General features: G+C 39.7%; 1 protein-coding gene across 1 annotated transcript; it reads right to left on the bottom strand.

Annotated features, from left to right (window-relative positions):
• Positions 1 to 30,714: 30,714 nt before the first annotated feature.
• LOC120405349 lies at positions 30,715 to 109,095 on the bottom strand. The gene is made up of 5 exons (XM_039538957.1): positions 109,076 to 109,095; positions 105,737 to 105,848; positions 103,539 to 103,694; positions 32,131 to 32,247; positions 30,715 to 30,972 (listed from the first exon to the last, which is right to left on the bottom strand). Exons 1-5 carry the CDS (start codon positions 109,093 to 109,095, stop codon positions 30,715 to 30,717), a joined length of 663 nt encoding a protein of 220 aa, XP_039394891.1.
• Between the last annotated feature and the right edge of the window lie 35,084 nt (positions 109,096 to 144,179).

A 144,179-nucleotide genomic window follows, 5' to 3' on the forward strand; every position in this document is an offset into this window, starting at 1 on the left:
TCTCTTTTGTGAACAAAACATCAAAGAGAACATTTAACATCTTCAGAAGTATCTACCACCTCTGTCAATAAATCCCCCTACCATTTTCTTTGAGGTTCTGCTGTCTCCTCCCCTGACCTCTTGTTCCTTAGGCACTAGAAAAATGCCTTCATATATATGTAAACTTTTCTGCAATCTTCCTTTCATTTTCACCTTTGCTTTCCTTGTATTTTTTTTTTGCATTCAAATTTATTCTCTAATATTTCTAGATCTCCTCTATACCTGCATGTCTTATACCTCACATATGCCTGTTTCTCAACACTGATTACTTTTTCACATCTTTATTTATCCACACTGAACCCCGCTCCCCCCCCCCCGCCCCCTTCTAGTGTATTGATTGATGAATGGATCACATCATCCTTGGCCATACATTAATTTAGCATTGAACACTTTTCACTTCCCTTCTGTGCCCTTTGCAGAATTCCATTACTTTATTCCATTGGATTTCTCCCAACTCTTACCATATGTTTTCAGATTTCTTGATCTGAAATTCAGCATCCTTATCATCTACCATCTCAGCCTGACTTTACTATTAATTACAAAACCCAGGCCCGGATCATGCAACCAGATACACACATGGTTAACTTTATGAATGCAAGTTGTCCCACTGAAGTTACATATTATGCAGTAGGATTTGGCCTGAGATAGTATATAGGGCTACACACAAATGTAAGTTTAAGCGTATGCGTAACGGGTTGTTGGATAAAGATCATAGGGAAGCTGTGGCCAGAACATCCCTCGCCCGTGCCGCTTCCCGCCGCCCTCATTGGCCCGGGACGGTGAACCGTGGCCAGTGGGACCTGCAGTCGGCCGAACCGTAAACAAACTGGCCTGGACCACCAGGGTGCTTACCCTGGCGAGATGCATGCCAGAGGTTACTGACCCCTGGCCTAGCACAACAGGATCCCTTGTGCTAGGGCCTCTGCATGCTGCTTCCATATAAACAAATAAAAAACATGGGCTAAAATTAGGAGTATGAAAACCAGCAGAAGCTTGTGGACAGAAGTTAGTAGCTATAGTGCTAGAGCAGTGGTGAAGGAAGTCATTATGTCTAGGTAAGATGTAACACCTCCAGAGGCTTTGGAGAGATGGTGCTCTGAAGTGGTATTTGCTTCACATGTACAAATGTGTAGCATGTACACCTCACCCTCGGCAAGCGGGGGTGGAGGAACGTAGATCTGTAGCCATTGTGTTTGCACTATTTCATGTTTATTAAAGATTTTGGTGGGCAGAAAGCATGCTATCACAAAGCTTATCCATTAGTGATGTTAAAAAAACTATCTCACATGGCATCATATGGAGGCACTCCTATCTGCATACCTCTGATAAATGAAAATAGAAAATATTTTATATACCAAGAAACAGATATAACCTGAAATATCCATGATACACAGATTTTGAAACAGAGTTCCAAATATGATGTTATTTGTGCATTTCAGTGTTTGTTATTCATATTCATTCACATTCCTAGCAGGCATATGGGCAGAGTCTATACAGAAGCCAGCAGAGAGGAAGAAGCAACTAAAATAAACAGATGGGTGGACAGGGAGGACATAATATTAAGTAGTTAAACCCATAATATAATATCTAGAAAGAAAAATAAAAGGGCTAAGAGCAAAAAAAAAAAAAAAAAAAGAGTTAAGCAATAGCCCTCCCAACACACACAGAGAAAGTGATAAGGCCAGTAAAATTATAAGGTGTCTGTAAACAAAGATCATAAAAATTAATATAGGAGGCAGAAACATAAATACTGGGGTCAGACTGCACTCTTTGTTCCACTGATATAAGTGGAGAGTAACTGCATTGACTCTTTAATGGAGTTCTTCCAGATTTACACTGATTGAGAGCAGAAGCTGTCCCAACAAAGGATTTGATTTTAACCAAAACATTATGATGAAATGAAAATTCAGTGGAAGCTAAAGGAGTGATGGATATGAAGTTCAGCTGGTCAAATAATGAAAGACAGATTCATGAATAAATGACTCACATTTGATTTGTCGTTATTGGTGCAATCATGCTATTTATTTTTCTCCTAATCTCAGTTAAAAGTTTCAGTAATCCAGTCAGGGAGCAAAAATAATGCTAGAACTGGGTGACATTTTTCAGGTGAAACTTTTTTGTTGTTGAAAAATACAGATTCTGGTTAATCGAAACATTTTTTCACATTTGTGTTGAATTTGCCCAATTGTGATGGTTCAAAACAAAACACAACAAAATTCCAACATTTCCAGACATCAAATATTTCAATTTGATATTTTCATATTATAAAAAGGTAAAACACCCTCAAAACTAAACATTTTGTTTGGGGCCAAACAAAATATCTAGTTTGAGCCAAAATGAAATGTTTGCCACTTTCCAGTTTGGAAAGCAAACAAACAAACCAACAATCCCCTCCCAACATCTTTGTATTGACCCAAAACTGATATTATTTTAGATATTTTGGTTTGGCCACTGAACCAAAAACTCAGTTATTTGCACAGCTCTAAACAATACCATGTGAATAATTGTACCACAAATTGCAAACAATGAATAGTTCTAGTAAAAGTTCACTATCTCAGCCATTCAAACTGATCAATATTATACATTATCATCAGCAATCTGGAGTATATTAATGGAAATGATTCACAAATGAACAAAACAAAAAAGTCCTGAAATTTGTCACCTCTTTGGTTCAACTAATGCTGTTCAAACAGCTCTGATATTAATTTATTATTATTATTTATTTGCATTACTGTAGCACCTGGGAATCCAAGCTATGGACCATGGCCCCATTGGCTAGGTGCCATACAAACACAGAACAAAAAGACATTCCTTGCCTCAAAGACCTTAAAATCTAAATATAAGCAAGAGACAACAGATGGATACAGGGGAGTACAAGGAAACAATGAGACAACAATAGTTAGCATGATTGGCAGTGGTCTCAGAACACCAGTGGCCTAAGTGTTGTCAAATTTTATGCAGGCATCAGATCAAAGGAGAGTGAGAGTTTTAAGGAGGGTTTTGAAGGAGGACAATGAGGTGGCTTCATGGATGTTTATGCCAAGCGTGAAGGACAGCATGAAAACATGAAGGTGTTCTTTGAAAATGTAAGGGGCAATGTAGACTGGCATTGTTTGCCAGCTGGAGGCGAGAGTCAACAATTAGATAGTGAATGAGAGATGATAAGTAGGGTGGGGACACACAGTAAAGAACCTGGAGAGTGAAGACAGGCATCTTCTGATTGATGTGAAAGAAAAGGGGGAGCCAGCAGAGGGATGCAAAGAGAAGGGTGACATGGTAAACTTGACAGGCAAGGAAAATGGTCTTTGCAGCAGCATTCTGAGGGATATAAGTCGGGAAAGATAAGGCCAGAGAGAAGGATGCTACAGTAGCCATGATTTGAAATGAGAGCTTTGTGAAGAGTTTAATCTGTGTGGACAGGTAGGAAAGGCAGTGTCTTAGAGAGGTTATGCAGAAAGAGTTGGTAAGATTTAGACTTAGCCTGGATGTGAGGACCTAGAGAGAGGTCAGAGTCAAAGACGATGCCCAGGCTACAGGCCTGAGCGACAGGCAGGATGGTTGTGTTGTCCACAGTGATCAAGAAAGGGATAGTGGAGAGGGGTGGGGAAGTTTCAGAGCACTGTTTTAGCCAAGTTGAGATTCAGCTGATGGCTAGACATCCACGAGGCGATGTCAGGAAGACAGGCTGAAATTTCAGTTTGGACAGAAGGAGATAGATCTGGACAGGGATAGTTAGATCTGTGAGCGATCAATATATATATGATAGTTGAATTTGTGTTTTCAGATTAAATTACTCACAGATGAGATGTAGAGGGAGATGAGAAGGATACAGAGGACAGAGCCCTGTGGAACTCTCACAGAAAGTTGGAGGGCTGAGGAGGATGCTCTGAAAGAGCATTTAGAGAGGTAGGAGGAGAACAAGGAGTGGACAGAGTCATGGAAGCCAAGGGAGGACAAGATTTCAAGAAGAGGAGCATGGTCAGTGGTGCCCAAGGCAGCTGATAGGTCAAGGAGGATGATATTGGAGTTCTGGTTCTAAGCTTCAGCTAGGAAGAAATCATTAGAGACTTTTGTAAGAGCTGTTTCAGTGGAGTGCAAGGGGCAGCAGTTAAATTGGAGAGGCTCTAGGATGGAATTGGAGGAGAGGAACTCCAGTTAGTGATGGTAGACAGTTTTTCGCTTATACAGCACTACAGATATGCACAGTGCTTAACAGAGAAGCCAAAAAGACAAGAAGAGTAAAATCTAATTTATACAACGCAACAAAGAGTCCTGTGGTACCTTATAGACTACATTCTGTTAGTCTATAAGGTGCCACAGGACTCTTTGTTGCTTTTTACAGATCCAGACTAACACGACTACCCCTCGGATACTAATTTATACAGAACACATGTATGGGCAGCCATTTTGTGGCTGTGTTCGGAAGTCCAATCATTTTGATGGCAGCAATACATGAGGGGAGGGATTTTCAAAAGTGCTTGTCATTGGTTTAACTCAGTGATCCCATTTTAGTAAAACTCCCATTGATATCAGTGAGACAGAGATAGGCTAAAGTTGAACATCCTGAAAATCCCACTCAACTACTTGTTTATAGCACAATGGTACTAGGCCAGAGGTACACTAGTAACATAATAGCAGTGGTCACATCATTTTGAAGCATTGGTAACGTTAGGACAGAAATGTCAAACATCTGGCCTGTGGACTAATTCCTACCTGCCTGGAACAGTCAGGTTGTGCAGATTTTCAGGTTACATTACAAAAAAATAATATATATTTCTAGCCTTTCTGGTTGAAAAGATAACCTTAGAAATGTGACTCATGAGGAAATTGATACAGTGTTGTCTTCCCAGAGTCTACCCAGAGGAGAGTGAAAAATAACAGAGGAAAGAGGACAGGGATCTAATCTGACCTAAAGTAGAAACTAAAAATAAGAAAATTAAAGAGAAGAAGACTAAATTACAGCAGCAGATTCGACCTGCATGTTGGAAAATATCTGTTGAGATTCCCATTAGCTTTGAATGGTATAATCAATGATAAATGCTTGGCATCTATGACAGAAATAAATCTGTAATTTTAAAAGAGGATTAAGATTGCTTATTGCAAGTCATTTGGGAAGGAACCAGGAAGTCGGTCTTCAATCGCTCAAACACAAACTTTGCCTATTAATAGGCCCCATAGGCCCTCAAACAGTATATGTGTGTGTGTGCGCACGTGCGCGTGTGCATGCATTATTTTTCTCCTTGCATAAACCCCACCCCTCTATCTTCCTACGAGGAGCAAAAGTTAAAAGCTCTTTTAAAAAAATATAAAATATTTTTGGGTCCCTGTAATTCACATACATTTGAATATTTTAATATTTGAATGTGGGGTGAGGAGAGACCATAAACCTAAATGTCAGTGATGACTGGGAATGCTGATGTTTTAATAGACTGTTACCTTGAAATATGCAAAGCCCGCCTTCGTAGAATTACTGGGGAGAATTTTGTAGAGATCTTGTCCCCCTTAGCCCTTCACTTATCTCCTCCCATGGGAAAGGGTGATTTATCCCTTTGATATCATTCCTCAGTTAATCCAGTGGTTATTTGTATTGGAGACATTGGGAGTACTGTGGTATTTCTGAAAAATAAAATAAATGGAAAGGGAGGGGCAGGTAAGCTTAATTATCATCCTTCAGGACCAAGAAAAGGCCTCAGGAGCCTGTATTTACTGATAGGCTCCATTTTAACTTCATTGTGAGGACAGTGCCCAGAGAGCTCTATATATGAAAATAAAAACATGACTACTCAGATTACTTGACTGGGAATTGACTTTGAGTTGCTGCTGGGAAGCGGTATCTAGGGGAGAAAAAAAAAGAGTAATACTGAGCTACAGGGGAAAGGAGGAGAAAGAGAGCAGGAGGAAAGAAAAAAGGGAAAAAAGGGAGAGGTGGGGAAAGAGAGAGCACTGAAGCACTAAATACATTGTGTTCCTCAGGCAGGGCTGTGCTAGTGTTCCTTTAACCCAGGGGTCGGCAACCTTTCAGAAGTGGTGTGCCGAGTCTTCATTTAGTCACTCTAATTTAAGGTTTCGCATGCCAGTAATACATTTTAACATTTTTCGAAGGTCTCTTTCTAGAAGTCTATAATATATAACTAAACTATTGTTGTATGTAAAGTAAATAAGGTTTTAAAAATGTTTAAGAAGCTTCATTTAAAATTAAATTAAAATGCAGAGCCCCCCAGACCGGTGGCCAGGACCTGGGCAGTGTGAGTGCCACTGAAAATCAGCTTGTGTGCCGCCTTTGGCACCCGTGCCATAGGTTGCCTACCCCTGCTTTAACCCACTGATTTCCCACATCTGTAGGCTAAAATCTGAACTCAGCCTTAATGTAGTCTATGGAAAATGAATTTTCTCAGCCCTCAGGGTTAGTTTAGCAGTAATTAAAGCCTAACACTGCATTTTTGTCCTCTTACTATTTACATGGTCTTGACGCTTTAAAAACAAAAACAAAACAACCAATGCAAAAAAAACAGTTCTGGTTCTGAATAGAAAATAAGAACAAATTAAATGTCAGAACCCTACAAATGACTGGACCTTATCCCTAATATATCCACTGTCCCCTTTTTACTTTTGATTTTAAATGTTTACAGTCAACTCTTTCCATCTGTTAGGCAAATACATTGATTGTTTTTTCTATTCAGAAGAAGCTTAATACCAATAGAAGAGGCCTTATCTGTTGTAAAGGCGATGGAGTGCCCTACGGATTCAAAACTTTAACATTTTTCAGCATTATATTTATATTTTGAATATATGTATCCAACACCATACCAAATTGCCAATATTATTCCTTGGAACAGGCGCAAACACACTCACTGAAATCATGGGCATTTTTAGAAATAACCATCTTGCCTTTCATAATATATAGAGTTGGTTATTGTCCGTTTTATACATTTTACTGTGCATATGAAACTCCCTGATTTTCAGTTTCCTTTGAGGAGTGGCTATTATATGTTTATGCTACTATACCCTCCAATTTTGAATTAAATGCTTTCTTATTCTACCCCTGGGTAACACAAGAGTAGGTTTGCATAAACCTGTCCTTTTGGAGTCATTTGTTCTTCACCTAAAGATGAGTAAAGAAATTGGGAAACAGGGACTTTTTGGGGTGTAGTTTTACTGTGATATATGAAAAGTTATACCCATATTTATAAATAAATAAGACATTATAAATTATGAGGATTATCCTCCTTTGATGTGCATGCATTACTGCCATTTGTAAGAATTACATGTACATATCAGTTGGAGAATACAGCACTTCATTTCAGTTCAGAAAACATGGGGATAAGTCTTCATTTTCTTAATTATCATTTGGTCTAAAAAGCATTGGTATTGTCTTACAGATGGTCACCTATGCTGGAAGCTCATGAAAGAATCCTAAATTGTGAAATGATTACTCTAAATTTAGGGAAGCATCAACTCCCTAATGCTAAAGGTGGAGCCATGCTGATAAACATATTAGTATTTCTTAATTCAAACACCTGTTCTGCCCAAAAGATACATAAAAAGCTCTTATTTATTGCTTGCATCTCCATTTCAGATTTAATCTCACTATAAATTCATCTCATGTTAATTTATGTGCAAACAAAGACACACACATTTTAAATATCTGAAATGCTGGAAATAAACTTATTTTTAATTTTGTGCTTGTTTTCCATTTGTCAACCAGCAAATGAAAGGACTGAATAAATCATGCACTAATTGCCAGCGGTGCTAAATTTAGTGTGAGATCTGGAATCCTTTTGATCAAAACCGCTGAATATGAAATCGTCCTCAGCTCTCTAGGCAACTTTATCCGCCTTTCTATTCTCCATCTGTCAGTCACCTGGGAATTTGTGAACTATTCCATATGTCAGGCTTGTCAATCACAATGGAATGTGGGAACTATCTGCCTACTGCATAGGAATTCTTGTTAAAAATTAATCTGCTTTAAACTGGAAGTTCTATATTTTGAATACCATATTGTTTAGTGTTTCTAAACATTTTTACCTGTATAAGGCTAATGAGAAATTATAAATGACATGGTTATTCACATATCTTTATAGGCTATTATATATATACAATAAATATTCCTCTGGTTTTGAAGTTTACATTGGTTTCTATCATCCACTTTCAGTTGCTCAGAGCTTTCTCAATTAATTCCTTAGGGGCTGAAAGTTTAGATTCTTTATCTTAGCCCAAAGGTGACTTTTTTAAGTATGAGTAAGATTGGTTTAGCCATTTTTGAGTAGGTGAGCATGAAAAAAAATCCATTTCCCCCCATGTGTTCTGACTGAACTTTTCTTCACAATTGGAGCCAGAAATTTAAAAGTTGGCTTGTTTTGAAGTCTGCATTAAAGAAAGCAGAACAAGTATGAAGAAAATTGTTTCAGGAGTTTAAAAATTTAGGTAAGTTTCAAGTTGACATTTTTTATATAACTTTGTATTAGAATTTTCTGTTAGTTGCTTCTATGCCCTCATAAAGGATACTTCAGTTTAGGACAGCTTTCATTACATTTGGATCTGTACAGGACATATTCATTTGGTCTTCCTCAGTTAATGATGCATTTGTTACAGATACTTCTTTCTTTAAGGAATCTTCACTTACTTGTGTCGAGGTTATGTCCATATAAGTTTAAGTCAAATCAACAAAGGATACAGTGCAACTTATTAGCAATATTTCATATAAAAATAAGGGAGATTAAAAGTACAAGCTAGTGCCAAACATCCCAAAATCCCAAAGCTAAAATTTCTAAGACATTTTTTCCAGCTGTTTTGTACACATTTTCTTGTAAAATTAAACTTTAGTGAGTTATTCTTTTATTTACTTTAGATCACTAAATATACAGGATCCATATATACAATACAGTGGTGAGACAGGTGAAATCTTGGGTGAAATCTGGCCCTGTTGAAATCAATGGGAACACTCACACTGACTACAATAGGGCCAGGATTTAATCTCTTAAATTTTGGAATGTCCTGACTTATGAGTGTTTGATTTCTCAACTATATATGTTGTCCATTAAGTATAAACAAAATGAAAATTACATGAAACATTAAGGACCCAATCCTTCAATCACTTGTGAGTAACCTTATTTATAGTTGTCAATGGAACTACATATGAGTTAAGTTTCTTGTGTGCCTAAGCATTGCCACTGTTGAAAAGAGAAAGCAAAGGCAGGATATTATAAAGTAAAATCAAAGTATCTATGACAATGTTAACTCAGCAACACTGCAAACAGGCAGTATTTTCTGTACATGCTTTTTTCTTGTTGAATATGCAGCTTAAAACATGATATTCTTCTTGTGTTATTCCACTGTATCCAATGCAATATATAAAATAAGAAAGGCTTGACTGAGATACTCCCACTAGCCTTGAAGAAAGAGTGGCACCTAATTGTACTCAAATGGTGACAACAATTCTTCCCCTGGCTCCTCCCTTGCTGCTAGCAGGTGTGAGAGTGGGGACAGGAGAAAGTTCTACAATCTTTTACAGTGTGTAGCATAGATTTCCTCTTGTGCTCACACAGTTCCACCAGCTGATGCAGTCAAAGCTCCACCCTTTCCCAACCCCACCCTGACCTCTTGCAAACAATGAGTAGCAGTATACCCACAGAGTCTGCCTGTCTCTGCACCTTGTGGTCTGATTCAGGCAAGCTATACAGGGTCATGGTGCTGACTGACTCAATCTTGTCCAAAGCATCCAAATTATCATTGATGTAGGAATCTTAATCTTATTTCTGGCTTTCTTTGCACTGAAGACATAGCATTACTGAACATGACACTGTTGCATTTAATATATATATTTAAATTAAAAAATCAAGTATTTTATATTTAATCTGTGTGTTTTGCACACACATACATACACTTATACATGCTTATATGTCATTTAGAAACTTGGAATCACTGTGTTATCAAAAGAAAAATGCTCCTTAACCTAAAATATATGTTAATATGCCTAAATACACCTAGCAAAATTGCATCTGAGTATATCCTATATCAGACGTCAAAACCTCATGAATGTAGATACACATATTACCAAATTCATGGTCCATTTTGGTCAATTTCATGGTCATAGGATTTTTAAAATAGTAAATTTTGTGATTTCAGCTATTTAAATCTGAAATTTCACAGTGTTGTAGCTGTAGGGGTCCTGATCCAAAAAGCAGTTGAGGGGGGGCGGTCACAAGGTTATTGTAGGGGTGGTTGTGGTACTGCTACCCTTACATCTGCGCTGCAGCTGGTGGCAGCGCTGCCTTCAGAGCTGGGCAGCTGAAGAGCGGCGGCTGCTGGCCAGGAGCCCAGCACTGAAGGCAAAGCCACCTCCAGCAGCAGCAGCATAGAAGTAAGATGGCTTGGTATGGTATGGTCAGGGCCGGCTCCAGACACCAGCCTACCAAGCACGTGCTTGGGGCGGCACCTTGGGACGGGGCGGCACTCGGGGTTTGTTTTTGGTTTTTTTGGTTCGGCCGGGCGGCGCTGGGGGGAGGCGGGGCTTGGGAGGCGTGGTGCGGGGCTGGGGGGCGGGGACTTGGGCGGCGCAGCTCTTGGCGAGGGCGGGCTTCAGCGGCATGGCGCTCAGGGGGGCGGGGGACTTGGGCGGTGCTACGCGATGCTTGGGGGAGCGGGGACTTGGGCGGCGCGACGTTCGGGGGGCTGGGGACTTGGGCGGCGCGACGCTCGGGGGCGAGGACTTGGGCAACGCGACACTCGGGGGGCGGGGCAGCACTCTTTGTTTTCGCTTGGGGCGGCAAAAATCTTAGAGCCGGCCCTGGGTATGGTATTGCTACCCTTACTTGTCCGCTGTTGCCTGCAGAGCTGGGCCTCAGTCAGCAGCTGCCGCTCTATGGCAGCTCAGCTTCGAAGGCAGCAGTGCAGAAGTAAGGGTGGCATGATATGGTATTGCCATCCCTTACTTCTGCACTGCTGCTGGCAGGGCGCTGCCTTCAGAGCTGGCACCTGGCCAACAGCCACTTCTCTCTGGCTGCCCAGCTCTGAAGGCAGTGCAGAAGTAAGGGTAGCAATACCGTGACTCCCTAAAAGAACCATGCGACCCCTCTGCAACTCTCTTTTGGGTCAGGATCCCCAGTTTGACAAATGCTGGTCTCCTCTGTGAAATCTGTATAGTATAGGGAAAATGCACACAAAAGACCAGATTTCACAGTCTGTGACATGTTTTTCATGGCTGTGAATTTGGTAGGGCCCTACATATTAGCTAGTGAAAACAATAGATGTTTAACAAATTTATGTTTCAATGCATTCTATTCATACTTGCATAATTCCACAAAGCAAATGTTAGTAATATTAAACTGAAATAAAGGTTAGCACACTTTATTACTTTCCTTATGTTGTTTCTCTCTATGCTGTTTTTCTCTATATAATCTGCTAAATAATATACAAAATAAGAGCTACCAAACTTCATATTCATTTTTTTCCTCCAACATTATCAAAGTTTCTCAATTAAATTTATTATGATTTTTGTGGTATACTAGTCTCTGTCAAGATCTATGTGCACCACAATTTTTTCTTTATCTTATTTTTTTCCCCAACTTTTCCCCTACTTTTGAAGCTTCAGATATTTGCTGACATACCTCCATTTCATTATTAAGGTTACATCTTAACATGTAACTACTTAAATGTAAAAACTCCCCAGAGATTTCCTGGAAATACTTGGCTGCTTTGGGTAATACCATACATCTGTCTTTCAGTCCAAGTCCTTCCAATCATTTCAGATTTTGAGAAAAGGCATGGTGTTAAAATAAAACAGCATGCAGTAAATAAGTACACTGTATTTTCCCCCAATACACACACAGGATCAGATCATGCACACCGCACAGGAGAACAGGACCCACAAATGTGGACTGGCAGGAAAAAGTCTGGTACCAAAACACAATGTATAACATCCTCCCTCCATACTGAAATTGATCAATTATTTCTACTCCTTATTTTTTCTCTCTTAATCAGATTATAACCCATGAAAGTGTTCTTCCTCTAAATTTACGACTACTTAATTTCCATCATAACCTTTTATTAAGGAGTTTATTAAAAGGCTTTTTGGAAGTCCAGTTACATTTTGCTGATTGGTTCTCCTTTGTCCATTACCATAGTGACTGCCTCTAAGAATGATAATAGGTTGAAAAGGTAGTTTTCCTTTTCAGAAGTCCAAGATGCTCTGTGCCTATCAAATCATACCCATCTAAGCATTTTATACCTTATTCTCACCCACTCAACTTATTCTCTGCTGCCTTCATGTTAACTAGTGCTTGACATACCACAGAGTGCCCTAACTTTGTGTTTCCCTAGTTCCTACATTACCCCCAGCAGTAGAGCCTTTTGCTGCCTAACTGCTGGTGGATAGGTATGGAAAAGCAGTCTGACACGCTGTCATAGGTCTCACACCCACTCTGAACTTTAGAGTACAGATGTGGGGACCTGCATGGACACTTCTAAGCTTAATTACCAGCTTAGATCTGGTCTCGCTGCCAACATCCAGATTTCTGAGTACCTGGAACACTCTCTTTCCCCCAAAAACCTTTCCCTCCCTGGGTAGCCTTGAGAGACTGCTCCACCAATTCCCTGGTGAGTCCAGATCCAATTCCCTTGGATCTCAAAAACAAGGAAGAATTACTCCTTTCCCCTCCCTTTCTCCCCCTACCAATCCCTGGTGAGTCCAGATCCAATTCCCTTGGATCTAAAAAACAGGGAAAAAATTAATCAGGTTCTTAAAAAGAAGGCTTTTAATTAAAGAAAAAAAAGGTAAAAGAAAGAAAAAGAAAAAAACCCTGAGAGACAGCATACCAGCTAAACTCACAGACAATAGATAGAAAACACAGGATGTTCCCCTGGGCAAAACCTTAATACACACAAGAATACCCAATTTGATCATTTCTCTAATTGCACCAAGACAAGTTACAAAAAGAAAATAAACATAAACCTATTTATTCCTTTCTAAAACTTACTACTCTGATAAGAAGCTGGTTTCTTGATCTTTTTCACTCTGGCTGAAACTGAAACTGACTAAACAAAGGAAACTTCCCTCCTTCCTTTTGAAACATCTTGTTTCCTTATTGGTTCCTCTGGTCAGGTGTCAGCTAGGCTAGGTGAACTTTTTAACCCTTTACAGGTAAAAGAGGCATTAACCCTTAACTATCTGTTTATGACACGCCCCCCCCAAATCTCAGACAGAGTTGAACCACACTGGCGGTGATTTCTTCCTAGAACTTTAGAATAAACAGATTAATAAAACACATGCACCTTTACATATACTACTAATTATGTAAAACTACAAGATTTTTTACATTTTAAGGACAATTTTAACCAGTTAACTCTGGGAAACTTTCACGGGAGATGTGGAGGTGAGACCTATGACACACGCCATTGGGGGAAAATGGGCCTCTTGAAGTTAGGTCAGCGGTGCATAAGGCCATTGAAGCAGGATGATCTGTGTGGTCAATTAGTAGATATAGGTTTCTGGCCTACTTTGTCCCAGCTGGCTGGTCTAGGCAGGCAGAGTTAGGAACACTGGTCAGCACTCAGAGGTGCAGCTGGCTGCTGTGAGCGTTGGTGAAAATAACAAACACAGAGATTGGACTCTCAATATCCATGAGCTGATAAATAGCACTGATATTCGCCATTCCTAGCAAGTCTATGATGCAATTCACACATCTGGCATCAGGAATGCTACTCTGAATTTATGCAAAGTTTTAGTGGAATTTAAGAATTTTCAAAAATTTCCATCTCATAAATTTATAGTAGGTTACTAATATTTCAGCACCTGGAAATGTCATTTTGAGTTAACTGGATGGTTTTGGTTTGCATTGTTCTTTAATGAACATTTTACAATAAAGCAGATTTTTTTTAAAATAAACAACTGAAATTAACAACAGATGCTTTTGCTCTACCATTTTCTGTTCTAGAAAGAGAATACAAAGTTGTCACAGCATCTTCCATGAGACCTGGAATCCAAGTATATATTTCTTCTCTCCTATTGTATTGTATCTGTCGTAGTAATGCCTTTTGTACTTCACACTCAGGTTATCACATACTGTTTTGTAAATGCATGCATTATTCTAGGTACTGCAGTGGTAAAACAGTAACTATGTGGGCAAATTAGATAGCTTAATGCTGCAAATATAATTGTTCACTCAGAACTAGATTCACAAAAAGGGTTAAGCACCTACCTGCCACTTTAGGCACCTACATTCTGGAATCAGTTCCCACTGGGATTCACAAAACCCTCACACAGCTGCCCCTGAACCATGTGCGTGCCTAGGAATCACTCAGTGCTTAATTTTTTGCAGCAAAAGTTCCCTTACATGCTTATATTTCTGCCTCTACACATGCACACTGCAGCCCCATGCCAAGTGTCCTGATGCCTACCCTCAGGTCCTCAAGGAAACCATTTTGAAACACTTGGAGGAGAGGAAGGTGATCAGAAACAGTCAACATGGATTCACCAAGGGCAAGTCATGCCTGACCAACCTGATTGCCTTCTATGATGATTGCTTTGGCTCTGTGGACATGGGGAAAGCAGTGGATGTGATATATCTTGACTTTAGCAAAGCTTTTGATATGGTCTCCCACAGTATTCTTGCCAGCAAGTTAAAAAAGTATGCATTGGATTAATATAAAGTAGATAGAAAGCTGTCTAGATTATCGGGCTCAATGGGTAGTGGTCAACGGCTCAATGTCTAGTTGGCAACCAGTATCAAGCGGAGTGCCCCAGAGGTTGGTCCTGGGGCCAGTTTTGTTCAATATCTTTATTAATTATCTGGACAATGGGATAGATTGCACCCTCAGCAAGTTCGCGGAGGACACTAAGCTCAGGGGAGAGGTAGATATGATTGAAGGTAGAGATAGGATCCAAAGTGACCTAGACAAATTAGAGGATTGGGCCAAAAGAAATCTGATGAGGTTCAATAAGGACAAGTGCAGAGTCCTGCATGTAGGACAGAAGAATCCCATGAACAGGCTGGGGACCGACTGGCTAAGCAGCAGTTCTGCAGAAAAGGACCTGGGGATTACAGTGGACAAGAAGCTAGATATGAGTCAACAGTGAGCCCTTGTTGCCAAGAAGACCAACGGCATATTGGGCTGTATTAGTAGGAGCATTGCCAGCAGATCGAGGGAAGTGATTATTCCCCTCTATTCAGCATTGGTGAGGCCACATCTGGAGTATTGCATCCAGTTTTGGGGCCCCTACTACAAAAAGGATGTGGACAAATTGGAGAGAGCAGGGCAACAAAAATAACCAGGGAGCTGGGGCACATGATTTACGAGGAAAGGCTGTGGGAATTGGGCTTGTTTAGTCTACAGAAGAGAAGAATGAGGGGTAATTTGATAGCACCCTGAAGGGGGGTTCCAAAGAGGATGGAGCCCAGTTATTCTCAGTGATGACAGATGACAGAACAAGGAGAAATGGTCTGAAGTTGCAGTGGGGGAAGGTTTAGATTGGATATTAGGAAACACTATTTCACTAGGAGGGTGGTGAAGCACTGGAATGGGTTACCTAGGGAGGTGGTGGAACCTCCATCCTTATAGGTTTTTAAGGCCCGGCTTGACAAAGCCCTGGCTTGGATGATTTAGTTCATGTTGGTCCTGCTTTGAGCAGAGAGTTGGACTAGATGACCCGAGGTCTCTTCCAACCCTAATCTTCTATGATTCTCCTATGATTCTATGATTCAGTGCGATGAACAAACCAGGAGAAGATAGGCCTTCCTCCATCTAACTCACCTGCAGGGCTCAATCTGATAAGAGAGCCCAGACAGGAGAGAGAAGGAGGACAAGCTCCCTCATAACTGTTAGCCCAGAAGTGAGGGTACTCAGCTTAGATATGGGAGACCCCACTTCAAGCCCCCCTTCTTCTTGAGGGGAAAGAGGGATTTGAACAGGCATCTGCCACCGCTGAGGTGGGTGCCTTAACCATTGGGATAGGGGATATTCTGATGTGGGGCTCCCTCAGTCTCTGCTGATGAAGCTGTTCCATTGAGGATAATAAATACAAGAAGTCATTGGAGCAGTGGGCCTGCATGGTGTCTCCCACAGCTCCTAGCTGAGTGCTCTAACTAGACTACTAGAGGTATGCTCAAGACTAAATTTTAGGCCAGATTCAGACCTAAACTGGACCCAAGCCCACACAACCCAACCTGAACGTAAGAAGGTCAAGTCATTTTCTGACCTGACCCTTCCCCCAAACCAGAGTCAGCACTGCCACCACCTCCTGCCTGTGGGGTCGGCACAATGGTAGCCATGCTGTGCTGGCAGCTTCTGTATGTGCCAGCTGCTGCGAGCCCTGCTCTGGCCATCTGCCACTTCCTGCTGCACTGTGTGGTGTGCTGTGGAGCAATAGGCACTGAGATTCCTCGGCAGACTCGCTCCACAGTGCACACAGCATGGCGAGGTGGTAGCAGCTGGCAGAAGTGGTGTGCGCAGCTGCCGCCAAACTAACTACCTGGACAGGATGAGGAGAGCTGCCCTGAGCCAAGCCCGAGAAGATGTGATGGTTTTCCCACCCAACATGGCCCTGACACTGGTAGCTAGATCCCATTGGGTTTGGGTCAGGTTGCAGGGCACTAGCTCTGACAAACAGGCTATAGAGTCGTTCTTGTTCTCTTTCTCTCTGGCCCAAGTGAGAATATCCCAAAGTCCTGTGGGCCGTGGCACTCACCCGAGAGGTGGCAGATCCCTGTTCAAATCCCTTCTCACCCTCAAATGCAGGGGCGACTTGGACAAAGGTCTCCCACAACCCAGGTGAGTACCCAACCACTGGTCTAAAAGTTATGAGGAAGCTTCTCTGCCTCTTATCTCCCCCCTCCTCACACCCCCTCAACTCCTGCTTCTCACTAAAACAGTGGAGGTGCCTAATGCCCAGAGAGGGTTTGCAGCTGAGAATCCCAAGTAGAGGAAGGCGTCTCCCTGCAGCCCAGACCTAGGTGCCTATCTCCAAGAGACGGGTAGAGCTTAGCAATGCCCCACCCCCCTCAGCTTGGCATCTCCCACCATCTAGTTTAGGTGAGGAGCCTGCCAGCGAGCTGGCTTTTGTAAATCCCATTGTGAAGTGCCTCGCTCTCCTCATTCATGGTATAGGGAACCTAGATGCTGAACTCAGGCTTTGAACATCCCGGGGATTGTCTAGGCACTAAATTCCTTTGTGAATCTATCCCTCTGAATCACTGAGCTACACTGGCCTCCCTACAGCAGCATGTAGAATACATACACTATAGCGCTTCCCTCTACCCCCAAATGGGTATAAATAGCAGTGTCGATAGAGCGGAACCGCTTAGGTGAATCAAAACATGCCTGAATCCTGTGGGCATGTACCTGACTATGTACCACATGGTTCTCTTCTTGCCCAAGCTACATTACTCTTCTTCCCCATCTACATTACTATTTTTTGCAGTGCGGAGTCTTGCTGTTTCCTTGCTGCTGGAGCCTTTTCCTGCCACAGGTAAAGGGCCCAGCAGCAGGGGAAAGAGTCTGGCAGTGGGGAAGCAGCTGGGAAAGGCTCCGGCAGCTCCCTACTGCTGGAGCTTTTCCCCACTGCAGAGACCTGCTGGAGCCTCTCCCTGTCACAGGGAAAGGCTCCAGCAGCAGCAAGCTGCCCAAGTCTTTCCTTGCTCTGGCAGCTTCCCCCTGCGTCCGGAGTCTTTCCCCACTGCATCCACCCTGCCAGAGCCTTTCACTGATGACTGTAGCTGCACACCGCAGCGTGGACACAGCCTGCTTTTCACTGTGGCATGTAGTTACACATACCTGACACACCAGTGCAAATGGTGTGCAGTATAGACATAGCTGAGTCTTGGACATCTGTTTATACTGAGAAGAAATTTCCAACTGAGAAACAGGAGTTATTCCTTTAAAATATTATTATGGACTCTAAAACATCTTTACAATAGCTATCAGAGCTAGAGATAGATGTAAGGGACATCTATATGTTTTAAACAGACCGCACCTCTAACAACACAAAAAGATATTGTAGTGTAGCCAGTGTGTTTTGTGTATAGTAGAACTATGTTATCAATTAAACATATGATTTCTTTTGAAATAAAAGAATAATAGGTCTATGACACCGCAACTATCAACATCTGTTTTTACTGTTACTATTAGCAGCAACCGTTGTTTGAAAAGGGAGCAGCAGAACTTTGCTATAGAAGAGAATGAAACAGACAGTGTACAAAGAGCAGATATTTTTAAGATTAGACACCCTATTTGCCTGCACCCAAAAATATAAGCATCCCAGGGCTGAACTTGATTTCACCATGAATTCTGAATCCTTATCTACACTCAAATTAAATTGTTTCCCCTGTTTGATTGTTGGAGGCTGTGCCGCTTCTGACCATTCCAACAAACATCTGGACAGCCAATGTAGAGTCTCCATCATCTCTGATCCAACATGCTTTGAAGAAATTAGCAGATGATTCATAAACTCATGACAGTAATAAATTTAACTGTAAAAAATAATTTTTCTTCTATTAAGTTTTAAAAACATTATACAGAATTTATTGGCCTTATTTTTCCTGATGTTTAAACAATGTTATATACACATTAATACTCAGTGATCATCATTAAAAGTCAACATTAACAACAGCTAGCACATTTTTTTTCATTTAAAGGACCAGAATGTGATGTAGGAAATAAAACCGATGAGCATCGTACACACACACACACACACACACACACACACACACACACAGAATCGTTTCTATGAAGAGTCAACTTTTGCCAAGAGTTACAATGTGTATGACATACCATAACATTTTCATAATTTCAAACATAAGTAAAAACAGGTCGTAACTGGTGACTTATTATGACAACCACTGTCTATCCAAAATACACTATCATTAACATTTGAAACCATCTTTTTTCACTTGTTAAGGGTAACTTAATTCTTGTGCTGCTGCTTAGCACATACTCCTTTGTGCTAGTTTTATTAATTCTCAGCTATGAGTAAATTTCACTTCAACTGCTGACTGAGAACAATGGATTGGCATCAATGTCAGAAGAGTCCCCGCATAAGACCATATGAAGAAACATTTCACTGTAAGAACACAGCCATATTATTTAACTTTGGTGGATAGTTGCTTTAAAAAAAAATTACTGTTGCTTAGCCTCCTGCCTCTAGTGTTTATGTCTTCCATTGAGGAATTCTGCTCAAAACCTACATTCCTTTTTCTCACTATAGTGGAGATCTTCAGAAGATACCCACTCATGGCTTGAGCTTATGCCCACTCCCAGGGCTGTCCCTCACTGTCCATTGTCGTTACCAGGCTCACGCAAACTATGAGCAGTTTTTGTTTTCTTCGACTATAAGTTATAGACTTTGGACCTTATTAGACCATCTACAAGATATTGCACTTTGTTTGGAAATAAACTTACAGGAACTCAGAACAAGATATTTTTATTGTCAATAAACTTCACTTTTTTGTTACTGCTTTGTGTTTTGAAATTTCACGCTTGGATTTTGCTAATAACTACTGCTGCGTTTATTTTATAGTTTTATTTTGAGGTAGGCGATCTTGTCTTTTTAAAAACAGTAGAAGAACACCAAAGCAATACTTTGAAAAATGCTCCAATGTATAAATAGCACTTCTGAGAACATAAAGTAAGCTTTGTTGGGTTATCACACAGCAGATCCAACAATATACTACAGATCTGTAGTGTCAACAGGAAGAATTAAAAAAACCCACCCACAACAGTTCTACAAGAATGCTTCTTAGGAAAACCACTCAATTTACTTGTGTGTCTCTCAAGGCCCTGGCATCTCATCTCTGCACAAATACTTTTTTGCAGTGAGTAACAGCAATACTTTTTCAAGCTATTTTCTGTTTTGTGTCATAACAGGCTTAGTGTTTTTGTTTCCAGAAAAGTCTCTTCCATGATTTTAAAAAATCTCACACTGGGTATATTATTAGTGTTGAGCACAGAGTAAAAATACTTTTCTGTATTAGCAATTATTGGTTTTCTTATTTTACTAGACTGCAAAGGTGACCCTTTTATTACTCAAAGTCTTGAGACTCTTCCCTCTCCCCCCAAAGGGAAACCAGTTCACACAATGACAGCTACTTCTAATTGTGTAGCCAATTGCTCAGTTACTCTAGCCAATGCTCAGACTTTGGCTTCAGTATATAAGACCAATTAAAACAGGAACACTGGCAAGAAAACATAATAATGCTTCCTTCAATTTATTACTTACGGTAAATGGGTTACAACAAAACAAAAGCCTCTAACGGATTCTGGGACTGATGCATTGCTTCTGTACTGTAGATAATTAAGTGTTTTAGTGGGAAATTGTTCATAGGACGGATATACAATTAGACAAATTTGTTCACATATCGTGTTTCATTGAAGTCTGTATGAGCTTTCTATACTTGGCAATGGGTCCTGATCCTAGATACTTTTATGCCTGATTAATTGTCAATATTAGGCAGGAGTTTGCTCATTAGCTCCTTGCAGGGCACATCTCAAATTGCAGCAAGCTCCATTTAGAGATGATATGCTAACTGTTAATAAACCACACTGTGTTTCACAAAAAATATAAAAATAAAAAAAAATTGCTGGATATACATACCAGTACATTTTCTATGAGAACTGAAAAAAATACAAATTATTCTCTTGTATACACAAGTTGTGGCTGCTAGTACTGTTAACTTATTAACTTATTCAGGACTCCCTAGTGAATAAAAGCATCCCGACATAAATTTGCTGTGTATTATTCATGCTACATTTTAAAGTTTTCAATCTGTCATGTCAATGGCTTTAAATCATATCTACACCGATGTGCTACACCAGCGTCATTTTTAAACACAAGGAAGTAAATTAGAGAACATCTTGCCACACAACAGACATTTATTTTGTAGATTCCTTTCCAAGGACTCATTGCCTTGATAGAGAGATTGAAGGATGACAGAAAAGTGGATATATATTTGCATCTGATAACTCATACTTCTTTTTACATTAGTTTTGCTTTCAGTCTAGTAAAGTTATAGTTCACTTTCAGTGGCAAAAGCCTGTTCTTTCCTATTAAGTAGTCTTAAAGTACTTAGCATATCTAAAATTTAAGCATACTTTATTTATAATTGGTCATGCTTCTGGATTTTGAAACCATTTCTGATAGCTGCAGACAGAAGTCATGTGACATTATTAGTACAAGTCTTCCCAGCAAACCAGGAGGAATCAACAAGGGAGGCAGCAGACTACCCTACTTCATCAGATTGTTTTAGATGCTGAGCACAAAACAAACAAACCCCAGTAAAGCACCTAGGAGATCTTCACAAAGGTATCAAAGTAGCAGCAAGGGCTATTTTTTAAGCATAAAACAATAAACTTATGCAGGGACCTTGCTGCTGTCCCTATTCAGTGGGGCAATGCTGCCTCCACATTCTCTGATGCTGTTATTACAGTTCAAGGTAGCTGACAGTGAGATACTTACACCCTGGGGTCTTGTGTAGCAGAGAGACTAAAGAGATAATGCCAAAAGTCTTCTGACACGGAGAGGGGTTTTGCAAGGAATTCTGCTTAAGAAGCAAAAGTTATGGATTTGGCTCATTCAGTACTAGAGTCCTGGATGAATGTAAAAGGAATATGCAGGAATATGCAGATCTCTGTAGGGAAGTAAAGGAAAAGCTGGAGGTAGGGGAAGGGAAACTTCTCTTCACGTATCTAGAGCTGGCACCAATTTACTTAATTACTTTCAAAGTATTTACCAAACATGGGCTTCCAGTATGACAAGTAATGACACTAACTCATTTACACTTACCCAAAGAAAAAGATAAGAAGAAGACAGCTTGAGTTACTAGTTGCACAGTCAAAACTCCTACAGTCTTCACATGCCAAAGCAAGTTCAGGCACACTCACGATATGCAAGTATCAAAATAGTGGCCATTACTATATTACTCATTACTACCTTCTAAACCAAACAAATGTTGCAGGATTGATTAGTGGACAGGGTTTATGTGATCAGAAATGGGAGGTGACTGAACAACTTGCTTGAGAGGCTGAAGCACTTTCCAGAGTGATGTGTTTGTGCTAAACATGAAGCCCCATGAACCTTCCTTAATTCATAACTGCAATACCTTCTCTCCAATTCTTCAGCATTCTGATTAAACAGGTTTTAATGGAAAAACTGGTGTCATGGGAAGAGAGAACCTACTGCTGTTGGACTGCAGATTGACCTGGGACCCTTTTTTCCAGAACTTTTTTTAAGGACTAGAAAGAGGCAGACATTCCTAGGTGATGCATAGAGAAAGGATGCCTGGATGGGAGTCTCACCAAACCTCAGTGCCCCACTGCTTAAACAGATTATAATTCAAGATACAGCTGAGATGCTAGCTACTGATGATCAGGTAGAATTTTCTGTTCTGGGTATTGTGGCTACTAAAGCAAAGTGGTGTGAACCTCATTCATTGGGGCTTTTCCAGGCAGTTAAAAACCTGGAATGTAAAGATTGCTACAGGACTCAAGTAACCAAAAATGATTCTAAAAGTGTGACTGATACATTTTGGGGTGTGTAGACTCATTTGAAAAGTACTAAATTGTAACTGGAGTGCAAGTTACATGAAAGTGTATTCTAAAATGAAGTGCTTGAGAACATTTCTAATTACTGCACTCTGAGAAAGCTGAATGGGAAATTATTATTAGATATTATTATGGGAGATTCTGATGGGTCTGTTGATGGGAAAATGCTTCCTTCACTGAAGCTTATTGATACAATCTCCTTTTACAAATTACCCAAAGTGTTCCACATTCCACTGAAATAAATGGAATTAGCCATAGATGTCTTGGTTATATTTTCCAACAAGCCAATGTTGGTTTTGAAAACTCTACAGCACATTTTCCACAACTTTGAAAGTCTAAATATTTCACAAAGTAATCTTGAGTGACTAAATTTTCAGATGTCCCACTGGAAATATTTTTAAGGGCTCTGATTTTCAGAAAGTACTGAACACCTCTGAAAGTAAGGCCCAATTAAGATGTTTCAAATTGGGCACTGAAAATCAAGATACTCAAAATCTCTATCATTTCTGAAAATCATTGCTGGTAACTTTATACTTCCCTAGATCTTTTCCAAAGATTTATTTTGGGAACCCCTTTTCCTCTGAGGATGGATCTGTAGGTGATATCATTCAGGATAAAGTAGTAAATATTTGTCTTTGTCTAGAAAAAAAGCTTAATTCTTAGGATGGCCCTTCTCTCCACCAGCACAAAGTACTTCTGCTTTTATATTTCAAATAAATTCCAGGAAGCAGGCAATAGAAGTGTTTCACTATTTTTAAATTATTCTATTTAAAAAAAAAATGCTGTACTAGATTTGAAGGCTTCTGTGTTAGACTTCTGCTTTGCACATTTTTCATGCAGGATGAAAATAATTAAAATAGCAGAAAGCCTTCCTTCATTACAAAACAGATTCATCCCCTTTACAACTTGTTTGACAGAGCAAGAGATCGTATAATGGAGAATCCGCCTTTTTTCTAATCACTCAAATGCTTTCACACTCCATGGGTTGCTATAAAGCGGAATTTGCTTCTACATTAATGGAACCACCTTAAATATTCTGGAAGTAAATTATTCATGCATCATCTTCTTCAGGTGACATCTTGGATACAGAGACTGTCCATCTTTCACAGTGACAAAGTTGTAAAACTTCCACTTGCCTTTGGATACCAGTCCATCTGGCAATGTTTCTGACATTGCTGACTCTCTTTCTTCCTCTTCCTAGTTTGTCTGTGATCTGGCCTGATAGTATGAGCACTGGAATCGAGTTCCTCTGGGATAGGTGAGCAATGTGTCTGCAGAGACATGTTATTCTCTTACCTCAGGTCTTAAGTAATTGTGTTCTTTTTAAATTGATCTTTCTCATCACCTCATCATCCATTGATTTGGTTATTAGCTATTTTTTAGCATTCTTCTGTAATGCAAAAATTCAAATGCACTGAGTCATCTCTCAGTGTCCTTTTTAAATGTCCAGTTCTCACATCCATAGAGGAGAGTCGACCATATGTAGCACTTCAGAATACAGTGCGGATGTGTAGCTTTAGTTTTTGACAAGTCAGAGGTCTTTGGAAGTAGCTGAAAACATTTTTTTGCAAGCTGTATCCTTCGCTTCTCTTGATTTCTTTCTCACATCTTCCATCTGATGTTATCAGAATGCCTAAATAGGGGAAACTTGTCACTTGTTTCATCCTTTGATCGTCAAGATATAGACGTTAACTACTTTGTACATTACTTATTCGTTTACTTATCTTTTTTAGTTCTATTTCAGAACAAAATCTCTTATGGGTACATTCCTGCACTCCAAAGAATTGTTCCTGTTATAGGGCAGCAAGTGTGAGCTATGTGTGTCCATCGATGGTCATTACATGGTAAGGAGGGAGAATAGGAAGTAAATATTCTCACAAATTCTGCAGGAAAAGAATAAAGTCAGAGGAAAGAAAGATAGAGAACATTAACCCAAACCTCTTGGGCTATTTCAAAAAGCCTTTTGAAAATAGGATGAGTTATTTCCACCATAGCTAGTTGTATAATAAGTTTCTGCCCAACTCTTTGCATGATCAGCACTGATGGATGCTTTAAAAAAATCATCTTAATCTCTGATCTTATCCACTGATTTGCAGATTTTAAATACCTAATGCAAGATAACAAGACAAAAATATATAATAAATATAATAATGTGGAAAAAACAGTAGAACACTTAGTTGTTCACCAGCATTACATACAGATCACCAGCTGAAAGGGAACTGATATTTTGTGCTGCAAATCAGGGAATGGTCAACCGACTCTAACATTCATTCAAATGGAGCCCTCAGCTAGTGTTTTGTTGTCATGCAGATTTCTAAACAGGTAAACACTTTTATTTTTTTAAAGACACCTAGAAACATGATGGGGCATGGAAGCTAGTGGAAAAAAAATATGAAAAATAATAGTGTACAAGTACTACCTTCTAAATGGAATTATCATTCCAGAGTGTGGGGGCAGTGAATTAAAGGTCTGTGCCCCTTTTGCATAGCCCACTACACATGGAAATAGGATTCTCCTTTAGCCATACCAGAGTGCTGGCGTAACTCCTAAACACACAAATTGCAAGGTACCTTAAAAATTGATGGCTAGCTCCTCAGGTTTAAAAATCTGATTTGTTCCTGTTGAAGTCTCACCACTCATTCTGGTTTCACACTCCCTGACCTACCAGGCGTCCTCTATATGTCTACTAAAATATAGCTTTACTCTCACATGCACTTTGATGTTAGCTGTCTATATGGGTGGATAGTAAGAATTAACCCATATTGGCAAAAGGGATTCACAAAGACAGAGAACATTCTTACTACAAGATGTCAGGAAGGAGAAAAAGCAAGAGAGGGAAGGAGTGGAAGTATGCAACAACAAAAAAAGAAAAACAAAAAAGGAGCAATTCATTCTCCAACTGTCCCAGTCTAGGAGCTGTCAGCTTCTCATGTGAATGGTCAGCTCCCCGTGGGAGTGCTCAACCCATGCTTAGCTCTTGGAATACTGAAATTAGCTGAATTTGCAATACTAAGAGAGATCATATTGGTGTAATCAACAATTTTTGAAACCTTTTAGTTTGCAAATTAGGAGCTAACTGTTAAATGACTGGCAATTTTACTGTTTCATCTAGGGTATCTTCCAATTATCTGCTTGAAAAATTAATATAATTGTTATTTCATAGATACTAAAGCTTGTTCTTTAAGAAAAAAATTACAGGTTCTTGGTGGGAAATCTCTGTCAACCAAAAGTTTCCTCTGCCTCATATGGTAAAATCAAAATATCTTTTGACTTGTATCAGAATTCTACATGATGTTTACTGTTTATAATCACTTCAGATAAACTATTCTTAGGGCACAGTGGGGTCATGTGGTCTACTGGAGTTTGATTTCTAAAGTGTGCTAATATGTTGTGAGTTAACTAGTCCAGGTAGACCTTGCTGGTGTGCTTTAACATAATACTGTTTCAAACTGCACTATGTTAAAGCACACCAGCAAGGTCTACACAGACCAATTAACGTGCAACATGTTAGTATACTTTAGAAACCATAACCCCATAGAGTGCACTACCCCACCATGTAGGCAAGCCCTTAGGTTTATTTTTTTAAAAAACAAACCAACGAAATAGAATTCTTGTCTATAACGTCACTGGAAGCACTGGAAGCTGGTAGTATTTTCATGATTTACAACATTTATATAGTGATGGTTGCTGCTTCGGGGACAGGTTGTATAATCAAAATATTCTTGGGCTTCAGAAGTTTCCAACATGCATTTCTTTGTTTTGGTGTCTTTTGGGTAGGGTTTCACTTCCCAATTTTCAAGTGGCTCCTATATCACATTCAAGTATGTGTACATAGTTTCCTTAGTTAGGGTCTGGGATTCCTCTATATCAGGTTTCTCAAACTAGGGTCACCACTTGTGTAGGGAAAGCCCCTGGTGGGCCGGGCCAGTTTGTTTACCTGCCCTGTTCGCAGGTCCGACTGATCGCGGCTCCCATTCATATAAGCTAATCCTCCCACCTGTCTAAATTGCATTGCACAGTGCTCAGGCTTATTTCACGCCGCTTTCTCATTTGTCACATACTGTAGATCATGTTTTTGGAACTCAAAAACAATTAATGGGAAACCAGTGGGAATACTTGTACAGACAGGTACTTTTCAATTCAAGTAAGGATGTTATAACTCGGCAAAATTCTTCTCACTAAAAAGCTTGTAAGTGACAGCAGAATCACCAGGTTTATACAGTGTAACTCCATTGACTTCACTGGAATTTAGTCCTAATTAACACCAACTTTAGTTAAAGAAAAATCAAGTTTCTCTTCTTTTTTTAATTACTTATGCTTCATTGTCTAACTTGACTAGCTGATTGTGTTTACCCTGGGATGAATTCTCCTTTGCATTGCTCTTGTTGTGTGATATATAGGCTCTTTTGAAAAGTTTGCACACTTTTCATGGATTTAGTTGAATGATCTCAACAAATCTTCACAGGCAGTGAAAACTCATTTCTGCGATCCCAAAGGTACACTCTCTCCAAATCTATTCAGGGTAGCTAAGTATGTTTTGTTTTGTATTTTATTTTGAAAGAATGAAAGAATCAAGAAAGAAGTCATCAGAAATGAGCTGCAGAGGGCCATCTCTATCACATTCAAGAAAACATGGCAAGACAGGAAATATGTGCTAATCTGGGCTAGCTGAGAAGTTTGGCCAGTCTTTGCTTAAATCTTGTAAATCTAGAGGCAGAATCATTGTTCCTCTCTGTACTTTTCTCATGCAGAATGTGACAAAATCTCCAAGGTCTGTGACAAAGAGAAAACTTCTGTATTTTAACTCTGGCTCTGTTTGATTTTAACCCATTTGACAATGCATCTGTACAACAGTTTGCTCCTCAAATTCTCATTCCTTTTTTCCTACACAGTCTTCCAGAGGACTTATGTGTTCCCACTAGACCAGATCTTGGCTCGGGTACATCAGCAGAGCTCCATGGAAATCAATAGAGTTACACTGATCTTTACTAGCTGAGGTTCTGCCCCAGCATGTCTCACTTTTATTTAGGAAGTAAACAACAAAGGCTTTGTTCTGCTCTCCAAAATCATCAGTTATCCCAATAACTCAAGTGAAACGTAAAATTATATAGCTGTAGAGTGGACTTTTCAGGTAAGTTTTCTGTATTTCTAACAGCAGGTAGAGAATAGTTTAATCTGTTACAGTGCATGTTATTGTCCCGTGACCTTTATTGCTTCATGCTGCATGTGCTGACAACAGGCCTCATAGAATTTGGCAAAGATGGAAACTTTTACTCTAAGAGACTTAATATGACAATAAACTCTCAACATTAAAGTTTAACTGTATTAGGAAAACAAAGCTGCGAAAAATCAAAGCACCCCAGGATATCTTATCTCAGTTGAGTGAAGTGAAGGGCAATCCACCACAACCCTTGATAAGTTGTTCCATTGGTAATTACCCTCATTCTTAAAAAAATTGCACCTTATTTCCATCCTGAATTTGTCTAGCTTTAACTTCCAGACAGCTAGATTGAAGAGTCCATTATCAAATATATGTTCCCCTTGTTGGTATTTACAGACTGTGATCAAATCTCCCCTTAACCTTCTCTTTGTTAAACTAAATAAATTGAGCTCTCTGAGTCTACCATTATGAGGCATATTTTCTAATCCTTTAATCATTCTCATGGTTCTTCTATGAATCCTCATGTCTTCCCCTTATTTACCCTCTCTTTTTATTATCAGTTAACCACCCTTATGACTACTCTAGTCAGCTTGTCCCAGAAGAGATTGACTCCCCTTTTACTGAGGTGGAGGCCATCCAAACTATATTCTCCCCCTAGAAGATGACCAATGTTCCACAGAACAAAATTCCTATACCAGTTAGGATAGGAAGGATCTCAGAGAAAATCCTTGGACATTCTTTCTCAGCACGCTTCTGAGCTCCCTGAAGTCATCTATTACCTGTTAGATATCTTGCAATGCAATATAATTAGCACTCATATGAACTGTTACCAATGGATCCTTGCCCATCAACTTAAGTAGTTGATCCAATTAGAGTGATAACTTGTGTCTTGGTTCCAGGAAGACAGCACGTCTTCCTTTTGTCCATCTGTCCCTTGAAGAACGCTTTCATTTTTATTCTTCTGAGTACTGAAGCATCAACAAAGATCATCTGTCTTCCTTTGATGGTTGAAGAACTTTTTGAGGGCAAGATTGATTTTTTTTACAGGTTGGTCCAAGCTACCATCTATAGGTTTGTCCCATACCTCTTTCCATTCCTTTGGACTGACTGGATCTTGAGGGATATCTTCCAGAGTTTCTACGTTGAGGACCTTGTATCAATTAGAAACTGCTAGATATGTGGAATTCCTTCTGGTCACCTCCTCTCTGGTGGCCACAGCCTGACTATCCTCATCTATCTCCAGCTATGTAGAATGCCACCATCACCTCTTGTCTCTGGCCTCTGGTTGTTATGACATGCCAAGCCTCCTCTCCAACTTTCTCTCTCTCTCTCTCTGACTCCTTGGTGTCCAGCTCCTTTCTTCCTTGAACCTGGGATTCAGAAGTTTCCTGAACCTTGCTGTTCAGGATTTTTTCAGCTGCTCTGATTCTTCCTAGCATCTTTACTTTTCCTTCCAGTCCAAGAATCTTTTCTTGCAGCACAGCCACCAACTTGCACTTAATGTACAGGAAATCTCTTCTGGCTTCAGGCAGGAAAGAAAACATAGCACCTCCATTGAAGGTCACCATCACTACTCTATTGCTGACCATCATGAAACTGCACATAAAGCTGGACCTGGAAGGAAAGCCTCTCATACACCCTCTTTAAACTCCCTCCAAAACTCTGCTGCTATCTGTCTCTATCTGCAGCAGCATCCTATTCCCCCCCCCCCACATGCTCAAGTCAAATATTTTCCATGAAAGAAAGTGACTTAGGTCTGAATCATGCCACCAGCACACAGATTTGCTCTGGGGACAGTGCAGTACCTCCCCACAAGAAACTCCTTAAGGGAACATGTCACAATCCCGTCTCGATTATCTTGATAATACAGAAGTATCCTGTTCTCCCTGGGACACACTGTGGGATGATGTTAGGATTTGGGCATGATGCATGCACCTACTTCCTCCTTGCAACTCCATAATGACTTTTGGGGCCCTTCTTTCCCCCAAAGGCATACAGTGTTCCCCCACGTATAGGAACTACAAATGTGGCTGGCCGATACACAGGCCCACAGATCACAGTCTATAAGCTATTTGCCCACTTTCCCTTATGCACCTCTTGAAGGCCAGCCACAACCTTATTCTTAAAGGCAGCTGTCAGAAGAAGCAGGTTTAAAATGCACTATGCCAGAAGCAGTGACACAAAAATATGGATACAGAATACATTTATAAGTGATATGTGTAGTGGACTGGATGGTTTGGGGCAGGGGTTCTGAAACGTTGCCATAGTGCAGACTACAAGCTTAAGAAGACTACATCAAGGCCACCAGGAAGTGTTCCACAGAGGTCCAGTGTTCACAGACAAACCTGTATTTTAGAGTCTGTCTACACTGGAGCTAGAAGGTATGAGTTCCTATTCGAGGAGATGTACCAACACTAGCTATGACTGAGCTAGCACCTAAAAACACAGTGGCACAAGGGGCTAGCTGCCCTGTGTATGATCCTGTCTGAGGTATCTGTGGCAACACTTCTATTTTTAGCACACTAGCTCAGTCACACTTAGTGTGCATATGTCTTCCTAAACTGGAAATAACACCTTCCTGCTCCAGTGTAGACATATGCTCAGGGAATTGGTAATAGGATACTGAGCCATTCAATGCAGGCCCATCAACTTAAATCCAATCCAGTTTAATAATGACCAGTTGTCATTATCATCAGAGAGCTATTTAAGGGCATAGGTAAAAAGAGTTGGTAGTCTTCATTCTAGTTCTTAGATTTTGCTTGCTCTGCTCCCCCCACCTTCACTATTAGAACTTATTAGGAACATCTGCACAGAAGCCAAAGACTGAAGGAGTTGATAGAATTGACTTGTTAAGGTTAAGGCACATTTGCTTGGTGGCATATGAAGCATGCACTGTAAACACCCATGTTGTTCTATAAAGGACTTCAGACTCCAGAGCTGCAAATCTGTGACCTTTCACACACACTAAATTGACTAAACTTGTATTTTTAAATATAAAAGCTCACACAGAGTACAAAAAGAGATCTATTATAAATATAAGAGTCAGAAGTAATAGCAGAAACAGATTCAAGAACATCTACAGTTATGTCACAATTTTCAGAAATGCAAAGCTGGTTTCTTTGACATAGCATTCTATCTTGGGTCCAATAGGCCCCTTCACTGTCCCATCTGATTGCCTTTCCCTCAATAAGTTTTTCTGGCTCACACACACATTGACACAAAGAAGAAACTATTTTCTTTACAGGCTGTAAAAGAAGAGATTGTTGTTATATTTTACAGCTATAGATAGACAGGTAGCTGGATGGGGGGAGGTGCTTAGATATTACAGTCAAACAACAGATATTTTCTACAGTACTTAATTTCCCATTTAGATTCTGAAGTCTCATTTTCCATAGCAACACTTAACAGTAGTAGTGTGGCATCTGACCTTACACTGTAAACATTCCTGCAACAAGCTTTGCCAATGCAGATTATAGACCCGTTGTTTTGCACCGGGTTATTTTTAGGTAAATTCAGGAACTCAACTATTTTTAAAAGAAACTTCCTTAATCCCCAGTAGCTCCCCATCCTCTGAGTTGTATATTTCCCCTGGGTCCTTTTATGATTTCTCTGTAATGTGTCTACTAATATGCATGACACACTCTACAAAACAAAATTTGAAGACAAAGTGACATTAAATTCCTTTATTTTGTCCATAAAAATAAAACTGACATATTGCAAAAAGCTAGTCTTAGTCTTTTTAATAATGACTAGTAGTTCTCCAAATTTAGGATTTCAAAGTAGATTGTACATATCCACTTCTGCAAAAATTAAAAAAAAAATCAGCTGTTTTATTTTTAAACCTAATGACCACCAGTTGCACTCTTCTGTGCCTATCTGCATCATATCCTTTAATGAAATAATGAAACAATTGCCCATCAGCTAGTTATTCCTTGAGTGTCATGTTTTGTTTGCAGGCACAGATTTTAGGTTACATATTTTATTATGTACCTCTGGCACATTCAGGCAAAACTTTGCTACAATTCACTGAGTGCCAACTGAAAGCTTCATTGAAAACTTTTGTAAAGTCAATCTCCAGATAAATGAGAAGTATTCATTTCATTTTCCCTTTTGGAATTTAATAATGCTACTGCTGTCCTTTTTTTTAAAAAATGAGAGTTTACCTTGTGATTTGCAAATATTTTGTAAGCTTGAGACTAAATTCTGCACTTATCTGTAAAAAAGAGAAAATGTAGAAGCAAACAAAATAGGACTCCTGACAAAGACTTTCTGAAATAAGCTGTAGCTTTGTGCATTTACTTCTGCCACGAACAATAGTAAATGTAAGATAATTCAGCCTTTACAACGAATGTAGAAAGCTGTATCTGTCTCATTTTCAACATTAGGCAATACACAAAACCCACCTGGGGATCCTGGGAAAGCCCGTTCAACACTTGCTTTATGCTTCGTTTTGTTTCTCTCCTCCCACTGCCAGGCCCACATGAACTCTGAAGGACATACAATCCTTCTAGTTTTCCCACCTGTAATGAAATATACAAGAGCAAAAGACCTATTAGTAGAACTCAGTTACAACTGCTTTTTTAACTCGTTATGGACATATCAGTCATAAAATGTGGTTGCATGTTCTGTACTGCACATTATTAGGTGCACCACAAACCTGTAAGTACTTTACTTTCTAAGCTACATTCTGTTGTCCCTAGCTTGAATAGTCCTAGCCCTATATGAACTAGAAAAAGCAATTGACAGGGACAGCTTGTGTCTCAATGAAGTGACCTACTCTTTCCCTAACATTCAATGGAATAAGCATATTCAACAATATTTACATATGTTGGGATATTCAGCTCTACTTTTAATTTACACAGTACTGCCATTACAGACATATACACACATTGGTTTATGATATATAAAGTGCATATTCCACATTATTGTAAAACGTTCTTATTTCCTATAAAATAAGGAGTAAATGAATCCTGTGTTGCATAAAATAGTTTGTGCTCAAGCGAACTTTACTAAATACAAAGTTTCAGGAGCAGGTCTGTTTGAATCATTAACTTTTCAAAAGGCACCAGTTCCCTTCTGTCACTAATGACATGCATAACAGTTTAATGTAATGCTACTTTTAATTATCAGAGCCCTTTCTTTTAAATATCAAATTTCCCTCTCCAAATTGTCCTGAGTTCTCTTTACAGTCTCATCTGTCACTGTAAATGTCATCACTTTATTCCTCCTTTGGATGCAGTGACAGGCCCACTCTTATCACAGCTTTATCTCTTTTTCCATCCTTTATGGTACTACAAAGATCCCTTTTTCATAGTTTACAGCTGTATCCGCTTTCCACACGTGGCAAATGATTGCCTTGGTAAAGGTATTTTCTGTTTCAAACTTGCATTTTCCCAAGGGAGAACAAAAGGGACAAGCTTTCTGGAGTTGGTTTCACTGAGAAAATTGTTTAGAATTGCCTCATTCCTCAACAGATTAACGAATGCATACAATCCCAGCTTAAGTGCTATTGTACAGCACAATTTGTCCATTATACTTTGTCCTTTCCATTTAGAAAACCCCCTCACCAATTAAAGTAATACAGCCTTCCAGTACCTGCTCCCAATTAAATCTGAGCTGTATTACCTGCATTGATGCAGCTGGTCACAGATTCCTACCACTTACTAGCATTCATTAGGCCTATTCATTATAAAGGGGCTGGTGGCAGGAATTCAAGCTACTGGCTTTATTCAGGGCCCACCAAAATTATCAGCTTTCAGCACAAGGCCCCAATAAGAAGAGGATTAAGTGCAGGGAGAGGGAATTCATACAGTAGCAAAATATCATTGTTTCCACTTTGCTCTTGTCTCCGCAACCTGAGTGCATCAAGGGCATACAGTAAATGTGGAAGAGGCAGCCAGTCTGGATTGAAAGATAACATTTTTCCTTATTTCCTTTTATATAAGCCTCAGTTTTGTTTCTTATATCTCTCTAGCCTCCCCCCTCCAACTCCCCCAATCTCCTTATCCTGAGAGGAAGCAATAGGTATTGGACAAAATGATCAGAAGCCTGCTTACAGATGTGCTTCACTGAAGCTTCACTGCTGTAGGCTGGCTCAAAACTGTTTAGAAACACTGACTTACCAAGATTAAATACACTTGCTTTCTGGCAAACATAGAGTTGCTAAAACCTAGAAGTCTAGTACAGTGTGTGAACTGGTAGAGTCGTATTAAATTCACAATGTCCCGTATTAGGTTACACCGCATAGTGGGGTTACATGGGGTCAGTTTCACTGGATGCAGAACTTATTTTGCTATTTTGAAGAATTTTAAATGCAGCAACAGTTGAGGGTTTGAGTAAAGACACACACTGTAATCAGAATTTCTAGGATTTTCTAGGCAGTGGCCAGAGTGGGCAAAGGGGTCATTCCATAAGCTGTTTGGTTGCATTAAGCAGGGAGATAACGCTTTGAGGGTAAAATTAATGTAGCCTTGTCTGTGGTAGTACCACAGAATTGTTAGGTTAATGCTGAGCCTTAGCTCTGCTCACTGTAGTGACATCATAGCCCTGGCTGCTGGATATTTCTAAGGACACAGTGACTAGGGATATTACACAGACATGAAAGAGAGCAATAATATTAGTAGTGACTAGGGTGCATGTAGACCCTGAAAACTCAATCTAACCAATTTTAGGATTACTGCAAACATACAGCTCATATCAAGATCAGTGACATATCCATATCCATAGCATTTTTAAGGTGGGGGAGGATGTATATTAGTGTTTTCCTCTCAATTAACTTCTAGGCAATTTCCCAGCTAAATGCATAACATCTTTGGCAATGTGCCAGACAAAACCTTAAGACCCAATGCTAAATTCTGCACTTATCCAGGCAGCTTAGATTTTCATGCAGTGAACTGGAAGAGTGCCAGTAACTCCCACCATAAACCTAGCAGTAGGAATGCTATATATATATATATATATATATATATATATATCAAGGAACTCTACTTTACATTTCCAAGATCACTTGAAAACTGCACTGTTTTTAAAGTTCCTCTAATACAAAATAAAAGAAAGATTTAACCTGCTATTAAATTAACCCAATTAGCCATCTATTCCTTGTAACCTTACACTTCTGATGGCATTAAATCAAACACACCAATATGGCAGATTTTTTGTGATAAATTATGGAAATTACACACTGCATGCTAGACAAAAAATTTTTTAAAGCTTTTGCCCTATTCTTTTTCTCTGGAAGAAGATTATTAGAACAGAGATGTTAGAAGGATCCTTCTTCCTTTATCATGTTAGGACAAACCAGTGTGCATTTACATTATAAAAACCAATAAATAACAAAGATGCTATCTGTAATAAAGGTATGACATTCAGGAGTGCTGGTAAGACTTATTTCTAGATACTGGTCCTAGTCACATGATATGGGTCACATGACCAGTGTAGTGTCTACGCACTCTACGGGCTATTGTTACATCCCCACCCTCTTTCGTCTTCTTTTTGAAAATCAAATGCAGGTAAGACATGCACCAGAAACCAATGTAATCAATTAATAACATACACAAATAGAAAAGTGTAGAAGAAAGAAGGCAGGGTATTGGACACCTGTCAGAAATTGCTATCTCTGATGCTCAGTGGTTTTCTGGTCACATGGCCTTTTCTTTTTCTCAAGACAATTTCTTCTGCTGTGGACTGGTCACTGCAGTGTATCTGATCCCGTGGACTCTGTGTTTGCTGCTGCAGCTGGCGTTTCTCCATTTTCAGTGACTTCTGAAAGGGCATAAACACTCTCAATAGTATATTGGATGTCCTCAGGAAATAGTCAGTGTCCTCCTGGGTTTCATATAGCTGTCTTAGATGGTTGTGACAAACAACCTTGTTGCAGATGGCATACCTGCTGCTGTGGCAGGTTTCCAGCCACTTGTCCGTTTCAAGTCTAACATTCTCTCCCACTTGCAATGTGGGTAACTCTGTGCCCTATTTGTAGTACTTCTTCTGTTCTACTTCCCTGACATACACGTTTCTTTTGTAACTATCAAGATTATCTTCAACTCAAGAAGACTGTGAGATGTTAGTACTAAAGTTTTTGTCCTGCTCATAAGTCTCTGAACTAGTGCTCCTAAGTATTCCGAACAGTGTTTCTACTTCCTAACAAAAATGGGGAAAGCTTTCCATGAAAAGTTAAGGTTTTTTAAGTGTCAAAATTTGAATATTTTGAACGTCCCAATCAGTTTCAATTCTAATACTAAGTATTGATCCCTTGAACCCATCGGGGTGCTTTCTTTCTTTTTTTTAAAATCTAGTTATTTGCTACTTGCACATACTTTTTTGATAGGCTATTGGACAGTGCATAGTAAGGGCTTGACATAGTGTGCTTGAAATGATATGTCAAAAATGATTGCCAAAATGAATCACTTGTGAGTTATTATGTGTTATTAACTCTTCAGGAATCACAGAAAACTGAGCAAAGTGACATCTGAGCAGAATACTCCATAACAGGTCATTGTTCTTTTTAATTCAGAGATCTGCTCCAAACCTAGAGCAAGGTTGATCTGGAATATCATGTGGTTGTGACGGGTTCCCCCCAGGGTGCCATCTGGAACTGGGGTATCACTGAGCCCCCTGATCCACCAGCCTGGGCTCCCACTCACCATGTAATGCTGTGACAAGCTGCAGACATGCTCCTGGTCTCACACTTTCACCAGCACACAGGTAGGGACATACCCAGTTGTAATAATATGCAGAAGGCTTTCTGACCAGCCCCTGCCTGGGAAGACTATACAGCTAGGACACTTACTAGCTTCTCAGGAGCACACCCCCCTCTGGAGGGTGAATCTCAAATTATACCATCTTGTGCTGCACAGAGGACTGTACAGTGTAAGCTCATGTAATTCACCCTCTCCCTTAATGTGGAGAGAGATATGCAACAGCTTTCTGCCCCAAGTATGATTTCCACAAACTGGTTTTAGACAAAACAAAAACAAGTTTATTAACTACAAAAGATAGATTGTAAGTGATTATAAGGGATAACAAACAGATCAAAGCAGGTTACCTCACAGATAAACAAAAACACAATCTAAGCTTAATATACTAAAGAGATTGGATGTGAGCAGTAAATTCTCACCCTAAATGATGATGTAAGCCAGTTGCAGAGCTTCTTAAAGGGCAAGATGCACTTGGTTGCAGCCTCAAGCCCCAGGTATTCATTTCACAGGCTAGAAATCCTTATACCATGGGTTCAGCCCTTTCCTCCAGTTCAGCCCCCCCTTCCTCAGATGTTCTCAGGAGTCTCTTTGGGCAGGGAATCAGTGAAGAACAATGATGATGTCACTCCCCTGCCTTAAATAGCTTTTGCATATGGTGGGAACCCTTTGTCTCCATGCTTGATTCCCATGCCCAGTCAGTGGAAAAACACTGGTATCCCAGGATGGAGTCCAGTATCAGGTGACTTGGTCACATGCCCCTGTAGGGTCATAGCAGACATAACTTGGAGGCTGTTTGTAGTGTTCTCAAGAAGGCTCCCCAGGAAGGCTCCCCCGTGGGAGATTAGCTTTTTCTAAGACCTACTGTTCTCCCTAATGGCCCATCCCAGCCATCCATCTAGACTGATTGCATTCTGCCTAGTGGGCAGTCCCTAGATGTAAACACATTTGTAATAGATGCATAGACAATATTCCCAACTTCAGATACCAAAATGATACATGAATACAAATAGGACAATCATATTCAGTGAATCATAACCTTTTCAATGATATCTTACATGCCCTATCTTGCATAAAATACATCTTAGTTATACCATAATCATATCATAACCATCTCTATGAAGAATATGGGGTGTAGTGTCACAGTGGTTTCAGTGTCTCTTTTGCAGGCCATTTCCTATAGATTCATTGTAGATTTCACACTGGGATACTTAGTCTTGGATGGTAGTATTCATGCCTGGCCAGCACAGGACCTCTCAGGCTCTGTGTTTACATCTCTTAATACTAAAACACTATGGATTATACCTTACATTTTTACCTCACACCTAGTAGCAGTGGGGCACAAGGTTCTTTATGCTGAATCCCATCACATGCAGAGATTTAATCTCTGTAGTCCCAATACATGTTGGAATAAGAAGATCCCAGTCCCGCCAAATCTATGCCTTCTTTATGCAGTGGGGATGGCGGTGGCCAGAGTGTTCTGTACGCCACTATCTGTGGGCTGCGAAACTGTCCACAGGTAGCTGAGTGATGCTGCTGTATGTCAGCGCAGTCCCCAGAGAAGACACATATCAGAGAGGTGCAAAGATGGTTTCAAGCTACCTTTGCCCCCCTCTTCAAACTCTCAGTTGCATTTCTAGGCTGCATCTCTTGAAAAACATAGCACATGGTCTGGTCCCAGAACTTTAAACTCTCTTCTGAAACAAGCAGGGGAGTTGGGTTGCTTGGAGCAGAGCTGTGATGTGTTTGCATTAGCTTTTGTTGCGACGAGGTGCACGAATGCAGACTATACCAAATTCAGCTTTTTTTGTGACTGCAATCAACCCCCAGCTGAGAGTTCAGGAGGCTATCTTGGAGGAGACAAGAGTAGCTAGTTCCCAAGTGAGCGGAGAGATGTCACGGTTTCCTGGACAATTGGAGATTAAAAAAATCCTTGCTCACTACTGTGGGAATCTGCTTGTCTATCTTGACACTGAGGTTTCCCGCAATGTTAAACATCTGTGGTCTGATCCTTCCACAGACAATGGTGTTCAGATGGCTCACCAGTTCCTCCAAGGGTTTTTAATCTTCCTGTTAACATTATTTGTCTTTTCTGAAATAGAACTAGAGTCAACTTTTCTTGGTGTTGGAATATGTCGGTGATGGCAAAGGCTATATCAGAAACATACAGTTGAGTACCATCCACATATTGGTGAAACTTGGGCCTTTGGAATCTCATGATCTCCTTAAGTGGTCTCACTTTGATGTTAAAGAGGAGCGATTCAACAAATAGATTCTTGGATGATGATGATGGGCAAATGCCTGCTATGATTCTCTGGATTATGGCTAAGACTAATGAATGGATCCAGTGTAGTGCTGCCCAATTCAGTCTTGCAAGGTCTTATATACGTCACCAATATTGTATGCCCAATACTGTTAGAGGCTAGAGAGAGACCTAACAGTATCAGTATGGAAGGACTATGAACTGGTCTGAAGCTGCCAAAGGATAGCTGAGGCTTTCTCACTTATCACAAAGACCAAGTGAACTTAACAAGAGTTCACCAGCCAGTACAGACAGAGATCTGTTTCAGAAGCAATGGGTTGGACATTTCTGAGAGATTCCAGGGCTTCACTTTGGATAATCAGTCCAGTTTCGCCAGCATAAATGAGTACAGCTGTGTACTGTAACCCACACTCTACAACCCTACTACCTTCCATCTCTACTGGCCATTTTGGCCCCAAATGTAGCTGGTTATGGGAATAGTTTATATATGCAGAGTTATTAGGCTACTCCTTGCTCCTCTTTTCTGTTCCCCTGCACTCGGCTCAGGTGGCACCAATAAAGGTCCCCCACCCCTGCTGCACAGCATGTAATCTTCTGGCTAGAAGAGAGAAGAGAGTTTCATTCAGAAAGGTTGGAAGCCACTACCATAAGCTTTAAAATTGTATGCCCTCCCCCTCCATTTAGCTTTTTACTTAAGAATGGTTGCAGGGCTCCCACCTTGCTCTTCTCATTCTTTCACAGAGCTGGTTTTCCTCAGTCAATGCTGCAGAATCTTCCCTCTAGATCCCATTTCTTCTTCCATTACAAGCCTGCCATTTTGCTCCCAACCATCAAGCCTTACCTTCACTGTGAATAACTGGCATACAGCTGCAGCTCCTCCCTTAGGAAGGCAACTGCAGCTTCTTTGTTAACCTGTGTGGAACTTGGAGGGAGGAGAACAGGTTGCAAGAAGGAAGAATTTGGAGGAGGCATCAGGAAGTCAATCTATGTGCACATGGCTAAAATGCTAGCTGTAGTTGCAGCTTCTCTGTAAACAGTTTTCTTAATAAAGAGCCAGATTAGCTGTACACACATGGTGTCCTTTCATGTCATTAACTCAACATACAATACATGAAACACAGTGGCAGCGATCAGTCTAATGAGACCCACAACAAGGAAATGTGTGTCATTAACAGGCAAACAAAACACCACCTAGAAAAAAGAGAAAACAGGCACCACGGAGTAACTCAGATCACCAGGAATGCTGGATTTCCGGACCAAAAATCTTGCACAAGCATGGAAGCAGTGAAAGAAAGAATTGAGTCTGTATACAGAGTTGACCATCAGTGACAAAGGTGAGAAAATGAGGGCAAATGTTGTTTACTATCTCATTGGGGGAAAAAGGATGAAAAATGAGTCAGACACTGTCGCCAGGAATAATGCCCACAAGATGAGCAACTGATAGAAGTGGTTCAAGAGTCTTGTGACCCCAGACAAAATGAAACTGTTGAGAATATTTTTTTTAAAAACACCAGAAAACCAAGAAACAAGAGAGAAGATACTTACATTACAGAGCTGATAACTCTCATATCCACATGTAACTTTGGAGATATAAAAGATTCTTGAATTAGAGACATGATTGTTTGTTAGACGCCTGATTCCTTTTTACAAAAGAGATTTTTGAGAAAAAAAGATCTAACCTTAAAGAAATGCCTCTAAATAGCAAGCGCTTCTGAACTGTCCAGGAAAAGGCTTAAAACAATGACAGCTGTTAGTTCAGAACAAGTATACAGGCTCAACCTAAAGGAACCAAGGAAACAGGGCAGAGAGGGAGACTTACTGAAAATGTAGGCATCATGGTGTAGCGTACCTACTGTGGAAAGCAACACAAAAGGCAGAAAGAAAAACATCCAGCCCCTCGGCAACAGTGCAACCACTTTATGTCCCAATGCCACAGTTACGCCAGGAATTCAAAAAACCACCCCATAAAATGCAGTAATTGAGGATGCAGAGACATTCAAGAGGAAGATGTCTTCTGTGTGACTTTAGCAGATCCAAAGACGCTCAATGTACAAACATTGCAGAAGGATGTCAGCTATTCAACTGCCATATTTGCGACTATGCTATTAGATCAATTATCAATTATTCCAGCTGGATTGTGGAGCTGACTGCAAGGTAATCCCAGTAACAATAATAGCAGCAATAGCCACCTGGAGAAATGTGACCAAAGTAGGTCTTGGTTAAAGTAATTTTGTGTCTCACAAAACACAATAATGAATCAGGAATAGGAGTTTCTACCCACATAAAGCTGGATCTCTTTGGTCATTCTCCTACATAGCAGCTTGTGATTTAAGGGCTTGTCTACATGGTGCGTTACTCCACACTACAGAGATATACAGTATAGTCTGCGCTAGCACATCATGTACTAACTGGCCTATGTGGACTTTGCTGGCATGCACTAAAAGTTCCCTAGTGTATGTTAATGCAGTCCCGTTTCAAGTTAACATGGGCCAATTAGTGTACAACATGATAGTGTGGACTGAAATTTATACCCCACTGGTGCAGACTAAAGCACTGTGTAGACAAGCCCTCATACATTTCAATGGTCAAACAATTTTAATCTTTGTAGGACATTCATTCATTATCTTTTCATTCAGCACCATTCAAGATCAATGCCAAGATCAGTTTAAGGCAACACGTTGCATATGTGGTAATATATTGAATAAAATGAGGTGTAAATAAAATAACAAATGGTGTTGCAGAAGGAGAGGCTGGGGAAAAACATTCCAAACCCCTTCACTACTAGGTTCTCTCTCCTTGAACCTAGCATAAAAAGAACAAGGACCAGTGAGTGCCCAGGTTCAGATGCTCAGCACCACAGCTGTAAAAAATAAATAAAAAGATTCAAGCACACACATGGTATTAAGAAAAAGGAGACTCCAAGGCCCCTTCCTTAAGCTCTTGCTATAAATCCTGTTGCATATATTTTATTTGGCAGCAGGCTATTTCAGTATATAACACTGACATTTTTCAAGTAAGTCAGCCATGATTTTGGACCTAAAAACACCAAGAAGGGTGACGGTGTCTTCCTCTTAATTCTTCATTCCTTATTAGTCTCTGTGATAATAAGGAGAGTTTTATTTTAATTCTTATTTTGAAAGTTTCTGAAGAGAAACAGAAGTGGAGCTGTATATTAAGAGTCACAAAAACTGATCAAGAGTTACTAATACAAAATCACTCGATTAACAAAACCTTTGCACATTGGTGATGCCATTAATAATTCTTTCACAAATGTGGACTCGGGTGTCATGATAATTACAATCAATAATGGCTCTATCCTCTTTTAAATGGATTATCATGGCTCTGTCCATAGTTACTGAAAGACTGCTACAGCTATTCAGATTTCCACCTGAAATTTTTTCATTCCTTAGAAAGTCTCTGTAAATTAGATGGATGTCATGAGTGCGCAATTTTATTTCACAGAAAAATTCAAGCCATCAAAACACACACAGCCTTTCTTCAGCTGCTATACCAGCCTATTTTCTGGGGTAGTGTTTATTTTGTGGTGGATTTTAGACAGTGGCTCTTCATAAGTATGTATAATATGGAACATTTCAATCCCGACAGCACCACTCCATGGCATGCAGAGAGGGAAAGGCTTCAGTGTGTAACTGTTTTGTCCACATTCCTCATCCTTTCACTCCCACACCATAGTCTGGAAGAGGTGCTTCCCCACCCCACCCCGGATTTGGATCTGTGGCCACCAGGGTCATATTAGTCCCATAGCCTTATTTTCTTTTGTCACTGTAACAAAGGTGGGCACATTAACCCATTGCAATCACTGACTCCCCAACCTATTGTAATTAAATACAAATCATGAGATAGAGTCAAACTTTTACCACCAAAAAAATTGTGGCCAGATCTGGGATTTAATGAAAATCAAAATTATTTGTGGGAAAAAGTCTAATTTAACTACATTTTCCCAATTTTTATAGGAAAATTCAAATTGAAATGCTTTGTTTCAAGCATCAACATTTCAAATACTGAACCATTCTCATTAAAAGTGTTGAAATTTTTCATTTCCAATTAGGAATTTTTCAGAACTTTTCCTTCTGTGAAAGTTTTCAATGTTTAGACTTTTCATCCTGTTTTGGAGAGAAAACAAATGTTAAATATCAGAATTTACTGAGTGATGGGAATTCTGTTTTCTGAACAGCTCTGCAAGTCATACTGTTTGTTACTGTGGGTAAAGAAACTCATAAATGATATCAGATTTCAGTAATGTGTCACTTGTTATGACAGAGTTAATAACAGTGGATCATTTGCCAGAACAGTGAAGTTCAGTTCTTGCTTCTCTGCAACATTTTTGGAGGCCAATGGTGAGTGTTATTGTAAGTTTAATATTAAACACATAGCTTATAGTCACAATGCACTTGTAAAATAGAATATTAAATTCATAGGCATTAATTGCCAAGTAATGAGGAAGCATTATAATAGATGTGAGCACAACAAGACAAAGGTTGTCACACACCATTAAAATATTTACCTTTTTAAATATATTGACACCCACACATTTGATGATGATAATAATAATAATAATTAACACTTATATGACACTGCTTTAGTGTAAGGTTAATAATTCATGTCTTCAGTGTAAGGATTAGTTCAGATTATAAAGACCTTTGTATCTGCCATGTACGTAAGTAAATGTTTTTACTGCTTTTGACCATGGGGAAACTGAGGCATAGAGCCATATTGATTTGCCAAAGCCCACACAGCATCTCAGTACGAGCGACAGAACTAGAACTCAGGAATTCCTGGATCCCACCCATGTACTACCCTCTAAGTCAGCAGTCCTGACCCACTGCCCCAGCCAGGTGTTAGAAAGAACTAAACTGCTAGTGTTGCCATTCAATGGCATTATAAAGAGCCCCACTGCCAAGCAACTGCCACATACAGTTGCTTGTGAACATTAGAGGGCAAATGATGCATTTTGCAAGAGGAAGGGGTTTAGGTTTTGCCTAGAGTAAACTGTTCTCTTTCTAACCTGAAAGCGGCATAGCATTGCTATGCACGATTAGTTTCCACGTTCTCCATCACAACTGGCTACATTTTAAGTGATGGATGAAGGGATTTCAGTACACTTTGCCAAAGCCAGACTCTGGTTTATTACCTAAATTGGCTGTGCAGCAGGCCTGTTGAAAGTTGACTCACTGCTTGGGAGGAGGAGATAGAAAAAGGGTCCTTTAGAACTGCTAGAGAAATGAAGATTTGTAAGTAAATTATGCAAATGAGCTAGCTTTCCTCCCAGCAGCTCTCAACATATGCTCGACTCCTACGCCTTCTACTGGGGAGTCACTGCAGGTAGACCTGGTCAGAAAACTGATTTTCCATCACACACACACACACACACACACACACACAAAATAAATAAATAAATAAATAAATTGAGATAAAACAAACAAAAAACAAAAGAAACAAACAAAAACACCAAACCATCCTGAATCTGGACAAAAAGCCAAAAATTCTAATCTTTTGCACAATGAAATTGCCCTAAAAATGGTTTTGGTTTAATCAAAACTCTTTGTTTTGATCAAAATATTTAATTTTATTATTATTATTTCCTAGAACTGGAAGGGACCTCAAAAGGTCATCGAGTCCAACCCCCTGCCTTCACTAGCAGGACCAAGATTTTGATCATTTTTAAAAAAGGTTTTATGTATAATTTTATGTATAGTTTAAACATTTAAGCAAATTTTGTGGTTTGGAAATGAAAAATTCAGCCTTTGCATTCCAAAAAACTGAAATGGGACATACTGAATTATTCAAAATGGTTTTTTTTTTCCAATTTTTTCAAAACTAATTTTTGTCAAAATTGATCCAACTTCACACACACAAAAACCCATGTTTATTAAAATGACATTTTTCCAGTGGAAAATATTTTTTCTAGGAACACTTCACCCAGCTCTAATTGCAGCCAAATTATACTCTGTGAAAAGTGGGATGGCATTCTGGTCTTTTGTCTTGGTGGTGGGGGAGGGGGGGAGGGGTACACAGAGGGATAGTGGTGTCCTCTCTGCAGCTTCTTCTCCCAGTCCCGGGGTGCAATTCAGGCTAATGGATCCTGGCTCAAAGTGCCATGTTGAGGCTATTAATAGGGTGAGCAGATAGCAAGTGTGAAAAATCAGGACAGGGAGTGGGGGGTAATAGGTGATTATATAAGTAAAATCCCCAAATATTGGGACTGTCCCTATAAAATCGGGACATTAATAGCCCTAGCTATTAATCTGTCAGACTGTTTTAGGCTTCATAATCCTTTCAGTTTCTCCAGCAGTGAGGCCTCCATCCCGCTTGGATTGTGGGAAAACACTGGCTTCCCAGCACCATACTCAGCATATAAATGCTATATACTGAAGTCAGGTTCAGAAGAGTTATGTTCCTGGAGATCCTTCCCCACTAGTAAGGATTCTTGACTATGCAGTTCCCTGTTGCAGGCACTGCTGATGCCAGTATATGGACCATAGTTCATTCCAGGCCACTGGGCTTTTTCAAGGAACAAGTTGTTGCTTAACATGAGTAAAGCTGGCAGACTCTGATCCAGAGAGTTTTCCCACTTGGATCCTTTGGAATGAAAGCTGCCCTCTGCATTTAAGATATTATTAATAATACATTTTGTGTGTGTGTGTGTGTGTGATTGGAGCTGGTGCATCTGAAAGCAGAACCAGGATGAATGTGATACAATTTAAATTTTAAATATATCAAAATTTTAAAATGTAAAACAATGCACATTAAGGAAAATGTCAAAGCAATTCATAATATAAAACCTGTTTACATGTTGAAATATACACTGATCATATAAGTTGTTACTCTTTCAACATTGCATTGATTGCCAATTTTATAAATTCTCATTTCATATTAATATTCAGTGTTCATATTGCATGTGGACACTATGTGAACATGAATGTTCACATTGTCATATTGTTATGACAATAGGGTACATTTTTTATAACTTCAATAAATTTTCTATGAAGCTATAAACTAGCTTTATCACTGGCATCGTAGTTTTCAGAAATGCATTAAATATGTTGTGTAGAGTGTATCAACATAAAAGAACAAAGGGACTATCTAATCATATTTGTTTATGTTATGATATATGTATATAGATATTTAGTATGGTAGGTTTTATGATTCCTGAACTGCACTAATAAGAGAATGCTTTAAAAGAATGTAAGAATGTATATTGGTTAATGAATTTAAACAGGTGAGAAATTGTCCTTTCTTGTGCAAGATAAATGAAAGATGCCTCCAGGGATTTTGGCAAGATGTCTCTGTCCAGGTAGCAGCATGATAGTTCAGACATCCTTTTACTGGAAGTTCAGACACCACAAAAGGGCTGTAATTCACTAGACAACAATTTTCCTTGTAATCAGTGGGATCTTACCTAGGATATCAGTGCAGTAAAGTGGGGCATTTTACATGATCCTTCAGATTGTTTTGGTGACATAATTTTCTTGGGCCTATGTAATTATGTCTTCAATTATCAACTGGGTTATGGCCTGTCATTTTTTTAGTGACACTCACAAAGAGATAAACTATAGCATAGTTATTCACACTAGGTAAACATTAATCATAGAGAATAAATTCAATTAGCTTGGTTGATTATCAAGCAATCTTAGTAGTGGCTTTCACTGATCTTTTGGCAGTAAACAATTTAGTTAGCCAGCAGTGATCACTCCTTACAATATATGGTCATCTCTGCAGGTAGTTACAGAAATGTTGTACTCTCCAATAGCAGGCCAATTTTTTCCTCTCTGTGACTCCTTTCTCTGAGTGTCATTTATGACTCATGAGGCAAATGAAAATGTAGTTCTTTCACCATTATTACCTATCTGAGTAAGTACTCAATCCATTTGCACTCACATCTGTACTGAATACTGTTTTGCTGTCAGGATTAAATCCATTTAGGAGTCAAATAAGCATGATATCCTGTCTGGACTATGGAAAACTGTTGGCAAATGATGTCCCATTTTTACTAGTGATTTCTTTTACAAATTCTTCTTAACAACGTTTAGTCTTGGACAAAACGACCCACACCTTTCCAGTAATATCCACAGATGCCCATGTATGAGTGTAGCTCATCTTTTCAATCTGCAACAGATGCTTTCCCAAAGTCAGGTTTTGGTTTGGTTTATTGCACTGTAACAAGTCACCTAAACTATGTGACAGAGTGTACACCAAATTAGTATTTTCCACCTATCATGGTGAGTGCATGATGCTTTATCATCCGTAGTATCTTTCTTAAAGTTGCATTATGTTATTCTTGAGTTGTTCCATCACCTTGAAAATTCTGTGCGTCAGTATTTGGAATAGAGAAGCAGATGAAATATGGTAATTACAAAGGGTATACATATGCATCTGGACAATCCTTCAGATGTTACAAATGCTGTGCAATTTCAATACTTCAGTCAAACTTATTTGATGATATACAGATGATAGTTCAATATAGTGAACACATTAATAGCTTTCAGGCTGGTCAGCACTACTTTTATTTTGGAGGGGTAAGGGGCTATTCCAGCAGTAATTTATGACACTGATGGCAGCAGCAAAGGTGCATTGGCCAGTTAGTGAGGGAGGAGATGGAGGAATGTGGATCCAAGAGTCCTTCCATTCCCTCCCCACTGCACTCCAGGTTGGGAAGATGCTCTGTTTCCTTCTGTGTACCTGAGCCCAATATCCAAGTAGCCAGCATAGGTGTGAAAATGGGATTCTTGTTCCCTCTTATGCCTTTGTTAAGGTGTATAGTCCAAGTCATAAACTAGCCTTCATTATGTAATGTTTTTGTCAACTTGTGCATTTGGGATTTGTTACTTAACATAATTCCTATCCAATGGTAGGAGATACTGATCACAAATTACCTACCCAAATTACATGCAGTCAATACTGTATGCGGATTGATGAGTGGAATGGGTTGTGCAGAAATCCAAATCAGTCCAAATGGACTGAAATCGACTACTTTCTCAAAGGACTCTGATTTAGTTAAGTATCCTGGGGCTGAAACTTCTGGATCTTTGTTGTTCACCTCTAGTAAATGGTATATTCGTCCCACCTTGTAAGCTAAGATTAGAACCTCACAGAAGAGGAACCTGAGGAAAGAGGTACATATACTGCCTTATTTAAGAGTGTATTTTCAGGCATTTTCTCCCAAACTAAGCAAGCAACTATAGAAGGCCAGAAAGGATAGAAAAGACAACACCAGGGACTGAGGGGAGGTTCTGAGAACAGATCTTGTCATCGAATGAAACAAACTATAAGTGTCTAAATGTGATATCTGAATCTGAAACAGAATATGGAGAATGATGCCAAGATCTACCATCTGATTTGGATGAGGAGCTTGATAGAAGTGTCTCCTCAGACCCTAAGCCATCAGCTCCTATTCAGTTCCAAAATCGAAGTACAGAGAAGATGGCTTTTGATGCACATCAATTCCAGTCCTTTTACACAAGAACTATGCTCTAGCTTCTGACTCAGTATACTAGCTGGTCTTGAGCCAATCCATTGCCTTAGCCCAATGAACTGCCGTAGATCTAACACTAGTGATTGCTCACGCAGTACCCTCTTCATTGTTGTTGCTGATGATTCTTGACATTGTAACCAAGCTCCAGCTTTGCACCAAATTTGTCAGCAGCAAAGCCATGGGATGAAGCTCTTTCTCAGACCTGAAACAATCACATCTAAAGGACTCCTCAAAGCTGTGTTTACTGAAGCCATAGTATCTAAGTGCCTCCTTGGGATTCATCATTAGCACCAAGTAGAAAGATAAAACATAATAAAGGTACCTACTTAGAGGAAAGTATTTTTATGATAGGTCAACAAGTGAAACCCTATTTCCCCATCCCCAATCCTAGGAACTCAGGTATATAGAGCAGTATCCCTCTTCATAACTTTGGTCATGGTGTTATGGACGTGTGGTGACACATACCACCTCCTAGGGCTAACTGCTTTCAACAGTTCTGTTTGCATGTGATATAGCACATGACAGCCAAAAGAAGGGACCTGAGGATGCAATTTACTTCAGGGAACCATTCCTAGATACAACAGAAAGGCAAGCATGCTTCGTGCCGGTAACAAACAAGAGGGCATCTCTGAGTCAGATTACTCTATCCTTAGTCACAGTAAGTATCAATTCATTCTGTGAGCAGTCCCATTGAAATCAGTGGGGCTATATGTGCAGTCAGAGACTGTCCATGTGAGTGAACCTGGCAGACTCTGGTCCTGCATTAACCTAAACTAACATATCAGCACTAGCAATGTAATGTGTAACTCTAACTATGTCAATCAAGTAGAAGACTATGATTACATATGGTGATATTTGTCCCTCTGTCCAAAAAATATATATATATCTTGTACTATTCTTTGCAGATTCAGCATTTACCCACACACTATTTACTCTGGCTATTTTGTAAAGTGTTCCACACAAGAATGAAAGAAGTACAAATAACTGAAAAGTACAATGAGATATGAATTTCTGAAAATAATTTTGGGCCATTCAGTCCAGCTGTGCATTTCTTTCACTGGTTCCTACACACAAGTAGTCAATTATGTGAGCAGACATGATTCCGGGAAACATTTAAACAAGATAAGTTTTCTTCAAAACTCTCAATATCATTTGCATACAGTGCTGTGCCTTTGTATTAGCTTGGCTTACTTTGAGACTGAAATGAATAATTTTTACTACAGCTGTATATTTGTAGCTGGTAAAAGGGTGCTGAATTGAGAAAATGGACAAAAATGATGTTTGTTCATTCTAATTGCGTACAAATGCCAACTGTACATTATGGTTCTAACTGACATGGAAGTAAACAGCCAAAATGCCAGATTTAACCCAAATGTCTTGCAGCGGTTTACAGATCTTTCTCCCCTCCCGCTTTTAAAATACAAGCTGCCATAAAGTTTTCCCAGTGTGTTTCCTTAAATCTTGCCTCCCCCTGCTGGTTGTGCAAAATGGAATGTATGTAGAATGAATAAAAACACTTCATAAAAGATAGATGACACCAGAGAATCTCCCATGCTAAGAAATCAAGGTTACAATCTTGCAACTGGATTCTTGTGGTCAGATCTCCGTACCTGCACAGAGATCCTTTGACTTCAGTGGAACTCCACATGAGCACAGAGTCTGTCTGCACAGATCCAGTTGCAGGAGCAGGGTCTAGGAAACTACATATATACATCGAAGTCTCATTTGAATCTGGACACACCTAAATTGATTTGGCTTTTTTCCTTTAGTTACAAAATATGGTGTGATGAAATCTGAACACAGAAGCCATACAACATTCTTGGTAAAGTTAAAAATGCACATGGGAAGAGCACTATGTTAGATTCCCCATCCTACAAATCATTACTGAATGACTCAATATATAGTGAAAAAAATGCCCTGTAAGTTAGTATATTTAGTAAGTTATGAAAAATGTATTGAGCAACCAGCATTTTACTCTTGTAAAATCTTAATTGCCCTTAACTATGAGAGTTGTATTTATATCCTATTTTCACTTATTTATTTTGAGTCCTTTATGTTTACAGAATGACTACATTAATGCTGAAAATGTTTTGCTAAATCAAACATATATGAACTACAGGATCTATAATTTTCAGAACTATGTCTACATGGGCTGCAATTTACATGAAATTGCTATGTTTTGGTTAAATGGCACCTTAGTTCCCAAGCAAGTCTTTGAATAGTTGTTTCTTTAATTATTATTTAATTTTGTGGTTATGACTGGTTTTCAGTTAAAGAGGGTACTACTGACAAATTCAATTAAATGAAAATAGAGGACTTAATGGTCCATGCTAATGATTCATTTCATACATAATATTTTATCATTTTCTGTGCAAATTTGAAATGAGTGCTTAGCTTGTATTAATAAATGCTTACATTTAGGCTACATAAAGTATAATGATTAAAATACTTTGCAAATATTTGTTTATACGTGCTTTAAAAACAAGTAACTGTTTCCTTTCAAATCGTTTTATTAGCATAGCTTTTTTACAAAAACTGATGCCTTGGCACTGAGAGAGAATAATAGGTAGAGAGATTTAATGAAAAATCCCTGGAAATATTTTAATAGACTATGATATGCCTCTGGTATGTTCAGGAAAGCAAACTTTCAATAATTATGACACTTCTTTCAACAAAAGATCTGATTTTGGAACTTTGAATAAAGAAAAAAATGTATGGAATATTGCCTTTCCAGATATTTCAGCTGTCCAAATGATCTCTCTCTTGCACTGTGGAGACTGAAATTCTGGTTTATTTTGTTTTAAAAACAGATGTTAAGTATTTTTTAAAAATACATGTGGTTGGGGTTTTTTGTCATTGTTAATGAAGATCTACTGTCTTCCAAAGTGAATGGTAGTTGTGCCCCTAAGTGATTTATGTGCTTTTGAAAGTCTCATCCAGAATTTTCCCTACTTGAGTTTCAGTCCATGACACTTGCTGATATTCTGGAGGTACTAAAGGAAGTATGGGTTTGTCATGGGGTGGCTGCCTCACTCCAGTAAAGAGGGGTTAAAAGCAGAAGTGGGCCAGAAGTGGAGAGAGTCTCTCTCTGACTCTAGAGAGAGAAGAACCTGGCTGCCTGGTAGCTGAGCAGGGTACCTGAGGTAGAGCAGTGCTGGGGAAGAGCAGAGGGAGCTGGGGAGCTCCAGCCTAGCAAAACCCCAGGCTGTGGCCTAGTTAAAAGCCTACAAAAGGCACTGGGGCTGCAGAGGGGCAGCCCAGAGATAGGCAGAGGCAGCTGGTCCAACCCCCCTTGCCTATGATAAGTGGTTTACAAACTGCAGTCTGCCCCAGTGAGTGGGGGCTAGCTGTTGACTGGCAGTAGCCACTGAGGCGAGGTGGGGATGCAGGGTTGGGGGTTCCCCTGGGAGTGGAGACCCAGAGCAAGGGGGTACTGTGGTGGACAGAATTCCTGGGCAAAGGACACCGGGGTCTGGGAAGGACACAGGGCCAGCGGCAGGTGAGACACCAGCCTGCAGAGGGTGCTCCGGGCTGGAAAGAGCTAATTCCTGAGATAACCAGCAGGAGGTGCCGCGCCGGTGATCCGTTGCCCCGCCACAAAGTTGCAACCTGTTGGTTAGATTCAGGCCCCTGAAATTCAGCAGGGAAATATTGGGGCTATCACTGGAGATTATTGTCAATGCCTTCTTATGGAGAATGATAAAGTGCCAGCTTTCTTTAAGAAGGAATTATTAGATTCTTACTCAGGAAACCAGCTCTTGACTTTGATAGTATCTCTAAGTATCACTCATTTTAAAAATGTCTATTTTGGAGGAATTTACATTGACAAGGTAATTGCAAAAGAACTTTCTAGGTCTCTTTAACCCTAATGAATCTGGTTTTAAATTTCCTTATAGTATGGAACTGCATTGATAATATTGGTTGATTTTCTCCTGATGACATTTGACCAACCAGTGATGGTGACATTTTTGCGGACTTTTGCAAGGGCCAAAGGACCTTTTTGCAAGGGTTGTTTGCGTGGCTTGCAGATTGTTGTATTTGACACGGTCTTCTACCCTTACAGTTTTCTCATGCAGAATTCTTCAAGGCCACATACCTTGTCACAGTAGAACTGGCAGGAAAATGAGATTTTGTTCACTAGAATTTTTTTTTAAATTTTGTCTAACTTTTTTGGTTTTCAGATGAAGAATGAAAAATGTTAGATTTCAGTTTTTTGAAAAATTGAAAATTTATTTTTTTTTGAAGAAAACAGACACTTACGAAAAAATAGTTTAGTCAAAACCCTAATTTTACATAAACAAATGTTTAATGGAAAATATTCAATCAGCCCTATGTCTTGTACATAGGAATGTACAACCACCATGATACCCAAATCTTTTTCAGAGTCACTGCTTCCCAGGATCGACTCCCCTAACCTGTAAGAATGTCCTACATTCTTTGGTCCCAGATATGTATATTTACATTTAGCTTCATTAAAATGCTTATTGTTGCCTTGCGCCTAGTTTACCCAGTGATCTCTGTATTCAGTGACCTGTACTGTCATAAACAGATAGTTAAGGGTTAATGTCTCTTTTACCTGTAAAGGGTTCAGAAGCTCAGTAAACCTGGCTGACACCTGACCAGAGGACCAATAAGGGGACAAGATACTTTCAAATCTTGGTGGAGGGAAGTCTTTGTTTTGTGCTCTTTGTTTTGGGGGTTGTTCGCTCTTGGGACAAAGAGGGACCAGACGTCAATCCAGGCTCTCCAAATCTCTCTGAATCAGTCTCTCAGGTTTCAAACTTGTAAGTAGCACAGGCAAGGCGTGTTAGTCTTATGTTTGTTTTCTCAACCTGTAAATGTTCCTTTTTGCTGAGATGATTTTACCTTTGTTTGCTGTAACTTTGAACCTAAGGCTAGAGGGGTTTTCTCTGGGCTATATAAATCTAAGTACCCTGTAAAGTATTTTCCATCCTGATTTTACAGAGATAATTTTTACCTTTCTTCTTTAATTAAAAGCTTTCTTTTTAAGAACCTGATTGATTTTCCTTGTTTTAAGATCCAAGGGGATTGGATCTGAACTCACCAGGAATTGGTGGAGGGCGGGGGAAGGAGGGAGAATGGTTAATTTCTCCTTGTTTTAAGATCCAAGGGGTTTGGATCCGTGTTCACCAGAAAATTGGTGAAGTCCCTCAAGACAGCCCAGGGAGGGGAAGGTTTTGGGGGGACAGGGAGTGCGCCAGACATTGAATTTCTGGCTGGTGGCAGCGTTACCAGATCTAAGCTAGGAATTAAGCTTAGAAGTGTCCATGCAGGTCCCCACATCTGTACCCTAAAGTTCAGAGTGGGGGAAGGAACCTTGACATGTACTCCTCATTATTTACCACTCCAATTTTTGTACCATCTACAAACTTTATCTGTGATGATTTAATGGTTTCTTCCAGGTCATTAATAAAATGTTAAATAACATCAGACTAAGAACCGATCCTTGCGGGATCCCACTAGAAACACACCCATTCAATGATAATTCCCTGTTTACAATTTTTAAACATATCAGTTAGTCAGATTTCAATGCATTTAATATGTGCAATGTTAATTTTATATATTTCGGGTTTTTTAATTGGAACTCCATTCAGTACCAACTCAAATGCCTTACAGAAGTCTATTATATTAACACTAATGTATTTATCAAGCCAACTTGTAATCTCATAAAAAAACCACATCACTTTGACAGGATCTATCTTCCATAAATGCATGTTGATTCATATTAATTACATTACTTCCTTCAATTCTTTATTAATCTAGTCCTGCATCAACATCAGCCACTCCATTATCCTGCTTAGGATCTTGTCAGACTGACAAGCCTATAACTACCCAGGTCATTCCATTTACCCTTTTTACATATAGGCATAACATTAGCTTTCTTCCACTTTTCTGGAAATACCTAAAATGTATTGAAAGTTGATATTATTGGTCCAGTGTACTCCTCTGCCTGCTCTTTTAAAACTCTTGCATGCAAGATATCTGGACCTGCTGGTTTTAAAATATCTAACTTTAGCAACTGATGTTTAACATCCTCTTGGGATACTAGTGGAATGGCAATAATGGTATCATCACATGTCATGACTATATCATCTATTTTTTCCCAAATATAGAACAGAAATATTTATTGAACACTTCTGGCTTTTCTGCATTATTGTTAATGATTTTAATATTTCCATCTAATAATGGACCAATATGATTTTTAGAATTCTTTTAGTACCTAATATACTTAAACTTCTTCTTATTGTCCTTAATTATACTGGCCATATATTTCTCCTTGTTTCCCTTATCAATTTTCTACAATGCCTAGCTTCTGATTTATATTCATTGCTATCAACCTTCCTTTGTTATATATATTTTTATAGCTGCCTTCACTTCCTCTCTAACCATTTTTTAAAGCAATATGACCTTCTTCCTCAATTTTGGGATTGTGGCTTTTGGGGTATTTAGTAAAGTGTTCTTAAACAATTCCCAAATATCATTCATATTTTCTTATTAAATTCTTCCTCTCAGTTGATATGGCTCACAATTATTTTTAGCTTTGTGAAATTGGCCCTTTTAAAGCACTAAGAGTGAGTGTAGAGTGAGTGTGTGTATGTTTGAGAGAGAGAGAGAGAGTCATCACTTGATCACATTTATAATGTGCAAACAGAATAAAATCCAGAACAGTGATCTATCTATATATATATATATATATAGTCTGTTTGCATATAATACATATGATCAAATGATGATCACGTATACCTAAGTTACCATTAATTTTTAGTTCTGTGATCAGTTCCTCTTATCTGTGAAGACAAGCTCTAATATAGAATTCCTCAATGGTGGATACAACACTTTTTGAGTTAGGAAATTGTCATCTATAATATTTAAAAATTCCAAGGATGTTTTAGTACTGGCAACCTGAGACCTGAAGTCCCCTGTGATCATGAAGCTCTTTTTCCTACACATTATAGATAGGTACATAAGGAGCTGGTCATCCTGTTCCCTAACATGATTTGGTGGTCTGTAACAGACAACAACTAATACCCCATCTTGTGCTTTATCTGTTATGACATTAATCCATAAGCATTCAAGATCATTTTCTTCAGAGTTATCAGTGACTCAGAAACAGAAAATTCCATTTTTAACATAGAGTGCTATTCCCCTCCCCGCTTTGCCCACTCAGTCATTCCTATATAGGCCTTCAGAGCTGGGCAGGAACAAAGAATGTAGGGCATTCTTACAGGATGGAGGACTCGATCCTGGGAAGCAGTGATTTGGGTGTCATGGCGGTTGTACATTCCCATATACAAGCTGACTACAAGGTATGACATAGGGCTAATTGAATATTGTCCATTAAACATTTGTACAGTATATGGCATTACCTGTTTCTGGCATTTCAGAGCTAGGCGGCTGGCCCAGCTCAGCAGGCAGCAGTGCGGAAGTAAGGGTAGAAATACCATAACATGCCATCCTTACTTTTGCGCTGCTGCTGGCAGAGGCTCTTCCTTCAGAGCTGGGCTCCTGGCCAGCAGCTGCCACTCTCCAGCTGCCCAGCTCTGAAGGCAGCGCCACCACCAGCAGTACTGCAACCCCACTACAATAACCTTGTGACCCCCTCCCCACAATCCCTTTTTAGGTCAGGACCCTACAATTACAACATGGTGAAATTTCAGATTTAAATAATGAAATCATGAAATTTATTATTTTTTAAATCCTATGACCATGTAATTGACCAAAATGGACAATGAATTTGGTAGGGCCCTTGTTATAACATTGATTTTAAAATTCCAATCATGGGACTTATCCCATGAGATTTCAGTAATACCAACTAGAGTATATTTATGCTAATAGATAAGCAATTTAAATTCTTCTTGTTTGCTACTCAGGCTCCTACCATTGGTATATAGGCAATTAAAGAATTTCTTTTCTTCGTGTCCTTTATTTCTTTGATTAGTTCTGTTATCAATATTTCAATTTTGTTCTGAGTACTCCTATCTTAGACTCACCTGAGGTGAGAGGGTCCCAGAGCTCGGACTGCAGCCTGAGCCCAGAGGTCTACACCAGATTAAACAGCCCCTTTGCTTGAGTGGCTGAGTCAGCTGGCATGGCCAGCCAGCATGGGTCAGCTGCGGGTGTCTAACTGCTATGTAAACATAGCCTTCATGGGCTACAGAAAATTGATCAAACCAGTTTGGTATATCTTTCTGGATACTCCATCACAGTCTGAGTCATTTTTTTATTCCAGAAAAATGTATTAATGATTTTAATTTTTAAAAATGTAACAATAAAAGACCATTTCAATTATTTTAAGTAGAAAAGAGATGTTAGTGAATATGCGTGGGCTAATTAACTTTCTCTGAATACCTCACTGTGAGTTCAGAAAGCTTCAATTACAAAAATTAAGCAAATCAAAAGAAGAGATTAATACGCCCAACATAATGTAGAACAGCCTGAAGTGTGAGAAACATATTAATGGTTACTCAGAAATGATATGATTCCTTTGTGGATTGTGTCAGCTGCATAAAAACCAACCAAATAAAAAAAACAACCCACACTTTAAAATGGAATTAATATTAATTGAAAAAAATACCCATTACCTTGCTAGTTGTATAACTGCAAAAACACTAGAGCCAAATCCTGGTCTTGGTGGCTCTTGTCGTATATATCCCATGCTGGGGACACATGAGTATATTCTGAGTGCCTCTGTATCCGAGGCAGCCACGCAGTGCAGATGAAACTGCTCAACATGCCTCCTCTCTAAATCCAGAGTCATAGGACAAAATCCTGGGCCCATCAAAGTCAGTGGAAGTTTCCATTGACCTCTATGGGGGCCAGGATTCCACCTACAGATTCTATCCTCCCAGCTGCCTGACAGGGCAATCAGATTTCTTCGGGAATGATGCAAGGATTGGATGAGGATGGTTAAAAGATTAGAAGACATACATTAATGAGAGACTCAAGGAGTTCAGTCTAGTTAGCTCAACAAAGAGAAGGTTAAGGGTGATTTGATCATAGTCAGTAAGAAACTACATGGGGAAACAAATATTTAACAACGGGCTTCTTCAGTCTAGCAGAGAAAATTATAGGATGATCCAATGACTGGAGTTCAGGCTATAACTAAGGTGTACATTTTTAACAATGAGGGTAATTACCCATTTGAACAACTTATTGAGGCTCATAGTGGGTTCTCCATCACTTCACATTTTTAAATCAAGGTTGGATGTTTTTTTCTAGAAGATCAGCTCTAGGAATTACTTTAGGGAAGCTCTATGGTCTGTGAAGATCAGACTAGATGATCACAATGGTCCCTTCTGTCCTTAGAGTCTATAGATCTATGAAGGGAAGGCAGTGGCTTCTCTATGCCTCAGCTTGGGAGCATAGTTTTTAGATATTGAGACAACCATGTATATTTCTTGTTTCTTCTTTCTCTCTTCAAATTAAACATAATCTAGTTCCTCTTTCATCCCTCTCTCTCCCCCTTTGCCTCTCCACAGGATTTGTATGAGATTTATTTCCCCTACATTTTCCACCCCAGCAAAGGAGATTGAAAATATCAAATATGCAGCTGATTGGAAGAGGGGTGGAAAGAACAAACACCTAATCTCCAAGAGCCCCTCCTGTCATGAGCACCGCTGTGTGCTCCAGACACATGATTCATATAGTTCTATAAATTACATGATACAATAAGAGAAAGACACATTCACTACCACAAAGATTTTTGCAATCTAAGGGCCCAGTTCTACAACCGTTATATTGAGAGTACGTGTGTGATCTAGTATTACTCCAGGTTCATATGGGTTTCAGAATCAAGCTCTCAGACAGAGAAGATGTTAAAAAAGGCACAAGACATGGGACTACAGTTCAGGCAAGAGTGGGTGTGTAGAGATGATTCATGGGAAAAAAACTTAGAGGGATTCTTGGAAGAAATGAGGTTTAAGGAGAAATGTGAAGGTCTGAGCATAAGGCCCAGCAACTGAGAGATTGTTCCAGGTACTTGGAACAGCTTGACTTAAGGCATAAAGCCACAGATAAGAAAAAGAGAAGAAGAAAATAGAAGAGTGCTTGGGAGGAAGTTTGGAGGCAAGAACTTTCTTGCTTGTGTGTCTGAACCAAGAGGGGAGCAGAGGCTAAGAGATGAAAGAGAAGCATAAGAATTCTCCCAGGAAAGTGAAGTAGAGCAGAGGAGCAGTCACAGAGAAAGCTCATTGTTCTCCCAGAGCTCTGAATGCGGTGGGAGAAGGAAGAAAAGATGTGCAGTCTACTGGAGGAGTCTATTTCAATGTTGCAGAGGGTCACTGCTAATGGGGTCAGTATGGGTCTTAGCAACCCTCAACCAGACCCTGAGACAATTAAGATGGACTAGATCAGTGGTTCTCAAACTTTTTTTTCCACAGAACACTTGAAAATTGCCAAGGCTCTCGATGAACCACGTAATGATCTTTCCAAATGTTGTTCATACCGTTAGCTAACTATTGTAAAGTGCTATATGAAAAAAAAATCTTAATAATAATTAACTTTTTTGTTCTACAAGTAAAAGCACACAACTCATATTTTAATATCAGTAGTCTTACCTGTCTAATGTGATGGATGTGCCCTCTGTCTCCCGCCACGGCAGCCCCTGAGCTGGGGCTGGGTATGTGTGTGGGGGTGTCTCTCCCTTTCTCCCCCCACCACAGCATCCCCCAAGCTGAGACTGGGAAGGAGAGGGGTCTCTCCCCCGCCACAGCAGCCACAGAGCTGAGGCTGGGAAGGAGGGCCGTCTCTCCCCAGCAGCCGCAGCCCTGGAGCTGGGGAAAGTCGCCTCTTTCTCTGGTCACCACAGCCCTGCACATCCCAAACTCCCCACACCCCCTCTTCTCACCCCACTGCCCCCTCCCACCAACCCCCTACTCTAGGGAACTATCCGCAGACCACCTGAATGGTCCACGGACCACAGTTTGAGAACCTCTGGACTAGATAATTATGATTACAAAAATCAGTGCAAGTGTACAGCAATGAAAAAATACAAAAGAGTTGATAAACACAAGTGTGCAAAGGAATACAAATATTATATTAACACATATCTAGTATGCAAGCATGTATTTAAATACCTTATTGTAATGCATGTGCACAAAGTGGCAGGATTAAGGTGTTCTAAGAAGCTTACTTCTCCTGAGTTTTGAGTATTTCACCATGAAGCTTAACATTCTGTTAAAGTTTTTTTGATAGCCTATGTAACTCCTGGTACTTAAAAATAGACTTTCTAAAAAACTATGTTTGAAAAAATCTCTTAGGATGACACATTGTTTGCCAAGTTTTAACCATAGCAATGTTTTTATGGCTTAGTTATAAACCTCTGAAAAACAGCATTCATCTTTAGCCACAGCAACATGAGCAATGCTACATATGCTTTTATCTGTAATATGATACACATAGTAATATGTTTCTATATCTTTATTTGGAAGAATAGCCAAGTTTTTCAAAAAAAAGGATGCAATCCCAGTGCCCACTAAGTTGGCCTATCTTTTGGCATCAGCTTTTAAAAATCCTGGTTCAATATGTTACATATATCATTAATACACTGTATGCATGGATAGGTACATGCTGTACATATACTCTTAATATTTTCATTATACACAATGCACAACTCCTGATTTTAGAAACTGATAGATGCTAACGTTTGTACCAATCAAGCTTGATGGTATTCTTTAGCCAGTATCATTCATGTTCTCATATGGTACACAATCAAATGTGCATAGTCAAAGTCAATTTTAAATTAGGGATCTGGTTCTCCTCTTTCTTTCACTGGTGAAATTCCATTAGCCACAAGTAGAGTTACTCTTGATTTACTCTTGTATAAGTGAAAGGAGAAGCAGATTCTTCAGTACTAGATTATCTGAATGAATGAAAATGGATTAATCTGAGCCATTCAAGACCTCTCAACAAAAATAGTTACCAGCTGTCATTTCTGATTTTCCCTCAGAACTGTTATTACAGAAAAGGAAGATATTGATATGACTTATCCAAATGGCACTTCATGCTATCCATCATTAACCTGGTTTTAACACTCAACCAATCCAGCACTCCTTATTCAGGCAAAATTCCCATTGACTTCAGTGAGAGTTTTGCCTGAGTAGGCAATGCATGACTGGTCTGCTAGTACAGAACAGGTATTTTATTTCTTAAGGCAATAACGTTTGCTTAAGTGGTATAAAGAGCACAAAACACAAGATATGATAAAACTCATCTGATCTTTTGCCTTTTCCCATCCAAGCTTCACATCCTGTATTTCTACTCCAGTGATTCTGTCACCCGATACATACACAATAACATTTGTCAAAAACCCTGCCTCTGTGCTGACCACCTCTAAAGATGCATTCTTTTCAGTGAGCCCTGGCTCTGCACACAGCCAGGACATTTCTGCATGGTTTGTGCTGGACAATGTTGTACAATCAGTTTCAAAATGCGGAGCCGCTCAGCCTGGCCGCACATGTGCAACCTCAAAGGGGGAAAGAAAATGGGACGAGGCAAGGGTCAGTGACAAGTGGCCATGCATGGCTGGTATACGGGGGAAGTGGGGTGGAACAAGGCTAATAGAAATGATGGGATTTTGTTTTCCCATGCTCTGACAGCAACTCATGGAAGGCCCTCCCTCTCTCACACACATGCTGCAATGTGCACTGCCTCTTAGCGAAAAGGAAGGCAGCTCCATAAAGGGCAAAATGCAGCTCAGTTACAGACCTGAGGGCAACATGTGCTTAGTGATAGAGGATGCAGGAAACACTGAATATACCAGTTCATACTTCAGACAATATTGTCCTACTGTAGGTTTCCTTTTAATCCCATACATTTATTGTGTCTAAACAGATTTTGCTAGACCACCAGTAACAAATTAGGGAAGCACACAATGCTGGTCACCATGTAGGGGTGATCATTATATTTTCTTGTTAAATCATAAAATGAAGCTGGAAAAGCATATGCTATATTACATATATTCTCTATATTTGGTGTAATATATTTGTTTTAAAAATCAATAAGTATGTTACTTTAAACAAAAATGTCCACCTTATCTTTTTTCTTTAGTATGAACTAAGATCATGGAACAGATTGTAAGTAGGGTTGCCAATTTGAGTTGGATGTATTCCTGGAGGTTTCATCACATGACAGTCTTTAATTAAAGATTCATCTTTAATTCCTGGAGAATCCAGGACAATCCTGGAGGGTTGGCAACATTAATTGTAAGCAAGGCACATTACCTGTCTGTTTACATTTGTGTTCTACGTATTCTATATATCATTTGTAAACTACTCCCCAAAGAAATATGCATCAAACTTTTGGAAAAAAATTAATTTGATGACAATCTGTTTTCATTTCATTTCTTTCAGATGCTGCATGATATTTCATCTACTTAGATATGTATTGCTTTCCCCATCACTGCCCATTTGTTTTCTTTTGTTCCTTTCTGCTTTAATTTTCATTAACTATATTACTTGATTTGATGATACAATCACAACAAAGAGAATAACAATCCAAATCTGTTTGAACAGGATTTTACATTTCCTTTGTAAGCACTCTAGTTCTGACGAAACATAAAGCCAAATATATTTTCACACTGTAGTTTAAAAATTGAGTACTACTCCAAATTCCTTTTCTTACATGCTCATTTGATTTGCAAGTTTTAGTTCTGAAGTAAGTTTGTATGAATGACTTTTAAATAGTTTTGCTTGCATGCCTTTACTCTTAAGATACACATCTTAAAACTGCAGGACTGTTACAAATTCAGGTTTTTCATCTCTGTTCTAGCAGTACTATAGAGCAGGTAATGAATTACTGGGACTTTTAGACGGAAAGATAAATCCAACTTTAACATTTTGATGAGTAGAACAACCCATGGCTAGTGCTCAAGGGAGTGTGTGTGACTCCTATGAAATGCATGTGAAAGGTTAAAACTATTAACCATATTGTGAGACGCAGCCTTGTCTAAATTGGCATAGCTGAGGTGACTACAATGGTGCTACATCACTTACAGCAGCTGAAAATCTAGCCTTCTGTGAATTGAATAGCACTCACATTACTATTAATAACAGAAACATTTTTTGTCAACTAGTAGCATTTAGTAAGTCAAAGACAAAGCCCTCTCTTCTCCATCTCAGAACATTATGGGCATGATTCTTCTCTGACACCAGTGTAAATTAGAAGTGATTCCACTTACATCAACAGGGCTACATGACATCAGTGTAGGGTAGAATCAGACCCTTGAAGACAGACATGAGGCCTACATTTGAAAACATTATCTCTCAAATATTTGAATACTGGTCTAGTGAAATTAATATAATTGAGCATATTCTTTTAGCTTGTAACTGTTCTACTCTTGAGAACAGAATGATATACTTGTAAGGCACAAGCTAAACACAGTCCCCGGTGAAACTCCCTTGTAGTCAATGGATGTATTTCAGTAGGCATGCATTTGGCCAAAAGTGTTAAAGGAAGAAACCAGTAATGTGACTATGTAAGCTTGGTGTATTAGCATGTAATATGTGCTTACACAGCTAATTAATCATCATGATTAATTATACAAAACAGCAAACAAAATATTTCAGGAAACCAAGATTACTTGCCGGTAGTATAAAGACCGAGTAAACGCATACATATGCAGCTTCTAATAAAAGATAAGGATCACTGGAGAGGCAGGTTGCAGAGCTTGAGAAAAGTAGTAGTTGCTCAGTGAAAATGCTTTTGGCAACTATTGACCTTTGAATTCCTAACCTAAAGGGTACAAAAACACCACAATGTTCTCTGGCAAATTTTCCCTGATATAACCTGCTGGAAAGGGGACAAAATATCCTGAGGCCATTTTACATGCACAATTTAACAATTATGTGGTCAGAGGAGGAATGATTCTGTTAAGCTGCTGGGAACTGTAGATGTTTACAGGCTTTATGCATTAAAAAGGAATCTAAAAATCTAACACAGCATAATCAATATCAGGGCCAATTCTCCTATGCTGAGATAAATGATATCTATTGTTGTACTGTGAACACAAAACTAAAAAGAAAAAGGGGATTCAGGCGCCTGATAAAACCAAACCAAATAAATGCAAACCTCAGAATCGACAGATCTGAATTAAATGTTAGAATGTTAAGGAGGTATTAATTCTCACATTTAAACTCTACAAATGCAGTGTCAGGGGAATTTATTTTAGTTTTAAAAAAAACAGATTAACAAATTATTGTAATTGAGAAAAAAATAATTTCAAGTTTATTTCATATCCCAACAGAAAGTTTTCTAATCCACACCGAACGTTAAATTGGGGACACGATTGTAATTAAGTAATATAAGCACAAACTTAAATCATATCTTAAAATTTCTATTTTTACTAGTAAAGAGAATTCTCAATTTAAAGTGAATTCCTCAGCGGAAAATGTGCAGTGTCATAATTTTGATTTGTCAGCCAGCTATCTGCCCCCACCCTGCACAGAGTTTGTAATTTTTTTTCCTTTTTCTAAATGGCTGATTCAGTTGCAAGATATTTTCTTCCCTCCTTAACAAATCCACAATTTCCAAGATTTCCTAGTACTAGTTAAGTGGTAGATGTAAAGAAAACCACAAACCCTTCCCCATTAAAGTGTCACTTCTAATTGGTTGTTTCCACGTTCTGCATAAATTCCCCAATCAGATGTTAAACTACAGTATGCCTGATTGGGTCCCCTTCACCCTAACTGTTCCCTGCTGACTGGCACTGCTTGCCAACTGCTGCAGGAGGCAAGACAAGCAGCAGCAACATCTCTACTGTTTTGGTAGGTCTTTGCTATCACCAATGGAACAGCTGCTCTCTCAGCACCTACTGACTGTCCTGAGCACAGTTACCCCATTGAAGAATGCATCTGTCAGAGTGGCTCAAACGAGAGATGTCACTGACATAAAATAATACGTATGTGTTGGTCTATCAATTGACATATTGCTCCAAAATCTGCATACAAATGCTTCACATTGCTTTAGATATATACACAGAAGAGCCTGAAAATAAGGTGAAGAAAATAAGCCCCTTCACAATACTTAAATGAATCTATTGCACACTCAGGGGAAATGATATGATAATGTGGAGACAGTAATCTGAACAGATCAGAAGGATGTGCTGTACATCATTGAATGGGGTTAATAAGGATGCATGCTGGAACTCTTAAGCCACCCTATGTATTTCATGCCCAGACTTTATCCTATGGTTTCTATTCAGCAAGGACATATGCCTCGTACCACGTAAGCATGGTTTTAGCATATTTTAAAATGGAATGACATCTAAATTACACAGAACTGGCAATCACCCAACAGGATTTTTCAACATGCACCATGCTATCGGGCTGCTTCTGTACGGAAAGAATGCACAATTCCAAAAGGAGGCTGAGGAGGTAGGAAGAAAGGGGAGGGTCTTATCTAAATCATCAAGTTGCCACAAATTCACAAAAATGCAAAGCTTAAAAAACATTAAAAGATGGGCATGTAAATAAACCCTGGTACGAAGGAAGATAACTGAGCATTTCACTGACCTTGGCAGCGCAGGGAGCGGGGAGAGGGGGGGTCATTTCTGGAGAAGTATGAACTGTTTTTGAACAATTTCTCCATTGTATTAGGCAGAAACAGGCTTTCCTTCAAATTCACAGATAGATGTCCTTTTGTTCCATGTTTTTCTTGAACCAACATATTGAACCTAACCTTCTGTTTTTCAGCGATTAAGATTGATGTTCCTCATCTTAGCATGTGAAAATCAAAAGCGAGCTCATTGTTTCATTGCCCAAAATTCTGCAGTGGCACCAACAGTCCAAGATGTGAAGGTCAAAACTTTATAGGACACAGGTGCAGTAGCACCAGCAGCAGCATCTGGAGCATCAGCCTGAGCCGCATGTATTGGAGGCAGTTGTCCCATCCTGGGCAATGAATTCAACCACTGCCTTAGCATTTTAAATGGATGGAGGCTGAATCTATAGATGAATGCTATGTAAAGTGTACCTATATTTAAATGCCATGAGTTATTCTACCCCCTCCATATGCCATGCTCTCAAATTTGTTCGTTGTTATTTTTCGTATAATGCCCAAAGTGTTCTAGGTACTTCTCGGAAGTAAGAAAAGATGTTTCCTCCCATAAGGCGCATATAATAAATAAGGAACAGAAGAGAGATTAGGTATGGGATGCAATAAAGGGAACAATTGACCTAGTGGTAATGTTCAGCATAGATTCCAGGGTCAGAAGGGACCACTGTGATCATCTAGTCTGACCTCCTGCATAACACAGGCCATAGAGCTTTCCACAATAATTCCTACAGCGTATCTTTTTGACAAGCATCCAATTTGATTTAAAAATTGTCAGTGATGGAGAATTCACCAAAACCACCACATTCCTTTTTTTTGTTTGTTTATATTCCTCCAACTGTGTCTCTTATCATCATAATTTTATTAATTTTATGTTGGGGTTAACAGGCCTCCTGGAAAAAGTGAATTTAAAGGAGGGACCTGAAGAAAGAGAGGGAGTAGGTACCAAAGACTCGTCAAAGAGGGCTACCTGGAGAAAGACACTGCCTTGAGACTAGGAGGAGTCAGTTTCTGAGCTTGTGTTGTTGGGACATTCAGGAAGATATTGGGCAGACAGATGGAGATGGGAGCCTATACTGTAAGCCCAGTGGGCTAGTTTGCTTTATTATGTTCACTGCTACAGTAACCCAGTGGGCTGGCTTGCCTTCATTACATTTACTGCTTTGCATTATATTCTGCTTTGCATTATATTCAGCAGTAATGCAAGAAACCTACAGGCCTTTATCCTGTAAGACATTAGCTTCAGCAAGTTAGCATAAGGTTTGAGACCTATGATCTTTGAACAGATAAACAGCTGAAAGGAAAACTCCCACGTATTTGGGGAGCTGAACATAGAGTTTAAGGGGAAGTTCTGATGACAGGTAAATAATTCAACCACAGAAGTGTCCTGGCAACGAACTGACGTACATAACATGTATATGAGATACATTTAAGGCTAGCCTGCTTGCTTGCCTATATATATTTTTTTTTCTTATAAGTCTGATTATTTGTTTTATTATAATAGGTTTATATTAGGGTATATTTTGGCTGTAACACAAGGGACCTCATCCTGTACGATGAGGCCACATCCTGTACGATGAGCTAAGGCAAAGTTAGCATACATATGTCTGGGACCTTTCACCTAAATAAATGGAGCTAAAGCATAAGGTCCATGTATGACTGTGAGCTTTAACATAGAGGCTGCATTAAAGCAGGTTGACACAGGGGCTTTCCTAAGTTCATACCCTTTTAAACTGAACAGGTACACCACAACTTGGAACTTGGAAAGAACCAAAATAACCAATTAGGACAGAAATAACATATGTGATATCTAACCACAAAAGGGCCATGGTAACAAATTGATGTATATAATAAATTGAGATAATTGAAATGCTAACCTATAAGAAAAAGACACTCCAACATTAGTGAGGTGATGAAATACAAATAAGGAGAAGGGAAAAATCCCCTACTGAATATGCATCAAACATAATGGCGTCAGCATAACGTATTATAAAAGTGGCATCCTATAAAAGTAGGAGAAAGAGATGTAGTCCTTGGGAGGTGCCAGAATGATGGCCACTGCTGATGATGGGGAAGGTGATGGTGATGAGGAAGATGGTGGCTAACATTTCAGGTTGTTCTACAAGGGATGGTGTGAGTATATGGGTGTGTAGATGTACATTCTGTAGTATCTCTATCTTACTAAGTTGGGGTGTTTGTGACGGTGCTAAATGTATTAATAAACTATATTTGTAAATATAAAAGAGTTCCTATATTGTGAGTGTTGCAACTGTGCACATCAGGGTTCCCAACTATATAATAATTAAAATAATACTGGGCCTGATCTTGGGGCAATAATCTGTCAACCCTCAAAGAGATAACTGGGGATTCTTAAGTAATCAATATAATTAATATATAATCTAAGATCAGGCTACAATATGTAGATAGAAAATGGAGTGAAGAGATAGATCTGCATGTCATCAGTACAGCTGCCATAATTGAGCACATGAAATCAAATGAGATGTCAAAGGAAAGAGGGAGAAGAGTCTCAATGGCAAAGCCCTGAATTACTATCATGAATAGTGGGAGACAGAAGATGATACGTGAAGAGCAGTCACAGAAGCGGAAGAGTGAGCATCTAGATGGAGGTTCACAATCTCCAAAGCCTCAAAAGGTTGGAGAAGGATGAGAATATAGAAGAAGCTTTTGGATTTGGCTTCAAAGGAGGTAATTGGTGAGTTTGACTGGGGCAGTTTCTGTGGAACGGAGAACATGGAAACCATGTTATAGGGATTACAAGGAATTCATTGATATATAGACAATGTATCTATCTTTCCAATTAAAAGATTAAAAGATAAAGACACAAAAATAAGCACAGGATTTCAGCAAAGAATCCTACAGCTCATTTTAAAAAATGTTTTTTGTTAGTAACTCCCAAATTCACACTGTTAAGTATGACAAATGCACTATTAGAAATAAACTGATTTCCCAGTATAAACTGTACTTTTAAAATCAAATAAAATGCCTTCTGTGTTGTTTAAAAAAGTCCTAAAAATGAGAAAGAAAACAAAATTGTTTTTTATATTTTCAGTGAAAGTGGAAACTTACTAACACATCTGTAATTGCCAAGGGGCATAAAAATGTATACACTTCAGGATGCCCATGTCATCACTACCAAGCAAGTACTTTGCTCTTCTGAAAAACACCTGCATCAATATACAACATAAGTGGCTGTATTAATGTACTCATCTCTGAATATTGGAGAGGGTTTCTTTCGGGCTATGTAAATACTTCCTTAAGTGGGAATACAATAGCAAAGTAACAAAGTATATCCTCTAAGGATCAAACTAATAAATGCAGTAATGCCTTTAAAGATATTTTCTTTGTTTCCTGCCTTGCAGACCACCCTTGTGCAAGGAGTCAAAGGAGAAATGTGTTGGAACTCAATTATCTGTGGTAGTGAACCACCCAGAGATGTTTAAAAATAGCTGCCTCTCACAGATACCCAGTATGAACCCAGTGCTTTTCTATGTGTGTCTCTCATGCCCCATTAACATAATAAAATGCATCATGTACCTTTTCAGACTGCTGGAAGAAGCCCAAAATAGTCAATAAAATACTAACTTTAACTTAATGAATAGTGTGCTTTTTCACTGATCCCTAAAATACCGTATCCACCCTCCTCTGCTTCATCTCTGCTTAACAAGCAACTAAATGATGGTCAAGCAAAACACATTTCCATCAGGTCTACCTGAGGTACTTCACTCAAGATAGAAATGGGAAACCTTCAAGTTTCCATGGTTCTGCTCTGATAAGCACCCAAAAAACGTGGATGCTTATTCAAGCTGACTGAGTCTTCAAAAGTGAGTTGGAAATCTTGGAAGAGTCACTCTTAGTTTATTGGTAATTTCCTTTTCGACATAGCCTAGAACTACCATGATAACCAAGTGGTAGAGAGGCATACAAAAATGAAGAGTAATTTTCAAATAATATAGACAAATATTTTCAAACCAAAGTATTAGCTTGGCTTGAGTGTTGGATGAAGGTTTCAGTCAACAACTAAATATATGAGTTTACCAACTAGTGTGAACTCCTTTCCTGGTTGGCGTATAAACTCTTGCGTTTGTTGACCTGGGACTAAGATGACTGCCTACTTTTCAAGAAATAAAGACAATGTTGTGAAAAATGAAGGGCAAATCTTGCCCCACAATGTCTTAGCAGGGGCAGAAAAATCACAGATCATATTACAGAGGGCTTTTTCCCCAAATATTTCTTTTCCTTGAAAGTTCTGACTGACAATGTATCATGAGAGTTTAAAACATTTGCTGCCCCCCTGGAAGTCAATGGGAGTTTTACACAGTGACAGAGTTAGGCTGAGTACTTTTGAAAATCTCCCTTAGTGTATATTTGTTTTGATTGCCACTCAAGAACTGGGTTTTTTATAACATACTTTTAATGTTGAAACTTTATCTAGACCCTCTTTTTAGTCATACTGGCATCTTCTTATAGGTTGAGATTTTCATTTGTAATGAAACTGTATCTTGTTAAACCTTAGATATCGGATCCCTCTTGCTTTAAAAGTTGCTTTATTGAAAGCTACTTTCCTTATGTAACCATGAACCAATTCTTTTTTAGTAGATGTGACTTGAAGCAGCACACTGTTACTATAACTAACTTTCTTAACTACCCTCATATGCTCACTCAGTTTTTCCCTGTTAGAATGCAGATTCAAGATGGTTTCTCCTCTACTTTGACTTGCTATTACTGTTTCTTGGATAATGAAAAATTCCACTACAGAAACTAAAAAAACTCTTTCAGGATCTCTATACTATTCTATGTGTGGCTACAAATCTCTTTGCTGAACCATATTTATGGTAGGTTTATTTGTAATTTAACAGATGTTTGGACAGCTACTGTCACCTTCAGGGCAGTATTTTGTGGTGGTGAAGTATCCAATAGTTGTTCTATGAATATTTTTCTCACATTTTTATAGTCCTGGGGGGTCTATTACAGATGTTAATTGAAGTTCCATCTTGGTTTTTTTTATAATCTAGCCATACCCAAATTATGCCACTGATACCCTCATCATTATCAAATTCTATGACATTAGTTTTGTAACTGTTTTCAAAGCAGTGCCACCTACTTTATAGTCTCTCTCTCTCTCTCTCTCTCTCTAATATACACTCACACACTATATCTATCAATATCTATAAATAGATATAATTTTAGCGCTGGCAAAAAAGTTGATTATTTGTCCACTGAAAATTTAATAAGAATGGCCATGCTGGGTCAGATCAATGGTCCATCTGGCCCGGGAATCCAATCTTCTTATAGCAGCCTGTGCCAAATGCTTCAGAGGTAATGAACAGAAGAAGGCAATTATTGACTGACTTATCACCTGTTGTCAAGCCCCAGCTTCTGGAAATCAGAGGTTTAGGTTTAGAACATGGAGTTGAATTCCTGGCCATTTTGGCTAATAGCCATTGATGGGTCTATCCTCCATGAATTTACCTAATTCTTTCTTGAACCCACTTATACTTTTGGCCTTTACAACATCCCCTCATAACAAGTTCCACATGTAGACTATCCTCATGTGTGTTTTAAACCTTTTGTTTGTTAATTTAATTGGGTGATCCCTGGTTTTTGTGTTATGTGAAGGGTCTGCCTAGTCTTACAGGGCGACAAGGACATAAGAGACCTGTGTAAACTGCTTTTCTCCAAGCACTGGTACCTGCAATCAGTGTAATCAACACAAGGAAGGGGCATGTCATGTCTTCCCTTTACTCTCTGCCATGGTGACAACTCTCAATTTGGTCCTAGATTTTTTATTATTCAGCTGTTGTTGCAAAAAATCATTTACTTTGTATTGGAATGAATAATAAAATAAATAGTAGCCATGGCATCATTACAGTTGCAGCTGAGTTTCCATAATAAGCCTATTTGTGGCATTCTATTAAAATCCACAAATATTGGGCAAGTTAGATCAGTTTAAGTTGAACTATTCTACCACATTTGAAGTCAGCTGGAAAAGGAGTTCTTGAATGACCCTAAAAATAAAGGTGTTTATCAGAGTTCAAAAGGTCCACTAACTTTTTTTGCTGGTGAATCTGGCCTAAGATTTCTAGGGGCTTAAGAAAATAAACTAATAACAAATTATAAAAATTGTCTAAGCTAGTCTAAGCAGACCTTTCAAAATTATATATCCAAAGCAATAAATTATTCTACATTTCCTCATCTTGATTAGAACCTTCTTTCATGACTTTATCTCAAACACACAAAATAAAACTCTTTTCACCATTACCCAATTGAAAAAAGGAAAAAAAGGTCAAAATTTGAGTGCCAGTGCTCTACACAGAGGAAGATATGGTTCCTGACCCAAGAAGCCATGAGACACAAATAAGATACGTATGTGCTTATGGTGATATGGGCCCTTGACAGAACACACCCTGCCTCCTCTCCTCTCAAAAAAATATGCCTTGAGATAATCAACAGTTCCATCTCACCCATTTACCAGGACTGAATTTATTATAATGAATGAACCCTCACATATTGTGCTCCTGCTCCTTAATGGCCAGATTAACAAAAGGGCCCAGCATGCTGGGTGCTGAGCATCTCTGAAAATCTGGTTCTAAGACCTAGAAGCGTTTTCAAGGCTAAGTCAGTTTGCGACTCATGAACGCTGCTGAATCTCACAGGTGAAGATATTGTGTCATGCAGTACTTGCTTTGTTCTTGGTGCATTGTATATAATCTGAAGCTATTCAAGAGTGACCATCTTCCTGCTTTACAGATAACTGAAACTTTTCACAAGCAATATCAATAACATGAGCTCAGGTTGTGCTCCATTTTACAGTTCAGCTGTAGCAGGAGGCACAAACTATTTTGATAAAGTAGCAAATATTCCAATGCCAGAATTTAGGACTCTAGCAGAATTAAGAGGCAGACAATGCTATCTATTTATAGTACATTTGCCTGAATCCCCTCTTTTGTACTCAACAGCCATGGTCTTTCATGCAGAACCACTGTAGATGGACAGCTGTGTGTCTAAACATCTGTGATGAACAGAACTCAGATGGGAGCTTAAAAAAAGAGAAAACAGCATCAACATATTCATAAGTTGGTTTGGGAACAATGAAAGCACATATTGTAGGTCTGAGGGAAAAAGGCAGAATCAGCTTGTAAAAAAAATAATTCTCTATGAAATTCTTTTTGCAGATGTCAGCATAAGCTTGCTGCCTGACTTAGTGCAGCAATAAACTCACAAAGGAGACAAAAGAGATAGCCTTGACCAACCAAGAATCAGTGGTCTGAGAAGTACATGTATTCCTGAGACTCAAAGTCTAAGCTTAGCTTGACCCAGAAGGATAACACCTGCTCAGGAGAGGAAAAAAAGTAAAGCAAAGCAATTGTATTAAAACAACTTGTAATAAAACAAGATAGGAATAAAGCCAAATCTACTGCAAATAATAATCTCAGCCTTTTGAACTTTCGTCTTGTCCATCTATATCTCAGTCTCAGCTTGGCTTCCATTAGTGAGACAGGCATTCTGATAGATTAGATAGATAACAAAAAACAAACCTTCCAGGCACTGGCTAGCACTACAGAGAACTCATACACCAATTTTTTGCTTCCTAAATTACAAATTTTAACATCTTTATGTACTTTGAATGCTGCCTTATGCCTCAGGTAGCCCAACTGAAATCAGGTAAGAGTGAGAGAAACAGTTCTAAGGGATTCATATACTGTGTTGTCAACACCAAAGTCCTGCAGAGTATACTAATCAAAAAAAGTAAGCAGATTGTATCTTTCTCTGGATGATATAATTAATTAAAATTATTTAAAATGACTTCTAGAGCTATCTATAATCCTTCAGTTTTTACTATAATACCGGGGTCAAATAGATGCTCTCTATCCTTCTATCATCAGTGCACTGTCTCCCAAGACGAATGATGATGTGTCCATTTTTTTTAAAAATGGTGATCAATTTCTTTCATATTTCTCTTTCCCTATTGATGAGCAATTTCCTGGAATACCCAGTGGAGCCCTCTATAGACACTGAGGGCCCTATTATACTATCATTTTTGTGCACATGTAATTTTAATTGTCTTCAATGGGAGTGGCATGCATATAGCTGATGAGATAAATTGGGCTCTAGCATACTAATATGTTTTCAAGGAGAGTTTGCGGAATCAAAATGCATGTGTGAGCACACAATATACATTATACAAAGAAACTAAGCAGATAATTGGCTACCTTCCTTTACTGAATCAAAACATTAATTCAATACATAAGTTCTAGTGCCAAAAAGGAAATTAAAAAGATGCACAGGGAAGAACAGTCAAAAAATTTGAAAGGTAGTATATTATAATTAAGGTGTTATTCCATCATTTTACTTTACATACTTCCTTTCAATAAACTACAAACATTTTCTATACAATACACCCATACTCTCTTACTGAAACTGAGGAACTAATTCATAGTTAATACTGTTATTTTACAAATTTACCTCATTCTGTTTGTGAATTATTTGTGAACAGACTGATTTTCTCAAATGAATTTGTTATCCAAAATTAGTGCCTGAATAATTTATGTGAAAAATATTTGGCCTATAGCTAGTTTGTGAGTAGCGCATTGTATTCAAAATATTGTGTTGAGCTGCTTTCACTGGATATACATATAACATGGTATGTTTAGAGTCCCTGAATAATAACCTTGACTCTTAGAAACAGATTTATCATGCAAACACACAATGTTGCACATTCACCACTCCCTTCCTACCACTAGTCTGCAATATTCATTTAGGACCAGATTGGATTCTTTTCCTACTCAATACCTGCTTAGCCTACCTGGATTTGGGGACTGGTGTGGAGCACAACCCCTGCTCTTCAGAAACTCCCTTCAAACTCCCTTCTATGAGCAAGTGAGTGGGTAGCATCTTGCCTCAACTTCCTACCCCCACAACTGGCCAGGGGCAAAGCTGGCTGATAGAAGCACCCTTTCAATAACAGGAACTTACTTTCCCCCTAGAGAACAAAGGGGAAGAACTGTTACTCTGAGTAATGCTTCCTTCCTGGGGGGAACTTATGTGCACTACCTCTGACTAAACTCAATCTAGTCCTTAAAATCCAGTGTTTCAGAAAAAGGGTATGAAGACTGTCAAAGCAAATTAACCTAAAAATTCCAACAAATATTTTTGATAACTCCCCCTCCCCCAAACTCTACTGATCATTTTTCATTTTGTTCACAAATAAAAGCAATTGGAATGCACAGTATGGGCAATTGCCTCATTTAACTCATGACTTTATTCTCCAAGGACATAATGCACATCATCTTGCTGACAACATAGTTGAAAACTAAAAATAGAGGAGAAAGAGGACAGAGGATAAAAATGAGACAAATTAATGAGAAAGGATTTGGCCTTTCTGACAGCACATATGGAAAAACTCAACAAATGTTTTGTTTTGTTTTGTTTTTTTATGGATATGCAGTTTCCATCACAGGCAGAACTCTACTTCTTTACACTGTACTCCTCAAATATGAATGAAGTTTCAGTTAAAAACATTTCTAGGGGGTGAAGTTTGGATTTGGACTTGAACTTCCTCAAAGTGTAGAATGTTTGGGTTCGGGCTTTTCTTTAGTAAAAATAAGGTGACTATCAAAAACCAGGGACACTTTTTGTGGTAATATTTTTTAGGACAATAAAATAGGCAAAAGGACAACAGTACACTTTATTTGTTGAAATTCACTACTGTCAGCTTCTGACTCCATGGAAATATGTGCATATTTTTTGGAGCGGAGGATTTTTTTTCTTGTAACTTAGTGTTCTGGGTGAGTTTCTTATAAGACATTGAGCAAGTTTTGTTAACATGCACTGTGAGCAAAGGAACAGCTTTCATAGCGTCTACATTCATTCAACATTCCTCTTCACTCCAAACATTGTTGATAACACTGAACACTCATTCCACCAGACTGCTTATTCCTGGTAAACACACAGCAAGATTTTTTTAAATTGGTTATACATCGTGAACAGTCTTTTTGTACTTAGTTAAATATATTTAAAAATCACACACATTTTGATTGATGAAGGAGAAAACTGATACACTTCAGGTGTCATGAAAGACATGGGGCAGCACATTATATGAAAAAAGGTCACATGATCCCTTTAGTTATAATGGATTTCTAGTGAATGAAGGCTAAAAAGTAATATGGAAAATGTATATTATTAAAGCAATCTACAATTTTTATATATGACAAAGTACTCTGAAAAAACAATGAATAAGGGTTCCATTATTCATTATCTAGGACTTGATTCAATAAATGAAGCTTTTGGCATATAGATAGGATGCAAATACAAGTTTAGAGGAGACTCCAGATTCACATACCACCAATTGCTGCATGGGCACTCACTATAACTTAAATTAAATCCAATCGAAAAAAACTGATTATTTAAAAAATTCAACTTTACTGAGACAAAATAACATTTTTACCACAAACAGGCCCATAAATATTCCAATTTCTGTAAACATAGGTCTGATTAAATGAAATATTTTGTTCAGTTCTCACATTCACTTCCCCCAGTCATTGATTACAGGATGCAACAGCTGAGTGAGGATATTCACCTCTGTTTTTCCCCAATATAAAACTTACAAAAAAAAGTATTTAATCTTTTAGATTTAACATGCTACTGCTATAATTATTATATAAAAATCCAGGACATACTAGGAATATACTTTTTGTTTAACAATAAATAGATATAGCATGTTAGACTTTTATTTTATGGAATGTTTTTTTTCCCTCCACATATGTTCAGTCCAGTTTCCATATAGCTACTTGGAGAAACAAGCAGGATATATACCATGAATTGTCATAAATCTTTTCTAGCTCTCTGAGTCTTAATTTAAATTTGCATAATTGATTAACTCTTTTGAACTGTAGCAACAATGTTTGTTGCATTTCAGTCTACTTTGAGCTAAAATTCATTATTACTTTTTTCAAAAAGGTATAGTAAATTGTTAGGCTAATCAAGTCATGCTGTTATCAAATAAGGTGAAAGAGCAAACAAAATAAAAATGCAAATTTCTACTGGATACATTACAGAATTCTGCTGCATATCTTGCTCTAATGTTTTACCATAAGAAATAAAAATGTCAGTGGTGGTTTCCTGTGGACAACTAATTCATTCACATGTGTTTAGTCATATGTTCAGACAAAATTTATCTATCCTAAAGCAAGAGAAGACTGTTCTTAATGGCCTAGCATCAATGCCTTTCTTTCACTTACTCTTGTTTTCATATATTTAAAAATAAAGGATAAAACTCCTATTGAATTCAACAGGACTCCTGCTGGAGTAAGGACTGATGGTTGGGCCCAAATATTGACAGACAGCCTGACTTCTAACACTCATTTACCAAAAAACATCAGTCTTCCAGAAAAGTTGAAAAATGCAATTTACCAAAGACATTTCTGCAATAAACTTAAACTTCTTTCTAAATATCACTCAGTTTGCAGCCTGATTTGCTAACTCTTCATTTCCAGATTTCTTATATGTATCTGGTTGTCTCCAGAAAGGAGCACAACCTTTCAATAAACTGTTCTCTGTAGGCAAGATCTGAATTCGAATCAGGGTTTATCCCAGTTCTGCTATTCACTCACGTGTGACCATGTGTCTTTTCACCTTCTATCAGGTGCCTTTAATGCTTGTAAAATGCTTTGAAATCTCTGCATGAAAAGCACTTTATTTAAGTACAATTTATTATTTCTTCATGTAAACTTTGTTATGGAGCATGCAATGCAGAATAACAATTTGCCAATGCAGAATAAAGTAGGAATATATAATATGTATATACCGATCTGTTTTCCTGAACTTCATATGGAAAAGCTATTGCTCATCACACATCACTACTGTGCTTAATAAAAAAGTTATCCTTCATTTATTGAGTGATAGATAACCTCATGAAAACTTTACATAACTAATACTTTTTGCCTACTGGAGGGAGTGCTGTGGCCTCTGGAATCTCCCCATCATCCATTTTAATCTCTCCCTCCTTCACCATAATCTTTGATATAAGGGCCTTTCCTTTAGCCAAAATAAGCTAGGCATATTTCCTTCACAAGTCATCCTGAGGAGATCTCCCACATGCTCTTTCCTTACCTAAGGGCTGAGTGAGCTATCCGCACTATATCCCCAGACCTTTTGGGGGAGTGAAACTCCCATTCCAGGAGCTTCGTCTGAGGTGTCCAATACCAAGATTAGGACCTAACCTTGGTCTCTCATGTAATACGATGACAGCAGGGCACTAGGCTGCTGGAATGACTATTACACTACATTTTAATTTTCTAGAATTTATGTTTAGTGAACAGGAAAAGGGAGAGTAGCTGAGAAAGGATTAACTCTTCACATCCTTTAGGAGTGAGATATGAGAAGTAAAGCTTAACCCTTTTGTCAGCTGAGGTCGTATTCTTCATCTGCCAGCAGGCAAGAAAAAGTCTATCAACATAGAATGAATCATTTTTAAAAACAAACCCAATGATATATTTATATCATTTCTAAATAAGTTTGTAATCAGCCTGGATCACTCCTGATCACTCCTTGTGAACTGATAATGTATTGTGCTTATGCATATGGCAAAATGAAAGTAAAATGCCACCTATTTCTTAGTTAAAAATGATAAGATGAGCATTAATTTTGTATTAGAGCTGTATGAACTCTCCCAGTTCTGTTTCTGACAATATTCTGAACCTTTCCCTTCAGTCTGGTTCACATTCTAATTTCATGCTCAGTTTGCATTCAAGCAACATAAATGACCATGCTTGCATTCACAGGAGAACAGACCCCTTCATTCCCATTTGTAGATTGGCATCCTTCAAACTACATAACAATCAGGGACTAAAATGAGGTTGTTTGTGGGGACTCGTGAGCTGGTACCTATTTATTATTATGGTTATTTATTAATTATTATTGTTATTAGTATTGTTATTAAATATAGTGACTGTCCTCTTGTGCACCAGAATTCAAAACTTTTATTTGATAAAAATGAAGGTCCAGATCCTGGTCTGTACTCCATTCATTTTTCACAATTTCCGGTGAAAGGGATCTTGAACCAAAAGGTACAGGCTGCCTTCCCAGTAATAGGGTTCGCTTCTCACTTGCTTTATACTGCATTGTGGCATCCTCACTGAATAGTAGCACCTAAGTAAAGGTTTGCAGAGCCTTTTTCTTGTTTTGGTTGCTTTGCCATGTTGAGATTTCTATTCCCAGACAGCAACATTCCCAATTAGTCATCAGAGGCTTACACATATCAGAAAGGAGAGGAAGGATTTTTGCAAATTAATTCACCAAGCATTACTTTGCTTGCCAATTGTCTGGTTTAGTCATAGCCAGAATTGCTGAGATTTTCTGAAGCTCTGGATGCACCCTTTCAGTGGGGAAGAGACGTCCGGTACTATGTGGGGAACAATTCATGGTCAATCTATTTCTTTGCATTCTGCTTGAGATTGTTCTTTCTTGTCCTCACTACCAGTGCAAACTTGTGATTGTGGTTAGTCATTCCTTCACTACAGCTATAAAAAAAAAAAAAAGTAATCTGCTTCGATATCCACACCAGACAAACCTCTTAGGGCTTTAAGCTATCTCTGCTGATACCTTCTGAAACACCTTCTTTGCACTTCTGTATGGCATCATGAGCCACTGATATCACCCAAATAGGATCCAGGAAGTTGTCAAGTAACTGCTTTCTGTGTCCAATTTCACTTGCCAGAATCCATCTTCAGGGCTGGTGACTGAAGAGATGTCTGTGTTTGCTTGATTTGGCAATATTTCAGTGATTGTTGGCAGAGAACAGTATAAGCATTTTAGTATGTTATTGAGATCTTTAGGGTTGATGCAGCTCCTCAGCTTTTCTGGCTTTCTAACTCCTGCCGTACTGCTGATCTAGTCAATTGGCCATGTGACTTTTTTGAAACACACCTACTCTAGTTCAAGCAGAAATTAATTAAGGGAAATCCTATGGCCTGTGTTACAAAGGAGATCATATTACATGACCCCAAGTTGTCCTTCTGTCTTTAAAAGCTATGGCCTGGATTCACAAAAGACTGGGGCACCAAGCTGCTCCTTTAGACACCTAAATCCTAAAGTCAGGCCCCAGTAGAATTCACAAAATCCCTATTCAGATACCCTTGAACCCTGAATTGTGGCATCTAAAGTTATTCAGAGCCTAAATGTTTGCAATAATTAAATAATTTACTGGAGCCAGAGGAATGGATCTTGGGTCTCCCCACCTCCCAGGTGAGTGCTCTAAAACCAGCCTACTCCATCATTCTCATGTTCTCTCTCATTCTCGCTCATGCACACGCACCCAATGATTCTTTCATTATTTATCCATGGTGGAACAACTTCAACAGGACAAACTGAGGGAACCTCACATGAGAAAATCCCATAATCCAGAGATTAGGGCCCTCAAATGTCCTTCTCTACTTCAGGTAGAGAGGGATTTGAACCAGGGATCTCCCATATTCCAAGTGAGTAGCCTAACCACTGGATAAATATTATGAGAATGTTTGCAGCTGAGAATCCCAAGCATACAGATGTGCTTCTCTGAAGCCAGGATTTAGGCGCCTATCTCTGGGAGAGGGGTGGGGCTTAGAACACATCATAGCCTGGCACCTCCCATTTTCTAATTTAGGCAAGGAGCCCTCTAGTGGTGTTGGGTTTTATGAATCCCATTGTGAGGTGCTTATCCCTCCCCACCTACCGTATAGGGAGCTAGTTGCCAAATTTAGGCTTTATGGGTACAACTGATTTTTTAGGGGCCTAAATGTTAGGTAAAGTGATGCTGAGCATTACCACACCTAAGTTTCTTTGTAAGTCTAGCCCCATGAACCTATGAAGCTTGTTCCATGAGATTTTCAGTTTTTACTATGAGGTCTGCTTTTAAGGGTGCTGGTACCAGTACATTATATGGCTGGTATTATGTTGACTTTACCTGGCACACTTGGAAGGCACTCATGTCCTTGAACTAAGTCCCTGTGATCTTATAATAATCAGAGGGCCTATCTTAGGTTGTTGATTTTTATTGACTCACTCTGAGCTGTGTTGGCTTCTTCCATGATCATTGTAAATAGACCTATGTCTCAGCTAAGAAGCATGATTTCTGCACCTCTTCTGCTACTTGAAAATTTAGGCCACATAATCCTTATTTTCAGATATCCAGTTCAGCCTAAGGGCTTTGAGGGAGAATATTATTATATTATATATTAATAGCTTTAATGTGATTCCATGGCACTGCCAATACAGATTCTCATCTTGTTTTATTTTGCAATAATCTGTACAGTTCACCACATTGCATGATGAATCACAGTCCATTTGGCAAAGGATTTCCTAAGCTAGTTGCTTGCCATTTCTCATGGTCACCTTTATGAATCACACCAGTTTCGTATAGGTTCAACTGCACCTATATGAGGTATATTACTGAGTGGATTTATGTGAAGTGTGTTTTTTGCTGTCTTCAAAGACCATGTAGCCAATGTAATCTGGGATCTCTTGGCACCCTAACCCCAGCAGTTGTATATCAACATATAGTCCAAAGTTCACATGTAACTGTGAGCTGTCTCATCTTGTGACATATTGATGAGTGTGTTCTCTCTGTCCTTAGCCTATTGTATTAAACAAATAGCATTCATATATAACCTTTACCATCAGATGATCAGAGAGCATCAGATGATCTGAGAGCCTGACAAATGTAAACAATATTTTACTATATATGTTATACATTACCTTAGAATCTCTCTTTTCCATTCAGTTGCATCTTTGAGACTCCCCATTATGACAAAACAATTAAATAAACAAATAAATAGTAAATCATCATCCTCAGCAGCCAAATCTCCCTTGCATTCAGTGATGGATAAGAGTGGAAAATCACTAACAGCCACTCCTCCTTTCCTTTTGGTCAAAATTTCATATTGCAAATCCAGACTCTCAACATCTCCATTAGATTTTCAGGGTTGAGAATGATGAATTTATATGTATCTATGCAATATCATGGCTTAAAAATGTGTAAATTCACACAACACTTCTTATAACACATTTCAGCAGAGGTTTGCAAATACTAACAACTTTACTGAGCACATTGTGCCATGCTAACAAACAATGTCACCTGTAATACTCTCTGGTTACTGGTATACAGTCTTAATAAGATATTAGGATAAAAGCTTTTAAGCACGTAATTAGTATGAATCTGGAAAAATAAAGTAACAAAATCTAATGTGTATTTGCACATACAGATAGGAATTTTTTTTCAAAATTTCAGGAGATTTAAAATTATTTGCAGTGCAAGTATGAAGAGACTGAAATGCCACTTCTGTAAATTGCACATTTGTAACCTGAAGGGAAAGGTGAGGCATGGATGTTTGTCTCCTAAAAGCAATATACTCTAGTACAGAGGTTCTCAAACTGGTGGACCACCAGTGGTTTGTGAGCTCCATTCAGGTGGTCCGCGGATAGTTCCCTCTAAGGTGCCTGCCTGGGTGGCTGCACACAAGAGAATGAAGGGCCATCCATCTAATTAGTGGAGCCATGCAGGTGTGGCTCCACTAATTAGGTGCCTGAACCCTGGAGAAGATGCACATGTAAGGTGAGGTGGTGGCCTTGTGGGGAATAGAAGGTAGGTGGGAAGGGTCAGTGGGGTGAAAAGTGGGGGTGAGGGAAATTTGTGACTGCGGTGGCCAGAGAAAGAGGCGACTTTCCCCAGCTCCAGGGCTGCGACTGCCAGGGAGAGACAGGCCTCCTCTCCAGCCTGTGGCGGCTGTGGAGGGGGAGAGCACCCCCTCCTTCTCAGCCCCAGCTCAGGGGCTGCTGTGGTGGAGGAGAGTGGGCACATCCATCGTATTAGAAAGGTAAGACTACTGGTATTAAAATATGAGTTGTGTGCTTTTATTTGTAGAACAAATAAGATTCCGCAACCTCCCAAGGCAATTAATTATTATTAAGGTTTTTTTTATATAGCACTTTTATCCTGCCACAACTGTCATTGGCAAACCTTAATACTTTGCATTTCTAGTATATAATGCTTTTCAACTACCAATTATGCCTTAACCATTAGTTTGTGACTAAATGTTTCTTATGTGGCATAAGAATTTGATTGTTTTAGTAGAGATTGAAGATGGTCCATGATCATCTATTGTAAAGGTGGCAAGTATCAGAGGGGTAGCCATGTTAATCTGAATTCACAAAAACAGCGAGAAGTCCGGTGGCACCTTAAAGACTAGCAGATTTATTTGGGCATAAGCTTACCCACCAAATCTTATGCCCAAATAAATCTATTAGTCTTTAAGCTGCCACTGGACTCCTCATTGTTACTGTAGAGGTGGATTGCATGGAGGTTAACACAGAATTTCTCTAGTTTAGATGAAGCCTAAGCCAGCGTCAAAATTGACACTGTTGGCTGGAGGACTGTGATTGTCTGTAATGTGGCATGGAAAGGGTGACCTCACAGGTCTCTTCCATGTCTAACTTGGAGTCATAGAATCATAGGACTGGAAGGGATGTCAACAGGTCATCTAGTCCAGTCCCCTGCACTCATGGCAGGACTAAGTATTATCTAGACCGGGGTCGGCAACCTCTGGCACACGGCTCGCCAGGGTAAGCACCCTGGTGGGCCGGGCCAGTTTGTTTATCTGCCACATCCGCAGGTTCAGCCAATCACGGCTCCCACTGGCCGCGGTTTGCCATCCCAGGCCAATGGGGGCTGCGGGAAGCTCAACGGGCCGAGGGATGTGCTGGTGGCTGCTTCCCACTGCCCCCATTGGCCTGGAACAGCGAACTGCAGCCAGTAGGAGCCACGATTGGCTGAACCTGCGGATGCGGCAGATAAACAAACTGGCCCGGCCCACCAGGGTGCTTACCCTGGCAAGCCGTGTGCCAGAGGTTGCCGACCCCTGATCTAGACCATCCCTGATAGGTGTTTGTTTAATCTGCTCTTAAATATCTCCAATGATGGAGATTCCACAACCGCCCAAGGCAATTTATTCCAATGTTTAACAACCCCTAACTTGTGTGACAATAGGATGCATTCAACACTATAATAAACTGAACTGAGTTTTAGAATGTCTAGGCTCAATCCTCAGTTGTGCCAGAGAGAAGAACTAGGAGCCTTTTTGGCCTGCAAAACAAGGCTGCTCTAACTTGTATACACTCAAGTACACATTCCAGAGGGCTGAGGAATTTCTCTGACTTGGTCAAAACAAGTCATAAACTATAAGTGAGATACATGGAAGTAAGAAGAAGAAAAACAGCCTGCAAGCCCGTTGACCTCAGCAGGATTCATGCCCTAACACAGACTACAGCATGACACCTATGAACATGTACAGAAACTGATTAATGGGCTGTCACTTTATTTGTTGACTAGTGAATTATTTATATTTATAAACTGTTTAATAATTTACAGCTGATATCTTAACAAATTACAGCTGAAAGTGACAAGGGGAAGTGGCATAAAAGTCTAACTTGAGATCAATTCTCCTTTTTTCAGGGCACTTTGGAACAGAATTTCTGCTGACTGTTCTCAGGGGGGGAAAAGAGAAAGTATGTTGATTTGGTATTACGTGTTAAACAGAAAGAACTGCATATTTCAGTAATTAAAGGGGAAAGTTGCTTTAAACCAAAAAGAACATAAAATTACTCTGAAGCTATCTACATTTCCATATGAAATGAAAATCATTGTCTTTTTTTAAAAAAAGACTAAATAAAAGCTAATTACAGTGTTTGTTTTTAAAATTTTGTCTCAAAGCATTTTATCCATCTTTTCTTGCCACAAAGGATTTGGATATGTATTGATTTTGACCTGAATGACACATTTTTTCAAAAAAAGCAGAGTCATCTTAATATGAAGAGGTTATTTTGTAGCATGTCAGGATGGAAACAAAATTACCATTTATTGGCTCTGTGTGAGTTAAACTTAGAGAGAAATACAAATTCTGATTCTTAATGAAATCCAAACCCTAACCAAGAGAAGTTTTAGCAAAGCTGAACTAACTGAGAACAGGAGTCCCATAAAATTTTCTGTGCAGGTAGATAGCATTTAATTCAAAATGGCTCCTCCTTTCCAAATATTTATATAAAGACTAGTTTAATTTAAAATCCAAAATAGTAAATTCCATTCTTAAAGCAGGAATTTCCTGGATATTAATCTCCACCATTTCCCTTAAATACCACAAGAATGCTGTGTCCGGTAGTATCATACCATAGCGAAACAAAAATGCTATACACACACACACACACACACACACACACACTCTCTCTCTCTCTCTCTCTTCCAGAGATTATACATCTTCCAAAGCAGCATCTTCACTGATAAGGACATTTCAGCTGGAAATGTCATTTTACTTTGCTACACTCAGGAATTCGGTGGAAAAAAATAAACAAAATATAAATATAAATTAAAAAAGAAAGAAATTTGGTGGGCTAGCCACTGTTCAGTTCTCCTTCCATGCCTGTAACACCACATGCAGGGGCGGCTCCAGGCACCAGCACGCCAAGCGCGTGCTTGGGGCGGCAAGCCACGAGGGGCGCTCTGCCGGTCGCCGCGAGGGCAGCAGGCAGGTTGCCTTGGGTGGCTTGCCTGCGGAGGGTCCGCTGGTCCCGCGGCTTTGGTGAACCTCCCGCAGGGTCCGCCGAAGCCGCGGGACCAGCGGACCCTCCACAGGCATGCCACCCAAGGCAGCATGCCTGCTGTGCTTAGGGGTGGCAAAATGCCTAGAGCCGCCCCTGACCACATGTCCACATACAAGATTACATTCATCAGTGCATGTTGATAACATTTGGATTAGACTTTCCTTTAAGCAACAATTTAGTGCTCTTCCCCCAGAGCTGCACAGGCATACTGGCCCAAATAGTACTCAGTCTACCTTCCAGGTCATTGTTTAGGTAGCCTGGCCTACTTTGTAGACCCAGGGACTAGAACCCAAGTCTGCAGAGCCCAGTCTGCAGAGTTGCCCCAGGAAGTTGTCTGGGCAACCGCACAGACTTTGGCCGGTTGCATAGCCGGACTTTGCCTTAGCTCCTGATCTCTGGTCTCTGACTCCAGCTTGATGCTGACACCGGTACCTGCCTCTCTGTTCTAACCTGGAACTGCCTCTGATCTCCAGTCTCTGACCCTGGCCTGACGCTGACCCTGATTCTTGTTTCAGGACCTAGCCTTGTGATTTCTCCAACTCTGGCCTGCCAACTCCTGTCCCTGGTGAGCAGACCTCAGACCAGCTGTGACCACTAGGCCATGCTGTCTACAGCCTAGTTTCTTATATTAGGATTCAAATTACCTCTACTGATAACACTGCATATGCTGTGGAACTCTGTGACATGGGATTTCCCAGTGATTGACTCTTTTCTGATTCATTCACAGCCAGGGGCGGCTCTACCTTTTTGGCCGCCCCAAGCAGTCATGCACGGGAGGCGCCCCGGAGCCGCGGGAGCAGCGGACCTCCCGCGGGCATGACTGCAGAGGGACCGCTGGCCCCGCGTGGCTCGGCTGGACCTCCCGCGGCTGCAGACGGTTCCGCTTGAGTTGCCGCAGTCATGTCTGCGGGAGGTCCAGCCGAGCCGCGGGACGAGCGCCCCCTCCACAGTCATGCCTCTGGCAGGTCCAGTCGTCCCGGGGCTCCGGTGGACCTCCCGCAGGCATGACTGCGGCAGGTTCGCCGGCCCAGCCTGCCGCCCCCCCCGGCTGCAGGGGACGGGCCGCTCCTCGGCTCGCAGCGGCAGGATAAGCTGGGGCCCCAGCCTTTTGCCGCCCCCTAGATTTTGCCGCCCTAGGCACCAGCTTGTTTTGCTGGTGCCTAGAGCCGCCCCTGTTCACAGCATGTCTCAAGGGTGATCTTTATATAAACATGCTGCCAGCTCAACTGGGATCTACAAGTGGGCACTGCTAGTCATCTGGGAGAACTGATCAGATTCAGGGCCAACAGAATCCCATCAGATATTTTCATTGTGCCCTCAGAAGGGCCATTGCCAACAGGGGCGGCTCTAGATATTTTGCCGCCCCAAGCATGGCAGGCAGGCTGCCTTCGGCAGCTTGCCTGTGGGAGGTCCCAAGTCTTGCAGATTCGGCTGCACACCTGTGGGAGGTCCGCCGAAGCCGCAGGACCAGCGGACCCTTCGCAGGCATGCCGCCGAAGGCAACCTGCCTGCTGCCCTCACGGCTACCGGCAGAGTGCCTCCCGTGGTTTGCCGCCCCAGGCACGCGCTTGGCGTGCTGGTGCCTGGAGCCGCCCCTAATTGCCAGTACCACTGCCTCATTTCTGGACTTGCTTCTACAGCAAAGGTGTTTACAGAGGCTTTAGCAATGGCAGCAACTGCCCTCAAGGAAAACAAAATCTTGGCGATTCCATACCTGGATGACTGGCTAGCAAAAGGGTCATTTCAGTGCCCCATGCAGTTCTGTATCTCTTCTGTCTGGGTCTAATGAAAAACAAGTAAAAGTTGGCTCCCTCTCAATGCACCCTGGAAGGCCCCAAACTCAGCAAAAGGAAAGGCTCACCTAAATCAAGCGTACAGATGTATTTTCCAAGGTCACAGCTATTCAGATCCTCTCTCATCCCACAGGATACCCTTCATCTCCTGACACTGATGTTATCAGTGTTCGCACTGGTTCCATAGGTGAGATGCCATTCCAGATCACTTATTCACTCCTTCATTCCTTTGTAGGAACAATGATTCCAGCATCTGTCATATCAGTCCACCCCTCAAAGCCAGGGAATCATTACAGGGGTGAGAAGACACCAACACCTGAACTATTGGCATTCCCCTAGCTGACCTACACTGGGTATCTATTGCTTCAGGTGCGCTGGGCTGCAGACAAAGGATCATATACTATAAGTGGAGTTTAGTGACAACAACAAATAAAGAGTAATGCCATTTTCTAGAATGGTCAGAAATATATACCATGACCTGGGAAACATAGGTGCTTGTGAGATGGTTTTCAGATTGTATTTCACATATAATTTATGATACAGGTGTGTTCCTTGTTTATTTTCTGTTAGAGAAGTGTTGTATCAACCAGGCAAGGTACTAACAAACTTCAACAGGATTTTATTTTTAAAGTGGAAACCTCTTTACCAAACTGCTGCTGCATCCTCTGTAACTCTCACTCTGCCTCCTCAACTCCGCTCCCCCTCCTTCCTGTTTCCTGTCCTTTCAGACTCCCAACAGCCAGTGCTCCCAGTTCTAATAATCACAAGCAACATCTAAACACCACAAGAAACATGGCTTCTCTTGTTAGAATTGAAACAGAAATAAAATGTTACCCATTGTGCCTAGATTGGTCACTTGAGCAAAAACAACATCATATGATATTTCTTTTTTAAAACAGTAATTCATTATATTGCTTTTATATCATATTATCTCCCCACTTCTTCTTCACCTTGCATTAATGAGATATAATTTCTTTGCTACCAGTGAAACTTGTGATGTTGTACTGAAATGAAAATTAAAACTATGCTCATGATTACTAATATCCCTTGACAGTTACAGTAGTTGATAATATACTAGCTGCTCGGGTATACATTCTCCATGTAATGCCCACAGTTGGATCCACTTAGAAAAGTTCATTGCTCCTTCTGGAATATACAAGTGTATGAAGAACAAATTTAGTATCATGTAGAAACCAAGTCATCTCACCATAAATTATGTGGTCACTAGTACTTCCTTAGAAACCGCTTTTAGGCATTTTACCAAAACATAATCAATTTTCCTGAAATTTCCCAATCATGTTTATCTTCCGAAGGATGATTATTTATGTATTATGTATTTATTTGAATTATGGGAAATTAGGCCAACTTTGTAGTCACATAAAAGTCAGAGATAATTCACATAGTAAAGTAGGAAATAGAACATTTTGGAACATTACCTCTGAATATTATTTAGATGTTTATAATCCACACTGGCCAACCCTATCTTGAAAACAGGGTGGTGAAAACAAGATTGCTGCTTGGGGCTGCCTGGGGGAGGGGGGGGAAGGGGGGATTGCAGGGGTCCATACCCTTGCAGGGCAATTACAGTGGAGTTTTGTGTTAGGCCATCTGATTGCTTGCTGCATCAGACCTTCATGTCCCCTTACACTCCCGAGCATGGTCTCTATGCACTCCCTTCAACCCCAACAGTGACCATACAGCCCAGTTTTGATTACATAGAAATGAAGAACCAGATTTCATCCCTATATTGTAGCCACAACAGCTCACATTGCCTCTCACCAGGGCCGGCTCCAGGCACCAGCCAAGCAAGCTCATGCTTGGGGCGGCAGATTCTAAGGAGCGGCTTCCCTCCAATCCTAGGGTGGTACGGCTGCCCTTTTTTTTTTCCCTTTCTTTCTTTTTTTTTTGTTCGCCGCTCTGGCCACCCTGTAGGGGGCGACGGCATGGAGGAGGGGAGCACCCTGCTGGGAGCTGGCTGCACGCTCCATCTGCCCCAGCCGGTGCCAGGTCTGCAGCAAGCCTGGCAGCCTGTGTCCTTCCCTCCCCGCTGACCGGAGTGGCGCGGAGCCCTCCTGGCAGGCGGCACGGCGGGAGGCCTAGTGGTGAGCACCCTGGCTGAAGGAAGCCCTGGCTGCCTCCCTTCTCTCTCTACCCCCTCCCCCAACCCCTTCCCCCCTGTTAGCCAGGGTGAGCACTCCACTGCCTGGGGCATGTCTGCTGCGCAGGGAGTCCCGCTAGCCAAAAGTTTGCACCCTGGCTCCGGCCGCCCCACAGATTTTATTTTGTTTTGGTTTGTTGTTTTTTTTGTGGGGGTGGGTGTTTTTTTTTTTTTTTGCTTGGGGTGGCAAAAAAGCCAGAGCCAGCCCTGCCTCTCACACACAGAGGGATAGGGGATCTGGGAGCTATTGAACCAAACTGTAAACCTTGTATATGATGGAAACCACTTCAAAACCAGGGTGTGCTGCAGCACCCCCAGTTCCAGCATCTGTGCCCACACATGTTGAACAGGAAGAGGGATGTAACTGGATTTTGAAGCACTACACATGAAAAGGCTCTCTGAGCAGATGAGCAAACTCCCACTGTTAACATCTTGGGTCTCTTATGTAGGAGATGTTAGAGTCATTTAAGAGAAGTCCTGTCTATTACTGTTATAGTCCATAGGCATATACAACTCTGGACCTGTATCCATGCCCATTTGCCAGAACCATCCTCTCCTCTTTTCCCAACCATTGTAGAGTTCAGCTGAATTTCCAATAGTGACTACAAACCCTTTCACCTCACATACTATACCTATCACTTTCCACATTTTATTAGTAGCTGCAGACAACATTCCAGTCCCTCCAATGATTAACAGTGAAACATATAAACCTCATATTTTTTGCATACCACACAAACACCACCATTCCCCATTCTTGGCACATTGACCCAAGACTCCAATATACTGCACCCTACTACCCCATTTCACACATACACAAAATCTTTAGTCTACCTAATCCATCCTCCCCATTTTGGTTCTAAGATATGACCCTCTAGAAAATGTGCTGATATAATCAAATAAAAATATTAACAACACTTTTGACTGCTAAAGCACTGTTCATGTAAGAATCTCATTGGTCTTTCAAATAATGAATTAAGCCTTACAATATTCCTTTATATTTAGCATGATTCCCATTTTATTGATGGAGAAAATGAGGCACTGAGAAATTTAGTGACTTGCCCAAGGCCACACTGTCAATCTGTGGCAAAGCCAGAAATATAACCCAGAACTCCTGACTCCCAATCTTGTGCTTTAAGTGCATGACTACTCTTCCTCTCTGATAGATAATTTTATCCTGTCTGGTCTACATAAATTGATGTCCAAATTTAATGGATACAAATTTGTCCGTCTGAAGCATTACTTTTCCTTTCTAGTCAATGGAAATATATATTGAAAACTATCTGAAGTGACTACTCATGGGATCAGGAAAAAATGGTTGCCTAATAAAGGTGGCCATCTAGCTAAGGTGATCTTCTAAATAATCTGTATATAGTTCAAGATGCTTTGGGATGGTCTCTTAAGAAAGTTTTATATAGGTTTCCCTGTAGCAGTACTCTTTAGATGGATATGTGGGTAGAGCATTCTATTGCCTTTAGTTTTCCATGGAGTTATTCATTTTACACTGGCATAAGTGGGAAAAAAATCAAGCACTCGTGGTCAGAGTTAAGGATACTGATAAGCATCTTGACTCAGAATTTTGTGTCTTCCAAATTTATTTTTTTTCCTCATTACAATGGTCTGATAATATTTTAAATTGATGATATCCCTGAAAGGGAAGCTTGCAAAGGCAGGGGACATAGCTTTCTTGGTGACAGGAGGTAGCTAATTTGAAAACTTCCTTCCACCAAAAATCAGGTAATCCCTGACTATTTCCTTTGATGGTAGCATTTAGAAATTATCCAAACACTTTAATATATACCAGAGTCATTACTAATACTATTAACAACACTAATGGAGTATTATAAGGAAGTATGAAAAATACATTTTTCTGGTTGTTGCTCTGAGTGATGCTGGAAATTGGGTTTCCAAAGTATGGGTTCATTAATAAATTGCTAGGGTTAGCGTTGGTCTATTAGAAATGAGACCAAGTCAGGAGATGATTCAGAAAATGGATGGGTCTAAGTATTTCTTCCCTTCCATTTCTGTCATAGAGAAACCTGCACTGCATTTCCAAATATTGTGGCACAGGTGCATGACTAGGCCTAGATTCACAAAAGGACCTAGGTATTCACAAAGCTCCAGCTCAGCTGCCCCGAGCTCTGTAGGTGCCTTTGCTCACTCGGCACATTAAATTTCGCAGCAAAAGTTCCCTAAGTGCCTATTTTTCTGCCTTTGAGCAGGTGTGCTGCAGCCCCACACCAGGCATCTGAACACCTGAGCCACAGAGCATGCACAAATCAGGAGAAAATCCTCTACCTAACTCACTTGTGGGGCCTGATCTGAAAGTATGTTCAGAGCTCACTTACCAGATCAGGAGAGGGACAGGAGAACTTCCCTTATAACTTTTAGGCCAGTGATTGAGTACTCAGCTGGGAAGTGGGAGACCCCCAGTTCAAGTCCCCAACTTTGCCTGAGGTAGAGAAAAAATCTGAACAGGGATCTACCATCCTTCATGTGAGTGGCCCAGTCCCCTGGACTATGGGACATTCTGATTTGAGACTCCCTCAATATCGTCTGTTGAAGCTGTTCCACTGTGGATAAGTAAATAAAAAAAGTCATTGGAGCGGGGAGACTGGCTCTTGGGTCTCCCACCTCCCAGGTGAGTGCTCTAATGTCCAGACTACAGAGTCATTCTCGTATTTTCTCTCTCTCTCTGGGCCAATGATTCTTTCATTATTTATCCACAGTGGAACAACTTCAACACACACACATAAGGGTGACTGAAGACTGGTGGTTAGACCACTTACCTGGGAGGTGGGAAATCCAGTCCCCCAGTTCTATTTTTTTTTCAAATTATTGATCCACAGTGGAACACTTCAACAGGAGAAATGTAGGCCGGTGGGCCACAGTACTCACCAAGAGGTGGCAGAGCCCTATTCAAATCCCTTCTCAACCTCAAGTGTAGGGGGCACTTGTACAAGGGTCTCCCACATCCCAGGTGAGTACCCAAACTGCACTAAAATTTATAAAGGAGCCTTACCCCTGGCTTCGTGCAAAAATGGCTGAGAATTCCGAGCAGAGGGTGGCACCTCTCTCTGAGAGGGAGTGGGGCTTAGCACACATTCCTCAGTTTGGGCATCTCCCATTGTCTAGCTTAGGCGAGGAGCCACCTACCATGCTCGGTTTTGTGAATCCCTTTCTGAAGTGCCTATGTGTATAGGGAGCAGATGGTGCTCAAAAAAATTTGACTCCCTAGGCAATACTTAAGCATCCTACTCCACTCTTCATAGGCCTATGGCAGTAGCTACCCCTCAGTCTTGATGAATCAAATTTGAGTGACTGGCATTGCGACCTGGTGCACAGTGTCACAATGCCATTCATATTTGGCCTAGCTGCCCCACCATCATGGAGGAGAAGCCAGGACACACTTGCTGCCCTAAGCTGCTGCTCAGTTTGCCTATAGCTAGAGTTAGAGCTAAATAGGGAGCCTAAGTGCTGAACTCAGATTTGTAAATCACAGTGATTTTCTAAGTTTCTTTGTGAATCTAGCCCCTAATGTATGACCAATGTTCTGCTAACTTGTTACTAAATTTACAGCACAGATTTTTGACTTATGATATGAAATCTTGGCCCCATTGATGTTGATGGCAAAATGCTCATTGACTTAATGGGGTCGAGATTCCACTTATAATGTCTAATTGGTGCTAGGGTGACCAGACAGCAAATGTGAAAAATAGGGACGGGGTTGGGGGGTAATAGGAGCCTATATAAGAAAAAGACCCAAAAATCGGGACTGTCCCTATAAAATAAGGACATCTGGTCACCCTAAGTTGGTGCATCTGTTTTCCAATACCCGATTCAGAAGGCAGTGGGGCTTTTTAAGAGAATTAGTAGCAAACATATTGCTGCCTTGCTTCCTAGAAATGAAACAAAAATACGGCACACTTCTATTATCATTGGCAGCCAAGTCTTTCCTTTATCCACTGAAATACAATTCTCCATCCTTTATTTTTGCTTCAGCAACTTTTTTTTTACATAGAATAACAAAAATGTTATTAAAAATCAGAGTCACACTATCATTTATAGCACGTGCTGTATTAATGCCAAAACTATGGGCACCTTCCATAAATTGTCTCAAACTTCCCTCACTAGTGGTTAGTGTGACTGCAAAAGAAGTCAACCTTCCAAGTCCTGTATCCTACCATATGTAAGTAGACTCTTTTTTTCCTAAACACTTTTTTTTCCATTTAGAAGATTTTGTTTCCTGAGCCAGTGTTTCCAGAGAGCAGCAAGCATCATAAAAATTGGATTGGACAAAGCAATTAAGACTATATTGTCAGTAACAATATTCCCTGGCAGAGGGGAGGAGTAATTGACCTAATAGGTCTTTCCCAACCTTAATCTCTATGGGCCTGTGATTTTCCAGTTCCTTGTATAATGCTTGGCATTCTGTGATATATAGAATTAAAATGGAGACAGTATGAGTAGCCATCTACATCATATTGGTCTAGGTGATAGGAGAGTAACATGCCCTTTAACTTTAGCTCTCAACAACTTGTGTTTAATTCAACTCTGTGTGACAGGTCCCATGGCAAAGTGTCCTCAGGACAGCTTGATACCTTCTATTTTGGGAATGATGCTCCCTCAGTCTATTTAGATATTGATATGACCGTCTCTAAATCAGTTTTCTTTGGCAAGTGAAGAGAGTCTGAGTCTGGTACTCCCTTTGCTTCACTGGGTGAGGAGAGTCAAGTCGGGGGTAGAATAGAGGCTGCTGGCTCAAGTCTACTTCTTGTTGGATCTGGAACAAGGTAATCCAACCATCCCCAGACAGACCATGGGTAATGGCAAGAAAGGGCATTTGTGGCTGAGGAGGAGTTAAGGGAGGGAAATGGATATCCTGGAAAATTCAAATGAAATATATATTAAGGGTGAACATTTGTTTATTTTTCAGGGGTCAAAACCTTAAGCCTTCGCTCTGTTTTTATACTGTTCCTACCCATGTAAAATTGCCACATAATTCAGGTGAGCTGAGTAAGAATTGAGTAAAATCTGAGGTCTCAGTTGCCCACATCCTTACAATTACCCACAGGAGGGGGCCTAGTGACAGGAAAACTCATTGTTTCCCTATAAATATTTTTGCTTGGGCAGGGACAGGATTTAGTTCCCACCTCCTCTACGAAAGAAACAAGCAGTCCAGTCTTCAAAACCTACAGAACTCAGGGGTCCACTGAAGGAGCAGGGCTTTGTGCTTCTGAACTAGATGTAAGGCCCCCTGCTGCTCTCCCCAGTTCCATGACAGTTCAACTCCAAGGTGCCACGCTGCCTGGATTCCCTCAGTCAGTGTCTCATTCCATTTAGCAAGGGGACTTCCCATCCTAACAGGGGTTCCACTAGTATAGCTTGAGAACGGGCAGTGAGACTCCTGCTTTCCATATGGCCAGGGCATGATCCCCAGGCACAAAGGGTTGGACTGATCAAGCCCTGAGTAAGCTCTTTAGGATTTGGCCCCAATTCATAGTCAGAAAATTAAGCTATGAAAGCCTAGTGAATGTATTTGAGATCCATCACACCCCTACTAAAACATAACATGAATCCAGTGAAAATGATGTAATAACCATGATGGCACTGTTCTTTTCTCAACTGTCTTCTCTGAAGTGAGAGAGAGACACCATGTAGTAGAGAAAGTTACTACTGTAATTAGCTTTTTTAAAATGCTATAATAAACCACTTCAGAATAAAATTAAATACATAATCACTACTGGTCTAAAACTTACAGCTGTTCTAGAGAGTGCCATACCCCGACTGTGAACTATTCTGTTTTCTTCAGTTGGCTCAGGTTGCTTTTTGCCAATCTGCATAGGACTTCTGGGGGGAGTGCATGGTGTGTTTTCTTCTCTCACATTATCTGAGCATTAAATCTAAATAAAGTTTTCCTTCATCTCCCACTTTTTGTAATACTAAGTGGACAATTTAGTTCTGCTTTTAAGGAATCAGTTGAATAAACATCCAGAAGAGGGGATGAGGCAGACTACTTAAAAGTCTACTAGATTATTTCAAGATCATTTCAACTGCAGACTGGGTAAAACAAAATGATTTTCAAGGGTAAAGACCTTCTAAATATGAAAGTAAATAACAGATATCTCACACAGCTCTAACTATGCACAAACAAGGCTGAAAATCACACTAGGATGATCAAAATGTGATATTACTTTAAAAATTCAAAAAGATTTCACCATGATTGATGGCATTATAAAGAAATAACAAAGGAGATAGGAAAGCTTATTATAAAGTCTTGTTCCAATTTCAGCCTTTTTCATCCTGAAAACATTTTGGAATTAGTATGTAACAGAATATGCAGCAATGTCTTGAGAAGAAAGAACCAAGTTAGAGTGAAGTTGGAACAGATACACTGCCGTGGACCTGCACTTTCTCATCGCTCCCTATCCTTCCATGGGAAATAATATGAGAAGAGAAATACCATATTTACATCCTAGAATTTAAGTAATTAAAAGCCAGCATCTGAATTGAAATGATGGCCTGTCCCATGGCTCTCAGTCATCCTTGCAAGCTCCATCCAGCAGACCAAAGCCTGAGAGCATCTTCAGGTCTCTGAGTCCCTTGGGCTGGGCATTAAAATAACCTAATTGTGTTCGGCGTCCCTGACTGCTTCCTTCCAGCCATCTGTGGAGTGGATTGGCATCAACCTCTGAGGAGACCATTCTCTCACCCTCCTGCCAGCTGGAGAATAAGTGCTGCATTTGAGGCCATTGGAGGGACAGGAAGTTAGAGGGGGAAAAAGCAATGTTACCAAGAAGGTATGAGAGGTGCTTACGTACAAATATAGGCTGACTTTTCATTGTGGTAAATTAAGCAATAAAGAATATATGCTTGGTTTGCGGGTGGGCAGATTGCCACAAAGGAAAACAAGGAAACAAACCCATACTTTATTTATTATTTAAATAAATAGTTTGGTACTGGCTGCATTTTCTTCTCAGTTTTCTGACAACAATGACTCCATTTCCCCATCATTCCTTAATATCTATATTGTTTAGGACTTTATATAGTGTATGATTAGTTGGCATTGGTACTGTTCAATCTGTGCTAATCTGTATGCATTTATATTGTCTGAGTAGTTCTCTAATTGGTTTTCATCCAAGTAATCCCACAGAGAATAAGGTTACATGCTGAAAAGGCTGAGGTGATAGAGTGGTTAAAAGGGGAGCACAAACTCTTTCCCCGTCCTTATTAGGAATGCTCTGCACATCTGCATGTTCTAAAAACATTTCTAAACTCCCTCTGTGAATAAGCATAAAGTCTACACTAGAAGCTGGGAGGGCAGGGAATGAATTAATATTTTTTGGACTGTCCCACCCATTTCTGCATTCCTCTCTGGATGCTTCACTTATAGTAAGTCTAGGGTTGTGAAGAAATGTATTTAAAATAAAGAAAACTATTTAGTAGAGAAGAGACTCTGATTTAGATTAAATGAGTTGAATTCAGACCAAAGAGTTCTTCTCAAATGTTAACTCTAGTATAATTGTAATAAAAAGCAAATTTGGGTGATCTTTTCTTGGACCAACTTCTGTTGTTGAGAAAGACAAGCTTTTGAGCTTACTCAGAGCTCTTCTTCAGGCCTGGGAAATATAGTCAAGAGTGTCACAACTAAATACAAGATGGAACAGTTTGTTTAGCATAAGAAGCTAATACATGTTTCAAGGGACCATTCAAGGTGAAATGTCCCATTAATGTCTCTTCAGGCATAAGGTGGGAAGAGTGAAAAAAACTGGGCTGATAGGGTATTAAGTGGGTTATAGATTATTGTAATAAGCCATAAATCCAGTGTCTCTATTCAGTCCATGATTTTTAGTCTATAGTGAAGTTATGAATTTAAGGTCCCAGGATCATCTTTTGAAGATATTGTGCAGGTTTTCTTTTAGGATGAGGACTGAGAGGTCACATATAGAGTGATTGTTTTGTGAAAAGTGTCACCCACAGGTGATAAGGTGTTTTTGTCTTTTATCATTTTTCCGTGTGAGTTCATTCAAGAGTGTAGTGATTGTCTGGTTTCACCCACCTAGTTGTTATTGGGGCATTTAGTGCACTGGATGAGGTACATCACATGTCATAATAAGCTCATGTGGGATCCATGGAGCTTGAGAGGTGTGTTGTTAGGGGTGCTGATCATTGTAGCAGTGGAGATACATCTGTTGTTCTGGCAGGATCTGGTACAGCTTTGAGCTGATTTGTCCTAGTCTGTTGGGAGCTTGCTTCTGATGATGAGCTTGGAGGGACTGGGGGATTATTTAAAATCCAGAAGAGGGGTGTTGAAGGGTATGCACACCCCATGCCCCTTTGGAGATGATCGGTTACGGCCCTGTGGTCAACATCCACCAGACTGACCTTGGACTCAAGACAGGATGGCCTAATGACCAGAGTCAATATAACTGTCCTTGGGTTAAGGGCTGTGCAGCCTAATGACTGGAGTCATTAGGTTGCCCTTGGGTTCAGGATTGTGTGGCCTGATGGCTGGAGTCAATATGGCTATTCTTGGGTTCATGGATATGTGACCTAATGGCCAGAGTCAGGTCTGCCACCCAGCGGTGGTTGGGGGGAGCAGGGTGTTTGATGGCCTGAGTAGGGGGGCCTGGGCCCTTCATACTCCACTGGGTCCCAGCCCAGGGCCCTGCCAGTGGCAAGTGTTTGTGCCACCGAGTCAGTGGGAATCCTGCAGCAGCACACTAACCTTTCCTGGGGGTTATGGCTAGCCCCTCTCCCTAGGTCACTTCCTAACCTGTCTCCTAAAGCAGCAATCCATATGTCATTGGGCTCTCCAGACTCCTTGGCACAGGTAGCTGGAACTCTGACTCCAGTCATAAGAACGGCAGTACTGGGTCAGACCAAAGGTCCATCTAGCCCAGTATCCTGTCTACAAACAGTGGCCAATGCCTGGTGCCCCAGAGGGAGTGAACCTAACAGGTAATGATCAAGTGATCTCTCTCCTGCCATCCATCTCCACCCTCTGACAAACAAAGGCTAGGGACACCATTTCTTACCCATCTGGGCTAATAGCCATTAATGGACATAACCTCCATGAATTTATCCAGTTCTCTTTTAAACGCTGTTATAGTCCTAGCCTTCACAACTTCCTCAGGTAAGGAGTTCCACAAGTTGACTGTGTGCTGTGTGAAGAACTTCCTTTTATGTGTTTTAAACCTGCTGCCTATTAATTTCATTTGGTGACCCTTAGTTCTTGTATTATGGGAATAAGTAAATAACTTTTCCTTATCTACTTTCTTCACATCACTCATGATTTTATAGACCTCTATCATATCCCCGCTTAGTCTCCTCTTTTCCAAGCTGAAAAGTCCTAGCCTCTTTAATCTCTCCTCATATGGAACCTGTTCCAATCCCCTAATCATTTTAGTTGCTCTTCTCTGAACCTTTTCTAGTGCCAGTATATCTTTTTTGAGATGAGGAGACCACATCTGTACACAGTATTCAAGTCGGATGGCCATAGGCAACTGGACTCCTGTCTTGTTCTTGGGACCTCTAGCTCTGACATTCAGGGGCTGCAGTGGCTTCTGGCCTCCATCACTGAGCCTCCATCACTGAGCTGGGCTGCTCCCTTTTATACTGAAGCAGCAGTTGGAGAATACCCAGCACAGCCTAGGGGACAGGACTTCCTCTGTCCACAGTGTGGACCTCTTCTTGGTTAGTGTGGGGTATGCACACTCCGTCACAGGGAGATTCAGGGAAGATTTCTTTCACAATGGGGTCCCCAGCAGATATGTGTTGTAATTGTTTGATGATACCCCATATAGGTTCCAGCATGGAGTGGTAGTTGACAACTAGAGGTGTGCAGTGTAATCCTCTCACGATATGTCAGTGGCCCATCCCATGATACGACCTATTTCTCTGGTGGAGTGTCGTTGTTTAGTGAAAGCAGTTTTAAGTCTGTTAAGATGTATATCCCAGACTTTTTCCTTGGAACATATTCTGTTGTATCTGAGAGCCTTACTATAGATAACAGATTTCTTGGTGTGTTTGGGGTAGTTACTGGATCTACAAAGGTAGGTGTGGTGATCCACTTGTGGTGATTTTTGTATATCATTGTCTGTAGGGTTTCATTGCTGAAGCTGATCCTATTGTGGGAGTATTCGAGAGAAAGTTTAATGGCTGTGTGGTGGAGCTGAAGTTGTGGTTGAAATCTATGAAGGAGTTTAGGTCGCCTGTCCAGAGGACAATAATATCATAACTTATGCTAAGCAATTTTCAGAGCGGTAGCCGTGTTAGTCTGGATCTGTAAAAGCAGCAAAGAGTCCTGTGGCACCTTACAGACTAACAGACGTATTGGAGCATGAGCTTTCGTGGGTGAATACGTCAGATGCATGTAGTGCAAATTAAGCAATTTATTAAGCAATTTGTTTCATCTTATATTTAGCTGTGACATTCTAAGTATATTTCCCAGATCTGGAGAAGAGCTCTGTGTAAGAATGAAAACTTGTCTCTCTCAGCAAAAGTAGTCAGTCTAGGAAGAAATATTTCCGCACCCACCTTGTCCATCTAATATCCTGGGACCAACACAGTTACAACAAGAAAAGGCAGGCCAACTTTTTCAAAGTTGGGTGCTTACCTTCATATTTAGGCACCTTGCCTAAAAGTAATCTGTATTTCATGGGTGCTGCTGAGCACCCAAAACTCCCATCAAATAGGAGCTGCAGATGCTCAGTATTTTTGAAAATGTGGATTATGGAGGTTGAATTTTAAGAGAAATGTACTCAATATCTTAATTGCTTACCATAATGTCAGATATTTATTTGTATATGCACATATTTGTGTACACAGGATGAATTAATGTGCACTTTATAAGTGTCTGTTGGGTTTTTAAAAACATATTTTACATTATCTTAGTCACATAATTTCTGAAATACATAACTGCAAACCTTACCTCTCCACAGAAAATATTGTATTTCTGTTTGCAAACACACATAGATAGTAACTGTCTTTTAGATCTGCATATACTAGATTTTTCATTTGCAATCTTGAAGTTATGATTTAGCCTTGCTTAGATGTATTTTCCCTTCTTTGAAAGCTTAAGTCAACACACTGAAAATTGCAGATATAAAACACATATTATCCACATCCCCACCTGCATGCTGAGAGAGTTAGAATATTTATTTTAAAAACACAAGGTTTGTTTACAAAATTCACAACTTTTAATGACAGCATTCTGTATGAGTCTTTTTGAAAGCAAAGCCTATGGCTATTCCATTCTTATTAGTGGGGAAATATAACTGTAATCCATGAGGCTGCACAAACTTCTTTCTACAATTTATTGAATCAGTATAGTATTTTTAGAGAATTTTCTGGATTCAGAATTAGTTACCATACGGCCAAGGATCTGCCTTACTCAACACCATTTAGAAATCCTTACAGACAGTTTCTCTTTGTCCTGGGCTTTCACTTTGATTAGCTTTTTTAAAATCCGTGCAGCCAAAGATTCTCTGGACCTGCTAAAATGATGGAAGAACCTAAGCCTAATGATGTTTTCTCAGATAAACACCACCAAGATGACATTTCTCTCCTGCATTAATTACCTTCTGGTTTCCACCCCTGTTAAATTCTTTAAAAAACTGCAAGAGGATATATTAAAATGTGGACATATGACAGATACAAAGTTCAGGTTGATCCCCATTATCAGAAAATAAATAAATAAAGCCATTGGTGCCCTGGCACTTCCAAATCTACCCTTTACTATGTGGCAGCACATTTGGTCCATTAGCTGACTGGTGCAGCAATGGCCTCAGCAATAAAGATTCCCTGTGGAACAATCGCAAATCCTGGATATCCCACTTGAATAGATCCCCTTTCTTCCATAGTCCAACTTTATTGTCTCTAAAATAATTAATCAGTTTGCTCATCAAATAACAATTATATAGGCAAGAGTTGCCAAAATTCCTTATACCTTTCCACTCCCATCTCCCTCTTGAAAAAAATTCATCCCTCCCCCCCACCTTCAGAACTTGTCTGACTTCGTACTGCAACTGGGCTCTTCTAGGTTTTACTAGCCGAGCCCAGTTTCTTGATAAGAATGGAAAACTATATTCCTTTGATCAGTTAAGGCCTTACTTTAATTCCATTGACATACCATACAAATTCATATTTTTACAGGGCAGTAATACTTCAATGATTAGATTCTTATCAAACTTTGAAGAGATACTATTTAATATGTTTCTAATACACGGAGATTATCTTAAATCTATAGAATTCTTTTAAAAGATCAGGATCTTCCACACAGATATCTGGGAATGGATATTAAAATCCCTGCTGATATTCCCATTACATTTGGGAGAAATAGATTCATATAGCTGATTTGGAAGTTTGATTACCCAACATCAACAACTGCACACATGACAATGCAGAGATTATACAGAACACACAGAACTGATCGTGGAAAACATTAAGGCTTCATTTATGTCCAAAATGCTTTCAAACATATGTAGTGGTACTGTAGACTTAAACATTTTAGAAAATGGTCAAAATGCATGCAAGTGTGATTTTCAGGCTTCCCATACAACTATATTCATAGCCTTGCTAAGTGTTGGTAGCAATACAGATTTATTCTTTCCTCTATTTTCTTTTGATGGCTGGCAGATTTTCTATTGCTGCCCAGTGGAATAATCCACATGTTCTCTCTCTGTTTATTAAAGTATGGAACATCTTTACTACAGAGAAACTCATTCTCCTATTTTTTTTAATCCATATTATCTTGCTACTTGGACAGTTTATTACCTTGACTGAGTCCGCTATATGCCACAAAATCAAGAAACTTGTCCTTTGACTCCGATTAAAAATTGATGGGAGTTTGTTATAACTTTTGCTTTCATTTGTATGTGATTGCATGCCATGTTCCTTTGTATTTTGGTATTCGTGTATTAATTCAATTTTTCTGCTAAATTATTACACATTTTAATAATTGTTTCTGTTTGCTACCCCCTAATTTATAGAAAGTTGTATTATTTATTTAATATAGGTTGTTTCCAATTTATACCAAATAAAGGAAGGAACAGAGTAAATTTAGAAGTGCTAAACAATGAAAACTGCATTTTTAATACCCAAATTGTCACTACACAACACTGAATTTACAATCATCCATGGTAACCTTTATTACACATCTAATTATTTTTTCATATCAAACTTTTTGTTGTTTTATCTGAATATTTGTACATCAAACTACCTTAGTAAGGCTTAAATAGAGTTAGTGTATATAAAAAAGAATTTGTTTCTGTCAAAAAATGCGTAGGCTCAAGGGCCGTTTAACTTCGCTTAGTCACTTAGTTTATTTTGCATTAGAGGAACTTCTCATTTAATTTACCAGTCTATAATAGGTAACTTTTTCAATATGGAGCTAAAGGTCACTATTATATGTAAGGAAAATTAAGCCGATGTTCTTGGTTGCCTTACAGTTCTCCTAGTTCAACTACTCCAATAAATGAACATGTACAACAAGCCGAAGGGCTTTTTATTACAAATTTAATTCATTTCTCTAGACAACTGTGAAATTTGCCATTGACATTAGTCATTACCCCAAGGCGAACTAAAAGATGATCTCAGTTAATAAATGATCCTTAACAAGGAACGCTCCTATCTACTGTGATATTGGCACAGGCACATTTTATTAATGCAGGACTAGCTTCCTGCCAGAACACTAGCGTTCACGACTATTTGGTGTGCTTGTTTCCTCTTCCTGCTCCTGATATTAATAATTATGCATCAGGATAATTAGCAACACAAAGAGACAGTACTATGAGCTTGCAGCTAGATTTTCAGCACGTTAACCTTCTGGGAAATAAAGAACAGAAGCAAAGAGTCTAGCCAAATAACCAATGCAGGTTGATTTCACAGTGTGTAAAAGGCTAATTATCTGTGAAAAGTCTGACCTCAAGTAACAAAATTACACAAATGTGCAGGCATTTTATTTTAAATAAAACTCAGACCCACTAGTACATAATGTGAAGAACCAGGTTAACTGTGTCACAGAACTGTTGGTGTATATATGTATGTATACTAGTTAACTAGTTATCCAAACACCTGCATAGGTATGGTAAAATAAACTTTTGTTTCTACAGCTATTACACTGTAAAATTATATATATATATATATATATATTTTACAGTGTAATGGCTGGATATATATATCCAGTGTGTGACAGAAGTAGGTTAAGTGCATTTTGTTTACTGGAGACAGGCTACAGTAAAAAGAAAAAAAATATTACTACTTCTTTACAGATACCATGTGTAATTCATTCCAATATAAGAATATTTATCCACTAGCAGTAATAACAAACCACAATTTTTGTCATAAAAAAAATAAATTGTATTTGCAAAAAGCAAACACATTACGGAGTGTGTAAAAATGCAATATTCCCATTTTCTAGTCAGAGTTCCAATTTATTGAAGTAACAGAGCAGAAAATGCACTGACAGCTGTTACATTTTATTGCGAATTAGTATATACGTTTTATATCCAGTGAGCAAATGCATGATACATTGTATTCCAGTAATTGCCACTGGCTTTCCAAATGGAAACTGAATGATCTTAGTGCAATTACACTCAGGAGAGTAAATGTAACAAGCTACAGTTCTACATTATAGCTCTTTAACAATACCAAGAATTTTGCTCTTTAAAATAATATAAAAAGGTCATACTATCTATTTATCTATCTATCTCCACAGAAAGAGATAATATATACATATATCTATATCTACAGACTGTAAGAAGAGTGTTGTTGCTATTCTGGTTTAAATTAAGTTATGTATGTCACAGCCTACAAGATTTAGAAACTTCTTAAGAAAGATGTTTAAGTTTTCAATCACTCAAGTTATTTCCTCAGCATCAGTACTTTTCTCTTCTCTCTGTAGGTGGGGGAAGGTGGGGAGAATAGTTGAATACCATCATAACATCTCATTTAATATCTGAACCAAAATGTTGGCTATACCTTCACCACATACTTTCATTTGATACTCTCTTTTCATAGACAATAAAACATTTGTTTCTTAAAGGTTTAATAAATTTCCTTCAAAGATAATCTTTCTAATGTTTGCCACTATAGGCTTTCTCTTCAGAGACTCTCACCTGTGGTATTAATAATCCTAAGAGAGCCTGTATGCTGAGAAATAAATATTTGAAATGCATTAAGAAATTTTTTTACACTAACCTTCATAACATATTTTAAACCATTTCGTTGGACAACCAGTCTTGTGACAGCTCCTGCACCTTCAAGCTCTACGGTGAAGCATTCAGTAAAGCCGGCAGTCTCCTCCCCTCTAGTGGTTACCAGCTCTCTTTGCAGCAAACACAGAAAGAGAAAGACCTATAGAGGACCACCTCAGGGCCATTTGTGTAATTTTTCTAAGCTTACAGGGGAGAAAAAATAGACCGGGCTGTCTATCACTGAAGCAAATAAAATTTATCAGTCATTTAAAACAATATGTTAGTGGTGACTAAAACTTAATCAACACCAACCTGCTGACATAGATTTGCAATTTGAGCACGTTATTAGTGATCGAATTAACAACATGTCACAACTTGTATTTGATTTATTAGAAGGAACTGACTAATGCAACAGGATTACAAACACCGAGCAAGAAGGCATGACGACAGTAATATGATACAACTCTTGAAAAAGTAGCATTAGAAACTATGCCTCTCTGTGATTTCATATTATTGCAGATTCTTGCTGCAATTATTTACAAAATAAAAAGAGCCACTACTCAGCATAGACTGAGAGTATTATAAAATGGCTAGCAAATATTCCTAATGGCATGTCTCATCCACTTCTGCATAGCTATTACAAGACAAAGAAATAAAATAAGCAGTTGTCCAGGTTCCTTAACTGCCCCCCTTGTAAAACAAAAATGGTCTAAAGGGTTCTTTCTATTTGGGGTAATGGCCTTTTGGCAGACTACTTCACAATACAGCAAAGCCACCTTTTCAAACGTGTAAGAATCGCTTGTGCATGCAACCGTGGTACCTGTGGGTAAATTCACCCCATACAGAGTTATAGTACAAGGCCTATGCACCACTCAAGTCCCATTTAAGCCCCCTAAATTGGCCTTAAATGTCTCACAGGCCTTGTGCTGGCCTTCTTTTCATGGGTGAATGTCACCCTGTATGCACAAATATGTCCGTGAATGGTACACATTTGTGCATGCAACCAATCTCTTTTTTTTTTACCACATAACCTCAATTAGGGTCTGTTCCAAAGCTCCCCAAAGTCAATGGAAAGACTCCTATTGACTTCAATAGCTCAAGGATCAGGCCAATGTACAGTAACCAATAGGATTTTAACTTGTTTTTCGACATCAGACAAAATAAATTATATTAGTGGGAACACTGGAAACAGAAATGAGCATGAGCTGCACAATTCAGACCTAGATTAATGTCAACGTTCAGAAAAATTGGATCAGGATTTTGGATCAGGCCCATCTCTAATTTTGAGTGATTTGTTACAGCTCTACCAAAAACCCTGAGAGTACTTTTCATTGCTGCCCCCCTCCAATTTAACATACATACACACAACCAAGGAAATTCACAATTAAATCGTTAATTCTTGGGCCCAAAAGAATACAGAAAGAGGCTTGTTAATGCTGCACTAATTGGTATACTTGGCTTGGCAGTCTCAGCAGGGAGGCCAAGGAGGGAAGGAACATGGAAACTCAACTAGCCTCTCACCCGCAGAGCGGTCTGTCACTCCAGGTTGTGACAGAGGCATATTTGGACATGAAGAAGTGAAGAGAAAGCCATATACCACATGTGCTGTTTTGGTTCACAGGCAGAAGTCTTCAGCTTTCAACGCTCCACTTCCACAAGCGACAAATTCATGTCAATAAGTGGTTTGTTGGTAGTGCCACATTTGCCTACATATGAACACAAGTTTGGATTTTATGTATGTCTTTTTCCTTTTATTAGTAGCGGTGTTTTATAATTAGTTGCTACCTTAATGGAGAGAATACAAGCCCCTTCACCACCAATTCGATCTCCATAGAAATTCATGAAAAAAAAACCCTAATCAAATTGAGTTCTGCAGATAAGACAGTAAAACTTCAGTGTTTATACTCTGGAGCACAGAGACTGCTCCCCCCTTTACATCCCAGGGGTGCACAGCATGCCAAATGGGGCAGGGAAAATGTATGTCCATGAGCTTGTCTCCCCTATTCATACTGGTTCTCAGAGAAGGACCAGATTCTGCATCCCATATAAATGTGGATGTTCCTAGTGTTCCTTTTGGCATGTAAGGACTCACCAGAAAGTAGGGGTAAAGATGTGATTGAGCCTTGATTGTTTACAGACATTTCTATAATATTCAGCACTTCAGTACCAAAGTGCCTCACTAGATTATAGATGCATCATTACCTTGAGAAGGGCAAGTTTTCTTTTTTTTCTTCTGCCTCCTGAATCAGATGAACAATATACTTGTTTCATGTAGACTGGATCTTCTGGCTGCTGATCAGATTTCTGTAGAACCCTGTAAAAAGAAAGGTTTGATAAGAAGGATACATTGAAAATGTGCTGGATTAGAACGGAGGGATTGGAAATAAGGAGCAAAATGTTAATAATTATGGTAATTAATCATTGGAACAGATCATCAAGGACAGTGGTGGATTCTCTATCACTGGGAGTCCTTAAATCAAGATTGGTTCTCTCTCTAAAAGACATCCTCTAGCTCAACCACAAGTTACTGGTTCAATTTAGGAATGACTGGGTGAAATTCTATGGCCTATGTTATGCAGGAGGTGATACTAAATAGTCATAATATTCCCTTCTGGCCTTAAATCTATTAATCTAGTTAGAATGAATAATAAACAAATCAGGCTTGAACAAAGTTACCCAATTAAACTGAGAAGATTTTTTGGTTGATGCAATATGAATGGAGATTCATGTGGAACTCCTGATCCTGCAAATCCAGTACAGTGTGGCTCTACTCTGAAAAGGGACCATTTAAAAATGGCACTTCTATATTCAGCAGATCTGTCCCCTGGTCAGATTCTCCATCCCTTCCTGATCTCTGCTCAGTGCAGGAATAGTTTATTTTGGCAAAGGTAGCCCTGTATTCTGGAATCATCTTGGAGCTGGTTTAGTCTCAGTGTAATTTAGAACAGCCTCAGTGCTGCTCTAAATTGCACGGGCTTTTAATGATCCCTTTTGGATATTATAGCAATGAAATAATGGCCAGAGCACAGCACATTTCAGGCACACCTTCACTCTCTCCCATTATGTCCCAGCATGTTGCCTACACTGGGAATAAGATGACAGAGCAGAAAATAGAATCTACCTCCCGTTCTGTATTCAGAGTCATATCTGCTCACTGAGTCCATAATAATTTGTTACTGCTTTTACTCCTGTAAAGCACCATAGAACTAATACAGCTAAGAGAGAGTGAGTTTGTGCATCAACAGAATTCTTTACTAAATTCAAATAAATTACAGATGGCGGTAGATTCTCCATCACTGACCATTTTTAAATCAAGATTGGATGTTTTTTTCCTAAAACCTCTGCTCTAGGAATTATTGTGGGGAAGTTCTATGGCCTGTGATGTAGAGGAGGTCAGAATAGGTGATCACAATGGTCCCTTCTGGCCTAGGAATCTATGAATAAATGAGTGTATGAATCTATTCCTGTGCAAACTCTTTGGAGGTAATGGAGATTCGCAGGCATTGAAGGCATTATTCAGCCTGCAGTGCAAAACCTTACACCTTACTAGTGATGATCGTGCAATGGAATGAACCAAACTTAACTTTTATTCTCTAGGTAGAGTTTGAATGAGGGAGTTGGAAATCATCGATGCACAAAAAACACAGAACCCCACAATTTTATTTTAGAGTAATTTTTCAGAGTAGACCCATATTTTAGGATAATAGAAATAATAAGATAGAACAAATATTATGCAATGGAATTTATGTAGTCACTATCCCTCAAAATTCTATGATGAGGTCAGAAGTTCCTGGAGGAAAAACACTGAAGAATGTAAACTGAAAATGATCGGAAACTGGAATTTGAAGGATTTTTTAAAACTTGTCAAGCACAAACCATTTTCATGAAAAAGACTTCACTCAGAAATTAATTTAATTATCTTGCATACAAATAAAAAAATCTACAATATTGTGCTCCATTAAACTTTTAAAATAATATTTTAAAAATATACATTCAAAGATTTAGAGACTGCAAAGATTTAAATGTGTGCATAAATTTCCTCACATAAGTAATCCCATTGAGACTACTCAGGCCAGGTCTAAACTACAAACGTATATTGGTACAACTATGATGCTCAGGGGTATGAAAAGTCCAAACCCCTGAGCAACGTAGTATACCAACCTAACCCCCTGTACAGACAGTGCTATGATGGGAGAGTTTCTCCCATCGATATGGTTACCGCCTCTCAGGGAGGTGGATTAACTATGCCAATGCTGTAGTTTCATCCTCACTAAAGCAATGCAGCTGCACCGATGGACATGAAGACAAGCTCTCAGATGAGTAAATCTGTGCAGAAGTGAAAGTCATTGAAGGATTAGGGTGCACATTTATTATGTATCTATTATGTTGAATGCCTTGAATAACAGAGATATTGGTGTAAGCATTGGTGGATCCTAAATGGAAATACGTACTAGAAACATGACCATGTAAGAGATATGGGCTTTCTGACACTTAAGACTTGTTTTTCAAAAGAAAACATTTACAATTAGAAATCTAGTTTATGATATATTTCATTTCCAATTAGCAGATCCACAAGTATCAGAGATATGGAACCATTTAAGAGTCTACAATAACTATGCATAATATACAATATGTATATACTAAAGGAGGCACAGAAGTTGCAACATAGTAAAGAATTGGGCAACACTTTTTGGCTCTGGGAAATTTTCAGAAGATACTTTCACTTAAGAAAAATATCAGCAGTGTAATATTTGGTATTATTTTACAAATTTGATAGTATTTTTGCAATATTTCCCAATTCATTTGTAGCTCATTCATCTCAGAAAGTCAGAAGACTGCACTGACAGACAAAAGATTCTCCTTTTGATTAATCTACTTGTAAATAGGCATAAAGCTAGCACAATTGTGATAGTTAAGGCTCTATTTCTGCATCTTTATTTGTCCACATGGAGCCTCATCAGAATTAATGACGCTCTATGTGGACTCCGGGGGTCTGTCTATATGTATGCTTTCACAGGATCTGGACCCAAATTTAATTATGTCTAAATTTCATAGGCAAATATGTAGCATATGGTCAACAATTTCTTTCTTTCTTTCTTTTTGCACATGTGTAATTATTTTTGCATGTGTGGTATGTATCTTTTAAATAATTCTGCCTAAATAGCTTTAGGTGTTTATTTCTTATCTTCAGAACCTTTGGAAATAATCCTGAAATATAAACAGTACAAAAGTGCTTCCTACACCTAGTCTAAAATGACCATCTTGCAATGGGTAAGACAATAGCAGGTCATCACAGCACCTCCAAATCACCATTGCATCTGATTACCATACTCCTGGGCCAAAATCTAGTTCCACTGAAGCCAATAGAAAATATCCCACTGATCTCAGATGGCCCAGTATTTGTAGCAATCTGTATCTGCTGAACACTTGCTAAAGTTAGAAACACCATATAAGCTATGCCAATACAAATTCAGGCTGCTAGCTCATCAATGTTTGTTACCTCACCTCTCATAGTGGCCAACTCTTCCATATTACACCTACCTTAGAGTCCAATCCTGCATGATGCTAAGTATTTCCTGGCAAGACATTAAGCCCCCTCAACTTTCAATGAAGTCCACGGCAATTGAGGCTGCTCAGAATCTTATGGGATTAGCTCTAAATTGTACTGTGGAGGGAATCATGTTCACTGCAAGAAATGAAAGCCCCTCTGTAGCGGGGTGGTCACCCGCTCCTGCCCTGAAGGGCTTTAAACAGCCCTGGAAGAGGGCTGTTGCAGGGGGAAACAGCTACTAGTCTGATTGGGGAAGCAGCCATGGCTGGGCCACGCCCCAATCAGGCCTCAGCTGGCCCTATATAAGAAGCTAGAAGCCAGAGACAGTCTCTCTCTAGCTATAGAGGGAGATGGACCTGGCTGCAGGGAGCTAGAGACAGGGTACCTGAGTGGAGCAGGGCTGGGGAAAGGCAGAGTTGCTGGGGAGGTTCCAGCTTGGAAAGCTCCAGGCTGCAGCCTAGCAGAAGGCCAGTGGGTACTGGGGGGGTTGTAGAGGGCAGCCCAGGGGTAGGCAAAGGCAGCAGGTCCAAACCCAACCTTGCCAGTGATGAGTAGGCTGATAGTGCAGTCTGCCCCAGGGTGCGGGGGGCTAGACAATGACTGGCAGTAGCCTGATACTGAGGCGAGGTGAGGATAGTGGGTGGGGGCTCCCCGGGGAGCAGAGACCCTGAGACAAAGGGGTTACTGCCAAGGGGCAGCACCCCCGATAACCCGGGAGGGACATGGGGGCCAAGCGGCAGCGGAACACCAGCCTGCAGAGAGCGCTCTGGAGGCTGGATGAGCTAATTCCCAGAGACAACAAGCAGGAGGCACCACAGCTGTGAGTCCTCGCATTGCTACACCCTCAAAACATGTGATTTGATTAATATTATCCTACCCTGTATGGTCATGGACATTAATGAGTGTTGAATTTTCCAGCCATTTATAAAAACAGCACCAATATTTAATCTGACTAAATGGCCAGACCAAAGTGAACTGTACAGGTGGACTGAAAACTATATGAAGTGGTATTTATTTTAATTAGTTTTAAATGTAGTGGCCATTTAGTGCATGAGTTATTAAATTATATAATCACTAGGTAAACACAGGACACTGTTGTTTTAAGAATGTAATGAGGCAAAAAGGATCAACCCCCTTGGTTTCATTTCCTTCCAGGGTTGGGTTTGCAGAGAAGAAGCTGACCAAAGGAAGCATGAGCTCATAAGAGTAAGCAGAACAGCAACAGTGGCAGGAAAGAGAAGTTCTGTTTCTCAGCCATTCAGTATGCCATATTGCAGTATGCTACTGCTTTGTCCTGAAGAGAGACATTTCCCCAGGTTCTGCATTTCTACCACTCTGCACAAGGAAATGAATGAGATCCAAATTATGTCTGAGGGGGAAAGAGAAACATGTTTAATATAGTTTTTGCAGATGAATGAGGGGGAGAGGCCAAGAAAATGGTTATAATGTAATGCTACAGAAGCATCATACGTATTTTGTTCGCAACTTGAACTGTCATACATAAAAGGGCACATTTGCTTCAGCATTGCTGGAGCACAGAAGAATCCACAGGTCCTTACGTGAACTGGCCAGGCCCTCTAAATTCAAGGCAGATGGGGGGTGGGGGAAGCACATTATAATGATTTATATAGTGCCATAATTTTATATGCTACATAGACTAGATGGTCAGGGCCAAACAGATAATAGGCCCTTGCCCTGACAATCGAAAGGCCTGCACAACTGACTACAAACAGCACAAGACAAGACAGAACATGGAGTGCAGTGTGGGCGTTAGAGTTAGAATGCTGTAAATTAGAAAGAGACACATTTGTAATTGGCATTGCTGACAAAGAAGTGGCACTAAAGTTACAGATGGAGTCAGAGCTGATGCTGGAACAAGCAGCCTAAATAGCTTGTCACTCTGAGCTCATTAAGAAGTAAAATGCAGATCAGGGAACAGCTAAGCAGCTGGGTCAGGTTGTTCATTGGCTAATTTAGTCTAAACAAGAAAGAGGGAAGAAATGAAACATGTTCCAGAAGAGTAAAAGGAAGCAAGGCACTAGCAGAAGTGTAGGGGTGCCATCCACTTGCTGCAGTCAGAAGCACAGCTTGGAAGAAAACTGCCAAGCACACAGTAAAAAAGTGCAGGAAATAACAGTAAATTGAGTTTTGACAGTCTCAATCTTCTTGGAGCCCAAAAGCCAAATCTTGTGTACATGCCAGAGTTAGACAAACAAATTTCCCAAAGCTGAAGATCAGCACACGTATCTGCACATGCACTGGAGTACATGCATGCCTAAATTGAGCATGTGCTAATGGGTGCATTAAATTTTGAAAGTTTGGCACAAATTGTCATCATTCTCAGGAACTGAAATCTGAACCATCACCGCCACTGTCAGAATATCTCAAGAAGAAATAATGTAGTGCTCTCTTCTCACAGACTTCTAAGCTATTCATCCATGCTATGGAAGCATAACTCTAATACAATTTTACTGTCAGAATCCTCCCTTGCATCCACAGCCCCCCAGCCTCAACTAGCTTTGAATCTCAATGTCAGGACTGTGGGAATGATATGATCCACCCCAGTCCTACCTTCAGCCTGTCTGAAGGCCCCACTCAATCCCCAGCCCCTCCCACACATGGACCTCAGAGTGGGCCCATGCAGACAGGTGAGCACCATGAGCATCTAATCCTCTTTTCTCACTCAAGGGGTGAAAATCTAGTTTTTACTCAATCTTGATTCAGGCAGACTTCATGGCAGGGGGTAAATGAGGACTATGAAGAAAAACAAAAAAACAAAACAAAAAAAAACAAAAAACCCAGACCAGCTGGAGCCTCAGGATCTGCTGTACCTAGATGAGGATCTGGATCAATTTTAAGATTTTTTTTTGTGTGTGGACCAAACAGGTCTCACTTGTCCATATGTAATTTTAAAAACGTTTTTGTGGAATTTTAATAAGGAGCATTACTTTTAGATGGAATTTACATGTGAAGGGGACACTGATAATTATGACATGGTATGATTCTGTGGAACAATATCTGTGCAGAAAGCCAGGTGAAGGGAGGCACCAGAACCTCTTCCCAGAATGTCATGGCCTCTCACAGAACCCCTTGGAATCCTTGGGGATAGTGTGAAATCCGTCAAAATTGGGAACAAGTGCTGCAACTCCATGAGAACTCTCCATGGGCTCCTGACAGGATGTCATGAGGAGATATATATAGAGACTTATTATTGCTATTTAGTTGTATTATTGTAGCATCTAGGAGTCCCAGTCACCTAGGAGACCAGGACCCCACTGTGTTCGGTAATATACAAACACAGAACAAAAAGACAATCCCCAAAAGACAACAGTTTACAATCCAAGTATAAGATGACAGACAATGGACAGATACAGATAGACCAGTGGGGGAGTACAAGTAAATAATGGGACAGTATTGGTCAGTATGATAGGCTGTGATGTCAGCACACTAGAAGTCTGGTTGCTTCTACCCCAACTCCTACTCCAAAGTCCCCTTCCACAAGTTTTAATGCCCCAGCTTGTATTCTGAATATTGCCAGTTTCCCCATATTTTTCTCCATATTTCACACTCGCTTTTATATATTTACATTGACTAAATGTGTCAATGCTTCTAGAAAGGCAAAATGATATTTAGATTTGACAGAAAGGGAGTTAAAAGTTGAGAGCTTTCTCCTGTGTGTCAACTGTTATAATGTTCTATTATCCCTGCAGGGATGGAGAGAAATTCTTGTAAATATTACTTATTTAACAGAATATTCTTAAGCAACCTATCAAACTACTTAGTGAAATCATAGGAACAAATCATGAGAGCCTTGTGAATTAAAATGATTAAGGCTGGTTTAATTTCACTAAATCAGGACATTTCCCCAACATCATAATAAGGATTTGGGTTATATATTTCTGAAATAACTCCCGGATCAATTTTCTGACATCATGCTATAATTCTTTCAATGTAGGATATAGCCAACAGATGTGAATGTAACTCTTTATACCATGGCATTCCTTCTATTATTCTGTTATGAAATTTATGCTTGTTTCTTTTTAAAAACTCTTGCATTAAGATATCTAATCAATGTTTTCCATGCAAATACTTCCCATAAGGAGGAAGTTGTATCAGATTGCCTCTACTTTTGTAGAAGAAAACATACTTTACTATTAGAAATTCTGTTTAATAAAAAAAATAGTGACTAAAGTGAACAAGACCAGGGTAAAATTCGAAATCCTTTTAATGGAACACCCAGGAAAATGATTGGGTGTTTTGGCATTTTGGCATTTTGATTCTTAGAGGCACAATGAGACTGAATCACTTGGTTTGTGGTAGTTAAAAACTTGTATCTGGGTTACATAGCTCCACCCAACATGGCATAGAGAGATCAATGTTAAATCAGTGAAATTACACGAGGAGTAAGACACTGTGTGGCACCAGTAAGGATATCAGAACATGGGCCAAGGTAAGTCAGCAATGGCACACAGTCAATAAGCAATTTTCGGTTCATATAGTAGACACATTAAAGGACAGGATGGCCTTGTGGGTAAGCCACAACACTGCAAACTGGTAGTTCTGGATTTTAGTGCCATCGTGGACAGAGATTTGCCATGGAATCCTAGCTACACATTTTCTTCAACAGGCTCAGCATTTTGTCCTTACCTTTTAACCTTGGTAAGCCAGTAGGCCAAAATTTCCACAAGTGCTGGGTGCATCTATTTTTGGGTGCCCAGTGCAAAAGTGTCTCAAGCTGGGCATCCAAAAGTGAGGAATCCCAAATTAGTGGCCACTTTTGAAAAATCAGGACCCCGTCTCTCTAATCCTCACCTTCCTATATGTGTAATGGGGATTACAATACTTACCCGTCTCACAGAAGGAGCTGAAAATCATTGATATTTGTAAGGTACTTTGAAACTACTGGATAGAAAGTGCGCTACAAATGCAAACTTTTGTCAGCATTATAAATTAATACATCTGCATTTGTTTCAAGAAAAGTCTCTCTCTTATTGTACTATTTGTTCATATTGGCAACTTGTATGTTTAAGCGCATCAAAAGTTAATACAAAAAAGAGATGTATTAAATAACAATGCTCTAATTGCTCCAGTAGGAAAATCAGTACATTGACTTAATGGATGATTCAGTAATATATTAAAATTATGAAAAATACTTTCTGCACATTTAATATACTGAAAATATTTGAAGTATTTAAATGAGTGGAAGTTCATTAGCTTTATTGAATAAAACCATCCTGTGAGTAGCACTTACAGAGCTTTACATGTTTTATATACCAAGTCAGTTTAATGCAATACATTTCTCAGAGGAAATTCAGCCACAAATCTCTAACAAGTTGTGGAAATCTTCTAGAAATTGTGGCTCAGGCTCCAGTGTAGAAAAAAACTTAAGCGTGTGTCTAATCCGATTGAAGTCTTTCATAGACTTTCTCACATGCTTAAAGTTAGCCCTAGTCCACACTTGAAGGTTATACTGATATAAGTATGTCAGTTGGGGGTGCCACTTTTTCAGAATAGTTAAAGCAGTCCAACCCCTGCTACTTTAGACAAAGTTATACTAATATATAAACGTGATTTATACCAGTATAGTTATTCCCTCTTCCTATTTGGAAATAGCTATACCATTGGTTAAAAGCATAAAACTTTCTAGTGCAGACAAGACCTAAGTCACTTATTTAAATACCATGCTGAACTGGGGCTCTAGTCTTCAGATTTTTTCTCATACCTCTGAACACAGCCCCTGAAATATGGGTGGTCTGCAAAACTTTCTGGCATTCTCTCCACTTTATTTTAGGAATTGCCATCCAAACAGCCTGCCTCAGTGTGATGAACAACATAACTTCGGGCAAACGGATTTAAAAGTAGAGCTGGATGGAAACTGGATTTTCCACTTTGTGGGAAATTCTTCAACTTCAAACATTTTCTGTTCTAAGATGCAATAAAAAACAACAACAAAAACCTGAACAGAAAAAAAAATCAAAATTTCTGATGAAATGAAATTCCAACAATATTTCATTTTGGTTAGCAATGTTTTATTTTGATAACATTGAAATGTTTTGTTCTAATTTTGACCTTTTAAAACTTTGAACCTTTTAAAAAATATAAACACAATTAATTTCATTTTGAAAAGTTGTTTTGAAATGAAAAATGAAAACCTTTCTTTCCAAATAATGTCAAAATGGAACATTAAGATATTATCAAAAGGTCTGGCTTTGCTTCCCCCTCTCTCCAAAATGAAGTTTTATCAAATTGCATTTTTCTAAACATTTCAATTTCAATTTCCATTAAAATAGTATTTTTCATCAAAAAATCATTTCAACAAAAAAATTCCAACCAGCTCTACTTAAAACTCACTTGCAATGGCACAAAGGGATGTAACTGCACTCTGGCGGAGTGTTCAACCCCAGGAGAGGAAAGGTAGTCCTACACTGTTGCCTTTCCTGAGATTTCTACTACTCTGGGACAGCGTAGACTTGTGATCAGGGCATCTTGCCCATGCCCCAACCTCCCACCCAGCCGTCAGTTTTGATGCTGCCATGGTTGGTTCTAGATCTCTTGGCTGAGCTGGGATCATAGGTGACTTGTGCTGCTCCAACCCCTATCTAGTCAGACTTTCCCTCTGAGAACCCTGCACTCTGGGATAAGCTAGTAAAATTCAGTGTCCCAGGGATGAACCTTGCCCCTGGCTGTCACATTTATCACTTCACAACCATGACAAAAACATTGTTTTAATGGAATTAATCTTTAATGGAATTAAGTGTTTGTGGATTGCCTGGCTTTATTTTGCACAATGAAATGAAAGGAAATTGATCAAAACAGATCATATACATTCCCAAATCCATGATGCTGGAGTTATTCTAAACTAGAAAACCAAACTGAAATCTGTATGTTCCTAATCAGAGAAATTATATCTGGCAGTTCAATTATATGTGCAATACCGATACTTCAGGCAGAGCAGATGTAAAAATCCACAGTATTCCTCACTAGTTTTCTGAAACTGTAATGTATAGTTATGGGTCCAAAATTAATTATTTTTACTCTTTCAATTCAATCGTAAAAGAGTTACTCTCTTTTTATGGTACTTTCCAGTCTGCAAAACCCCAGATTCCTGCATTAGGAAAGGCTTATGTAGCATTTGTCTTTCTGAAGAATGCTCTGCCATTACGCTGCACAATAGTTATGCTAACCAATATTTTATTGTTATTGTATTTGTGTTGCAGTAGCACCTACGTGTCCCAGTCCTGGAACAGGAACTCATTGTGCCAAGTGCTGTTCAAAGACGTAAGAAAAAGATGATCCATGTCCCAAGGAGCTTACAATCAGATTAAACCTAGAAACTGGTAAATTGTTTCAAGCAATCTCAGCAGTTCTCTACAGTTCAGCAATATCAGTGCTCAAGACGAGATGCAATTAACTCCCTTCCTCAAAAGACTGACTAGAGCACATCACATTTTGTTTTTCATTATACCATGTTATTTGTTTGCTTCACCTTTTTCCTTGTCCCATTAGCCATCATTGGCGGTGTAAACCCATAGAGCATGAGGGATTGGCAGAACTTTTACAAACCGGTTGGCTAGGCCTGACATTCTTGGTTTGAAATATCTCAAGTTTAGTAAGGCTTTTGATACTGCTTCACATGACCTTTTCCTAAACAAACTAGGGAAATATAACCTAGATGGAGCTACTATAAAGTGAGTGCATAACTGGTTGGAAAACCATTCCCAGAGAGTAGTTATCAGTGGTTCACAGTCAAGCTGGAAGGGTATATAGAGTGGGGACCTGAAGGAATCAGTTCTGGGTCCGGTTCTGTTCAATATCTTCATCAATGATTTAGATAATGACATACAGACTACACTTATAAAGTTTGTGGATGATATCAAGCTGGGAGAGATTGCAAATTCTTTGGAAGATAGGATTAAAACTCAAAATGATCTGGACAAATTGGAGAAATGGTCTCAAGAAAATAGGATGAAATTCAATAGGGACAATCTTTTGGCTGGAGATGTGCCATTTCTTTATCTCTTGAGATTCTTTTTGAATTTTACTGATGAAAAGCACTATTTCCCTTCCACTATCATCAAAATTTGACAGCATGCCAAAATAATAATTGAACATGAACATTTAATGTTGCACCCAAATAACCATGAACATAGCAGCTACAACAGATACTGCACTGCACCTGGCCCAGCAGTCCTTTTCCCACTGTCCTTTTCCTTCTCCAGCTTAAAGCCCTGTAGCTTGGGTGGTGGAAGTCTGGGCCTCAGTCCTCAAGGTGCATGGTTCAAATAATGCTGATGATGCATAATGGAGGGTTGTTACAGTTGCACAGGATAGAAATTGATTTTATCCTTTTCCTTTACAAAATAAGTATAGAAAATTCCATTAAAACATTAAAAAGGTTAATTAGAATGCAAAGTTGAGCACTCAAAAGTTAAGAAATACCAAAATTAAGTTTGCCTTAATCTCAAATTAGGCCATTAACACCACACTATCACCAACCCTTGTGAGACTCCATAGAAGTCATGGGGACAAACTCAAGTGGGTTAACTTCCTGTTGTGGTGGGGGAAAAGGAATCCTTTCTACAAGATTCAGTTTTTCATTAGCAGACAAGGAAACCCTCTTTCCCATGAGGTTTAAGTGACAAACATTGCTAAAAAAGGTTTAAGAATGGAATGTCATATTTTAAGGCCAAAAGGGCCACTAGATTGTCTAGTCTGACCTCCTGAATAGCACATGCCACCAGCATCTCACACTAAATCCAACAACCACAATTAGACCAGAGTATTACAGCCCACATGAGACTAGATTATAATGTGCTTGTGACAAAGTGGGACTGTTCTTAATGTTTCCTCTGAATACTGTGTGGGTGCCTCAGTTTCCCCTATGCATTTCTTAAGTCTCCAGTGTGCATAAATTGCTGACACTTTGTATCCTAGCAAGAAATGGCTGGGCCCTTCGTGCCCCCACCCCTTGCCAGGGGATGGCTAAAAGTGAACAAAGAGATCAGGTGACCTCCTGGCCCGGGAAAGAGACAAAGGCCAGAAAGGCGGGACTGGAGGGGGTTTTCAGTTTGGGGCTGGCTGGGGACGAGGAGTGAGTGCAGACAGGGTGGTCTGCCTCACTAGGCCCTTGAATGGACCCGGCTAAGGGGTCCCGTTTGCTGAACCTACAAGCTCTGTTTTAGACCGTGTTCCTGTCAGCTAAGAAACCTCTGTTTTACTGGCTGACTACGAGACACGTCTGACTGCCAAGCAAAGTGGGGGTGCGTGCAGGACCCTCTGGCTTCCCCAGGACCCCGCCTGGGCGGACTCACTGTGGGAAGTGCAAGGAGGGGCATATGCTGAATGCTCCAAGGAGAGGCCCAGGAAAGTGAAGCCGTGTAAGCTTCTTGCCCTGAAAACAAGGGAGGCTCCCCAAAGTCCTGATTGGCTTTGTGGGGAGCAGTTTCAGAGCATTGCCTGGGGACTCCGTGACAGTGCCACAAGAGGATAATAGGCGGTCCCAAGATGCACCAATGCCTGCAGCCCTTGCAATAGCAGAGAAATGATTAAGTGGGATATACCCAGATAATCCTGGCAAATGACCTGCACCCACATGCTGCAAAGGAAAGTGACTCCCCACCCCCACCCCCAAGGTCACTGCCAATCTGACCTGGGGGAAAATTCTTTCCTGACCCCACATATGGCAATCAGTTAGACCCTGCACAATGTGTTCAGTATTAATTAAGCACTTCCAGGTCAGATGGCATGTGGGGAAATAATATCCTTGTGGAAGTTTCTTTTCTTCTTTGAGTAGTGTCCCTGTGGTTGCCCCACTTTAGGTATCAGTGCGTCCCTGCTCTGCAGAGTGGAGATTTTCAGTAGCAGTGCTTGGTCGGGGCATGCGTGCGCTGTAGTCATTTTGTAGTGCCATTGGCGTTCATGTAGCACATGCACGACCTGACCCATTCAGTTCCTTCTCAACCATCGTCGGCTGCAGATGGAGCTCAATGGCAGTGCCGTCGCTTTGTTTTTCTCCTATATAGAGAAATGGTTAGATTAGCTGTAATTTAGTAAGTCTAGTTTATTTAGTTATTTATTGTTCTTCCCCACCCCCCTCCCAAAAATAATGTATATAATATATATTTTAATAGTTATTTTTCCGCCCTTTACAAATTGGGAAACTTTTATTGGCCACAATGCCCAGATTGCCTGGGTTTAAACGATGTGACTCTTGCCATGAGGCAATGCCCATCTCCGACGGCCACTCATCATGTGTCTGTTGTTTGGGAGAGACCCATATCCCTCAAAAATGTACTCATTGCAGCAACCTTAAAGCCAGGGCAAGGTGTGATCAAGATCTCCACCTCAAGATGCTTTTGATGTAAAAGTCCCTTCAGCCTCCTCCTCATGGACCAAAAATTGACATCAGCAGATGGTTCCCCAAGCAAAACCTCTACTAATAGGAGTTCTCAGTCTTCCAAATAATCCAGGAAGCAAGCCGTGACCTCCCCTAATAGGGATACTCAGAGAAAGAAGAGGTTTCCAGCGAGGTTGCTATCCTCAGTGCCAAGCTTGAGTAGAGTGAGCACCTTTGAGGGTCCAGGCACCTCTGGTGCCATCTCTCGGCAGACCTCTGCCAAGCCCCACTGCACCAACACGGAATCGAGATGCCACTCTTCCTCCACAGCACTGACCACTCCAGTGTGGAACTCGACACCGAGATCAGTGGACCAATGAACAGACTGAGAATGGCACCGACCATCTTGACCAAGGTTGACAGCAATACTGTCATGGCATTGACTGTATCTACATCAACTGCATCACCACAGGAACACATGGCTCCACAACATTTTCTACACTAGAAAGATATAGTGGTTTCTTCCATACCACAGTTGCCTCTGCTCGGCACAGAGGGATCACCAGGCCGACTAATGGAGCAGCTACTCACCTCACCTACTCTCCAGCGATGAAGAAGAGGATGTACATGGGAGCCAGTTCTCCTCCCAGCACTCTTCACCCACGGAGAGGAGACCTCCATGGGAGTCCAATTCCAGGTTGCAAATTACTCAGCCCTTCTTGCAAAGTACAACTTTGACAACGATAGTAAACTGCAAGAATTCCTTGATGTTCTAAGGGAAACGCCCCAAGTTCACTGCCATCATGAACGAGGGACAACTATTTGCCCATATGGCTCTATAAGCCTTGATGGACTTAGTAGACACTGCTGCCTGAATGACAGCCACAACTGTCATAATGTGCAGGGCCTCATGGTTACAGTCGTCCGGTATTCCAAAAAAGCTCCAACTCAAGGTGGAGGATCTCCCTTTTGATCGGGAGAAGCTCTTCTCTGCAAAAACAGATGACATCCTTCACACTATGAAGGATTCTCAGGCCTCCCTGTGCACTTTAAGCATATTCACGCCACCTAAAAAGCCACACTGGTACACACCATACCAAAACGGCAGAGATATCTCTTTCCATCACCCACAACAATGGCAATTTGACCAGAATAGAAATAAACAATGCTCACAAAGATTGAAGGCTCCTCAAACTCAATCCTCATCTTCACAACCAATTACAACCAAGCCACTGTTTTGAAGTCTTGGTCAAGGGTCTGAATGACCTCCCCCGCAATACAGCACTGTCAGATCCTCCTACCCAACCTTTTGGACACTGCCTGCTCCTTTCTACCATGCTTGGGCAGCAATAACAATGGACCAATGAGTACTGGAGATTATAAAGTCAGGTTATGCCATCATCTTCCTCTCTTATAGCAATCAATTAGACCCTGAGCAATGTGTTCAGTGTTAACTAACCACTTCCAGGTCAGATGGCATGTGGGGAAAGAATATCCATGTGGAACTTGCTTTTCTCTCTGTAGCAGGTAATGAGCAGGAAATAAGCAGGAAAAAACCCACAACAGAGAATATCTAAAAGTACTGTTTAGTTATAAATAGAGAGATTATGGTCTGGACTGTTATATTTGCTCAAATGAATTCAGTCAGGTGCAACTCTTTAAATCAGAAAAGTTTCACTATGGTAAAACTGTAACATCCACAGCATACAAATAGAGAAGTTAGAGAAAAAACATAAAATACTTTCTGGAAGATTGCTGCGTAACACTACTTTTATTCTAAGAATCCAGAATGATAATTCATGGTAACCAAAACCAGGAGAGACAAAGCAGGCTGCTTCCTAAGGCAGAGAATCATCACTTATCCCCACCTTGTTCTAGCCTAAGTCTTTCTATATTGACTCTGATTGAATGGTTTCCTGTAGAGCCCCCTAGTTTGCAAACAGGCCCAGAAAGCCCCCTGTGAATTTAAGTGACAACATACAATTTCAACACAGTTGGATGTATTTTTCTTATAAATTATACTTTAACCCTTATGATTCAACATAAATGAAGACCAGTAAAATCAGGCTCTATGGAGTTGTAATTGTTTTGTTAAAATAGCACTTATAATTTAGCAAGTTCTTTAATGAATGATTAGACCTTGTCCTCAGAGCTTACATTATAAAGAAAGAGACAGATGGAGAGTAGGGGAAAGAATACAACAGAAAACCAAGTTCTTGTCTTACCCAAAGTCATCTATTAGAATAATCAAACTCTCTTAGATTTGCCTGGATCATCTAGAGTAACAAGGCAAAAGCCTTCTCTTCATCTTCTGTTGACTAGAAAAATGCCTAAAAATAAGCTGTCACCTCTTCCCTTATCCACTGCCAATAAGATCTGCTAATAGTCTTCATTCCTGAAAAGAAGTAGCTATTTAGATTAACCGCTTTTGGAGCACACATATATCATATTCATAGAAATAAACAGCATGCACTGACCATTTCAGTGAAAATGTGTGTGCTGTAGAGCCACCTGAATAAATGTATCCACAAGTATTTGGCTATGGCAGGGTCACAGAGCTCCTCCAGCCCCGAGACCACGGCAGGGAAAGTGAGTGAGCTCCTCCAGCCCCGGGGCTAGAGGAATTCTGTGCTCCCACAGAACTCCTCTGCTTCTTCCCCTCTCCCCTACGCAAACCCCTGCACACAAATAATTGTCCACATGAAGAATCACAGAGGCAAAATTGTTCAGGATAGATGAGTTACACCTTTTTAAAAAAAAATTGGATTTTGTTATAATTAACCTGCACAATTTTAGTTACATTTTAATACTTCACTAAAAGTTAATTAAAAGAGTAAGCAACTGTACATTTTACAATTGTTAAAAATTAAATTCTTTGTTCTCATTATACATATAGGGACTCTTTAAGGTAAAGAGTATCAATAGGCCCATTTAAAAAAAATCATTAAATTATATAAATCAAACATTTCTTCTCAATCCTCAGTGTTCCATGGTTTAAATTCTAAGTCTTCTTCTGACTTTGATATTTAACATAGTTTGATAAAGCTGGGCTTTTGGTGGCATTTAATTTTTTTGAAAAAATATTGTAGATATATTTGAGACTAGACCTCCAGATTTGGACCACAAGACAGGAAGCTTTTGAAAACCTTTCTTCTAACAGGAACCTTGCTGTATACAAGAATATGAGAGGCCCCACATTCAATGCAAGGTTCCGAAACTATTTTTCTCCCCTCCAAATCTGTTTATTCTTTTTCTAAAATGAAGACAGACTATTCAATGAAAAGCTCTAATAAACAAACCTCTACTGTTCTGCTGCTTGCAACAAGGATTCCTATATGCTGAGGCTATTTTGGATCTTTGACAACTGAGCCTAGAGTTTCAAAGCATCCGAAATGTTAGAGAAAGAACCAGTCTATCCAGAGTTGACTGGATTTGACTTAGGCTTAAGCTTCCTGGGTAAAGAGTAAGGTCAAGAAGTCTGTCTGGACTGAGCAAAGTCTGGCCATGGAACAAGAATTATGTGACATTCTGTTGGCTCTTAGCCTAAAAATTTGTCATTCACAACTGTTGACATTTATATTTCACCGGCATGGCTTCGTCAGCCAATGAAGCTATAGTGAGAGGCATTAAATATTTTTTCTATATGTTTTCTAAAAACTTGCATTAGTATAGTAGCTGGAGCACAGCAACCCAACTCCACTTCTCTTGTTACTTAGGAGTAACATGCTGATATGAATTTTAATCAAGAAAGTACCTATATACATTTTGGCTCAATAAAACATAAATTAAAAAAATATTTTATTAACTCTTCTAATATTACTCCTTTTCTGCCTGTACAGAGAGGTAAGGCCTATTCCACAACCAAATTCACCTTGGCTACCACAAGAGGATGCAATGACTTCTCACCTATTTTACTAGAAATTCTAGTAGACTCCATTACAAATTTTCAGCTAGTCTCTGTGGACCTCTAATGGTTTGAACTGGAGTACGAGTAGCCCTGGAAACCTGTACATCATAATTCATTGTCCTATTTGAAAAACCTAGTGAGACAACTGGAAACATGACATTTTTCAACTGGAATTTCCATCATCAAGTTTGTTGGGTTTTTTCCTTTTTTTTTAACACAGAAATGAATTTACACAGAAATCAATTTTTACAAATACTTTTTGTATTATATAAGCTACTCTACATATATGGAAGTGAGGGGCATTCCCTGGATGGTTTTATAGCATCCAAAATTAGTGCCACATATCACAGCCAGTTCATGAAGCCAGAATTTACCATGGAAAGCAGTCAAAAAAGCACCAGGAGAGAGTTCACACCTATTAATGTCCTAAGTAAAAACAGATGCAAACCATCTCCTAGTTTATTACTTTCTCATTTTGTCACTCACAAAATAAAAATTAGCTCAAATCTTTGCTTATTACCTGAACCAAACCTGAATATTTTAAAGGTTGGAACCAGCTCAGTTAAGAGGTTATTTACACATAACGTGCTGTCTCTGTTGCCTTCCACATCAGATGGCCTCTGAATGCAAACGAACGTCAATAACTGCATCCCGTCCTAAATTGCTACAGTTGCAGAAGAGTTGGAGGGCCCACAATACCACCTTTACACTAAGATCAGCACAATATTCAGGGATTTGCTGAGCTCCTAGATCCCACTAAGTATCAGAGCAAACATACAATTAAGGTGAGATTCCAATCACTAAAACTAGGATGAGTCATAGAACAAAAATACTGTTGCCTATGAAGCAGAAGGACAGTTACCTCCCAATAGTTCTGCAATTAGGGGAATGCTTCAGAGCTGTGGTGGAGCAAGCTGCTACCAGGCAATAAGAAAATCCAAGGCGTGGGGCTAATAATAGGTTAAAACAAAAGGCGTTATAAATTCCTACTAAACCCACTCATAAACCTAACAAAAAAATAGGGAGAAAGATAAAGAAGAATCCAAGTGCAAGGTTCACGCTTTTCAGCTGGCTCTTCCTATCTTCAACTCTATTGTTACAAAAGTAAAGATCTAGACATTTTTACCTCAAGGGAGTATTTTTTCCCCAGGTTGAACTTCTCCATATATTCCCAAACCCAAGCATTCAAAAATCATGAGACTGGCTTAAAAATTTATAAAACCACTATGTTTTTGTGTTATTTTATTTACCTTCTGGTTTCTGAGACTTTCAGGTTCATTTGGGTCATGTATTTGAGTTTTTCTCTGTAACCATGAAGTCTAGAAGCTTACTTTTTATTTTAAATGAGAGCTGAGAGTCTCATGCTTCCATATGACTCCAGGAGCTAGGGCTTTAAGAAGACCACCAAAAATCATGATACTCTCAATACAATTCTGAAAGTTGACAATACTGATTTTTCTCTACTACCTGTACTTACTGAAGGACTCCATTTTAGATCAGTGTGGGCAACGATTTGTGAGTGCTGCTATTTACACTCTTGCACAGAACTATCTGGTGCTAGGAACACAGTCCTGCAGCTTCCCAGCTGAGAGTGGGAAATAAAGTTGATCAAAAAATATAATTTTTAGAATGTCATAAATGTTTAATAGAAATTTCAAAAATTGGAAACATATTAACTATTCAATCAATTGGTTGAGAAATAGCAAAAGCTTTGGTGACAACTTTTGCAAAAAATGTTTACCAACGTTTTTAATTTTTTCACAGTTTTAGTGAGAAATTGCCAATGTGTAGTGTGTTGTTGCTGTTTGAGTGTTCTATTTTCATGATTGCCAGTTTGTTTCTTCATAAATACTTCATGACCTTAGTCTTGGTTTCCTCCTAGCCAGAGGAAACTAAGATGACAAATTATTTTCAATGATTAAAACAAAACGAAACACACACACAGAGGGAAAAATAAACACCCACACACACACAGAGGAAATTATGGGAAGATAGAGTGGAAGGATATCTGGCAGAAGCAAAAGGGAGGTGAAGCCAAGGGAATAAAAAATTAGATTCAGGGTTCTAGAAGATTAATTCAGGTTAGCAGTGTTTCTCAAACTTGGGACACCGCTTGTGTAGGGAAAGCCCCAGGTCCAGCGATCGCGGCTCCCACTGCTGCAGGCCAATGGGAGCTGCTGGAAGCGGTGGCCAGTAAGTCCCTCAGCCCGTGCTGCTTCCAGCAGCCTCCATTAGCCTGGAGCAGCGAACCGCGGCCAGTGGGAGCCACAATCGGTTGGACCTGCAGACGAGGCAGGTAAACAAACCGGCCCAGCCCGCCAGGGGCTTTCCCTAAACGAGCATCATCCCAAGTTTGGGAAATACTACAGGCTAGCTAGACCTTAATTCCAGCAAGGATAGAGGAAGGGACTCATATTCAGTAAAATAGGGTTTTAGGAAGATGTGGCTCAGAAATTACCTGAGTCTTTGTTACTGGAAATGTATGTCAAATTATTTTACTTTCTATGAAGTTTCACATTATAATACCCTACTTTTGACACATACAATCTACCCTTCCCTTCCTTCCATGACTCATTTTATGAGCCTACTTCTTAAGAATATTCTCTAATCATATGCAGCTTAAGTATCCAGTACTCTGGGAGTTAGCTTTCAGTATTCTGAGTACTTCTCATATGTTAATTTATCTGTAAATCTGATAATTTACTACAATTATGGCATACAATATTTGTATAACCGCCATTACCCATTTTTATAAAACAAATATTTCATCCACAGTATGTCCATCTTTATGCGATCATGAAATGAGTGATCTTATTTATAACATATACATGTAACCCCCATTTCTGTTGTGGTCATCTATAGAGGGCTCTGGCAACCTTACTCTGAATTTTCTGGGATTTCTGGATTTAAAATTGAGTGTGAGTAATTATTACTATAGTATTTTTTCCATTTTGTTCCTATTTTTAGTCTTAATTAAAAATGTCTTTCTCTCCAATATTTCAAGAAAATCCCCCATACATTTGAAATCTAATTCTCCACTGCCTGATAATATTTTACATTCACTTTGATCCAGTGTAAATGACTACCCAACTAAAGGGGAGGCAGTGGAGAATCAGACCCTTGATTTGTGTACCATTCCAAATAAGCAGCCTACCATTTATGAGCATAAAAAAAAAAATTGAAGACTAGCATTTTTGTGTTACAGCCACAAAATGCAGCCAAGTTTTCATGGTGCTCTGGACCCAAACATATTCTGTATACTGTGCTATGAGAAAGTTAGTCTAGCTGTCATTTTAAAAGGCTGCTACCATGCATATTCCATTGTCATTTCATAGCAAAGAGTACACAGGCTTGTGGATGCTAGGAGGTAGAGTTTGTGCAGCAACTGAGACATAACCTTATAAAAAAACACACTATTACAAATATCTGTGTGAATAAACATTGGTTTTATAGAGAGATGTAGTTGTTGCTATAAAAAGGAGTTAATATTCATTAATATTCTATTATATAAAGAATACATATTTTCTATGCCAATATTTGTGAGTCTTATTCATGAACTTCGATCCCTTTTTTGGAACATTCATGTAAGCAAAATCTTGTCCTCAAGAATGTCTTCTGCAGGAGAAAGTGTCAGGAATTCTAGTATATGAAGTGTAGTTGTAGCCATGTCCGTCCTAGGATATTGGAGAGACAGTGTGGATGAGGTAATACCTTTTATTGGACCAAGTTCTGATGGTGAGAGAGACACGCTGGGAGCTCTGTGTGACATGAAAGCTAGTTTCTACTTACTAGTGCAAATTTGTATTTATCTAGTGTTTGCACTGGAAGTTAGCATATGTCTACTTTGAAAGTTCTATGTGGAGGGGAAGTTTGAAGGCAAAGGAGAGAGATTTTGGCAGAGGAAGAAATTAAATAAATAAATACCCAGGCAGTAGTTGCAATGAGAATCGAGAAGTGTGGTGATGATTGTGAGGTGACTATGGTAATAGGGGCAGAAAAATACCATACCACACCAGCAGTTTAGGGCCATCTATCTGTGTAGGCCAGGAAGTGAGGAAAGGAAATGATTGGCTTGGAACCGATGTCCTCTGTTGAAGGTGGCATCAGTGGGTGTAGGTTGTGTTGCATTGTAATGGGTAATTGCATAGGACACAGAGAGTTGCTTGGGCCCTTCCAGCAATGCCTTCATGTGGCCGAAAGTCAAGCAGCAGTTCTCAAACCACCTAGGCCAGAGCCCTGGCACGGTGGTAATTAAACAAGAGAGACAGCACCTGCAGTGCATCCTTTGCAAAGAGGACTGGGTAGTACATGCAAATACAAATACTTTGTGGGAATGAGACGAGACTATTTAATGTAAACTCTGTTAAAAAGACAGTAAATCTGGTGGAAGGGAAACAAAGATTTTTAAAAATCTTTGGTACAAATACTGGATATAGTGACATCTAAATATAATGCTCTTTCTTGAGGAATATATTAAAGGAAAAAAGATATAAAATGCGCTTGAATTCCTGAGGCCTGATTATCTTTTTTTTCTCCCCATAGTAATCCTACACCATTTCCCTGAGAGAATCAAAGCACTGCTCAGTTAATCAGGCCCTTTGTCTCTTGATAAAGATCAACCAATCAGAGAACAGAAAAAAATACCACATGACCAGTCCCACACAGTGAATATTGAATCACAAAAATGAAATACACCAACAAATAGCTTCTGTAAGCAGTCCCCAGAAGACTGTAAATTCTTTGGAGCGTGGATACGGACAGAATCTAGCTTGGTGAGGTCTTGATTTGGGCCTCTGAACCCTACTGCAAAATATTTAATACTAGTGACATATGTTCACACCAAACTTTGTAAAAATTGGTCTGCTTGCAGTCATTTCCACATCAGGAAAAAAGCTCTAATTTTTCCACTGCAAATTGTTCATTCACTTTGACTGGTGGTAATAAAGTCATAGAGAATATTAGGAAAGGTCTCTTGTGGTAAAAGCAGAGGACCAGACATCATGGAACCGAGGGTAAATTCCCATCTTTGTCACAGATTGTCTAAGTATTTGTGCAGGAGTCACTTAATTTCTCTGGACTCAGTTTCCTTATCTATATCATGCTGATAATACTTAGCCAACTCACAGGCAAGTTGTGCTAAATTAATATTTCAGAGTGCCTCCTCTGGAGCAGGAACTGGAACTCAGCTCCCTCTCTTTCCAGTTGAGTGCCCTTACCACTTGTTTATTCTGGGGTGGGTTGCTCTCAGTCTCTCCTGTTGAAACAATTCCACTTTGTATAAGTACTTAAATATTCTTTGACAGAAAGTGAGCGTGACTTCATAAACTGATGATTAAGGCACTCACCTGGGAAGTAGGAGATGTGGATCCATCCCTTCTAGGTGAGTGTCTTAGTCACCAGGTAATAGAGCCATTCTCACTCTTTGGCCCAATGAATGCTTAAATATTTATACAAAGTTAAATAGCTTCAACAGGTGAGATGAAGAACAGAATAGCCTATAGCCTGGCAGTTAGGGCACGCACCTGGTGAGGGGTAAGGGAGACCTGAGCACCGTGAGGATGGTCAACAATGCTACAGTGGCACTCCCCTACAAAAGGGAAATCTTAGCCATTTAAACTGGCTTTAAATGGTCAAGTATCTGACCAATTAATAAGTATACATGTACAATATACAATTATTTTCTATAATGTGTTAAATGTACATGGAGCAGTAGGTAAAGTGTTTGGCACAAAGTCCCAGACAGAACTCTGGCCCAAAGAGCTCACATTCTAATAGAACAAATTCCTATAATAAAATATTGGGGAGAGGGGTGGAGAGAAAGTGAAGATTAAGAAGGATTACTCCCCAACTCAGTTTGATTATAACACTGTTACTCAACAGAATCATATACCATGCTCTACTGACCTTAGCATTTTACTAGTTCTCTTTTTATTCTTGTTCACCCAATAAATAACAACAGTTCATCATACCGCCTACACAAACTTTGTTAATGTGTAAAGCTTAAGTCAAAACTAATTGAAAGCAGCTAATTCATAAGTACATTCTGGCAAAAATACATCCCAATTGCAAAGTCTAATATAAGTAGAACACACAAATATAATCAAATGGTTTAATCAGATGAAGGCTTTTTCATTGGTGAGGAATTTTTTTTCCAACAAGAAGAAAAATCAATCCCCACCCCCACAAACCTGACACTGAGACCTTTGCATATTAAAGTAGTGGATCTAAAGTTATTGTAAAAACAGTTTTAATGTCCCTTGCAGTACCACTGATATCCCTCCATCACTCTTGACACTGTAGCTTCGTCTGACTCCCATTGCGTATTAATATAAGGATGCTTGTATTAAGTGCTCCTATATCATCATTTAATTTTCCTATCCCTAATGCAATCACACACAAGCTAAAGCCAACTAAAGGTTCACCAAACCCCCTGTGAACTGAAGCTGCCAAGTTTTGCACAGCTCTACTTAAGACTCACATATGTGATCACTCACTTTGAACAAGCTACAATCACAGCAACCAAGGAATTTGCACCAGTTTAGAACAAAGCTTGCTTCTTTCACTTGTGCCAAAGCTATTGGCAAGGAATACAAAGTGTTGGATTGGCAACTCACCATGGATTTAATCCAGAATTCAATTTGAAGCTCCATTACCTACAAGCCTTAGCCTCCTTATCACTTGAGGAAATGCTACTGCTTTTGATAAGAGAAAGGACCATAACCCAGTGGAAACACATAAAGTTGTGTGGTAGTTCAAGTAGAGCAGTGTTTCTCAAACTGGGGTCGCCGCTTGTGTAGGGAAAGTCCCTGGAGGGCCAGGCCGGTTTGTTTACCTGCTGCATCCACAGGTCCTGCCGATCGTGGCTCCCACTGGCCGCGGTTCACCTGTGGCAGCCAGTAAGTCCCTCAGCCCACGCTGTTTCCAGCATCTCCCATTGCCCTGAATCAGCGAACCGCGGCCAGTGGGAGCCGCAATCGGCTGGACCTGTGGACGGGGCAGGTAAACAAATCAGCCCGGCCCGCCAGGGGCTTTCCCTACACAAGCGGCGACCCCAGTTTGAGAAACACTGAAGTAGAGCCATGTTAACAGTGAAAACACACACAGTCATGGATCAACAAATTGATAACCCCCCACTTTTCTCCCTAAACCGCTGATCAATAAACTCCAAGGATGATTACCATATATAGAAGTCTGACAACAGTGCTCAGATAAAGAGCTCAGTCAGGGCTCAGACTAGAATTTGATTTTGTTTTTTTTTCCACTTTGAAATGGGAGCCACATGAGTCTGAGTTGGGTACGGAAGCTATACTAGCTTCCACACTCTACAAGACGTTCATCTCCATTGTTAAGAGTTTTGGTTACAGGCAACGTTGGTAGATCAGCAAAGCTCTACTCTTCCACTAGACATTTTATTATCTCTTGCATACATAATTATATTTGTAGCTTACTATTGTGAATTTCATATTCTAATTTTGTTATCTTTGTTAACAATAAAAGTAAAATCATGCCCTTTGCCGCCACATACAGAGGAGATGAAACCTTCTAAGCAGCAGGGCTGGATTGTACCAGACCACACCAAACTGACACAAATTGGCAGCTTCCCTAAAAGACTGGAGGATGAAAAAAGAGGAACATCTGTACCCACTCACCCAAGCACCTGGAGAGAGTTATCTCCACTCCCCAATATAGATGGTGAACCTGCTTGAGAATTGAGGAAGAACTACTAGGAGGGCAGAAGTTGTTGGCCATTTGGCATGCTACTCCAGCTACCTCTACAGAACCATGTGTGCTGCCAACTGTCTCTAACTCCCTTTGATCTGTTGCTAGGCAGTGAATGTTTGCTCTGTTCCCGTCCCATTGTCTCTCCCTCAGGGTGGGAGGCATTGAAACCATCATTGTCCTTTTCTGAAATTAAGATGTAGCATACTATCAATACACATTAAACCTTATTAATTTTCACTCCAGTAATCTGTAATACAATACAATGTAAATGCACCTGCTTTTTGGTGTTAGGATATGGTTATAGTGTCATGATGGTCCCATGTGCCTATCTCATCATTAATACTTTAGTGTCCCAGCAATCACAAACTTGTTTGGATTTTCTCTTTCCAGGCCCTTGTTTGGAACTTTCCTTACTACTCATGTTTGACAATGGGGTGGAACTTTCTCTTAATCCTTTCCTGTCCCCAAATTCCAGTTTATTCTCCTTTTAAATTTCTTTGTAAAGCCACCACCACAACTTCCTCATTTTGCTGTCTGCCTCAAATCATCAGCTATATAATGTCCCAGGTGGTCATTTCATACTGAGCTGGCGGGTGTATGTTTGTCAAGCTACCTTAATATTCCTTTGTATGACTAGAATGATTTTGGTTCTCAAACTATTTTACTGGTGATCCCTTTCACAGAGCAAGACTCTGAGTGAGACCCCTCTTATAAATTGAAAACACTTGTTTATATATTTAACACCATTATAAATGCTGGAGGCGAAGGGGGTTTGGGGTGGACGCTGACATCTCGCGACCCCCCATGTAATAACCTCGCGACCCCCTGAGGGGTCCCGACCCCCAGTTTGAGAACCCCTGGATTTGGCTATACCATGATTATTTAGTCCCCTCCTTGCTGAAAGAAGGAGGGATAAGGTCTTTCTCACCTTTATCAGCAACTACACCACTAATTTAACATTACAAAAAAGCAGCTAGATGTCTTCAAATCACCTGTTGAATCTCACCTCTGATTTGCTACAACTCTATTTTAATTTAGTATAACTTAATATACTATTGTATGCTCTTGTATCTACCAAGGAATCTATCATATACTGCTATGCTTCATCCTAACAATTAATATTAATAATAAGAGATAGTCTGTCCTAACTGGCATTTTTGATGTTCTGCAGATGTGACTGGAGCAAATATTGATAGCAATATGGGTTCCTTCTTTGTTCTGGAGAGTGACTGAGTACCTGTAGCATGTTCAAGTGAGTAATATGACTTCTTTATCATGTAGATGCCATACTGATATCTTTCTGTCAATATATGCATATGTGTTGCAAAGTCAAACGCTCAGAAGTTAGGAAATGCCAGAATTAAAGTTGTCTGTGCAGCCTTAATTCAGTGTCCTTGTGCCTATGCATTTTTCAACAGTCTTTAATTTCATGACTTTGCAACCTGAATAGTATTTCTTCAACAATTTCCTAGGTTTCAAAAAAAGCAAATTAAAAAAATAGAAATTTCATAATGAGGCATCATATCAGCTCCCACAGTTTCTCATGAGGGTTGAAACCACCAAAAAGATCTCTGCCGCTTGAGCTAAGACAGGAACTGATATCAGTAATAAATTGCCATCATCTGCATGGCCAGCACTAAAAGGGAGATGAGACACTTTTCCAATGGATTTTGCAGATATTTGCTGACAGCCGAGGAATAGTGAGACTCAGAAATCCTCAGTTCCATTCCAGGCTCTGGAGGGGAATGTGCTCTAGTGGAAAGCACATAAGTTTCTTTCTGCTCCCCCAATCCTCATCCCTTCTGCCCTGTCCTCTCTAACCCATCCCTGTTCCACTCCTGTTTCTTCCCTGTCCCTGGTGCCTCATCCCAGTCCCAATATCCTCATCTAGCTGATCCCAGTCCCCAGTCCTCAGACTTCTCATCCCAGTCCTAGTGTCCTTACCCAGCCAGTCTTAGTCTCCATCCCTTCTCCTTTCCCCATACAAGTCCCAGGCTCTTTGTGCAGCTATTGCTAGTTCTTCCCCATAGCCCCACTCCTTTTCCCATTACTCCTTACCCAGCCTCTCACACCTTATTTCAGTCTCTTTGCCCTGCCAATCCCAGTTTTCCCCCTGCATCCTGACTCTTGGCACCTTTTTCTCCCCCAGTCCACTGTTTCCTGGGACCAGTCTTCTTTCCCAGCCAGTTTCAGTCTCCCCCACATCCAGCTCCCAGTCCCCATTTCCTCTCCCTTCCAAACAGCCTTTTCAGCCAAGTCTCCCCTCTGCGTACAAATCAGGCAACTTCCTCCTATATGCTGTCTGGGCCCTACCAGGGGCATCACGGAGAATGCAAGAGAGGTAATTTCTTTGTTTTCAGTTGTGGTGGCAGGCCAGGCCCTGGCCATGGCAGCCTGGAATTGCAATTGCTGGAAAAGTCCTGCTCAGCCCTGGGTAGCCCTGCACTGAAGCATGCTTACTCTAAGAAGACTGTACTGAGAATGTGCAAACTATGATTCTTCAAAGGCTTATATTTGGGGCAAATTTGGGTAGATTTTCACAGGACCAGCAAAAGACACACCTCTAACATAAAGGACACCCCTCAGCCAAATTTCAAGTTCCTGCTCCACATAATGGGGCTGTTAGAGATACTTAAAGAAAATGCTGCCAGAATTTATTAATATGGGGGAAACCGTATTTTTTTCCCTAGCCTCATTCTTGGAAATGACTGAACAACTTTGACTTTCTTTTTTCAAAAATATTCAGCCTGAGGCAGATATCCAACATGGGAAAATTTCAGGCCAAATGGCTGAAGTTTGGCAAAAAAATAAGCAAATGAAAACAGGGTCTTACAATGTGAACTATTGGGCAACCTTAATCATAGGTGGTGCTATATAAGTAGAACCAATTCCATTGGGACATGCGCCATTTAATGTTCAGATGCATGTAACTGATATTGCAGGCACAGCCTCTGTGATATATTTGGATATGACAATATCAAATTATGAAAACTGTTTGTGGAAATATTGGCACAAGTCTTAAGGGAAACCTATAGTTCTGCATTCCAGACAGCTGCCCTGCCTGGGAAAAGTGTTTGACATCTTGATGAGGACCATCACTGGGCACCCTCAAGGATGTAATCTGGGGCAATCAAATCAAATTTGAATGACTGTCAAATACCGCCCCTCTCCCCAATGGAACGATGGGCTCTTTATGCAGATTCCAACAAGGGAGAATAAGCATGAATGGTGGGTCTGGAGCTTGTCAGTCTGAGCACATGGCACAGAGAAGGGGACCATATTTAAGAACAATGTACTTACTGCTCTGTGCAGAGGGTTAACCATCACCACACATAAGAAGGACTTGCTGAAGACAAAGGGCAGGAAGGACTCTGCCCAACCACAAAAAAAAAAAGGACTTACAAAAAGGGTGAGCTCAGAAAAAGGGAGGATGCATCTCAGGACTTTTCAAAAATCTGTAACTCTCAAGTGCTAAGAGTAAAGTCACTGTGGCTAAGAATCTCCTTTGCTAAGCCTGTGTTCTTTGCTTTGTTGCCATGTTGTCACTGAATGGGTTAAACTGGAAACCCAGAGTGCACACTGCTCATGTAGAACTCAGAGGGAGCATGTGTAAGCAACTGGGGAAGTGGGGAGGTGGTCTTAGGAGATCTCAGGCACTGGTTTCAGGGTCTAGGTACTCAGACAAGATGTCTGAGTCTGGGAATGAGCCCTAGAGAGCCAGAGCTCAAAACAGTGATTAGACTCTACCCAAGGCCCATTGGTTTGGCAGGAATCTCAGACCTAGTGCTTTGTTTCACTTGCAACAGACTGGCAATAGAGTACTGGGACAGTTTCTAACAGTCAGAAAACAGTTTGAAAAAATATTTTATGATCCCTGTTTATTTTACTACATTGCTTTTTTAAAAATTCGATAGGATGTAAGTACACATTGCAGTTCTAACAATGTGTGTATTAGTGAGAAGAGTACCATTTCAGAGGTGCCTGCAGGGAAAGCAGAAATAATATTGGATGTACAGCACTGATTAGACATGGTACTGTACATAGTGGTGTTTCTACACACTCGCATCTGAGTCAGCTGAGCATTTTTTCTCTGAATTACTTAGATGTTATGGATTATTATCTTCCCTGGAATTCTGGTCTTCATTCCTATCATCCCCTTATCTTCCACACTTCTACTGTCTGTCAACTTCAGTTGATAGCATCAACTGCCACTACCTATGTACCATACAAGAGAGATATTGCACAACTAAGCTGGTTGCTATGGTTACAGAAAATCTGCAGTGTTTTGCATCTCTAGGGCTGTAAATGAAGTTTCTTTTGCGGCATTTGGGTAACTATCGCCTCTTCCTTAAATGAAAAATAGAACACCCTCACAGAAAACAGAGTCACTGGTTGCTTCTCACATTGCAAATCTGGATGAATTTGATGGGATCAAATTCTAATGCTAATTCTAAATCTAATTATCTAATGCTACGTACATCACTGATATCTTGGTGCCTTGACAGGGTGCAGGTTACATTTCTCTATTTGGGGATAATAGTTGGAACATACTTTTCCTTGGATGTTTTCATCCTAAAGAGGTTGATTTGGCTCAGCTGTGTGCTTGAATGTGTAAGGAAAATAATGTACTGCACATGCTCATTAATATATCATTTAAAAACCCTTAGAACTTTAATTCTAAACTAATTTTGCAGAAATCTAGCAAAAGCACATATTCCTCATTGGGTATTATGTGTGTACCTCATGCCCATCTTTTTTCCTCTCTTGAGTTCAAAACAATTCTGAGTGAAATAAAAAGTGAAACATAGTATTAGAATAGCATTGGCCCACCCTTGGATAATACAAAAATCACTGAACATGTTTTCTTTTTCAATTCTCCACATTTCACCTTTAGAATAAGAATAAAAGTGAAAAACTGGCTCCAAAGAGATCACTTTTCTGGAAAGTTAAAGATGCCTGAAACCAGAAGTTAAGAATAAAAACTTAGATCACATCCTTAACTATTGTGTTGATACCGAGGACATGTAATATATATCCATATGAAAAGAGTATATGCATAATATAAGTTAAATATAATTTATATGCAAACATAGATGTGAAGTGATCTACCTTAGTCCCACTGTTGAAGCACAGATTTTATCACAAAAAAAGTTGCTTTGTTGAATCATCCTTGGAAAACTAAAACATATTTTGCATTCATTCAGTTACCAGTTGAGTTTATATTTTAACTACACGTATAGCACCGAAAGGTAGGTTCTAGGCCCACATCTTACACATATGAATAAATAATGTTAAAGCTAATAAGATCTCTGAGAGAAAATGATGATTGTCTTTAATCACTAACCTTAAGCAGCAGCAAACCATATTATCAAACACCTTCATTTCTTATAAAACTATCTATCACACACAATATAGACCTGATGAAAAGGAAGGTGGAAGTAATCAGGACAGAATGCCAATTACCTCATTACTTGTCATAGCACATTGTAACTGGAAATTGCTTCTTTCAGGTTCTGTTTGCTCAGGCAATTACAATAAACTCTCTGCTTGACATGTTGTTTGCACAGATGTAGTGCATTAATAAACATGAGGGCTAATCTGAATTATTGAACCAGCCGCAATAATTCCAACAAAGGATTTATAATAAGTCCAAGAAAGCTGAGGTATCACTGGAATTCCCTGTAAGCAACACTGACATACTTTATCACATGTAAAATCCTCAAATTTAATGTACAGTACTGGAATACGTCCCATAGGTATTTTATATTTTCTAGTACTCTAAGCCCTCAGCAACTTCTATTATGAAGGAGACTGAAGAATGTTTAGGGAAATGGCAATATCACAGACTTACAGGAAAATTACTTTATTTGACGTATGTTTAACACACCTTTCAGACCCTTATTACTCAGATTTGTTTCTTCCCCTTAATTTTACTGAAAAGAAAAATGCTTTGCATCAAAACACGAATAGTTCCACATTAAATGCTCAGTGTGTCAAAACAAAGGAACTCTTAGTGCAAACACCTATGAAATGAGTGAGGGCTATATATTCATTCTTTTAAACTTTGACCTGAGAAAATTATGTTGATATACACTGTAGATAGAATGGAAAGTAGAATACAGTAAGGAAACTTCACCATGGAATGGTTGTTCCACTGAGATCAATGGAGCTGAAATTCAGTTTGATAAAACACTGTGAACAGTGGTAACAGTACACTAGGTAATTTTCAAATGTGGGCCAGCTAGTTACTGTTTAACCAAAGCAATTGAGTTCACAGTGCATCCTATTCCCCTTCCCACAGGCATGAAGTGCTATAACTGCAGCATTGTCTATATGGTTCCACTGTTCAGTGAGGTGCAAGACTTGGGAATTATATGAAAGGATCTCACACCCCTTACCAGCTATAGTGCAAAGCACCATGTGGCCTCCATGAATACGTTCCATCATGCAGAGTGGATTTGGGTGTGGAAGTGATGAGGAGTTGGGAAAAGGCAGTTATTCCCCATTAAGGGAAATTGCATTTGTGGCCTGGTAGATGAAGATCCTTTCATTTCTTACCCCTGTGGACCTTCTCAGTGCAAAACCCAGTTCCTTAAGCTCTGTGTTGAGAACAGGGTTTAGTCTAAGTTCCTGACTAATTTTATTTTATTTCTATTTATTTTATTAGCCAAATCATCCTCTCTGCCTTTGTGTGAGAAAAGGACCTGCTGGATCCCTGGCTGAGACATAGGATTGTGCATCTGTATGTGAAAAACAGGAGCAAGCAGAGGGTGCAGGAGGAAACACCAGGGGCATGCATACTCACTAGGGCTGTCGATTAATCAGTTAACTCATGCAATTTACTAAAAATAAAATAAAATCGTGATTAAACAAATTAATCGCAGTTTTAATCGCATTGTTAATAGAATACTGAACAAAATGTATTAAATATTTTGGATGTTCTTCTACATTTTCAAATATATTGATTTCAGTTATAATACAAAATACAAAATGTACAGTGCTCACTTGATATTTTTATTACAAATATTTGCACTGTAAAAATGATAAACAAAAGAAATAGTATTTTGCAATTCATGTCATACAAGTACTGTAATGCAATCTCTTTATTGTGAAAGTGCAACTTACAAATGTAGATTTTTTTGTTACATAACTGCACTTAAAAACAAAACAATGTAAAACTTTAGAGCCTACAAGTCCACTCAGTCCTACTTCTTGTTCAGCCAATTATTCAGACAAACAAATTTGTTTACATTTGCAGGAGATAATGCTGCCCACTTCTTGTTTTCAATGTCACCTGAAAGTGAGAACAGGTGTTCACATGGTATTGTTGTAGCCAGTGTCGCAAATATTTACATGCGAGATGCACTAAAGACTCATATGTCCCTTCATGAGTCAATCACCATTCCAGAAGACATGTGTCCATGCTGACGACAAGTTCTGCTCGATAATGATCCAAAGCAGTACAGAGCAATACATGTTCATTTTCATCATCTGAGTCAGATGCCACCAGAACAAGGTTGATTGTTTTTTTCATGGTTCAGGTTCTGTAGTTTCCACACTGGAGTGTTGCTCTTTTAAAATTTCTGAAAGCATGCTCCATATCTCATTCCTCTCAGATTTTGGATGGCACTTTAGATTCTTAAACCTTGGGTTGAGAGCTGTAGCTATTTTTAGAAATCTCACACTTGTACCCTCTTTGTGTTTTGTCAAATCTGTAGTGAAAATGTTCTTAAAACAAACAACATGTGATGGATCATCATCCAAGACTGCCATAACATGAAATATATGGCAGAATGTGGGTAAAACAGAGCGGGAGACATACAATTCTCCCCCAAGGAGTTCAGTCACAAATGTAATTAATGTATTTTTTTTAACAAGTATCAACAACATGGAAGCATGTCCTCTGGATTGGTGGCCAAAGCATAAAGGGGCATATGAATGATTAGCATATCTGGCATGTAAATACCTTGCACTGCTGACTACAAAAGTGCCATGTGAATGCCTGTTCTCACTTTCAGGTGACATTGTGAACAAGAAGCTGGCAGCTTTATCTCCTGCAAATGTAAACAAACGTGTTTGTCTGAGCAATTGGCTGAACAAGAAGTAGAACTGAGTGGACTTCTAGGGTCTAAAGTTTTACATTGTTTTATTTTTGAATGTAGGGTTTTTTTGTACATAATTCTACATTTTTAAGTTCAACTTTCATGACAGAGATTGCACTACAGTACTTGTATTAGGTGAATAGAACAATACTATTTCTTTTGGTTTTTTTTTTTACAGTGCAAATATTTATAATAAAAAATAAATATAAAGTAAGCACTGTTAACTTTGTATTCTGTATTGTAATTGAAATCAATACATTTGAAAATGTAGATAACATCAAAAATATTTAAATAAATGGTATTCTATTATTGTTTAACAATGCTATTAATCATGATTATTTTTTTTAAATTGCTTAACAGTCCTAATACTTACCATATGTCAGATTATTTCCTGATTGAACAGCAGGCGCTGGTGGGGGTTAAAGAGATAGTTATTGATCCCTGAGTCTCATGCTGCCCTGGCCCTGATCCTGGATATAAATCCGCAGCTTTATATCAACTGTCTGATAAGTGGTGTCGGGAGCCGAGCACAGGTGGCACAAAGTAGATGGCACCGAGGCAGAGAATTTGGCCTGCATGCAGCATCCACGGAAGATAATCTTGATGAAATCATCATTCATTTGTATGTGCAGCCTCTGTGTGCAGAACTGCTCCTAAGAGGGGAATCTAAGATAAAGCATAGCTGGATTTTCCATTGAGCTGGGTGGAGTGAGGAGGGATGCTGGGGTCCTTGAAAGGTGTACCTCCAGCAAATCATTTGAAGTCTATAAATTCATGAAGTCTATGGGTTCTACACCTCCTGATCACTCCATAAGATCTGTAATGTTCCATTCTAGAGCTACACATTTATGAAAAATGAAAACATCATCAGGGGTGCTGGAACAATTTTTATAGTGGGAGTGCTGAAAGCCATTGAATCAAACTGTAAATCTGTATATAATGGAAATCACTTCAAGCCAGGGGGTGCTGCAGCACCCCCTGTACCATTAATTCCAGCACCTATGAAAGTCATGTTTCCAGTTGTGATAAATGAAGGGGAGGGAGTAACTGCCTTTTATGGACCCACTCAGTCAGTTAGCTATAAAATCCCTCTTAGTAGCTATTCTCTAATTGCTCTACCTGTAAATGGTTAAAAGAAGTGAGTGGCCACCTGACTAAAAGAGCCAAAAGAGCCAATGGGAAGGCTAGAACTTTTTAAAATTGAAACAAGACTCCCCTTTTGTCTGTCTGTTGTTGTTCTCTGGAAAGAGGGAACAGAGTAGCAATGTTGTAAGAAGCTTTGGGCCAGGTATGAAAAATCATCAGATCATACCTAGAAACTACTCATTTGAAATCCCAGATATGTAGATAGATCGGGGAATGTCTAGGAAGATGCGCTCAGATTTATCTTTTTTTATTTCTTTATGGCTTGTGGACTCCTCTGTGCTAACCCCAGGTGCTTTTGTTTTGCTTGTAACCTTTAAGCTGGACCTCAAGAAACTATTCTTGATGCTTAATCCTTATGTTTGCTCTTTTTTAAATCTAGCAATAGCCTGAGTTTCCAGATGTATTTTCCTTCTTTTTCGTTTTAATAAAATAAAAAAAACAAAAAGTGTTCTTTAATTAGCTGGTGGCAATAGCTGATTTCCTTTGTTTTTCTTTCTCAGCTCTTCCCCGGAGGGGAAGTGAAAGGGCTTTAGGGTACCCCACAGGAAGGAATTCCCCAGTGCACCTTCCTGGGTTTTTGAAGAGGTTTTGCACTTGGGTGGTGGCAGCATCTACCCATCCAAGGTCAGAGAGAAGCTGTATTCTTGGGAGTTTAATACCAGCCTGGAGTGGCCAGTATTAATGTTTAGAATCCTGGTGGGCCCCACCTTCTGCACTCGAAGTGCCAGAGTGTGCAATCAGCCTTGACACCTGTTAAATAAATCTTGTTCTAATGAAGAAAGGGAAGAGTAAGCACTGTCCCACCAACCTAGTGAGGAGGGAATTAAACTAATTTCAAAGGGAACAGATGACAAAAGCCCACAGGTAAGTATTAAAAATTGGGGACCTTGACAGAGGGCTGGAGGTAGTGAGGAAATGGAAAATTACAATAAGGTGACAGGAACAACGAGAGAAAAAACAGTGAGGGAAGCTTCTCCGCAACTTAGATGTCTATAGACAAATGCAAAGAGCATGGAGAATAAACAGGAAGAACTGGAAGTCTTAGTGCTAAATTATTACTTATTTGGCATCGCAGAGAGCTGGTGAGATAAACCTCATATCAGGATTATTGGTATAGAGGGGTATAGCTTGTTAAGGAAGGGCAGGAAAAAAAGGAGGAGGTGTTGCATTGTACATCAATCATGTATACACTTGTTCTCAGGTCCCGAAGGAGGTCAGAGGCAGACCAGTTGAAGATAAAAGGGGAAAAAACAGAGCAACATTATCGTAGGAGTCTACTATAGACCTCCAAATCAGGAGGAGGAAGTGGATGAGGCATTTCTAGGATAAACACCACAAGACTGCGTAGTGATGGGGGATTTTAACTATCCAGACATCTGCTGGAAAAATAACACATTATAACCCAAAATGTCCAGTAAGTTCTTCCCTCTTCCCCCCACCCCATGCTTCTTCTTCCCCGGAAGGTGGGGGAAGTAAATGGGGGGCATCCATTTTAGACTTCATTCTGACTACCAGGAGAAACTGGTTGTGAATATGAGGGTGAAAGGCAACTGGAGTGAAAGTGATCACAACATGACAACTTTCATAATCCTAAGGAAAGGAAGGAGTGAGCAGCAGAATGAGGACAATGGACTTCAAACATACAGACTTCAACAAACTCAGAGAACTGGTAGGGTAGGGTCTCATAAGAAAAAATATCTAAGGGGAAAAGGGTTTCCAGAGAACTGGCAGTTTCTCAGAGACATTATTAAAGAGCAAACTATCCCACATAAAAAAAAGATAGGGAAAATAGTAAGAGGTCAATATGGCTGCATTAAGGGCTCTTCAATTACCTGAAAAATCAAAAATAAATCTTGCAAAAATGTGGAAACATATATAAAATGCTAAGGATGATTACAAATAATAGCACAAGCGTGTAGGGACAAAAATCAGAAAGGCTGAGACACAAAATGAGTTACATCTAACAAGAGATGTAAAGGTCAATGAGAAGAGGTTCTTTAAATACATTATGAGAAAGATGAAGGAAAGGGTAGGTCCATTACTTAGTGGAGAAGCAGAGTCAATAACAGACAGCATCAAGAAGGCTGAAGTGTTTAATGCTTATTTTGTTTCAGTCTTCATTAAAAAGGTTAATTTTGACCAGGCTCTTAACACAGTTAATATTAACAACAAGGAGGAAGGAACACAAGCCAGAATAGAATAGGTTAAAGAATGTTTAGATAATTTAGATATTTTCAAGTCAGCAGGGCCTGACAATGTTCACCCTAGGGTACTTAAGAAACTAGCTGAAGCAATCTCAGAAACTTTTGTGATTATCTTTGAGAACAGATGGAGGATGGGTGAGATCCCAAACAACTGGAGAAGGGCAAACATAACACCTATCTATAAAAAGGGGAACAATGAGGACTGCAAGAATTATAGACCACTCAGCCTAACCTTCATACCTAGAAAGATACTGGAACAAATTATTTAACAATCAATTTGTAAGCACTTAAATGATTATAGGGTAATAATAGCCACCACAGATTTTTCAAAATCAAATCATGCCAAACCAACCAAATTTCCTTCTTTGATGGGGTTACTAACCTAGTGGATGGGAGGAATTTTGATTTCAGTAAGGCTTTTGACACAGTCCCACGTGACATACTTATAAGCAAACTAGGGAAATGTGGTTTAGATTAAATTACTGTTAGGTGGGTGCATAACTGGTTGAAAAAATATACTCCAAGTATTGTTATCAATGATTTTCTGTCTAACCTGGCGGACATATCTAGTGGGGTTCCACGGGGGTATGTCCTGCATCTGATACTATTCAATATTTTCATTAATGTGATGGAGAGTATGCTTATGACATTTCTGGATGACACCAAGCTGTGAGGGGTTGCAAGTACTTTGGAGGACAGGATTAGAATTCAAAACAACTTTGACAAATTAGAGCAGAGGTCGGCAACCTCTGGCACGTGGTGGGCCAGGCCAGTTTGTTTACCTGCCACGTTGGCAGGTTCAACGGACCGTGGCTCCCACTGGCTGCGGTTCGCCGTCCCAGGCCAATGGGGGCGGCAGGAAGCGGTGTGGGCGAGGGATGTACTGGCAAACTGCAGCCAGTGGGAGCCACGATTGGCCGAACATGCCAATGCAGCAGGTAAACAAACTTGCCTGGCCCGCCAGGGGGCTTACCCTGGAGAGCAGCATGCCAGAGGTTGCCGACCCCTGAATTAGAGAACTGATCTGAAATCAACAAGATGAAATTCAGTAAAGACAAGTGCAAAATACTTTATTTAGGAAGGAAAAATCAACATGCAAACCCCAATTGGGGAATAGCTGGCTGGATAATAGTACTGTTAAACAGAGTCTGGAGGTTATAGTGATCACAAAGTGAATATGAGACAACAATGTGATGTAGTTGTGAAAGAGACTAACATCATTCTGGGGTGTATTAACAAGCATGTTTTATGTAAGATACAAGTGATAATAGTTCCACTCTACTCAGCACTAGTGAGTGCTCAGCTGTAGTACAATGTACAATGGGTGCTCCACTTTAAGAAAAAAATTAGAAAAAGTGGACAAAGTTCATAGGAGAACAACAAAAGTGATAAAAGATTTAGAAAACCTGACCTATAAGAAAAGTTTTAAAAAAACTGCCCTGTTTAGTTTTGAGAAAGGAAGGCTGAGGGGGACCCCATAAAAGTCTTCAGAGGTGTTAAGGGCTGTTTTAAAAAGGATGGTGATCAATTATCCACTGAAGGTAGGGCAAGAAGTAGTTGATTTAATGTGCAGCAAGGGAGATTTAGAGATGAGGAAATTCTTTCTTACTACAAGGATAATTAATCACTTGAACAGGTTTCCAAGAGAGGTTGTGGAATCCACGTGACTGGAGGTTT

The sequence above is a fragment of the Mauremys reevesii genome, linkage group 1, assembly GCF_016161935.1.
Source record: "Mauremys reevesii isolate NIE-2019 linkage group 1, ASM1616193v1, whole genome shotgun sequence".
Lineage (NCBI taxonomy): Eukaryota > Metazoa > Chordata > Testudines > Geoemydidae > Mauremys > Mauremys reevesii.

What these genes read in the sequence shown, in the direction of transcription:
- LOC120405349 (XM_039538957.1), bottom strand. Translation starts at nt 109,095, where the DNA reads ATGCAGGATTGGACTCTAAG. An exon ending in GAAAACTTGCCCTTCTCAAG is followed by an intron (nt 103,695 to 105,736) that starts GTAATGATGCAT and finishes GGTCCTCTATAG; the next exon opens with GTCTTTCTCTTTCTGTGTTT. An exon ending in GGCTTTCCCAGGATCCCCAG is followed by an intron (nt 30,973 to 32,130) that starts GTGGGTTTTGTG and finishes CTTCTTTTACAG; the next exon opens with CCTGTAAAGAAAATAGTTTC.